This window comes from Zalophus californianus, chromosome 5, assembly GCF_009762305.2.
Source record: "Zalophus californianus isolate mZalCal1 chromosome 5, mZalCal1.pri.v2, whole genome shotgun sequence".
Classification (NCBI taxonomy): Eukaryota; Metazoa; Chordata; class Mammalia; order Carnivora; family Otariidae; genus Zalophus; species Zalophus californianus.
The window spans coordinates 120,174,626-120,318,804 of NC_045599.1; the positions used below are offsets into that span (position 1 = coordinate 120,174,626).

At 42.2% G+C, this 144,179-nt stretch overlaps 3 protein-coding genes across 10 annotated transcripts; 1 reads left to right on the forward strand and 2 right to left on the reverse strand.

The window, feature by feature from the left end:
- Positions 1–1,375: 1,375 nt before the first annotated feature.
- NIM1K (NIM1 serine/threonine protein kinase) lies at positions 1,376–64,861 on the reverse strand. 2 transcript variants are annotated; one of them, XM_027607165.1, is made up of 4 exons: positions 64,677–64,861; positions 18,708–19,722; positions 4,317–4,585; positions 1,376–2,248 (listed from the first exon to the last, which is right to left on the reverse strand). In XM_027607165.1, exons 2-4 carry the CDS (start codon positions 18,997–18,999, stop codon positions 1,499–1,501), a joined length of 1,311 nt encoding a protein of 436 aa, XP_027462966.1. In that variant the 5' UTR covers positions 19,000–19,722; positions 64,677–64,861; the 3' UTR covers positions 1,376–1,498. The 2 variants fall into 2 exon arrangements, with proteins under 2 accessions (XP_027462966.1, XP_027462967.1); XM_027607166.2 differs by lacking the exon at positions 64,677–64,861 and adding an exon at positions 64,092–64,436.
- Positions 64,862–79,367: 14,506 nt separating this feature from the next.
- ZNF131 (zinc finger protein 131) lies at positions 79,368–108,477 on the reverse strand. Of its 7 annotated transcripts, XM_027606237.1 has the most exons (8): positions 108,239–108,475; positions 107,186–107,324; positions 106,046–106,147; positions 100,159–100,303; positions 88,419–88,779; positions 88,094–88,316; positions 81,891–82,021; positions 79,369–81,237 (listed from the first exon to the last, which is right to left on the reverse strand). In XM_027606237.1, the coding sequence occupies exons 2-8, from the start codon at positions 107,307–107,309 to the stop codon at positions 80,560–80,562; spliced, it is 1,764 nt and encodes a 587-aa protein (XP_027462038.1). In that variant the 5' UTR covers positions 107,310–107,324; positions 108,239–108,475; the 3' UTR covers positions 79,369–80,559. The 7 variants fall into 7 exon arrangements, with proteins under 7 accessions (XP_027462043.1, XP_027462041.1, XP_027462038.1 ...); XM_027606235.1 differs by having other exon boundaries at positions 88,094–88,779; positions 108,239–108,477; XM_027606236.1 differs by lacking the exon at positions 108,239–108,475 and adding an exon at positions 107,542–107,769 and having other exon boundaries at positions 88,094–88,779.
- Positions 108,478–138,009: 29,532 nt separating this feature from the next.
- Positions 138,010–138,660, forward strand: LOC113929516 (eukaryotic translation initiation factor 4E-like). The gene is given in 1 exon segment (XM_035727761.1): positions 138,010–138,660. A coding segment is annotated over 1 exon segment (651 nt).
- Positions 138,661–144,179: the final 5,519 nt, after the last annotated feature.

The window sequence follows — 144,179 nt, forward strand, 5'->3', positions numbered from 1 at the left end:
AGACCAGCAAAAATGCTGGCCACGGGTAATGCAAATTTAGGATGGGTGAAGGAGGGAGGGAGGGACGAGTCTGTAGCCTCAGGACCGGCTACAGGATGCAGACCGTGGCTCCGTAGTCTTCAAAGCCTGGTCCGTCCCTAGAAGCAGTATCACCTAGGAACTTGTTAGAAACGCACATTCTTGGGCCCCGCTCCAGATGTACTGAATCAGAACTCTGGGGGTGGGTCCTCACGGTCTGTTTCCACCAGCCCTCCAGGAGATTCTGATGTGCTGGAACTGAGAGCCACCCGTGTAAGCTGTCCGACTCCCCCCACTGCATGGAGTCATTCCAGGCCCCAGCGCCTTGAAGGAGCTGCCTGCGGTGGTTTGGACGGAACAGAGGGCTGCTCGGAGGGGGGCCTGGGCTGGGCTGTGTCAGCTGCTAGGCACCATTCAGGTCCTTTCAGCCGTACTTCTCCCTCCAGCCCCGGAGGCCGTGACCACTTCCACGCGAGTTTGGACAGCGTCATGCAGGTCCTACTTGACTGCATCTTGTCTCAGGCCAACGCTGTGGACTCTTCCGTCCCTTGGGCTTTCCTGACACTAAGGCGTGGGAAGCTCCAGGAGCCCATCTGACACTAGCACAGCCTCATCTGCAGATGTTTTTCCAAAACATGCTCCAGTGGTGCCCTGGGGTGGGGTAGTACTTAAACACAATCTGGAACTGCAGGGCAGGTGACCCCCTGGGACCACTCCTGACAAGGGGTGAAAAGGAGCTGGTGCGTCAATGCTTTCCCCTTTTGCACTCTGGGAGTCAGACACCCGAGAGGTGCTTCCTGAGGCCCGTCAGAGCATCCTGCAGGACTGAGCACCAACCACCCGGAGCACTGGCTGATTTGTGTTGACTTTTCCTGTTTCCCTCCCCGCCACTCCCTCCTCTCCAGGCTCGTTTCCCCAATAAGCTACTAGGCTCTGTTTGGCAGGAACCCAGTCGAGAACTCCTAGCTGCCCAGAATGCTCTTGGCTGGCTTTCTGAGGGCCACCCTTGCTTCCCACTCAGATCTCAGATTGTCCTCTACTCAGCGTGGCCTTTCACAATGGTCCCATCCCACGGAGTGAGCCTCTGATATCAGATCACCTGACTTGAATTCTCTGTATAGCATCTGTCACTATCTCATGTTTTTCTTACAGCATTTTTTTTCGTCAGTGCCTTTGTCCAGCCCTAGCATATCCTGCACAGGAGAGCCAGGGCCCAGCCCAGCTCATTCTTTGCTCTTTCCTCAGTACCTTGAACAGTGCTGGCCCATGGGAGGTACTGGATAAATATTTCTTGATTAAATAAATGAATGAATGCTAGAGTTTGAGAACAAGAGAACAAATCTAGACTTTTGGGGGGGAATGCATATCTTAAGTTTAAATTTATTTAAAAATTACAAAAATGTCTCCACACAAGTTGTCCATGAAAAAATTTAAAAGCAGCAACAATGCTCTTGGTTAATGTCCACCAGTTTAACGCAATTTATAAAATTGAACAAAATTTAGATGTGTGTCTGATGCCTCTATAGACACGGGACCCCTTCTTTAGGTCCCTTTCTTTAGGGTCTGGTAGTATCATTATCGGAACACTTTCCAAAGCCTTTTTCCTTTGGACTCTGTGTAAAATGATCCGATAGACTCCCGTGATGGAGCTCCGGGCACCTCTCCCGTGGCTGTTCCGGATGTGCTCTTCTGTAATACCCAAATATTCCAAAGTGCTTTTGACCTCGTTTTCTTCTTCTTTAAGGGTGCTGGTTTCGGACAAATGTTTGGGATCCAGTTGGAAAGGCTCCAGAGGGGTGGGGTAGGGCACCCCTTGCATCCACTCGTTGTTCATGATGGAGTCAATCCCGTGCCTGTCGGTGGGTACGGGCTGGAGGACGCCGCGGATGAGGCGGAGGCAGGGCTCGGACACGTGCGGAGGCACGCTGTATGCGCCCTCCAGGATGCTCTTCTTCAGCTTGGCCACGGTCTCTGCCCGAAAGGGCATGGTGCCTGTCACCATGAAGTACAGGAGCACCCCCAGGGCCCAGATGTCCACATAAATGCCGACATAATGCTCGTCTCGGAAAAGCTCGGGTGCAGCGTACGGAGGTGACCCACAGAAAGTGTTGAGCATTTCGCCTTTTTTACTTACTGTGCTGAATCCAAAATCACCCACCTTCACACAAGTATTATTGGTATAAAATACGTTTTCTGCCTTCAGGTCTCTATGAATAATTTGGTTCTCATGCTGTGGTAGAAGACATAGGGAAAAGTCATCATTTTCAGGGTATAATACCAACATAAAAAAAAATGCATCAGTTGCTTGAAACAGTGAGGTGATGATGGGGTAATAACAGGAGTTCAATGGATGTCACCTTGACTCAGATCTGCAAACCTCCAGAGCTGCTCTGTCCTAACCCTGAGCAAACATAACACCCATGCACCCCCCAAACAGATCAAAGATTCTGTTCTTCGGTGGGGCAGAGGTTGGAGTCTGTCCCACACATGTGACTCAGGAATTAGTGCCGGAAATGAGGTCTGGATCTTTCGAAACTGCATGTTCTCAAACACAGTGAAACTAATCCTTCATATTTGAGGCCGTAAATGTTTTTTTTCTGGCTAAGCAGTCTCTTGACTAGGGCTAATACCAAGAAGGTTTAGAACCCTCCCCCAACTTTTCAACCATGCTCCTTTGTGGGGGTTGGGGGGGTCAGGGTTCTCCTTTATCTTTATAGAATTCAGTAGAAAGAAAGAGGCTATATTCGGCAAGGTTCTAGCAGCAGGTCCCACTGAGGGTGTCAAGCGCATGCCCCACCCCAATCTCACGTTCTGGATCCAGACAGACAACCTTGGGACCCCTGGCCTCCTTAGTCCCAGGGGATCTTGGGAGATGGTTTAATGTTACTTTGCTGGGCTTCCTGGGGTAAGAATCCAGGCTTTGGAGCATGATGGTTTGGTTAACTCTAGGTTCAACAGTAGCAGCTGTGTGATGTGTTTTCTTTCTTTGTAAAATGAGATACCGACAGCCACCACCTCACAAGATCACTGTGAGGAGGGCGCGTGGTGCTCTATCTGCAGTGCTCAGCAAGGTCCTGGCATGGAGTCAACACACTCCATGAAACCTGGATCTACATTCATGATTCTCTCTTCCTCTCTTCAGAGACCAGGTAACCGGGAGAAATGTCAGGGCACAGAGCTGCAGAGGACTCAGCCTGATTCTCTTCTCCTCTCCCGCCCAATTTCTTTTCTATGGAGGATGTGGAAGACTCTTCCCATCTGTTCTATTGCTCGATGTGGGTCCTGCCTACTCCCTGGCCCTGGGAAAGTTCACGGCAGCATAGGACCACTTGAATGCCAACACCTCAGGTCTGAAACACCCACTGCCATTACAGTCGGGCTCTTCTCTCTTGCTCAGTTTTTTTCCTCCCCTTCTCTCTCCTGATGCCTATCTTGGGTCCCTAGGTCACTAACTTCCCTCTAGTAATTTTTCCAGAAAGTCATTGATCCCAGCCTTACCCCACAGCATCCAGTCAGAGGAACAAACTAGAAACAGCCTCTCAGCTCACACAGAGCCCAGACAAGTGTGTCTTTTCTGCCAGCTGGGTAGAGGACAGCCCAGACTTCTGGACTAATGGAGCCACAGAGGTGGTGGTCAGGCCCACGTGCCAAGCTCCTCTGTGTGTGTGACAATATGGCCAATGGCGGAGAGGGCACAGGAGAACCAGCTCTTGGAGGAACTAGGGCGTGTGCTTTAGGAGTACAGACTTACCTAAAGAAATAATCGGAGAACTAAAGTAAGAATGACATCACCAAGTGTTAATCTGCTGAGCACGGAGGCGGCCAGAGCTGGAGGGATTCACCAAAGGCAAGAAGGGTCTGTATGAGCTGATGTGAGATTGGAGAAAATTCCAGACACAGACAGAGCTGAGCAGGGACATGAAGGGTGGATAGGATTTGGAATGTGAGACATGGTAAGAGGGGAGAGAGCATCCTACACACACAGGCAGGTAGACAGGGCCAAGCAGCAGCGAGGAGCCAGCTCTCTGGTAATGGAGGATGGGTGTGGAGGAATGGCTGTGGCCAGGACCTGGTGAGGGTCATCCCGCTACTCGGAGCAACTCCTGCCAACTGCCTCAGAAGGCAGGAAGCTGCCGTGTAACTGGAGATCCCTGGGCGTTGCTTCAGAGGCTGAGAGTGTGATCTCATCCAAGCTTTGGACTAAAGCCTTCTGGGATGCTTGGATGGAGGTGAACCAAAGCCCATGCTCCCACTGTGGGGAGTGTGGGAGCAAGACTCCACTCCTCACCCCCACTCACCATGTGCTTCACGGCAGACACAATCTGAGAGAAGATGAGCTTGCTTTCCGACTCTGAGAGCTTCCCTTCTGTGCTAATTTTTCCAAAGAGCTCCCCACCTCCTGCATACTCCATCACCAAGTGGAGCTTGGATAAGGTCTCCACAACTTCATACAGACGGATGATGTTGGGATGGTGCAGTTTTTCCATGCTGGAAATTTCACGGGATAGTAGCCGTTGGGTTTTCTGGTCTAACTTGGTCTTGTCCAGGATCTTAATGGCCACCTTTTCTGGAAGGAAAAAAAAAAAGTCAGGGGATGTGCCAGTGTTCCTAGGCGCATAGAGAGATTTAGAACTGTAGGGGACCTAGATTGGCCCCTTTATTTCACTAGACACAGAAGGTAAACGGCTGTTCCCAAGCTCACAGAGCGTGATGACAGCAATTCTTGAGTTGAGATCAGTGCTCATCCCTTGGATCAGCGTGAGTCTTCCACGCACAGATTTTGATGCCAACTCCTGCCTTCCAAGGAAGTTTCAGTTTGATCTTTATCCAGTTTTCTGGATAAAGTTAAAGCTTCTTTGCTTAGCCCAGATCAGACCCAATCCACACCCTCTGCCTCCTCAGGCATCACCCCTGTTCAACAGTTCCCACCACCACACGCACAGCTATAGTCCAACTGTTACACAACTGTTTGTCGTTCCTAAAAAGGGACTGAACATCCCTGTCTGGGGCCTTTCCCCCACCTGGATCATGTCCTCTGCCTAGCTCACCACTGCTTCACTGCTTCCCTGTTCTTTATGCAGGTAACTCCTGATGAGCCTTGCGGACTAGCCTCAGAACCAGCCTCTTCCAGGACACTCCGATTCCGTGTATTCTCTGTCCAATGATCTCAGCACACTGGCCTATAAATGTTGATTCCTTGTCTGTCTCCCCCTCCTACCCCTTCCTGTGTGGTTATATTTTATCTGATTTTGTCCATGCCAGGCACATAATGTCACGTGCAGGCCACAGCGGCGCTCAGCGTGTGCAGAGTCCCGGGGAGGGCACGAGCAGATGGACCCGCAGGGGGACACGCAGCTGGAGGGAGGGGTTGCCAGTCCGATCGTTCTGGACTGTAGTTTGCTATTATGTATTGAGAGTCCTAAGAATGGCTGCACGTTTTGACCCAGCCATTTCACCTCTGGCAATTAATCTTAAATCATCTGACACGTGTACAAGACAGGATGTGGAAGGAGACTTCTGTGATATTGAGAACAGCATCCAGCAAGACAGAGGGTTAAAGTGAAGTCTGGTTCATCTATCTCTGTAACAGTACACCATGCAACTATCCACATAATGATGTGGATCTTTATCTATTGAAACGAAGAGATGTTCAATAGAGAACAAGTGAGAAAAGAATACAAATATCCATTTGCATACATTTACATTTATATAAATATACATCTGCATACAAAAAAATCTGGCAACTTATGCACCAAAATGTTTAGATAATAGTTATTTTATTAATAAGGGGATCATGGGGCGCCTGGGTGGCTCAGTCGGTTGAGCATCTGCCTCTGGCTCAGGTCATGATCCCAGGGTCCTGGGATCGAGCCCTGCATTGGGCTCCCTGCTTGGAGGGGAGCCTGCTTCTCCTCTGCCTTTCACCCGGCTTGTGCTCGCTCTCACTCTCTCTCTCTCTAATAATACATAAAATCTTTAAAAAAAATAAGGGGATCATGGGTGGTTTTTAAAAAAATTTTTCACTTACCTGTATTCTCTAATTTCCTACGATTAATTTATACAATTAACATAAATTGTGTAATAAAAGTGGTTAATGTTTGAAAATGATGAATCTACTCCAAAGTGAAACAATTCACTTTTTGGTTCGAATTGGACCAGGCTTTCTATGAGGTGAGGAAAGAAGTTTCCAGGCAAGTAAAGGGGAAAACAGGACTGCAAGACCCCCTTTGACCCACTTGCCAAACAACTGTTTTGAAGAACTTTGGCACAGTGGTTGTGGGCATGAAAACAGATGCGGCTGGTTTGAAATCGGAGCACTGTTGGTACTAAACGTAGGTCCGTTAGCGCTTCCGGAATGGAAAGGGGCAGGGTCCACTGGCGTCTGATGTGACCACACTTGCTCTGGTGGAAGCAATACTGGGGAAGAAGGAGACGAGCCATAAGCGAGCAGAACCCTTGGGGTTTACATAACCTCTGCAGGCAGAGTCCCAGGGACAGACCCCCCCCCCCCGCCCCCGCAGCACACACACAAAACCCGGAGGCATGCCGCCGCCCGGCTCGTGGCTTTTCAACTGTTCAGTTTTTAGGATTAAGATTCACTACACCTGCTTACCAGAAACAGAAACTTTTGGTTTGGGTAGCCTGTTAGGTGAGCTGCTCTTTTAAGGGCTGGAATAAAGAGCTCCATCCTTGAATCTGGCAGATGGCTTGCAGAAGAGCCCGCTCTGGCCCCCCTTGATCCTGACCCCAACTTCTGGGAGGGCGCGCAGCTCCTCTGCTGCTGCTTGGCCGGCGGCCACACACTGTCTCCCACATTGCGAGCACCCAACAACCAGGTCATGGTGCGGTCAGGCTGATGTCACAAGCCTCCCTGGAGCGCAATCCTAGCCTTATTTTTATTCTGTGTTTGAGTGGTTCTTGGCAAGGCTGCAATCCCAGGGCCTGGACCAGAGTAGGACAGGAGAGGAGCTGGGGGGGCGAGGGGAGACTTCTCTGAACTCTGTGCCCTGGGCACAGAGTTGGCCTCACGCTCCTCCCCACCTTCTCCCTCTACTTTGTGTTAAATCAGATTATTGCCATGCTTCATAACATAAATGCATAATCATAGAACACATTTTAAAAAGCCCTGGTATTCAGAATGGTTGCTAAGTGCCAGAAACTGCTCTTCCACGAAGAGCGAGGTCTCCACATCCACTCTTTCCACAAGTGTTCAGTGAGGACAAGTGAGCACCTACCGTGCACCAGGCAATGAAGACACTGTCCCTACAGTCCGGTGAGGGACAGGGATCTTTGAGAAAAGCCCCTATTACAAGTGCAGCCCAGGGGAGGAAGGAGTACAGGCAGAACGGCAAGGCCTTCCTGGGAAGGGACACTTGAGCCGCGGCCACGAGGTGAGGAGGGAGGCCCAGCCCGTGGCCGTGGGAGCCACAGGTGTGCCGGGCCTGAGCGAGGGACGGCCTGTGTGTTTGAGGACGGGAGGGGAGCCCACTATGCTGGACACAGAGAATGAGGGGAGTGGGCCCAAACCAGCCTTGTGTGGTCGGCAGGGTCGGAAAATCCTGGGCCTTGGAGGCGGTTTCAAGAAAGGCAGCCTTTATCTGTAGGACAGTGGCAGACGGTCCACAGTTTTAAGGGAGGGTATGATCATCTGATTTCCGTGTCAGAATGAGTACTCTGGCTACACTGTGGGGAACGGATAGACAAATGGGCCTGAGAGCAGGTTCGTGGTTTAGGAGGTGATTATGGCAATCCCACAGACAGGACTCTCTTGGTGCTGCCAGGGGAGAGAGAATAGACACGTTTGAGAGTAGCCTTCCCCTTTCTTCCAATAGAGTAAAGAGTCTGACACAGGTCCCGTGTAGTGGGCAACACATTCCTTAAACTAGGACTTGCAAACTCAAATATCTCGAGAGGCCAGGGTGGGGAGAGGGTGGCAAGCTTATTGTGAGGCGATAGGGAGTAGGTGGGGATGCCGGAGTCCTGAGGAGTACATGGCCAGGTGCAAACTCCACCCAGACAGTTGCCCCTGTTTGGAATGTAGACTCAGTGTTGTCAAATCTGATTTTTTCAAGAGAAGCCAGACATCTGAAAAAAAAATTTTTTTTAAGATTTTATTTATTTATTTGACAGAGAGAGCACAAACAGGGGGAGTAGCAGAGGGAGAGGGAGAAGCAGACTTCTTGAGGCAGGGAGCCCGACGCAGTGCTCCATCCCAGGGCCCTGGGACCATGACCTGAGCCGAAGGCAGACGCTTAACCATCTGAGCCACCCAGGTGCCACAGACATCTGAATTTTTATGCAAATATTCCAATCACTAAGTGTCAGCAACAAATTCAAATTTTTAGACCTCGAATGGACCAAGCAAAATATGTCTGTAGGACTAAAGGGACAAGGGGAGAAAACAGATATTAGAACACAGAGTGCTGTGTAGAGAAACTTGCCATGAGAGGAGCTGAGACCTTCCTTCCAGACACCCAGCCAGGCTGAGCCAACCTTATGGTGAGAGGCTGGGAGAACAGAGATCAGGCCCTCCCTCTCCATCCTTTGGTCCCCTGCAAGAGACCAAAGCCAACTGGAACCCAGAGAACTAAGGAGACTTGAGGTAGCCTGGGCAGAGGGCAGAATGAGGGAGGAGAGTGGATCTGGAAGGTCGCTGGCAAAGGAGGCTTACAGGGTAAGTGTGTGGGAGGCAATGTGGGCATAAAGCAAGGGGGTGTGCCCCTAGTCTGGGGTCAGGGGAGACTTGGAGGCTTTCTCTGGAATCTGACCGTTAGCTAGAGGAAAGTAGAGAAGAGGCGATGAGGGGAGGTTCTAATGGTAAGGATGTGTAAGAGAGAAGGTCTCGGAAGCAGGAAAGACCTTGATACCTTAGGGTATTTGTCTATATACCTTCTGATTGGCTTTCTTTATCAATAAAATATTTTGAGCACTACTCTAATATATATATATATATATATATATATACATGTACTACTAATATATGCATTTTAAATATATATAATCATAGAAATTAAAAAGATAGAATGACAAATAAATATAGATGGAAATTCTAATATTGCCTTCCCTCACCCAGTGAATCATTTTGGGCATCCCCTAGGGAATGCAGACCCTATTTTGGAGACCACTCAGGGTCACCAATGACCTCCAAGTTGCTAAGACTGATGGTCAGTTCTTAGGCTTTATCCCTCCCCCTTGAAGCACCTTTACCACTTGGTTTCTAGGGCAACACACACTCCTGGCATTTCTCCTAGCTCTATTTTGTTTTTTTTTAATTATTGAAGCATAGCTGAATATGATGTTATATTCGCTTCAGGTGGACCACACAGTGACTCAACTTCTACACATGACTTAATGCCCACCTCGGTAAGTAGTCACCACACAACGGTATTACCATAGCATTGACTACATGCCCATGCTGTGCTTTTCCTCTTCATGACTTATTTATAACTGGAAGTTTGTAGCTCTTAATCCCCTTCACCTATTTTACCCATTCCCCATCCTCATGTCTGGCAACCACCAGTTTGTTCTATTTATTTATTTATTTATTTTAGAGAGCGTGCGTGTGTGCAAGTGGGGGAGGGGGTAGAGGGAGAGGGAGAGAATCTCAAGCAGACTCCCTGCTGAGCGCAGAGCCCATGGGGCTCGATCTCACAGTCCTGAGATCATGACCCTAAGATCATGACATGAGCCAAAATCAAGAATCGGATGCTCAACCGACTGAGCCACCCAGGCACCCAGTGTTCTCTGTATTTAAGAATCTGTTTGTTTTGGGGAAAAAAAAAGAATCTGTTTTGTTTTTAGATTCCACATATCAGTGAAATCACATGGTATCTGTCTTTTCTCCTGCCCCTCCTACTTCCAAGGCTCCTTTGCTGTGTTCTTTTCATCTCTGCAGCCCCTGAATGTTGGCTACCTGAAGGCATCGTCCTCGGACTCCTTCCCTACAATCATTTCCTTAGTGATTCCAGATGCATAAACATGTCTGCCTATATATGATCTCTCCCCTTAGTTGTCTTAGTTTGGGTTCTGCCTGAAGCAGAGCCTGAGGCAGGGATTCAGGTGGACAAAGTAGGTAACCTGGGAAATACAGGTAGAAGAATGAGAAACAGAGATGGGAAAAGAAAGATGGTCAGGAAATGGTGTGTTACCAAGCAAGGTACCAGTCAGACCTGCTAAGAGTTACTGTGCCTAAATATCACGAGAAGAACTGGGATATTTATATATCAACGACTGCCAGTAATTGGTGTCGGCTGCTCTGGGGGATATAAATTTCCATCTATTTCTGGCCTCCCACGCATGCAGGAAGAGCAGGCTCCAGCAGCTAGAGAGAGCCCAGAGGCTAGGAGATGGTGAGACTGGCACGTGGAGGCCAGGCTCACATGCACTGACTTGGTAAGGTGCTAGGAGACATGATGTGTGTGGAGGCGGGGAGACACCCACAGCACCTGCCATATATGTGTAATGGATGTGTAACAAGCATGCACAACAGAACATGTTCAATACTGTGCTCCTGATCTCCCCCCACCCCAAACCTGCCCCTCCTACAGTCTTCCTGATGTCAGCAAATGGACACTCTAGTCTTATGCTTGTCTAGACCACAAATCTTTGAATATCTGAGTCCTCTTTTACATTTGACTTTGAATTTGTCAGCAGATCCTGTTATCCCTACCTTCTAGACACAGCCAGAATCCAGCCACTTCTCAGAACCCCACTGCTGCCTTCCTGCTCCAAGCCACCATTCTCTCTCGCCTGGATAATTGCAATAGGCTCCTCACTGATCTCTCTTTTTCTGCCTTTGACCCCTTGCAGTCTATTTTCAACAGAGCTGCCGGGGTGATCCTATTAAAGCATAAGCCAGATCATGTCACTTCTCTGCTCCCTCAGAGGGCTCTGGTTTCACTCAGAGGAAAAGCCAGAGTCCTTCCTATGACATAATGACCCCACATGATCTGGTCACTGCTGCCCCCTGGCCTCAGCCCCCTGGCCATTCCTGGAGTACCACAGGCACCCTCCCTCCTTAGGCTTGCTGTCCCTTCTGTCTGACCACTCTCTCCCCCACATCGGTGGCCAGAGAACGTATTTCTTTCAGGTCAGTAATTGCCCCCTCAGTAAAGCTGTCCTGGCCAACTTATTTAAAATGTGGCCCTCACTGTTCCCTATGCCCTCCTCGATTTCCTTCTTATCACTTATCACTATGTAACAGAGTGAATACTTTCCTGACTTACTTTTGTCTGTCTCTCCCCACTAGAATATAAGCTCCATAGGACAGAGATTGTTGTCTGTTTTGTTCATTGCTGTATCCCCTGTCCTTAGAAGACTACCTGTTACATACACAGTAGGTGCTCAACAAGTACTTGTTGAATGAATGTATGAATGTTCTCACCAGCCCCCCAAGAACCAGGGTGAGTCTTGTCATCGCGTTCTCACCAGCCCCCCAAGAACCAGGGTGAGTCTTGTCATCGCAGAGTAAACTCAATTTGGCACTTGGCTTTTTCATTTACTATTTTGTTCCAGGCACCTTCCATGTCACCATAGACTCTTCAAACCCTGATTTTTAATGGCTGTATAACCTCCCATCCAGCATATATGCTTTTATTTACCTGACCGTTCTTATGTCATTGGATCACATCAGTGATTTCTAGTCCTTTGCACTATAAATAAGACCACAAGGAGCATTTTTGGGTTCTAGTATTTCTAATAGTAGACTTATTTTTAGGATGGATTCACCAAAGCCACTAAGTAGCAATTTTTAAAATAAGAAAACAAGCTTTAATTGCTGTTTTAATGAATGTTGTTCAAAGGAGATATTACTTCTTTAAAGTCTGTGGGCCTGGGCGCCTGGGTGGCTCAGTCGGTTAAGCAACTGCCTTCGGCTCAGGTCATGATCCTGGAGTCCTGGGATCGAGTCCCGCATCGGGCTCCCTGCTCAGCGGGGAGTCTGCTTCTCCCTCTGACCCTCCCCCCTCTCATGCTCTCTCTCTCTCATTCTCTCTCTCAAATAAATAAATAAATAAAAATCTTTAAAAAAAAAAAATAAAGTCTGTGGGCCTTCTCTATGAAGCTTGACTCAAGACTGAGTTAGTCCCCAGTCCTGTCTGCCAGGAGGGGACAGAGAGAGGACCTACCAGAGAATACTGCTATGCATTGCTCCCTCGAAAATCTCTTCCCTGCCATTTCTGGGTTTTCATGAGAAATTCTATACTAATTTAATTCACCAAATACTTCTTGAATAGTTATTATTTATAACCCATATGGGGAAACTCTAAGGATCAAAATGCTACAATGACACCAAGGAGCCTGTAAGCAGAACACCCAATATTTTCACTATTTCCTGGATTTGTTAAGCCCCAAAGTCTTATTTCCCATTCATACTTTCTTCTTGGCTCCAAGGTGGCTGTTGGACTCCATGACCTTCATGTTCCTCCAAGTCAGTGCTTCCAAAACTTTTTTTTAAAGATTTTATTTATATCTTTGACAGAGAGAGACACAGCGAGAGCAGGAACACAAGCAGGGGGAGAGGGAGAGGGAGAAGCAGGCCTCCTGCTGAGCAGGGAGCCCAATGCGGGACTCAATCCCAGGACCTGGGGATCATGACCTGAGCCAAAGGCAGATGCTTAACGTCTGAGCCACCCAGGCGCCCCCAGTGCTTCCAAATCTTTACTCTCAAATCCGTTTCTTCTCCTACAGTCACTCTTCACTGCTGAGTCGTTAAAGCTGGAAACCCGGGGGTCACCTTCAATACTTTTTCTCCTTCCCTGCTCTTACCCATGCAACTCACCACAGGGTTTTCCAATATTCTGAAATAGTTCTCAAATGCATCCCCTTTTCTCCATCTTTTCTGTCACTTCTTTTTAAAAAATTTTTTTTGTGGGGTGAACAAATCTTTTTTTTTTAAGATTTATTTATTTGAGAGAGAGGGAGAACAGGGGGAGGGGCAGAGGGAGAGAGAGAATCTCAAGCAGACTCCCAGATGCCCGTGGAACCCAACACAGGGCTCGATCCCACGACTCCAAAATCATGACCTGAACCAAAATCAAGAGTCAGAGGCTCAACCAACTGAGCCATCCCGGTGCTCACCTGTCGCTTCTTTAGTTGAGATGGACATCATCATTCATCTGGACAATTAGACTAATATTTTTTCTGACTTCTCTGACTTTTGTCATGCCCCAACTTCAATTTGCTTTCCTCACTGAAAACTCATATAAATCACTTGTGTAAATTGCTTGCTTAAAGCTCTTCAGTGGCTCCCCAGTACCTAAACGACAAACCCCAAATATGCAAGAAAACTCTCCATGATCTATCTAGTCACTGCCTGCATCACCCTCTGTGTCCCCCTTGCTTAATTCCTTTTAAATCTCCAAAGACTCCATTCCCTGGCTCATAGCTCCATGCCCTTCATAAACCTCAAGACCTACTATGAGCCTGTCCTGCTCAATGACCCTTTCCTTCTGCCCTCAGGCACGGCGGAGCACACTCTTTGGCCTTACCCTGTGGCAGCACCTACCAATTATATCCTGTCTCTGTGACCTACTGTGAGTTCTTAACAGGCTAGAACTGTATCTTACTCATCTCTGTAAGGCCCAGAACAAAATATGGGCCCAGGAGAGTTCACTGTATTTTTAAAAAGGAAGGTGGCAGGGGCATGAAAGAACGGATGAATAAGTAAATTGAGAGAAAAGAAGGGTTCTAGAAATGTGAGACCAGAGTGACAGACAGGAAGACCAGGGAAGAAGCAGCCACGAAGGACAGCAACAGAGAAAGGGACAGGCACCCGCGGCCTCGTCTACTTTTGTTTGGGACAACAGATGGAACATAAAATATTCAGAAGCTGAGTGCATCATCTCTTTTGAGAAATTTCTAATCAGCTTAAAAGGGGACTCATAGCTGCCCTATCAGCTTGCAAGGCCCAGGGGAATCTGAGCTGGTAGCTATAAAAATAAACTCCAGCCAACAGGGGCCTCTCCTGGAGCCTTCTTTCTAGAGATCCATCCAGAACAGCTGGGGCCCTTTAAAAACTACCGTCCTGGGAGCTGCTCCCGGCACCCAAACCCTCTGCTTTCCTGGGAACCCCTCCACTGTCTCATTTAGGCTGTCCATTTCCTAGACAACCTGATGACAATTCTGGATCAGCTGGCTTTGAATGGGGACCCTATTTATACAAGCTCTGTCAAGCGACACCATCTGATGTGGCAGGCAGTGGGGCAGCTATTTGAAACGACCAGCGTGGCTTTCTAAGCCACTCACTAAGCCACTTCACTCTCTTTCCCCTTTCAGCGGTGAAGATTTTGGAGGCAGGTGGCATCTATCTTTCCATCCCAGTCAGCTCAAGGTGGCCAAATGTCCCCCCCCCTTCTCTCAGCCAAGTCTCCCAGTCTGAGACTCCACCTCCCAGTACCTGAGCACCCCCCCTCTCTCCTGAGCCCTCACATCCGTTTGCATCTTGGCTCCCCCCTGCCCCCTTCTCAACTGCTTTGTCACCTTCCTGCTCCTTCCTGATTAGGGGGCTCACCAAAGGCAGAACCGCAGAAGAGAGGAGGGGTGCAGCTCTAGGACCAGGCCTTTACGGGATGGGCCTACAAGTGAGGCCCAGGATTCATTTCTCTGTTGCTCAGTGACCCGCCCTTGCGTTTTCTGTTGCTTAAACTTGCTCGCTGACCTGATTTTCCCACTGCCTGTTCTTTGGGCCCCCCTCCCCTCTTCTGCACTATGTCCCATAGCCAGAGGGTGACACTGAACCTTTGACAGTAGGGCTACGCTGTGGCAGGTCGGCAGTGAGGAGTGCATGTGGGTGAGGCCACTGACGCACCCAGTTTGCACAGCAGGAAAATGCCATGTTCTCTGGAACTCAGGGAGCTAGGATTCAGTTAATTTGCAATACCGCAGATGAGAAGCCTGTGGCATTCGAGCAGGAGGTCACTACGTCAATCTCCATTGTTGCTGCTCGTCTTTCTTCTGCCCTCCTCACTGAACAGGCTGTCTGCAGACTCAGACGCTTGCTCCTGGCTTGTGATTTCTCTACTCAGCCTGTTATTGTCTCCACGGCGGACGTGTCCGTCGATTTGCTGTGCTCTCTACTACTCTCCCCTCCCAGAGACACTGGTTAGGACCTCAGGCTCTGCTGACACGGCTGTGGGGCGCGTCACCCTAGAGGCTGCCGCTGACCTGACGTGGGCGTGCCCTTGAACTCAGCGGTGGCCTCTCATCTGTAGCCTGTCATCGGTTGGCTGGGGAGCAATCACATTCTCTCTCTTTAAAATGGGAGCTGGCCCAGAATGAAACTAGTGGTAAGGAGAAGGGTAATAATGCCGGGAGACCATGTAAACATGGGACTGGCAACCACCATTCCTGGCCAGGAGTCCTGTGATAGCTACACAGAGAAAGCCGCTCTGCAGAACGAAGTTTGAAGATGGAACACTTTCATCAAGGGAAGTAGAAATGAACAACCGTGAGGACCCAGAGAAAGAGGAGATGGAGAGAGTACGATCTTGCCACTCACTCTGCTTCCCTGCTGTGGGTGCACAGAATTCCCCTGTCCACAATGCCCCCCTTTCCACGTGAGCTAATTTGCGTAGCCTTCTGTTCCATGAACCCAATGATGTGTGACTCAGCAGGCCCAAAGAACCTAGACTTTTCTGAAATCAGACTAATAATAGCATTTAATGAATATTTACTGTGTGCTCTGTCTAAGCACATGGTAGATATTCAATACATTGCATGTTTAAATTTTATTCATGAAGAAATTGAGGCACAGAATGATAAGGTCACTTGTTTGGTGTCACGCAGCAAGAGATAAAAAGAATAGGAAGTTCCACCCAGGTCTCACTGATTCCAAAGCTAGGATCTTTCCACAATATTTATTGCATGCCCTTCTGCTACTTAAAGACACAGCTGTCACTGAGACCCTGAACAGGGAAAAGGACTGGCAGAAAGGAGGCTGCAAGATGAACCCGCGCTATTTCTGCAAAGCAGGAGGACTAGATGAGGTCAGTGCTTCCCAAAGTGGAGCCTGTAACACTCATGGGGTGCAGAATGATTTTCATGCAGGGAAACTGCCTTAAATAGCACTGAATCACAGCATAAAAACATCATCCCCATTCGAATTATTCTTTAATTCTCCTAAGTAAGGCAAAGAGAAAGTCTCAGATTGGTTGTTGGTATGTTTTACTTTCTATTACTTGGCGATTTTCCTTGACAACTTCTTGAAAGTTTCTAATTAGCGAGAGTCAATCTTAGAAGTTCTCACCATACACACAAAAATCCTAACTCTGTGAAGTGACAGGTGTTTTAAGGAACCTCATTACAGTAATCATTTTGCAATATATACAGATAGAAAATCACTATGATGCATATCTTAACCTACCCAATGTTACATGTCAATTATGTCTCAATAAAACCGGGAAAATACATAAATAAATAATAAAACTTTTACATTTTTGCATTCTACCTGTTTTTACCATTACCTTCTATTCATAGCAAGTGACATTGGTTTTTCATTATTTAAATAATATTACATTTCCTTTTGAAGTAAGTTTATTTAAGTAAAAAATCAAGTTGTACCAATGATGGTTACTCTGTGCCATACATGTACTTTGCATGTCATTTCTGATTTTCCCAACAATTTTAAGAAAAGAATCATTATCTCTATTTTACGGCTGAGGCAACTAGGGACCACAGAGTAAGTGCCCAGTAAGAGACTGAAGCAGGAGGTGAAACAAATTTGCCCGATTCTGAAGTGCCTGTTCTCTGCACTGCCCCATGCTGCCTCCTCACCACTGGAATCCAACACCTGAACCCACACTCGGGAAACAGCTCCAAGTTGGCCACACTCGGCGGCCTTCGCTCAGACTTTCGCCTCACAGCCTCTCTGCTGTACTGGACACGCTCTCCTTTCTGGGTTCCTCTCCCAGTTTGCCTTTACCCACCTTCTCCTCTCCCTGTGTCTTAGCTCCGTCTTTCATTCTTGCTCCAGACCACAGGTCCCAATCAGATTCGTGTTACAGCACTAGATCTACCTCTGTGGGTAAAGTCAGCGCGGTCCCTGGCTGCATTCTGTACGTGAGGAAGCGGAGGCTCCCAGAAGCACTGGCATTTACCAGGACAAGTCAGGTGAGCAGTCGAGACGTGAGGACGTGTGGACCCAGACACTTGGGCTCCGAGCAAGATGGAAGGAGATTTGGAGCTCCAGTGATTTGGGAATATGTGTACACATGTGTGTGTATGTGAGAGTGCTTTTTATGTAGGGGCCGAATGTAGGGATGGGATTGGGGGTCAGAGGAGAAAAGAAAAAAAAGACAACTCTAATATAAAAGAGCAGCCCCAGGGACGCCTGGGTGGCTCAGTCGTTAAGCATCTGCCTTTGACTTGGGTCATGATCCCAGAGTCCTGGGATCGAGCCCCATGTCCGGCTCCCTGCTCAGTGGAGAGCCTGCTTCTCCCTCTCCCACTCCCCCTGCTTGTGTTCCCTCTCTCGCTGTGTCTCTCTCTGTCAAATAAATAAATAAAATCTTAAAAAAAAAAAAGCGGCCCTGGATTTATGGTAGCAGACTGGGGCTAAGGTGAGAAAATGTCGGTACAGAACTCGCAGGGACAGGGGAGTCTGTGGGCTTTAGGAAGTTGGTAAATTATACCAAGTTGCAAGTGTTCTTTTCTGCCTTACAACTCCCTTATGATCATCTCCAGGCTTCAGCTAAGTTTCAGGTGACATGGGGAAGTGCCCACACCAGGCTGGGCCAGCAAAGGGCTGCTGGGCTAGCAAAGGGCTGCTGGGCTCTCTGCATAGTTCTTGCCTGAGGCCAGAGTGGTGGGTGCTGCTGGTCTGGGATCCAGAGTGTCCGGAGCCAAGCCAGCATGGGTCTTTGGTAGAAGCAAGGAGCCAAGCAACAATGAGAAGTAGTACAGAGTAGACCAGAACAGAGCAGGTCCTGAGATCCAAAGCCTTTTCCCCAAATATAACAGAAGTAGCAGCTTTGGGTAAGAAGGGGGGTCTGAACCCTGCTATCCACTGACTGTGGTGACCTGGGAAGTCTCCTGTGCCATCCTGTCTCTCTCTCTCTCACACACACACACACACACACACACAGAGGTTATAACTAAGGACTTGGGGGGCGCCTGGGTGGCCCAGTCGTTCAGTGTCTGCCTTCGGCTCAGGTCATGATCCCAGGGTCCTGGGATCGAGCCCCCTATCAGGCTCTCTGCTCCGCGGGAAGCCTGCTTCTCCCTCTGCCCCTCCCCCTGCTTGTGTTCCCTCTCTTGCTGTCTCTGTCAGATAAATAAATAAAATCTTTAAAAAAAAAATAAGGACTTGGAAGACGAGTTGCCTGGGAACCAGCCACACCCCACTCCAGTTCTCCAAGGCCTAAACTGGAAAGGACAAGGTCCCCTCAACGTTGAGTGAGTTCATCCACATGGTACAATAGGAGAGGTTTTAGAGTCAAAATCTTTCAAGGTTGAACTGCCGACACTATATTTAACTTCTTTGGATCTCAGTTTTTTCTTATCTGTAAATGGAAATAAAGATACTGACCTCACAGTGTTCCTGTGAAAATCAACTGAGGTAACAATGGAAGGTGTGTGACCCTCAGGGCCTCGGTGATGTCGCTTCACCTGCTGCCCTGGTCCTGGCCTCCTAACCCCTTCCCCAGACCAGCTCCCAATACCACGGGAGATGATCCTGGAAGGTCAGATCCTACCTTTGGTTAGGGAGTGAATCCCGAGCTTGACTTGGGAAAAGTTCCCACTTCCAATTTCCCCTCGGATTCGGTAGAAGCCAATCCGTTTCCCCAACGTGATCTCTCTCACCACCTTCTCATCCTGGGACATGTCCTGCGTCAACTTCTCAAAAGGTGTCAGCTGACGGGGCTGCCCCTCCTCCTCGTCCGGGCTGCGCTCTGCCGCACCGCCGCTTCCCACGCTTTCCCGCCGATCCCACCTGGCATAGTGGGGGGTCACCAGGCCGCCTCCATTCGCGTACACTGCAGTCATCGTCCACCACAGGCTCACATCTCCGTCGTGGCCAAGAGGCACCAATGGAAGGCCGCGTGGGGAGCAGCGCCAAGGGCCCAGGGCGTGGGTGCAGGGCGTTAGGGCCTGCCAGAGCCCCGTGTCCCTGGCAGCTGGCCTGCAGAACCACGCAGTCTCCTGGCTTCAGGGAGAGGAGGGCAGAGGCGAACAGGTGTGCAGAGCTTGCCCAGCCAAGCCGAGAGCTGCCCCCCTCACTGCAGACATTTCGCACCTTCCTTCACAGTGCACTGCCCAGCTCTCACTGTCCCGGCACGCACACATCCAGTTACCATAACCACTTCCCTGATCGGGCTCCAGGAACCTTCTGGCTGCCCATGCAGTCCGATGCTCTGTGGTAGGTGACCACGTCCCAGGACAAAGGCTCCAGTTTGCTATTTCCTTTGATGGCCCGAGAATCTTCCACTCTGGTGTGTGAGAGCCCCGGGGAGGCCCCCAGGTCCCTGCTGCTGGCCTTCTGCTCCCACCTCCTTCATTTTGCACTTCTCCTGCTGGCGAGTCACAGGGCCCTGGGGACCCAATGATCTGGACCCCAGGAAAGAAGAAACTTGCAAATCGGCCTTCTGGTCACACGGGCTACCAGAGAAGGATTAAGTCCCTGCAATGTCACTTTAGCCGGCCTTTATTTAGATGAGCCTTCCTCTAAGCCGTGAGCTGTCTCAAAAATTTGGCAGGTGCTGATTCATCCTAAGAACAGAGAATAAGAAAATTTATTAGCCTACGCTAATGTATTGTACAGGATTTATAATGAAATGAAACTGCCTTGTAAGCATCGATTAAAAAAAAAACACTACACAAATTTCAGTTATGACTCTCAGTAGTAAATGCTTGATTATATATGATTTACTAAGAAGAAAATGTATACCCCCCCCCACACACACACTCCTCAATCTACATTTTAGAAAAGCCCTCACAGCCTGTAAATATTTTTAGCAAAACTATTTTTCTGTTTCTTGACATTTAGGAAAATATGCATGTTGCCTTGAATTGCTTTAAAGCCAGACTTTTAAAATAATAATATGGCACTAATGATGATAAAGATTTTCTATTAATATCAGTTTTCAAAAATTCTTACATTGATTCAAATAACAATGTGTTATATTTCCTGTTACACTGTATGTTCTTGTACAATTTTTCCTATATTGGTTGCTCCCACTCTCTCTTTATGTGCCATTTGATGACAAAGGCTAATTTTTCTCCCAGGCTTATTTTCTGGGTATTTCTGACCAGGTGTTAGCCTCCAGGCCTGAGAGTTCATTCTGAAGGTGCAGAAACTGAGGGTAGTGTTGCTGGAGGGTTTAAAGCCTATGGCATCCTCAGTGAAGAAATACTGTCCAGTATTCATGACTTTTTCTACTGCACCCTCCAGGAAAAAATAATCACTTTCTGAATTCCCACTGCCCTTTGTACATTTTCCAAAATGCCTTATATCCATGAAAGTGGGCACTGGGTTTAATTCATCTGTATGTCTTGCTCCTCTCCTCCCTCCCTCAGCATGGAGCACAATGTTCTACATAAAGAAAGTATGTTGAACTTGATTTTTTGGACTTGAGCATTCTGAACCAAAACCCGAGTGAACGTGAGAGATTACCTTGGAAATGTGAATTCTGAATTCTGTTTGATGATATCACATTATTACAATTAAGTACAGAGTATATTATTATTGTGGTTAAATATGGGGTTGCCAAATAAGATAAGGACAGGAAAGAGTAAACTGCCACCCAGCTCTGTTCCTCTTTTGGGACAGGGAGACAGGAAGCTGGAAGAAGGGTAAGGGATAAAGGTTTGAAAGGGACCAGGTATTAGTAACCACACACATCTCTAGGTTAGAGTCTGATTAGGATGTTTTAAAAGATGTTCTTAAGATAAAAGATCCTTAATTAAGTTGAGGAAAATCTAGTCACTGGTTCTTAAGTTTTCTGGGGTCACATGCTCCTTTGAGATTCTCATGGAATCTATGACCCAATCCCCTAGAAATAAAAAGCATGCACACATAATTTGCATCCAATTTTAAGGGGTTAACAGACCCTTTGAAACCCAACCTCAGATTAAGAATCTTTATGAAGATCAAGTGGCCCTACATTTCCTCAGATCCCTGGCAGACAGTTACCACACAGATGAGAAGTGGAGTAACATTAATTATAACATTATAATTCTGTAGCTTTACCTATATAAAAAGAATAAGGATTTTAGACAGGTATCAGTGATTGAGCATCTCATGTTCCAGCAGGCTCTATGAAGAACTTCTTGGCTCTGTGTCCTTCCTGGGCCTCTCTCTGAGACATCTCACCGCTATGCTGTCTCTGCAGCTCACCTACTTGTACCCCAACTGGATAAGCACCCGGAGGGCAAGGACCTGCACCTTCTTCTTCTCTCTCCCAGAGCTCAGCACACTGCCGCCACTTAGATGATAAATGTTCAATGAAGAAGGAATGAATTAATTTACCAATTTATCAGCCATTACATTTGGGTATGATTTAGTAGAGGTAAATATTTTTATTTATAAACTAGTCACGCTGTCCCAACATTTACTTGAATTATCTCAGAAAGCTTATTTCAGTCCATATTTCCAAGGCCAGAGGTACCTTCTACTGGCTGTTAGGATTCCTGGCCCCACCTTCTTGTGTAGGTGAAAGCATAGTCAGAATTCCACCATCAGCAGCGCTGGGAGTTGTTACTGGGCTGCTTAGAAACGCAAAGTCTCCCCCATCCCTGTTCATTCCAAAGGATCAGCTCTCCCCAAGCACCTGCGCCTCACCCATGCCTCCTGGAGCCTGCTCTCTGACTCCCCATGCTTGGCCAGGACTTTTCTGCTTTCCTGGGTCCCAGGTTCTCCTGATTTGGGCTCTGTTTCTTGAACTCCATTCAAGCCGGGGATTTACCGTTGGGATTTAGACTTGCTACCCTGATTAACTTCAGGCTCCCTCAGGAATTCCTCCCCTCTCTCCTCCTAATTTGACATAGAGGGTCAGGCAGGATTGTCAAGTGTCAGGCTTTATCTTGCGTTACATACCCTCTACGTGCAAATTAAATGTCTTACACAATGGCCTTGAAACCAATTGTCTTGCTTTAATGGCTAAGGAGATAGTTTATCTTCTGTTAAGATCAGATAAAAGACGTTTTTGCAATTTTGAAAATGTTGGGATGGGTTTGTATTGAGGATGAATTGCAACTTGTTGAAACATGTAGCAAGCCAACTAGAAAAATTTTGAACCCCTAACTCATCCTACTCCAAAACAAATTCCAAATAGGTCACCTGAGTAAATGTAAAACAAATGAAACCATAAAATACTAGAAAAAAAATAAACAATTTTTTTATGATCTCAGAGAAGGCCATAAAAGAAAACATTAGATTTGACTACATAAAATGATAACTTTCTGTTTGCCAAAAGGTAGCATAAACAAATAAGGCAAATTATTATTATTATTTTTAAGTAGGCTCCATGCCCAGCGTGGAGCCCAGTGTGGAGCCCAGTGTGGGGCTTGAACTCACAGCCCTGAGATCAAGACCTGAGCTGAGATCAAGAGTTGGACACTTAACCGACTGAGCCACCCAGGTGCCCCAAATAAAGCAAATTAAATGACAAACTGGAAAAGCTTCTAATCAATTTTTACAAATTGATTAGAAAAATACCAATATCTCCAAAAAAAATGATAAAGAACATAGGCAGACATTTCACAGAAAATACAATGGGTCTATAATATAGACAAAGATGCTCAGCCTCACTTACAACCAAAGAAATGCACATAAAACTACAAAGAAATGCACATAAAACTACACTGAAATTAGATTTTTTACAAATAAATTTGGAAACTATGAAAACTTTTTTTTTAAGGTTTTATTTATTTATTTGACGGAGAGAGAGAGCACAAGCAGGGAGAGCAGCAGAGGGAGAAGCAGGCTCCCCACTAAGGAGCCCAATGCGGGGGCTCGATCCCAGGCCCTGGGATCATGACCTGAGCTGAAGGCAGCCGTTTAACCAACTGAGCCTTCCCGGGCGCCCCTACAAAAACGCTTTTGATAATGCACCGGCAAGAGAGGCTTTGGGGAAACAGGGACTCTCATTCATTGCTACTGAGAGTATAAAGTGGTACAAGTGCTTGGAGGGCGATTTGGCTGTAACTAGGAAAGCGCAAGCGTACATACCCTTTGCCTCAGTGATACCACTTCTAGAGTTAACTTATGCACACTGTACAAAAATATACCTATTTCTAATACAAGGATTGCTAGATTGGTATTCACCACTGCATTGTTTTGCAGCAAAAACTAGAAACCGTGTATGTGACCATCAATAGGGAACTGGTTAAATAAACGGCCATCTGTATATAATGGATTACTATGCACTTGCAGAAAAGAATGAGTTACAATATCCAACAAGTCTTGTGAAGAGATCAGTAGAGTATATATAAATGTGATGTCAGGAGCGAGAGAGAGAGGAGGGCACCCCTAAGGACCTGCGTCTGAGGAAAAGGACTGGGCTGGGGTCCAAAGTGAGAGAAAGGTGTACTTCTCACTATTTACTCTTTTATCTGATTTACATTTTCCCCATGTGCATGTATTTACACTTAAAAAAGAAAACAATTAAAAATATGTAATGTGTTGTCATCTTACACAGTAAGTTTGCTTTATTTTGGTTATGCAGAGAAATTACTACACCTAATTCTCTAATATCTAATGGATTGCTTTTTAAAGTCAAAACATAATTAGGAATTCTGATTAAATACAGAAAACTTTATACTTTCATTTATTTCTACTTCCTTCCAAAAACCACAATAAGAATAGGAGGAAAAAGGGTGTAAACTCACAAGGACAAAAAGAATAAGAGACAGGAGAGCAGCCGATGTGAGATGTCAACATGTTTCTATGGGGTTGGTAAGCAAATTGAGGAGCAGTGAGTAACTTGGCAAAGACAGTGACAAAAACTGCAACGTCTATCTCGTTGGCATGCCACCGAGATTCACCTTTCTGAACACTCGAAAGACTTCATACTCTGAAAGACCAAGTGCCTCCACGTATGGAGGAATGAAGCAGACCAAAACACAACGGGAATTGTTTGAAATGTGGAACAGTTAAGATCCCCAGCCCTTTTTCAAAGCCAGCTTGTTGCTTTCTCCTCCCACCCACAGCCCAGCTCAGGGGTGCAAGGCCCAGGACAGAGGGTTCAGTCAGACTCCGACTTGTCGGGTCCCCCATCCCCTTCTCTCCATACCCCCGCAACCGAGTTTCCAGAATGGAGGGAAACACGTGTATAATCTTCCAGGTAGGGGATTCCTCTTTTCTTTTCTTTCTTTCCTTCCTTCCTTCCTTCCTTTTCTCTCTCTCTCTCTCTTTCTTTCTTTTTCTTTCTTTCTTTCTTTCTCTTTCTTTCTTCCTTTCTTTCTTTTTCTTTTTCTTTCTTTCTTTCTTTCTTTCTTTCTTTCTTTCTTTCTTTCTTTCTTTCTCTCTCTCTCTTTCTTTCTTTCTTTCTTTCTTTCTTCTTTCTTTCTTTCTTTTCTTCCTTCTTTCTTTCTTTCTTTCTTTTCTTCCTTCCTTCCTCTCTCTCTCTCTCTTTCTTTTTATTAAGTAAACTCTATCCCCAACGTGGGGCTCAAACTCATGACTCTGAGATCAAGAGTCATCAGCCAGGTGCCCTGGATTCCTCTTTTGGATAAACTAAATAGCTCAAGAGGAAAGATCTCCTGAAACCAGTATTTGCAGATTCTTCAACACAAAAGCCGCCTGACCACCTGGTGTCCCGATTCACTTGCAGGCAGGGGGCTTCCACTCAGATTTTAGTGCCTTCTGCTTTGAATGAATGTCCAGTCGAGAAGCACCAGACACCTGAGGAAAGGCTCCAAAATGAAAGAAAGAAACCATCCTCAACCAAAACAACAAAAACCAAAGGAACATGAAGGAAACAGAGTGATGCAGGAAGCAGAAGACCAAAGAAAAGATATTGCATCTATAAAAAACAGGACAAAATGCTAAAAGAAACAAACACAAACCCTCAGAGAAACAAAAAGAGCTCTTTTTGAAAGTGAAATTAAATAATTCGATTAAAGATCTGTTAAAAAAAATCTAGAAGACATGAACAATAGAGAAAAAAAGAAAATTAGGTAATCAACTCAGGAAATCTAACATCTAATTATTAGAATTTCTAGAGTTGCACTATTGTATCCCCAGTAAAGTAAGACATATGGTTCCTATTGTACTTGAATTGCCAACAAATTTCAGAAATTTCAAAAATAGTAATGAATAAGGGAAAACTCCAGATTCTCAGATATTCCAATAGAATAAAAACATAGAAGAAAAAAATCTAATGGAAAGATAAATACCATTGGGGTATGTGTATAATGAATATTATTTTTATTTTACATAATTTTTTCCCCTAAAGACTTTTCTTAGATGTTTGGAAATAGAAATCCTGATTATAGGTTGTGGGGTTGCTATAAATAGCTTATTTTCAGATTACTTTCTAGGAGTGTTCCAAAACATCAAGTTACATCATGCTGAAAATACACAAATGATGGAAATGATGACATACCTAACTGCAGATGAAATCACCCTTTTCTCAGATGCATTTGTTGGGGGCTTTACCTTTTGCCCTTTTGATTTTGACCAATTTTTATGGACGTAAATGAGAGCTTAGAAACCCAACCAGCCAAAAACATGGAGTCACATCACTATAGATCAAAGCTTCTGGAGGAGGCAGACCGGTCTTTAATTATTAGCTTACTGTTGCTGAATAGCAATGCATTAAATAAGATTAAAGAAAACAGAACTTACTTAGTAATTCATTCTCTTGACTTGCAACCCACTGGGAAGAGTATATCAAAGAAAACCGTCTGGCCTTTGTTCTCTTTGTCTGAGTTTAAATTACTAAACTTCTGAGCAAGGCTTTCAGACAACCTTTTCATTGGCCGGCAAGGGCAGGCACTGGTTTGCTTAGAGGAAAAGCTGGGTTTTCTCTGTGTGGCAACAGGATCCAATGATAGACAAATCCCATTTAATCCTTTCTCAGGCACGTTGCACCCTCAGGGAGGATCTTTAGGAAATAGATTTCATTTAAAAATATATTTTACCACTTAAAAATCACTTGTACTGCCATAGCTTCTGGCCTTAGCTCTTTATTTCTCAACACATATGTCAAGATCTTCAGGGGGGGCCATTGGGAAATTTTGAAGCAAATGGAAAATCAGTATGAACTGGGTGTGCCCTAGGGATGAAGAGCAGTGTTGTTCCTAACAGTACCTCTCACCCTGCTTGATCTTACAGGCTACTTTACCGGCCACTCAGCCCAGGTCTCCCCCATTCCACTTACATCCACCATCCATGCTCAGTCCACCAATCTGATGAACGTATTACATCAGCTCTTCCCACATGGAGTTCTACCACACTTGAGGTTCCCTCAGCTATCAAGGTCAACCTCAACCATCAAGGTCACAGACTCAAATACCTAGAGGGCCAAGCAGGTGTTCTATGGGGCTTAGTGTAATGCCCAAACCTTGCTTAGTGCCTATCCCAAGTATGATGATGAAGCCCACATTCAGTTCCAGCCAGAGTAGTTATGCTAGAATGCAGGCTTATTTTCACCTGGACTTTTGTTTAAAAGCAGTTGGAAATCAAGAAATTTTTGGTGAATGCTCTCAATTTTTAAATGGTGGATTAAATATTTTAAAAATACCCTGTGGCCAAGGAAAACTGAACCATCAGGTGCGATTTGGCATTCAGGTTGTCAATTTGCTGAGTCTGCTCTAGGTTTTCTAGGAACATCACCAGAAGAAAAGGGGAGGGTCATCCAAAGGTCCACAGTCAAGGTCACCTGGGAGTGACACATGTGATACCACTCAGCTATCTGCATTAGTACGTTACAGTCTTGTGATATTTAACACACACACACACACACACACACACACACACATAATCTGTTTTGTTCATTTGCTTGTTTGATTCAGTGTTCTTGAAGCTTATTTAACTATCTAATTCATTCTCACAGAATATCTTTTTGTTGTTGGCATTTTTCTTTTTTCTTTTTTTTTAAAGATTTTATTATTTATTTGACAGAGAGAGACATAGCAAGAGAGGGAACACAAGTAGGGGGAGTGGGAGAGGGAGAAGCAGGCTTCCCGCTGAGCAGAGAGCCCGACATGGGACTCTATCCCAGGACCCTGGGATCATGACCTGAGCCAAAGACAGATGCTTAATGACTGAGCCACCCAGACACGCCATGTCATTGGTATTTTTCTTACAACTCTGCCCTCAGAGTTAGACAAAGCTATAAAATGCTCAACTGTCCATTAAATACCTGTAGGAATTTGGGTCCCAAGAAGAAAATTAGTAAAACTATTCAGTATAGAATGAAACAAACAAAGAAAAAACGGATTTAGTTGAGTTTCATCCACAAATGTGGCAGGCTGGCTGGGAGATGCTTACTTCTGTGACATCTAGAATGCCATAGTTACTTAGTGATGAAGTATCTTTTAACCTTGGGAAGATTTATCATCAAAACCAGAAATGTTTAAGAGACTCAAATCCTATAGTATTAATACTTTTGATGATGTATGGAGTTGGTATTTTATGTACTTGTAATGTGAAGAAAAGTTAACAATAAATAACAAAAAGCTTGGTGATTCTAATTTTAAATGAAGAATTGAATAATTGGTTTCGATTTGTGGTTTTGAGTTGAAATTTTATTGTTCATAAATAGCATAGGAATGTATTTAAGAAAATGTAAGGTTTACCCTGTTTATATGTGTAAATCATTATATTTATAAAAATTATTAGTATTTTGGAAGTATCTTGTTAATCAAATAAAATACTTTATTTAAAAGGAAATGAAATAATAGATACAGTTTAAAATGCTTAAAAAGGTTTAAAGCTTTAAGTGGGATCAAACATTAATCTTTAAAAATGATTGTTAGGGACGCCTGAGTGGCTCAGTCGTTAAGTGTCTGCCTTCGGCTCAGGTCATGATCCCAGGGCCCTGGGATCGAGCCCCACATCTGGCTTCCTGCTCCGCGGGAAGCCTGCTTCTCCCTCCCACACTCCCCGTGCTTGTGTTCCCTCTCTCGCTGTCTCTCTCTGTCAAATAAATAAATAAATAAATATCTTTTAAAAAAATAAAATTGATTGTTAGATGAGAAACTGGACCACTTTCCTACACCATGTACAAAAATAAGCTCAAAATGGATTAAAGACCTAAATGTGAGACCTGAAACTGTAAAACTTAAAAGAAAACATAGGGGGTAATTTCTTTGACATCAGCCTTAGCAACTCACATTTTTCTAAATATGTCTCCTGAGGCAAGGGAAACAAAAGCAAAGATAAAAAGCTTTTGCACAGTGAAAGAAACCATTAACAAAACAAAAAGTCAACCTACTGAATGGGAGAAGATATTCACAAGTGATATAAATGATAAGGGGTTAATATCCAAAATATGTAAAGATCTTATACAATGCAACAGGGAAAAAAAACACACAAATAATCTGGTTAAAAATCGGCAGGGGACCTGAATAGACATTTTTCCAAAGAAGACACACAGATGGCCAACAGACACATGAAAAGATGCCCAACATCATTAATCATCAGGGAAATGCCAATGAAAACCACAATGAGATATCATTTTACACCTGTCACAATGGCTAAAATCAAAAGGACAAAAATATTGGCGAGGAGGTGAAGAAAAAGGAACCCTCGTGCACTACTGGTGGGATGGTAAGGATGGTGCAGCCACTGTGGAAAACAATATATGGAGGTTCCCCTAAAAACAGAAATACCATATGATCCAGTAATTCCACTACTAGGTATTTACCCAAAGGAAACAAAAACACTAATTCAAAAAGATATATGAATCCCCAATGTTTATTGCAGTGTTATTTACAGTAGTCAAGATATGGAAACAACCCAAGTGTCCATCAATAAATGAATGGATAAAAATGTGGCTTATATATACAATTATTAAGCCATAAAAATCACTAAGCCATAAAAAAGAATGAGATCTTGCCATTTGCAACAACATGGATGGACCTAGAGTGTATAATGCGAAGTGAAATAAATCTGACAGAGAAAGACAAATGCCTTACAATTTCACTTATATGTGGAATCCAAAAACAAAACAAATAAACAAAAACAGAAACAGACCCACAAATATGGAGAACAAATTGATGGTTGCCAGAGGGGAGAGAGGTGGAGGGATGGGAAAAGGGATGAAAGGGAGTGGGAGATACAGGCTTCCAGATACAGAATGAATAAGTCACAGGGATAAAAGGTACAGCATAGGCAATATAGTCAATAGCATTGTAAAAATGTATAATGACAGATGGTAGCTACGCTTGTGGTGAGCATAACATAAGGTATAGACTTGTTGAATCACTATGTTGTACAACTGAAACTAATGTAACACTGTGTGTCAACTCTAAGTCAATTAAATAAAAACAAAGTTCCAGAAAAAATAATTGTTAGATGAAATGATACGTTTGGAATGTGCTTCAAAATAACCAGGAGTGGAGGGAATAATGGAAATTTAAATGAAACAAGATTGGCCATGAATTGATCATTTTTGAAGCTGGGTGATGAGCACATGGAAGTTTATAACATTCTTTGTACCATTTTTGTATCTGTTTAAAATTTTCTATAATGCTATTTTTAGAAGGATTGTTAAAATTTACCAGATCAAAAATATATTTGTAATTTTAAAATATTAGATATTTTACAACAGTGATAAATAGATGGATGGATGAATGACATGACATGACCTGACAGTCCTGTGATGTGGGGTATCATCACCTCCTTTTCATAGATCAAAACAAAACAAAACAAAACAAAAACTAAGCCTGACTAAAGTTAAAGTTGCTTTTGCCAACAGACACATGAAAAGATGCTCAACCTTACTCATCAGGGAAATGCAAATCAAAACCACAATGAGATATCACCTCAGACCTGTCAGAATGGCTAAAATCAGAAACACAAGAAACAGTAAGTGGAGGATGTGGAGAAAGCACATTCTTGTGCACTGTTGGTGGGAATGCAAACTGGGGCCGCCACTGTGGAAAACAGTATGGAAGTTCCTCAAAAAAGCTAAAAATAGAATTACCCTATAATCCAGAAATTGCACTAGTGGGTATTTATCCAAAAATACAAAAAAAAAAAAAAAACCACCCCACTAATTCAAAGGGATACATGCACTCTGTGTTTATTGTTTTTTTTTAAAGATTTTATTTATTTATTTGAGAGAGAGAGAATGAGAGATAGAGAGCATGAGAGGGAAGAGGGTCAGAGGGAGAAGCAGACTCCCTGCTGAGCAGGGAGCCCGATGTGGGACTCGATCCCGGGACTCCAGGATCATGACCTGAGCCGAAGGCAGTCGCTTAACCAACTGAGCCACCCAGGCGCCCGCACTGTGTTTATTGTAACATTATTTGCAACACCCAAATTATGGAAGCAGCCCAAGTGTCCATTGATAGATGAATGGATAAAGAAGATGTGGACTATAAAATATTATATAATTATATAATTCACTGAATAATCCATCATTCAGCCATATTATTGAATATGTACATGAATATTATTCAGCCATAAAAAATAAGGAAATCTTGCCATTTGCAATGACATGGAAGGAGTTAGAGAGTATAACGCTAAGCAAAATAAGTCAGAGAAAGACAAATACCATATGATTTCACTCATATGTGGAATTTAAGAAACAAAACAAACAAGCAAAGGGGAAAAAAGAGAAAGAGACAAACCAAGAAACAGACTCTTAACTACAGAGGACAAACTGATGGTTACCAGAGGGGCGGTAGGTGGGAAGATGGGGGAAACAGAAGAGGACTCAAGAGTACACTTACCACGATGAAAAAAATAAAATTATTTTAAAAATGGAAATACATATTTAAGTCAAAAGAAAAAGGAAGTTGCCTTTGATTTCTTGATCATTAGCTCCATGAGGGTGAAGATTGTGTTAAGTAAGCCTTGTAACATGTAGAACCAGGAATTTCAAGCACATAAGGAAGAGAATGCTGTCATGCTCCAATCGGGACATAGCAGAAACCCAAGGCCTTCCCCGTAAAGATTTTAATCTCATCTGTAATTCATTTTCAAAACACAAATCTTCCCATCTCCTCTGAGGAACCATGCCAGCCTCTAAACAAATAAGAAATGACATTAAGGTACAGGATGGATAAGGAATAGCCTTAAGGTGCAGGATGGAATCATGGATTGACTCACAAGCAGGTGGTCCTGAGCAGAAAAACACAATGTTTTCTTTGTCTCCTCAGAAATAATGAATTTAGGAAACACAGTGTGGGAACGTTCATGCCTATTTTCAGCTCATTTATTTTTAGGGGTCTAAAAATATTTGCAAGTCAAAGCAGAAACTGCTCTTTTGCTGCCTTAGAACTTTCTTCAACTCTTATATAGTATGTTCACTAGGAAGTAGGGAATAACATTTGAGTGTTGGCCTCAGGAGAAGATAGGAAAACATTGTCCTTTTCTATTTGAGCAGAACTCAAGAAAGTTAGCCTGACAGGAGGCTGGAGGGTGAGAGTCAGGGAAAGGGAGAACAGTGTTCCAGAACAAAAGCTCTTACTTTTACCATATAAAAAGTTCAGGTGGATTTGGAACCTTTATTACGAGCCTCCCATACCTCAGTTATCCCTTCACACTGAGAATTCTTAAATATTTACCCAGTAGTAGAGGTAAGTAAGGGTAGTGATGACAGGGAACAGGACAGAAGTTATCAAATATGAAAAAGTGAGCCTATGTCAGCATACAATGGCAATCTGAACTAATAGAATAGAGAATTAAAAAAAAAGATCTTGTGGATTATGGAAATTTCCCATGTAATAGACACGGCATTCCAAACCACTGGCAAAAGATAAATGATTCCATACGTGATGCTTGTGGAGACTGAGCCAACAGGTGGTTCAGGTAGGCTTTCGCTCTCCCAGCACCCCAAATTCTCCCATCAGATTCCCCTGTTCTCTGATATTCATGTTTTCTTAAATTAATGTAAACTTCCATACAAAAAAACACAGAGGCTGACAACTTTTCTGGTAAGATTACTATGCCAAGACCCATACATATAGAAATTTGAGAGTCACTACTGGGTGTTTGGACACGCACATATGCATATATGTGTCCATTTGTGTATTCACTGAAAAAGGTCTGGAAGAATACAGATTGAACTAGTGGATGACAACCTGGCAGGGATGGAGACGGGGAGTGGGTAGTGCAGAGTTGGGAGTAGTGAAGAGGAGTGTGGTAGAGGCTGTTATTTGTACCCCCTCTATCTGTTCCCTTTCCTTCCCTCCCTCCCTTCCTTCCTTCCCTCTTTCACTTTCCTTCCTTCCTTCCCTCTTTGTTTCTTTCACTTTCCTTCCTTCCTTTTCTTTCTTTCTTTCTTTCTTTCTTTCTTTCTTTCTTTCTTTCTTTCTTTCTTTCTTTCTTTCTTTCTTTCTTTCTTTCTTTCTTTCTTTCTTTCTTTCTTTCTTTCTTTCTTTCTTTCTTTTTCTTTCTCTCTTTCTTTCTCTTTCTTTCTTTCTTTCTTTTTCTTTTTCTTTCTTTCTTCCTTTCTTCCTTTCTTTCTTTCCCTTTCTCATAGCACTGACTCTTAGCCCCAGCCCACATCAAAATCACCACCAAACTTTTTTTTTTAATGCAGAAGCCTAGGCCCTGCTGCCAAAGATTCTGATTTCAGTGATCTTGGGAGAAGGCATAATTTTTTTTGTTTTTGGTTTGTTTGTTTGTTTGTTTGTTTGTTTTGGTCTGTTTTTAAGTTTCCCGGGTGACTGTGTTGCATAACCAGATTTGAAAGCCATTATTCTACAACAGAAAAGTTTTATCTGGGCACCATGTTATCTCGTTGATGACTTAGTTCCCAGTCTCCCTTCTGGTTCAGTTTAGCCATGTGCCTGAGTTCTGGTCATGAGCTGTGAGCAAACATGACAAATGCAATTCCAGATTGTGCATTTAAAAGGGAAAAAGCATGTCATCTTCCTCTTCTTTTTTCCTTTCTTCTTGTTGGCTAGAATATGGATATGGTGATGTAGATGGAAATAGCCATCTGGACCAAGATGGAAGACATGCATTGAGAATGGCAGAGCCACAAGAGAGGAGGAACCTGGGCCCCCCTTGCTGCACAGCCACCGTATCAACCTGGGATCGCTTACTTGTAGATTTGTTGTGAGAGAATTAAGATTCTGCCTTCTTTAAGCCTCCATTGTTTTGACCTCTGTTGAAGAACCTAATATTTTTACAACCTGATGTTATACAATATTTATAGTGTTTACAAAATGAACTTGTTTCATTTCTTACTCCCTATGTTTCCATATTGTTTGACTGTCTTATAACATGTATAACTACTTTAAAAATGAGAAGTGTATATATCCATAGAGAGAAAGTACTTGGGTCAAGGAGAGAATAAAAATTGCAGAGACTTCAGATAATGGTTTTCTGATATATCAAAATATTTCAAATTATTTATACCTTCATACAAAGAAAATTCACAAATATTTATTGAGGTCTGGTCATATGAAAGAAACTAAGGTGTGATATGAATAACTATGTCATTGTTTTTAGGTTTCCTTTTTTTTAATTTTAAGTTCAATTAATTAACAATATAGTGTATTATTAGTTTTAGAGTTCAGTGATTCATCAGTTGCATACAACACCCGTGCTCATTCCATCATGTGCCCTCCTTCATGCCCACCACCCAGTCACCCCATCCCCCCCCACCTCCCCTCCAGCAAGCCTGTTTCTTTCCTATGCTTAAGAAGTCTCTTCCCTCTCTGGTTTCATCTTGTTTTGTTTGTCTCCCTCTCTGGTTTCATCTTGTTTTATTCCTCCCAGGTTTTTGTTTTTGTTTTTAACTAACCAGAATCATGCTGTATGTATTGTTCATGTGCTTTTTGGAGATGTTCTCAGCCTAGCACACTCCTTTTATCCATTCTGTATTCCACAGAAATAGATGTTTGGGTTGCTTCATTCTGCTGTTATAATTATTCCCACTTTTGTGCACAAACTTGGGTACAGGGGCTGAAATTTGAGGGGAACAGTGTCAATTTGAGCCCTTGGCAATCTGAGGTGAAGGCGTGTTGACTTGGCATTTAGCAGGTGGCAGGCCGTGCACGCTGACTTGGGCAGGAGGGCGGCTGGACCGTGAATTTGGGACCCACAGGCCGATGGCATCATGTGTGACAGGGACATGGCTGGTTTTGCTTTTAATTTTTGTTTTTCTGGGAAACTTGATCTCTCCCTCTATTCTAAACAAAAGCCTTGCTGGATAGAGTATTCTTGGCTGTAGATTTTTTCCTTTTAGCAGTTGGAATCTATCATGCCACTTTCTTCTGGCCTGCAGAGTTTCTGCTGAAAAACCCACTGATAGCCATATGGGGTTTCCTTTGTATGTACCTGCTTTCCTTTCTCTTGCTGCTTTTAAAATTATCTCTTTCTCACTACTTTTGGCCGTCTTATTTACTTTGTGTCTTGGTGCAGACCTCTTTGGGTTGGTTTTGTTGGGGGCTCTCTGTGCCTCCTGGATCTGGATTTCTCTTTCCTTCCCCAGATTCAGGAAGTTTTCAGCTATTATTTCTTCAGACAAATCTTCTGCCCCCTTTCCTCGCTCTTCTCCTTCTGGGATCCCTATCATGCAACTGTTAGGCCTGACAGCGTTGCTCAGTTCCCTGGGTCTATTTTCATTTTGCGTATTTTTCCCCCCTCTCATCTGTTCGGCTTGATTGCTTTCCATGACTCTGTCCTCCAGGTGGCTGGTCCTTTCTTCTACTTCCTCTTGCTTGCTATTTATTCCAGATGGTCTATTTTTATTTCCATTTAGTAAATCCAATAGCTCTAACTGGTTCTTTTTTACGTCTCCTAGCTCTTGGTGGAGGGTCTCAAGGAAGTCCTGCAGTCCTTCCTCAATTCCAGCGAGAATCTTTATGAGCGTTACTTTAAATTCGCTATCAGACATATTACTTATCTCCGTTTCGCTTAGGTCTCCTGCTCTGATTTTGTCCTGTTCTTTGATTTGGGACACATTCCTCTGTCTCCTCATTCTGTCTCTTGCGTTGTCTGTTTTTCTGTGTTAGGAAAGTCAGCTACGTCTCCTGCACTTGAAAGTAGTGGCTCTATGAAGAAGAGGTCCTGCAGTGCAATGTCTGTTCCCCAGAACCTGGTGCTTGAGGGGGTGTCTCCTATGTGTGTTGCTCCAGGGGGTGTCCTACCGTTGTGGTTAGGATGTGTTTGCCTTCAGTCCTGTTGTCTGCGATGGCTCTCTGCCTGTTGTGGGCAGAGTCTGGTGCCCGTGGTGTTAGTGGGCTGCTCCGGGGCTGCCTCGGGCTTGAGTCGAGTCAGACCAGGCGTTTGCCAGAGATGCAGTAGCACCACACTGCAGGCACTGTCCCTGTGTCGTCCCCGGAGAAGCTTTTGTTGGTGGGTGGGGCCTGCTGCCTGCCCCTAGCCCACTGCTGGGATCACAGTGAGATCGGTGTGTGGTTATCTTCCCCTCTCCCTGGGGCAGGACTCACTCTGGAGTGGTGCTGACCCTCGTCTGGGCCGCGTGCCCACTGCCAGGCTTGTGGCACCGCTTTGACGGGATCTTGCCAAGAGCGATCAGAGGGGGTGGATCTGCTTTGCTGTGGCCTCTTGTCTAGGCCGGGCTGTGGAGAGTCTGTTCTGCCAGTTTTCGGGCTGCTTTCTGGGTTATTTATGCCGACGTGGGTGCTCTCTAGGCGGCCACGCGGCAAGAGGTGAGCCGAGGGTCCTACTTCGCCATCTTCCCAGCAGCCTCTGCCACTATGTCATTGTTTTTAAAAGCACCATAATTAAGTTACTTTTGAGGAACAAATTAATTTCAACAGAACAATATCATCCATACTTTTCAAGTGATATTGTTAACCTAAATTTCACTGGTTGAAGTTTTGTTTGTATTTAACTTGATAAAATTTGTTTTGCTTTATAGCTGTACATAAGCTATAAGTATAAAGACTTAGGGTTAGAACGAGGTTAGGGTCTAGACCTTCCCACTAAATGCCTGTGTGACCTGAAGCAAATCCCTTCCCCTCTCTGGGATTCAGTTTCTTTACTGGCAAGTGAGAGTGATGGACCCCGTGAGGTCTACAGAATCATTCCTTGACCTAAGATTCTTGATTTTAACAATATCGGATGAATTCCAAAGCATCTGTGAAAATAAACCCTCTTGAAGTTCAAGTGTCACATTGCCCCCTTCTGGACCTTTGTAGCATTCACATGAATGAGATTATTAAAAATCCATAAGCCGACATGGACACGCTGAAATATTGTAGCTCAACTCTTTTCCCCTCACAAACAGTTTAGAAAGCCCGATTTGAAGGTTTTCCAATAGAATTATTACAAGACAACACAGGAAAGGAGAAAGGGCAAAGGGCATCAAAGGCATAGGTGTTGACGGTGGGGGGGTTGCTGGACTCAGGAGAGTTTTACACACAGTAGTATCACCTTCTCTTCCTCCAATACAATAAATGTTATTGGTTAGCCTTTATCAAATGTCTACTATGTACCAAGAACTAATTTTTTAACCAATTTTAAAAAATCCTTCCAACGACTCTTCCAGCCAGGCCAAGAATATCTGTGTCCTGAGTGGCTCCTGCTTGTTCCCACAATTTTGCCCTTTTTCCTCTAAGTTTTCCCCATCCTGTGAAGATGGCTCCCTTCCCATTTCCTTCTAGAAGCATTCTTTGACTACTTCTTCCTGCACCGCTACTAAGGAGACCTGCATCTCCTTAACTGGTCCTTGACTTCCAAGATTTTTTCACTTCGTGTGAGTCAAGCCTTCTCACAAAGTCTCCTTGGGAGCAGAATCCATGTGCAGGGCATCATGCCTCCATCACCGAGAACAGTGCTGCTCACATTGGGCTTGACAACACACAATATGACTATCTCTACTGCATCCTCCAGTTACTCCCTCTGTAGGGGAAATTGCTTGTATTTTGGGTAGTAATCTCTCATATTTACTCTAAAGTAGAAAAGGCAAGCTTCTGATTGTCTTCTTCGAATGTGCTTCTTTCACACCTTGGTAAATGACAACACATCCTTCCAGCTAAAGCCAACCCTTGATTCTTCTTTTTACCTTATATCTCATGTTCAATCTGTCAGCAAATCCTATTGGCTCTACCTTCAAAATATGTCCACAACACAGTCACTTTATCCCATTTTACCCAAATCACAATCATCCCATTATGACCACTGAGTCCAAGCCACAGTCAGGTTTAATTGGATTATAGTAACGGTCTTTATAGCTGGTCTCAGAGCTTCTGTCTTTACTTGCCCCATGCCAACCCCCAACATGGTCTGTCTCAAACAGGGCATCTAGGAAGATCCTTCTAAAAGATGTCAGAACATGTTACTACTCTACTCAATACCTTTTGATGGCTTCTCTTCTTCCTCAGAATAAAAGCCAAGACCCTTAAAATGGCCTTCCAGGCTCTGCCCAAGGTGGTCTTCCCTCTGGCATCATCTCCTCCAGTCTCCCTTTCACTCACTGCACTTCAGCCACCAGCCCCCTCACTCTTCCTGGAGGGCAGCAGGCCTGCCTCCACCTTCTGCAAACTCCTACTGATCCTTTAAGGTCCACTTTAAGTGTCACCTCTTTCAGGAAGCTTCCCTACCCACTTCACCCTAAACCAGCTGGAGTTCTCCTCTGCACTTCCAACATTTCCTTTGCACTTCCAACATCTGTAGCACAATTATGACTTCTACATCAGACTGTTTATCTCATCAGATCGTAAACCCATAAAGATAGTGATTGTGCTTGACTTATTTGGACTATATTCATGAGAGCTGTAGTAATCAAGAAAGTGTGTAAGGATAGACCAATAGATCAAAATAAAGGGTCTAGAAATTGACCTACATATACATGGTAAATTGTTTTTCCACCAAGGCACCAAGCCAATTCAATGGAGAGAGGGAACACATTTTTTTTTTTAACAAATGGTGCTGCATCTACTGGATATCTGTGCAAATAAAAGTTGAATCTTGGGCACCTGGGTGGCTCAGTTGTTAGGTGTCTGCCTTCGGCTCGGGTCGTGATCCCAGGGTCCTGGGATCCAGTCCCGCATCGGGCTCCCTGCTCCGCGGGGAGCCTGCTTCTCCCTCTGCTTCTCTCTCTGTCTCTCATGAATAAATAAATAAAATCTTTTTTAAAAAAAGTTGAATCTTGACTTTTATCCTACATCATATGCCAAAATGAATTTGAGATGGATCATTGACCTAAACATAAAACCTAGGACCACAGAGTTTCTGGAAGTATACATAAGAGAATATATCCAGGACCCTGAAGTAGGGCAAGGTTTTGGACTAGATACAAAAAACACAAACCATAAAAGAGAAAAAAATTGGTAAATTTGACTTCATCAGAACTAAAAATGTCTGGGTATCAAAAGATACCATTTAGAAAGCCGACAGACAAATCACAGATTACACTACAAATCTAGGGCTCTAAACAGTATCTGGCGCACAATAAATGCTCGATTAAATATTTGTTGAACAAATGTATAAAAGACCTGCCTCTTTCCCAACACAACACACAGCTATTCTAACGGGTACAGCCAGCAGAGCTGTCAACCCCCTTCGACTGTTGAGGGGACAGTGGTAGCTAGAGGGAAAATCTATTGTATTGGAGGAAAGAAAAGTATCAAGATTTGTTAGTAGAAATAAAATGTGTCAAGTCAGCAAACTCAATAGATTGTCTACAGATTATGAGGACTTACAGTGAATCAGACAAGATAAGGAGTGGATAACTACAGAACATTCACATAAGTAAATTAGCTCAAAATACAGGTGGAATTTCACCAAATGGAACAGAAGGCATATATCTCGTTCTTCATTGCCTCAGTGATGCTAATGATTTTATAATGAGAACTGTAGATGCTGTAACTAGCAAATGAAGGTGGAACTACCAGTGTTTTACCCAGAGGAGCTGGGAGGAGTTTTATCACAAAAGATGGGGTCAGGAAGGGAAAAAGTTAGGTAAAAAGGGTTAAACTGGTCTTATATGCTTGAGTGTGCTTCTGAGCATGGCACAGACCCAGGCCAACCAGACATTCCTGTTTGCCTAAGACTATCTAAACATTTCCCAATGTAATCAATATTAGCTGCTTTTTCACTCTCAAAGTGTCTTTGTTTGCATGATACATAGTGTGATCATCCTACTTATATGTGTTATTTCTTCCTCTTACTTTATTTTTTTCTTCCTCTTCCTCTGGATAGTCCCTGAGGATAAGAATAATCACATAGTTGCATATCCATTGTATTGTTTTACTTGTTAGGTAGGATCACTCCCTGGAAGGAATCTCAGGCCAAATAAGAGGGAGTGCTCATTCTCCTGATGATCAGTGTATGACTGGGTTGAGCAACTGTATTTTTTGATTGCTTCCCTGCTCCCTGCTGTAACCAGGTGAACCGGACAGTAGGAATCTTCAATGTTATTATTTTGAATTAACATAGCTCTATTTTCTCTTAACAGCACCAACTTTTTAAACAATATATATTTTTAAAGATTTTATTTATTTATTTGACAGAGAAAGACACAGTGAGAGAGGGAACACAAGTAGGGAGAGCGGGAGAGGGAGAAACAGGCTTCCCGCTGAGCAGGGAGCCTGATGTGGGGCTCAATCCCAGGACTCTGGGATCATGACCTGAGCCGAAGGCAGATGCTTAACGACTGAGCCACCTAGGCGCCCCTTTAATCAGTATTTTAATTGACAATTTCATTTTAAACCACAATATATTAATCAATACTCTTTTAAAGACATGGAAGCTGAGGCATGGGATGATCCAGCTAAATGACTTGTCTGGGATCATTCAGGGTAAAATTATTTAGATGAGACTCCTATTTATGATCAATTTATTTTCAGTTCACCTTCACCACCATCATTCATTCATTTAAAAATTAAGCACCTATTATGTGCCATCAACTTCCTCTCCACGTGATGCGTCATTCAGGACCCAAAGTTCTGAACATTCACTGCACATGCATGACTTAACAGAGGCAATCTGTTGCTGAGAAAAGAACATCAGGTACTAATGTTTGAAGTAAGTTCTATGCTTCTACTAGAAAACAACTGACTGAAGGGAACCTGCAGTTCTACAGTAAAACAAATCTTAATTGTACTCCTGAATTATACTTTAGGGGTCCAAGCAATAGTGGGTTATGAACACCTAGATGGGGAGGGGGGGAGGTTCTTGCATACAGTGATGGAAATAATCATTCAACTTTTCTACTGTACCTTTCTAATCTAAAGATTTTTTTTTAAGCCTCAAAAAGAATCTTTCATGATGCTGCTCTTTTACATGATAAAACCAACTAGGAACAGTCTTTAATTTTAGTGTTCTGAATGGCTTATACATTTACAGTAGCAACATCACCTTTGGTGCCTTTGATTTCTGAGCCCATTGATCTGCCACAGCTTTGCAATCTCAGATGGGAATTCATTCATATTAACCTAATTTGAAAAAAAAAGCACCTTCTTTCCAGCCCTCTGAATTATCCAATGGATAACTGGATGATAATTCAGAGGGCTGGAATTATCCATTGGATAATTCAGAGGGTTCCCCTCTGTTCTGGTAACCTCTGGAATGGAGTTGGTTTTCAAAGGTAAAAAACAGCTCTTTGCCATAGTAATCATTTAACAAAATGAAACAAACATAGATAAGAAGAGGGTTGTTCCTTCTTAACAGCTCAAGCTTTTAAATAAGTAAATTCTTATGTACATAAATGGCTGCTACTAAGAAGATTTCTAGGTTGCTAGGTACTATGGATAATGGGAAGTCTAAAATTGTATTGAAATTTACTAGATGATCTCAATTAACTATTGTTGTCTTTGTTTAATAGTAACTGTTATATCAATAATAGTAGTTGGCTCTTACATGTTATGTGGTAGGCACTGTCCTAGGTGCTCTAGGTGTATGTTTAATCCAGGAGTCTGTAAGGTAAGTACTAATACCTCAATTTTACAGGAAAGGGAGCTTTAGTCAGCATAAGGAGGTCATTAGGTGACTCCATCCAGCTGGGATTCAAGCCCAGTCAGGGAGGCTCCAATCTCAGACATCTTAGCCACTATAAAGGACTATATAGTTATTTCCAGAATGTTCTTACTACAATGAAGTAAATTTCTTTATGTCTTGGATTTAATATTTGGTGTAAGGAAAGTTGAACACTTTGTTATATGCATCTCTAGCCTAGTACAAAGCAGGTTTTCTTTAGGTGTTGTGGGGGAATGAATGAGTTAAATAAGTCTAGAATCTCAGTTGTCTCTGTCTATTACCAATAGTTTTCTTCTTCCTCATAGGCTACCCTCCACCCTACAAACTTGGTTAATGATAAATTTATCCTGTCTTCCCTCTGCTAAGTCCTAACCAAAGGGCTTATACTTCTCTTCCTTCAGTGATTGGACACCCTGATGAGAACATACAAAGGGAACTGACAGTCCAGTGGGGATATGAGATACAAGGTGAGAAACCCCAGAAGAAGCATCAGTGCAGAGCCACGGTCACTGAGAAGAGGCAGAGAATGTGTCCATTTGGGGAGCCCAGGAATGCCTAAGACTGAAACTTTCTTGCCTCATCCCCTAAGACCTGCACTAGCCATGGGATTCATCCAACCTTTACTGAGTATCTCCCAAATGTCAACACTGTGCTAAGCATCAGATACATGACACTGAATGAGAAAGACGTCTTACTTTTTACTGTGATTATTACCTCTCCCACAACACCACCACAATCATGTAATCTTATTCTCTTAATCTCGTCATTCTTCATCTCCCCATCTTTTTGGGATGATCTCTCTCTCTGGGAGTCTATTTATTATCTGTATGGAGATCATCATTCATTGATTTACATATTAGATGAGCACCTACTACATGACAAACACTGTTCTAGGTGCAGGGGATAAGACGACGAGCAAAGCAGAAATCATTTCTGTACCTAAGGGGCTCCTAATAACCCCCAAGTCTATCTATACTTGCTATCTTTCCTTCTCTCAGTTTCTTTCAAGGACATAAAATTATACAAAGTAATAATTATAACAATATGTTATATTTTTAACACATATAGATGTAATAATTATAACAATAGCAAAACAAAGGGGAGCTGGGAATGGAGCTATAAAGGAGTAAAATTTCTAGATCTCACTGGAGTTATGTTAGTATAAATTTAAATTAGGTTCTGATAAGTTAAAAAAATATATATTTTATGCCCTAGAGCAACCACTCAGAAAATAACTAGAAATATAAGTTAAAAATAATTAAAAGGCTATCTACATGCAAAAGAATGAAGTTATACCCCTACTCCATACCATAAACAAAAGTTGACTCAAAATGCATCAAAGACCCAATTGTAAGAGTTAAAACTATAAAGCTCTTACAAGAAAACATAGGCATAAATCTTCACAACTTTGGATTTGTTAGCTGTGATACCAAAGTACAAGCAACAACAACAGCAAAAAAATAGATAAACTGGCCATCATTAATGAAAAATTTTATGCTTCAAAGGACACCATCAAGAAAGTGAGAAAACAACCTACAGAATGGGAAAAGAATTTTGCAAATCATGTATCTGGTAAGGGATTTGTGTCTAGAATCTATAAATAAAGCTCAATAATAAAAAGATAAATAATCCAATTAAAAATGGGCAAAGGATCCAAATAGACATTTATCCAAAGAAGATATATAAATGGTTAATAAACACATGAAAAGATGCTCAACATCACCAGTCATCAGGGAGCATAAAACCACAAGACACCACTTCACACCCACTAGGATGGCTAGAATCAGAAAGACACAGTAACAAATGTTAGCTAGGATATGGAGAAACTAGAACCCTGGTACACTGCTGATGGGAATGTAAAATGGTTCAGCACTTTGAAAAACAATCTGTCAACTTTTAAAACAGTTGAATAGCAGCAGCTCTTTCTGCCTATAGGTCCTGTCCCCATGCCTTAATAAAATCACCTTTTGGCACCAAAAATAAATAAATAAACAGCTGAATATAGTTATCACATAACTCAGCAATTTCACTCCTAGATCTATACCTACAAGAAATGAATACATGTCTATGCTTTTATACAAGTGTTCATAGCAACATAATTCATAATAGCTAAAAAGTGGAAACAACCTAAATATCCATCGACTGTTGAGGGGAGAAATAAAGAGTGGTATACACAGACAATAGAATATTATTCATCAATAAAAAGAAATGAAGTACTGATATACACCATGACATGGAAACACCTTGAAAACATATGCTAAGTGAAAGAAACCAGTCACAAAGGACCATATATTGTATGATCCGATTTACATAAACTCTTCTGAATAGGCAAATCTATAAAAACAGAAAGTAGATTCATAGATTCGTGGCAGACTGGGGTTTGGGGAAGGGGTTGGGAATGCTGCTAAGCAGAGCAGGCTTTCTTTTTAGGGTAATGAAACTATTCCAAGATTGATTGTGGTGATGTATGCACAACTCGGTGAATAAACGAAAAGCCACTGAACTGTATACTTTAAATGTATGCTTTTAAATACATTTAAAATAATGAAAGGAATTAAAATGTTACACCAGAAAATATTCACTTAATGCCAACTACCCAGCCAGTTGCCTCCATATCTTTTCTGTAACTACCTTGACCATGCTTTTGGATTAAAAACGTTCTGCTTCCAGACCATTCATGTTCCCTTTTCGGCCATTCACATCTTTGCTTGCAACTTCTATTCCTGCTTACATTCTTTTTTTTTTTTAATTTTATTTATTTATTTGACAGAGAGAGACAGTGAGAGGGGGAACACAAGCAGGGGGAGTGGGAGAGGGAGACCAGGCTTCCCGCTGAGCAGGGAGCCCGATGCGGGGCTCGATCCCACGACCCTGGGATCATGACCTGAGCCAAAGGCAAACGCCTAACGACTGAGCCACCCAGGCGCCCCTCCTGCTTGCATTCTTAACAGCTTTCTCTCCTTTTTTGCCTCCTGGTCTTTGCCCAGACTGTCCAAAATGGCTAGAACAAAGAATTACACAATCCTGGAAGGTCAGAAATGGAAGACACCTCAGTGCTCCTCTCCTCCCACCTCCTCGTTTTAGGGATGAGGGGACAAAGGCCCAGAGAGGTTACATGACTTGTCCACAGCTCCCCAAAACAGCTTGTCCTTGCTCACCTCCTCCAAAAAGCATTCATTCGTTCAGCAAACTCTTCCTTATCTTTCTACCCAATCTCGGATACATTTCTTTACTGCATTACTAAAAGGTATCAAACGCATTGATCTCAAGACACCATTCACATTTAAACTCCAGTCTCATTTTCCAGGGGGAAAAAGCAGTTCCTTCATCTCCGTGGCCACTACATCTGATCTCAGCTGCTGCAGCTTTTCCTCTGTTGTCATGAACAACTCAAAATTCGTAGGAGGCTGGCTTAGGGCCAGCCAGCAGCAGACACGGGACAAACTCCCTGCCCGGTTTCCATAAAGGATAATCCCTCAACTCACCTCACAGAAAACCATTCCTAAGGTCTTCAGAAAAGAGAGATTTAGTCCATAAAAAATACAGCCTCTCTACATTTTTAAATGCTCTCAGGAAAGAAAATGGTTACGAAGGGCATGTACATGTCTTTCTGGTTTATACCTGTAAGTATACCGAGATCAAAGATTAATTTGCTTTTTTAAAACAAAAAAGTATTCATCTTGATGGGAAACAGAAAAACCTCGGGTGGGGGGCAGGAAATTCATAAATCATGCAGTCATTCTGGACTTCACGTGAAGAGAAAATTCATCAAAACCAAACTGGCCTTTCATCTGCAGGGAGCCTGGTAAATAATGATGTAAATCCACTGAAGAACAGGAGTGGTGAAGTCAAAGATCTTGCAGGCCTACTTGGCTTGGAAAAGCAAAAGAAACTGCTAAGAGGAGAGGCAGGGCCTTCCCGCATCTGGCTGTGCCTTTACTGCTCCAAGAACTGCTTGGCACAGGCATCCACACACAGGACCTTCGCGACTGAGGAAGAGAAAGGCAAATGTAATTAGAGATGCTTTCTTCCCCAGAGCGGGCACCATTCTGGGGCTGATGGAAGAAGTGATTACATGGTGCTGAGGAGGCAGTTTAAGTGTTGCCCACCAGGGAGCCTGGAGGCTTTCGAAGCCAGTCCTGAGAATTACATGCTGTTCCGTAGTGCTTGCTAATTGACCTGGTATTTCTGGCTGAAACCATTTCCCCAAGGAGGCAAGTCAAAGTAGACAATGAGGATCTCTCATCTCCCAGGGCAGCTTGGAAACAAAGCTTGAGCTCTACAGACTAGATATTATTTCAATGCATAAAACTGCAAGAAGGTCGAGGATTGAACATGAAAAGATTCAGAACGAGGCATCAAGGTTTCCACTGTGATTCTCAGCCCACACTCCCCTCTCCCTGCCCTCTACTACTTGAGAGTTTTATGAATTACTCATCGTTGTAAGGATAAGGGATCATGAGGGAACAGCCACAGGGTCCACGAAATGCATACATTTCTTCATGAAAAGAGTCACTATTCACTTAAGCAGGGATCTATTCATGTATAAGGAAAGATATCTGCAAAGTGCAGGAAAAGTTCTGGATGCACGAGTTCCCAACTGTTGAGAGGGAGGAGGGAAATGAAATTGGGGGAAAGGGGAAGAATTCAAAGAGCTCCATCATATTTTACTCTATATTCTTCTGTATGTGCCTTCGTTGTTGATCCTATTTTGACTATGATTACAACAGAGATTTTCTTGCCTTACGGGATAAAAATACACATTTATCTCCACCAATATCCAGGGATTGTGGTCGGTTTCTGATGACCATGTATGTAAAAGTGACTCATCCCCAGTACCATACACCGGGCCCCCTGACTGAAATGGTCTAGCCCAGCACTCCAAAGCTGAGATTTTTTTTTAGTTTTGAATCCAGAAATAAGATGACTTAGAAATGAAACCTGGCACCATAGTAAATCAAGCAGTTGAAATGGTGACATAGTTATCAACTAACTACAGAATATATTCCCAAGCAAAAGTAGACGCTCAATTACTGGTCATGAAAATCAGTGGTACTAGTGGAGCCCGACTCCTGCCCTGGGCCTGGACGAACACGGAGGAGCAGCTAAGCCTCTATTTGAGAATGTATCTCTAAATATTATTTTGTTTCTTTTGAGGCTGGGGCTTTGGGAAACCTGAAGAAAACAGTGTAGTGAACATGAGGCCCAGGATGATAAGGGAAATTCTCTTCTCAGTGCTTGACACTTCGGAATATTCAGGAACAATCCCAGAGATACATTTGGCTGTTGCCTGGGGCTTTGTCCCCAGACAGATCTGGGGGCTGGGAGTGGGTTAATTAACGCATGACGCTGGGATAAAGACCTGTCTCCATCAGGCGGCATCTTCTCTTTTTTGTCACTGAGCCACAGTCCTGCAGTGAGTAAGGGGACCAGTATAACTTTGCATGGAGGAGCGCTAGCCAGGGGACTACAAAAGGTGGGTGAGAGGGCTGGTTGCCCCTGCTGAGCCCTCCTACCCTGAGCCAAGCTTGTGTCAGAGGCCCGCTGACAGGACTGTGCTGAAATGGTGCTTATGTCAGAGGTTGAATCTTGTCCTGAGGATCTGATGGTCTGTGAGGGATTTGCTTGGGGCCCTCAGAGGAGGGCGTTATAAAAGCCCTTGTTGGAGCCTGGACTAAGTGCAAAAAATGGAGGAACTCTGCAAGGGTAACTGATGTCAGAGGCATGCCTGCCTTGGAGGAGGCCTCTGCCGGACATCAGGAACGATGTGTCGTAGCAATCCAAAGGCAGGCCATGGCCAATACCCTGTCAGCCAAGTCGGAAACCTAAGCACCATCCCAGGTTTCTGTCTTGCCTTCACCTAGTGCTATAAATTCTCCCACTTCGATACCACCCCCCTTCTTTTGCCCATCATCCTGACTGCTGCCTCCTGAGCAGGGCAGAGTCCCACAGTAGTAGAGATGCACGTGCTTGAGGGCACCAGCGGGGAGGAGGCAAGAGAAGTCTTAAAATATTTTGACATCTGATACATTTTTTTGAAGGCATCTTTGTTTTATTAGACGTCTTATGGTTATCTTTGCTTAAATTCGAAACTGCATCTTGGGCTCTTGAGGGCCAATAGTCTCAATCCCATGCTAGACCTGGCTGGCTGAAACAGCCTCCTACTTCCTGTCTTTCCCAGCTCAACTTCATGCTCCAGGAAACCACCTGCAGGATCTTTCTCAAATATAGGTATTACTGCTCCACTTAAACTAACTTCATTAAAATGAATATTGGATAGAATTCAATCTCCATTGCATCGTCTAGAAAGCTCTTCAACATCTGGCTCTTGATTTTCTTCCTAGTCTCATTTCTCATCTTCCCTGCTCCCACTTGCCCTCCTCCATATGCCCTGATAGGGTTCAGGGCCTGCTACCCCAAATATGGCACCTTGAGATATTGAATATTTTAAGCAGGAGAGTCAGTCTGACTTCCATCTCCCCTTGCCCTTCTTCCCTGAAACCTGTTATAAAACCTTCAGGTGAGAGGTACCCTCCCTATACCTGGAAGAAAGGAGCATCCTTACCTCTGAAGACAAGGGGCAACAATTAGAATCCTAACAAATGGGGCTTGCTAAGCTTCCCCCAATTTACTACATTTACCTCATACAGTAGTCCCCCCTTATCCTTGGGGGATATGTCCCAAGACCCTCAGTGGATGTCTGAAACCACAGATAACACTTGAACCCTATATTATATGTACTATGTTTTTTTCTATACATGCATAACTATGGTAAAGTTTATAAATTAGGCACAGTAAGAGATTAAGAGAAATAACTCATAATAAAATAGAACAAGTATAACAATGTACTATAATAAAAGTTATAGGAATGGGATCTCTCTCTCAAAGTATCCTACTGTACTGTACTCACCCTTCTTGTGATGACGTAAGATGATAAAAGGCCTACATGAGGAGGTGTGGTGAGGGGACTGATGCAGGGTGGCGATGGAGCCTTGGGCTGCTTCTGACAGTAAGCCAGAAGAATCCTCTGCTTCTGGGCCCCATGTGACCTCAGGTAACTGAAACCATGAAAAGCAAACTCGCAGCTAAGGGGGAACCTCTGTACTCCTTAGTTCATCATATTCCTCCATGACTATCCACTCCTCATCAAACCTAGCATAAAATACTCAGGTCCAACTGCTTCTTTGAGTCTTCATTTCCTTATAAAGTCTCCCATGTCACATAGAACTTATATTGAATACACATGCATGTTTTTCTCCTGTTAATCTTTGTCAGTTTAACTTTCAGACCCAGCCAAGGACTCTACGAAGGTCAAGGAGCACTCTTCCTCCTTTCCATGGAGCCCTGTATCTGAGATATAGCGCCATACTTGAGGTCCCACAAGCATCCCATGCTGCTTCACGCCTGTATGCCTTTGTACATGGCATTTCTTCTACAAGGAGTGCTTTCTTCAACCCATTCACCATTGAACCTCCCAAACTCTATCCCACTGTGAAGTCGTCCTTGCCTCCTTTAAGTCCAAGGTACTCTCAGAGTACTTCATACACCCCTCTGTGGACATCTGTCTCTTGTGTGCACCTCTCTGTTGGTCTGTGTCAACAGTGAGGGTACTGCGGGCAGGGACGAAGGACGTTCTATTCACCTCTCTCTCTAAGTGGTGTCTGGCACAACGCAGGTAGTCAGTACTTGTTTATGGACTAGATGAATGAATAAACAAATCATAACAGGTTTATTTTGTTGTTAAGCACAACAATTATTTTAAATTCTTGTTTTACAAGAGGTTCATTCCATTCTTTTTCTTATTTCAATCATCTAATGGTTAAAATTTTACTTATTCAAATGTAACTTCAATTCCCTTCTCTTCCCTTCCTGATACTCCAAGCAGAATTCAGCTCTCCCTCTGGTATTTCCCCCCATGAACTCTGTGTTTTCCTTGAACATCTTCAAATTCTGTCTAGTATTTGTGCTACTTGTGCACATATTTGTCCTCCCCACTGGCACGAGGTTTCTATGGGGCAGGTCCTCAAACGTACTAGCTTCATGATTCTGGACACCAAATACTCAGGAGGAGTTCGTACATGCTGCCTGAATTGATCTGAGTTGTACAGATATTTTAAAAGGTAGCATGGATCCCAGAAGATACAGACATAGATATTTCTTTCATATCCTTCTCTGGTGGAAAAACAACAACACCACTACTAACAACTGTTCTATGATAAAGAAAAAATAAAGGTAAAAAATTTTAAAAACACAACCCCCAAAACTCTTTCAAGTGTTCTCTCCTGAAAGAAGGGCAGGTTTTTTACAAGTGCCCCTAACCAGAGCACCTCTGGCTGGAAAATTTCTGAAACATCGTGGGGTTTGGTGAGATGCCCTGTTGCTTTTATACAACATTCTAAGGTTCCCAGTGAAGCACACCTCAAATGTGGGTAGACATTCCTAAGAAGGCTATTTGAGTTGGAAGGATCAAAATGTTTATACACCAGCATTTGCTCCAGCCCACAGACTATAAAAACAACCCAGTTATGGCTTTCCTTTGGAAGGTCACTGAGGTTAAAATGATCACAGTAAGAGTGAAAAAGGTTCCATATCCCTTTGTTTTTATTTTTAGGGTGTGATATGTTAGCAGCCTCCAGCAGAATTTGCTTTATTTTAAAGCATGCCAAATAATCCCTGCTCTGTTTTCAAGACCGCTTCTGCACTTCTCAACTCCTCTGACAGTGCAGCAAATACTCACATCCAGCACTTGCTCCCGACTCCTTTCCTTCTTTATGTTTACACTTCCCCAGGGGAGCCGAAACCAGCACTAATTAGCAGTGAATTAAATCCTACCTCTAGGACACTGGAGGGTCAGTGTTTACCGGGGGTTCCAAAGCATCCCTGGTCCCCTTCCCCCAAGCTCAAAAGACTGAGAGCAACATATCCAGTCCTGAAGGGAAGTTCTGACATCTGAATCAATTATGCAATTTACTCCTAAAGTTTTACCTTTCCTATCATAAAGTATCTTTTCATGCCTGGGTAGTTTCATATACCCAGCTTGCTCGGCCTGGAACACATTTGCTCCTTACCTTTTTCAGCCTTTAAGACCCTGCTGAAATATCATCTTCTTGGTATTTTCTTCTACTTACCTACTTCCTCAGTAGTCCCACTGAACTCATATCTTGGTATCTCATATCTTATCCTATAGTCCATCTCGATATTTCACATCTTAGGTTCTATCAGTTCATATTCTAATTGTGTTTGGTCTCTTTAGACTGATCTCTGCTACTTATTTGTCTCATATTTTCAATTTTCCCCAGCATCTAGTCCTAGGATATAGGAGGCACCAAATAAATATTTGTTAAAAGAAAAAGAATTAAGACAGAATATATGAAAGGCACTATAACATAAACTTAAAATCTAGAAACTAATAGCATGTTTTGAAGGACATTTGAAAGAAGCCATATTTTTAGTTGGTGCCAGCATATATTGTTAGCATTTTATTCACTCTAACAGGAAAAAAATACTAAAAGCTACTTTTATTAAGCATTTACAATATACCAGACACTGCGCTCTCTTACAGATTTAATCATTATAACAAACTCTTTAAGACATATTAAAATTCCCATTGCACTGATGGAATAATTAAAGTTTTAGAGAGGTTAAGGAATTTGTCCAAACTCAAAGTCACAGGGCCAGCATGGCATCCAAGCCTGCCTGATTCCACTTGCTGCCTCCATTTGGTGTATTCTACTGTGGAACATAATGCTCTAAGGCACCAGCAACCACCATGAAGTCCAAGCTTGGGCATGACATGAATCAGCGTCAGTAGCAAAAGCAGGTAGGAGAATCAGAAAGGAATATTCTTTAAAGAAAAAGAAAAGATTTTATTTGTCAGAGAGAGAGAGAGAGAGAGAGCAAGCAGGGGGAGAAGCAGGCTCTCTGCTCAGCAGGGAGCCCGATGCGGGACTCGATCCCAGGACCCTGGGATCATGACCTGAGCCAAAGGCAGACGCTTAACCGACTGAGCCACCCACGCCTCCCCAGCAAGGAATATTCTTTAAAGTGCTTTGTTTTTAGATAAACCATTGGGCCTGATGAACATCAGTGATAGTTAATACACAAATTAAATTATTCTTTATTCCCAACTTCATAATGGACTTGTTATCACCACTGCAAGCATCCAAACTGACCTGATGAAACACTAGATAACCCTGTGCTTTTGAATGACAATCTATACAGAGAAAGTCCAAAATAAGTCATGATTATTATCATTACTACTAAATGATTCCAAATGCCTCAAAGGAAGTTATAAATGAATAAGAAGAGATACCATTGTTTGCTGTATATGCACACACCACAGAAGAAACAAACTATACTTTAAGCTACAAGCACAACTCAGGCCTCTTGGGAACAGAATACCTGTTGAAAGTTTGGCAGACTGTACAAGAAAGTGAAATTATAAGCCAATTTCACTCCCTAACATAGATACCAAAAATGCAAAATAAAATAGTAATACTAAATCAAAGCTAGCAATATATTTATAAAAGCTTATCTGAGTAGAATTTCTTCCAAGAATATAAGCATAGCTTAACAATAGAAGATGTGTAGATTTAATTCAACACGTAAATCAGTTAAAGGAGAAAAGCGAAAGGATATTTCAGGAGATACAGAGAAAACATTTGGTAAAATTGTACACTCATTCTTAATAAAAATATTAGCAAACTAGGTGTACAAGGGAACTTGCTCAAGCAAATTAAGGCTATCTACCAAAAACCTATAGCAAATATCTTTTTAAGTGGCTCAGTATTAAAAGCATTCTCTACAACATCAGGAGAACAAAGGATGCCTGCTAACGCTGCTTCTATTCAATATTTATTGGAGCCTCTGGCCAATGACAGAAGACAATAACTAAATATTGAAAAGGAAGAAATAAAATTGCTCTTATTTTCAAACACAGATTTTATTTTTTTAATTTTTAAAAAAGATTTTATTTGAGAAAGAGAGAGAGAGTACAAGCAGGGGGAGTGGCAGAGGGCGAGGGAGAAGCAGGCTCCCTGCTGAGCAGTGAGCCCAGTGTGAGGCTCAATCCCAGGACTCCAGGATCTGCCTAACCGACTGAGCCACCCAGGCGTCCCTGCAGACACAGATTTTAAACATAGAAAATCCCAGAGCCCCTACTCATAAACCGTTAGAACTGCTAAGTAGGTTTAACAGTGTCGCTGGAGACAAGATTAGTGTAAATTCAATAACATTTGTATTCACCAATAATAATCTGGTAATAATAAGGAAATAATAAGACATATTTCATTGACATGAGTAGCAATAAAATTCATGAGATACCTAAGCATAAATCCAACAAAGGAGTTGAGAGAGACATAAATTATGAAAATTATGAAAGCTTATTGGAAAACATAAAAGAAGATCTAATAAATGGAAAGACATACCATGTTTAATAAGGGAATACTCACTATCATAAAGACGTAAACTCTCCCCCAAACGAATCTATAAATTTAATGGATTTCAGTTGAAATCTCAACTGTTTTTGTTTTTCTGTGTGGAAATGCTTAAAATGGTATATTTGGTCTTGTATTACATGCTACCCACATATGAGCAGACCTGTTGCAATATCACAATGTATATTGGTACTACAAACATCTTCATAGCTTCTGAAAGAGGTGTGAGCACAACTGTTACCTATGAGTGGTTCAGAAGAGCCACAGAAGCCCAGCACTTTGAGCAATTTTGGACAAAGCTATGAGTTGTCCTAGGAATGGCACAGGGAGGAATCTTTTTCAACATTTCCATCAGTTAGCTAAAGTAGGAAGTGCTCAGCAGATGATTCTAAATCTGACAAGTGAAAAGTTGAGAAAATAAAAATCTACCTAAGGAAGATTTCATAAAAAGAAACAAGTTTTTAGGAATGGGGAAGATAAGATACTTGGACAGGAGGTAAAGATGAGGACTTAGAAGGAGAAAAAAAAATCCAAAATAATTCCAAACCACATTAAAGGTGGTCAGAGATGGGATCGTGGAACGGGTCAGGACCAGCAGTCTTTGGAACCTTGAAGACATCAGTCCAGGATAACCATCGCAACAGGCAACTTAAAGACCACAGTCCGTGGTGTGGTTACTCCTGAGAGTGGCAGCATGACACTGGAGTGCCCCTCTCTTCAGCTCTTTGATAACATTTCTTCTCAAGAGAAAACCTGAACACAAAGTGGTTGGGGTGACTGAACAGTCAAATTATCTAGATTCTAAATCTTTCCCTTCAAAAATAAAAGTAATAGGGAAATGGGGCTGTAGAATATTGGCGATGTCATTTAGAAAGGAGATACAGGGTTCCACCACTTTTCGAAAGTAGAGGGATGCTACGAAACCTTTCATGAGCTGAAATGGCATAAAGGAGCAATTACCAATTAATTTTATGGGATTTTTTTTTAGCATTCCCAGACCCCCAAAAATAGCTTCTCTTGGGCTTTTCTGATACTTTTGGACACAGTTTGCTAGCGGATGCACAAAATAAATTGAGATAAAGCACAGATGCTCACAGACCACTGTTGGAAGCTCTGGTGGCGTGAAGCTGAGATGCGGAGTGTAGTTCCCAGGGAAGGAGCTGGGTGGGGCCTCTGCCACCGCTCCAGGTGCACTGCCTCTAGAATGGCTCACTGCAAAACCAACGCCGAATGCATTTTCACTTTTTGCCTCTTTTCATAAAAGCCAAAATCCTCTTTGGATTTCATTGGGTTAGCGAAACAGGTACCAATGTAGATGTTTTGTAAAAGCAGAATGGTGTACCGTGAACTCTGAAAAGTGGGGGATATCTGTAGCAGCAGAATGGGAGTGGGAGGGCTGGTGTCGGACCATCACCAATAGACTGTGTCAGAATGATTAGACCCGTGATGTGCCATTAGAACTTCTCAGGACATAAACCCAGAAATAGCTGAGCTAAGCCTCATTGCTCTTTGAACCGTGTTAGGTCATTGAACACTGCAAAATAGCTCAGAACCTAGAATAAAACAAGTCTTTCCCTCCCTTGTCTTTCTTCCCTCCAACGCACTGAGTACCACTGACCTTCCATGATGCTTAGGAAATCCTTCCTTCTGCCAAAAATGAATGGCAAATTGCTTAGATGGACAGTCAGGCACTTCGTGGCCTCATGTCAGTTTTCCTTGCAGTCTTACTTCTTAACACCTCCTTAAACCAAAGTGACCTGAGACTACAAGCAGATTGGCTGTTTCATGGTTTCCCTTGATAACCCAAACACACTCATGGACTCTTAGGAACACAAAGTAGAGGAGCCACAGCATTATTTAATCTCTCGTTTTGTATTCGAGAAACAGATCCACAGAGGAAGGAGACTTACTAGTTAGTGGCCAGGGACAAGACAAGATCCAAATTTCTTTACTTTGTTTATTTCCACTATGTCAGCCCACCAACCCCCTAACAGAATGAATGAATATGTAAAACAAATTGTTGGGATTTTAAAACCAAGCTAAGGAAAAAAAAAACAGCTAAGTAAATATTTTCATTTCAAATCAACTCAAAAGAAAATTTGGAAGATGCCAATATTTTATCTTGATTAAGGAGGACTTTGTTACTAAATAGCTCAAGGTCATACTCTACTGCATGCTCTGCAAGATAATAATCTAGAAACTAATGTAGAAACATATGCAAAATTCCTCTGATAAATTTTGTGATGGCAGAAGAGTATATTTGACTTAATATATAAATGGCTTTTTATTTTGTGTTGTAAGTCTTCAAAATACTCTTAGGTCAAATCAATATCTTAGTATTATATCCCATATTACAAAGTGTTCATCACTCAAACAAAGGCAGCATTAAAACTTATTTGTTGTTAGTTTTTTAAAAAGATTTTATTTATCTATTTATTTTAGAAATAGGGAAAGCAAGTGAGCAGGAGTCGGGGGAGGAGGAACATGAGGAGGGAGAGGGACAAGCAGACTCCACACTGAGTGTGAAGCCTGACACAGGGCTCCATCTCACAGCCTGAGACCACGACCTGAGCCGAAATCAAAAGATAGGCGCTCAACCAACTGAGCCACCCAAGGACCCCTGTTGTTAGTCTTTTCAAGGCAAACCCTGGCACATAAATTTTTCCATTTTTCAAACTGTGCCCAATCCATTTATTTTTCATGCCATGGTGTCACATCTCCCCCTATACTCATCTCCACCCCAATCAACTCACCCCAACTCATTTACCGATTCACTCATTTCTTTTTCCTATAAACCCAACATATCTGCTGCCTGTACCACACAGGCATTCACCACATGTAATCTTGGCTTATTATTTATCTTATGGTTACATTCTATCTTTTTTATTAATAACCACTATTTAACAAGAGCCTACAATAAATAGCTAGTGCTCACTAAGTAGAGTGAACACAGAATTTGTCATTTAAACCAGGATACTTTTGAGAATAGAAGGGGTTGCTATTAATAATCACACTGGGACAACATGTGTAAACCAGGGTTATCCCTCAAATATGTGGACATATGGGCACCCTATCATTAAGTGACAGTGTGGCAAACATTACAGGCTGGCTCACTCAACATCTTTATGAACTCTTTTCTCCCTTCCTTGACTTCTTCTGCTATAGAAGCTGGAAAGCCCACTTTCTCTTTCTCTCCCACAGCTAACACTGGCCAGGAGCCACAGCTCTGGATAATGGGACCTTAGTAAGGGATTTCTGATAACTTGTTCTTCCTGATAAAATAGGGCATAACACTTTTAAAGTTACTATATAGCAATGCTAAGTAAGGAGACTCTTGGCTTACACCAAGTAACTAGCACAGCTCCTTTCCCTTTCTTCCTGTGTGGACACTGTCTCGAGGTGTAGTGGTCACCTAAAGACAGTGAAATGATAAATATGAGAGCAGGAGGAAGAATGGCAGAGCAGAGAGTCTCCTTACTTAGCACCGCTATATAGTAACTTCTAAACGTGTGACTAACAACAGGGGTCCTTGGGTGGCTCAGTTGGTTGAGCGCCTATCTTTTGATTTCGGCTCAGGTCGTGGTCTCAGGCTGTGAGATGGAGCCCTGTGTCAGGCTTCACGCTCAGTGTGGAGTCTGCTTGTCCCTCTCCCTCCTCATGTTCCTCCTCCCCCGACTCCTGCTCACCTGCTCTCCCTATTTCTAAAATAAATAGATAAATAAAATCTTTAAAAAAAAACTAACAACAAATAAGTTTAGAAGTTTAGAAGTTACTATATAGCAGTGCTAAGTAAGGAGACTCTCCGCTTTCTCTAGATATTAACCAACGCAATTGTTTCAGAGCTTTGGCAAATCTTTTTTACTTTCTTTGGCAGACAGTAATCAACAAACCACACAGAGTGGCTTTCATGTGGATGAGATGTGCTACACAGAGAGAGTGATTCTTAAGGAAGCCTGAGTTTAGGCAAGACAGAAGTACACCTCTTTACCTTCTAAATTACCTACAAAATGTCTCTAGCCAAAGCCCGCCACCCAGCCTACACTCTTCTGAACATCGTCTCTGCTTCTTGGGAAGATAGCAATTCTCTGGCCTGTGCAACTTGACAGAACACAAACCCACTAATACAAATTGGCCACAGTGCTCCATGCAGTGCTCTTAGGAGGCATGAATCCTCACTGGAGCTGCTCAAGGCTTAATTCCAAAAACCCTGAAAGTGTTGCTAAGTGGCTGTTTCTGGTCACACATGTCCTGCGTGAGTAAAGCAGGCAAGTGACTGTCATGGACTGTGGAAGAGCCAAACTGGGTCAGATCTCCCAGAAGGAGACTGGGGAGATCAATGCAGGCCAGCCTTCAGGAGGTGTCCACACACAGAAGCTTTCTCACCGGCTTCCCAGCCTCACCTAATCTCTGAGGTTGCAAGGAAAAACCAAAACATCAGACCTACATTTCTTTTGGCCTTGGCTGTGCAGTACGGAGACCCACACCTCCCAGCTTGGTGGCCCCACTGAGTCATGCCTCGCTACTTCCATTCTGGTTCTTGCCCTGTCACCCCCATACTCCTCCATCATCTTCCCACATGAGTATTCCTTTATTCTGTTTCTGCTGTGTCCACACTTTTCAGGTGCCATTTCCAGAATGTTTCTACTGCATAGGAAAAGATAAGATCTGTCTTAGTTGCAGGGGGGCTTCTCAAATTCATGATGGAAGGACCTCTCTTTACACCTGTCCAAGCCCAAAGGGTCCAGAAGAAAGGTTGGCTTACCAGACTATTAGTACTTACTGAGAACGCAATTTGTAAGGCTCTGTCTTAGGATCAATACAGAAAACAAATATGCCATACAGAAGAATATTGACTATCCAACAACATGGGAGAAAAGCTCAAAACAGAAAGATAAGTGGGAAGAGCAACAAATAAAACTGTATGTACAATATCTCAATTTTTTTTGGCTTTGTTTTTAACTACCAAAAAACAACCCTCTGAAATGTTAATGGTAATCTCTCTGGCTAGGATTAAAGATAGGATTAGAGATAGAATTATAGATGATTATTTCTTTCATTTTAATATTTATTTCTGTGGGCTTCTGGGTGGCTCAGATGGTTAAGCATCTGCCTTCGGCCCAGGTCATGATCACCAGGTCCTGAGATCGAGCCCCACGCCGGGCTCCCTGCTTAGCAGGGAATCTGCTTCTCCCTCTTCCTCTGCCTCTCCCCACTGCTCATGCTCTCTCTCTCTCTATCTCTCTGTCCCAAATGAATAAGTAAAAAATTATTTAAAAAATAATATTTAGGGGCACCTGGGTGGCTCAGTCGTTAAATGTCTGCCTTCAGCTCAGGTCATGATCCCAGGGTCCTGGGATCGAGCCCATGTCGGGCTCCCTGCTCCGCGGGAAGCCTGCTTCTCCCTCTCCCACTCCCCCTGCTTGTGTTCCCTTTCTAGCTGTGTCTCTCTCTGTCAAACAAATAAATAAAATCTTCAAAAATAAAATAAAAAATAATATTTATTTCTCTATTTTTGATAATAATACTAGCAACAATGACATTTATTGTGTGCCAGGCACCATTCTAAGAGCTTTACATGAATGAACTCATTTAATTCTTACAATAATCCTAGAATGTAGGTGCTGTTATTATGCCAAAGAAAGGTGAGGCACAGAGATCAAATTACTTGCCCAAGGTCACATACATAGTAAGTGAGTCACGGAGCCAGGATTCAAACACAGCAAGCTATTTCCAGAATTAAGATTTAACCACCTGCAAATATAAACTATTGGGACTACATCAGAATAAAAAGCTTCTGCAGAGTGAAGGAAACAATCAACAAAACTAAAAGGTAACCTACTGAATGGGAAAAGATATTTGTAAATGACATGACCAAGAAAGGGTTAGTATCCAAAATATATAAAGAATTTATACAACTCAACATCCAAGAAACAAATAATCCAATTTAAAATAGGCAGGAAACATGAACAGACATTTCTCCAAAGAAGATATCCAGATGACCAACAGACATATGAAAAGATGCTCAACATCACTCATCATCAGGGAAATGCAAGTCAAAACTACAATGAAATACCACCTCACACCTGTCAGAATGGCTAAAATCAACAACTCAAGAAACAAGTGTTGGAGAGGACGTGGAGAAAAATGCACTGTTGGTGGAAATGCAAACTGGTGCAGCCACTCTGGAAAACAGTATGGAGGTTCCTCAAAAAGTTAAAAATAGAACCACCATACAACCCAGGAATCGCACTATTGGCTATTAACCTCCAAAATACAAAAAAAAAAAAAACCCACTAATTCAAAGGGATACATGCACTTCTGTGTTTATAGCAGCATTATTTACAATAGCCAAATTATGGAAGCAGCCCAAGTATCCATCAGCGGATGAATGGATAAAGAAGAAATAATGTACGTATATACAATGGAATATTCTTCATCCATACAAAAGAATGAAATCTTGCCATAAGCAACAACACGGATGGAGCTAGACAGTATAATGCCAAGTTAATTAAGTCAAAGACAAATACCATATGATTTCACTCATATGTGTAATTTAAGAAACAAAACAAACAAGCAAAGGGAGAAAAAAAAAGAGACAATCCAAGAAACAGACTCTTAACTATAGAGAACAAACTGATGGTTACCAGAGGGGAGGTGGGTAGGGGGATGGGTAAAAGAGGTGATGGGGATGAAGGAGTGCACCTGTTGTGATGAGCACCAGGTGTTGTATGGAAGTGCTGAATCACTATATTGTACACCTGAAACAAATATAACACTGTATATTAACTATAAAAATTTTTTTAAAAAGTAAATAAGACTTGGGGCGCCTGGGTGGCTTAGTCATTTAAAGTGTCTGACTCTTGGTTTGGGCTCAGGTCATGATGTCAGGGTCATGGGATCCGGCCCCCTGTCAGACTCTGTGGTTTAAGCAGGGAGTCTGCTTGTCCCTCTCCCTCTGCTCCTCCCTTGCCCCCCGACACACCCTCAGCTCATGCTCTCCTCTCTCTCTCTCTCAAATAAATAAATAAATATGGTCTTTAAAAAAATAAGACTTAACCACTATTTCTTGCTATCTCTAGAATATGTAGTGTTTTATAATACATAGTTTATAATAAAGAAGTATAATCTTTCTTTTCTTTTTTTTAAGATTTTATTTGAGAGAGAGAGAGAGAGAGAACACACACATAGGGGGAAAGTCAGAGGGAGAGGGGGAAGCAGACTTCCTGCTGAGCAGGGAGCCCAATGCGGGGCTCTATGTAGGCAGGGCTCAATCCCAGGACCCTGGGACCTCGACCCAAGCCAAAGGGGGATGCTCAACCAACTGAGCCACCCCAGCATCCCTGATCTTTCTTTATAATAAAGAGAAAAGGTTTAAAAAAAGAAAAGGAATATAAGACAAGGTTGTCAAGAAGAGAGAGGGTGAAAGAATGAGTATTTAAAAGAGAGTCAAGAGAGGGGCGCCTGGGTGGCTTGGTTGGTTAAATGTCTGACTCGATCTCAGCTCAGGTCTTGATCTCTGGGTGTGAGTTCAAGCCCCATGTTAGGCTCCATGCCCAGCATGGAGTAAGGAGAAATGACCCCACACTTAGTATCTCTGGGTTTGTTACCTCACCTGCAAAACAAGAGGGTGAACAAGACTACATTCTAGAGAAATATTTACCTTGCTCGTTACCAATAGTTGGCATGAAAGATGCCTCATCATTTTAGACTTGGCCATCACATCATTGATTAGTCTACAGCAAATTGCTGTCTTTGTGCTTTAATTTACATTTTAAAACCCACATGTCCCATAAAGCAAATGCACAGAGTATAAAAACTATTAGTAGACCTAAGGGAATAATCCTATATGAATGAGAGCACTGATCAATTTTAAAAGACAGAAAGTGGTAAGAAAACAGAAATGGAATGCAAAAGGGCCTGGCAGCATGCATGATTCCAAAGAGCAGCAACCAAATCATTCAAAAAAGGCCTTGTCCCCTGCAGCTCTGGCTCCTTATCTTCCCACAAGACTTAGCCCCTGACTATTCCTCCCCATTCCCTTGTATAAAATCCAAATCACGCAAACAATGGATGCTAATCTGTGAGAGCAATTCCTCCCTCTCCCAAGAGCCACCCTTGATCAACTATTTCTGATACTAGCCGAACTTTGGCTGATCTGGCTAAAGTTCTAGGAAATATTTAGCCCTCCTGCCCCAAGCCAGATGCTCTTAAGGGCTTTCCCATGCCCGGCATTTTCAAATAAAAGGTTATGCCAACAGTGCCCTGGCTGATTTCTTCCCACCAACTTTGTTGCAAAAATAAAAGGAGGGAAATTGGAAGGGGTGGGATGAGAGAGCTATATCCCCCCCCTTCAATAAGAGAAAGCACATAGTTTCTGTCTAAAACTGATAAATGAAGATCAGCTACATATGCAAATTATTCCGCAATAGGGAGGGAAGTGATCAAACAGCCAAGAGCGGAGAGTGACTGTATCCAAGGAGGGGGACTGTTGTTTTTGTTAGAATCTTTCAAAATGCTCTAATTCATAAAATTAGATGAATATATTATTTGATAACAAGCAGTTTTTAAAAGTTAAAACTTGTAATTTAAAGTAAAAAATTACAATTACATAATCAAGTGTGTCTACAAATTATCCCAGCTAAATGAGCCCAACAAATGGAGATGTAGGTTTTCTCGGTGACTTCAGGACTGGGAAGACAGCGCGGTGAGCAGAGAGGGGTGACTGGAGGGAGTGAGTGGGCCAGCATGCGCCCAGATCAGGCCTCCCTCGGGTTCTCTGACATCAGTCGGAGGAGTTTGCTAAGTGGGATCCCTGGGCTTTCTGGAAAAGCATCAAGCTCTCTGTTCTTGGAAGATGAAGAGTTCCTTTTAGCTTCCTGCTCTCTGTCTTGGTTTTGTGTGTCTGTTTCGGTGCAACTCTCTTTGCACCTGACTTTTTCTCTTTGACTCCCTTTCCCTTAATCTGTGCGTTTTCTGCTCACTGAAGACTCCCTTTTCCCTAGTTTTATTTTTCTCTCTAATCTTAAATTCTTCTCACCATTCCTACCTTGTCTCTCTTCTCATCCTGATTTCTCTCTCAGTCTTAGCTGACCCTCATGTATTTTTGTCTCTCAATTTTTCATGTGGTTAGCTGAAATGACTTGAGTCTTTTGAACGCAACTTGCTCATCTGTAAAACTGGTTAATACTCCTCAGTATCCTGTATAATACTGGCTGAGCTATCTTGAAGTTCTTGGGAGAAAATAATTTTATTTATTTATTTTTAAAGATCTTATTTATTTATTCATGAGAGACAGAGGGAGAGAGAGAGAGAGAAGCAGAGGGAGAAATAGGCTCCCAAGGAGCAGGGAGCCCGATGCGGGACTCAATCCCAGGATCCTGGGATCATGACCTGAGCCGAAGGCAGATGCTTAACCATCTGAGCCACCCAGGCGCCCGGGAGAAAATAATTTTAGAAGCTATGATCTGCTTAATTCAAATTGTAGACTATTGCCTTCATAAGTAATTTGAATATTTTTTCTCTTGAAATATATAACTTCAATTCTAGAAAACTTTTTTTTTAAGATTTTATTTATTTGACAGAGAGAGACACAGCGAGAGAGGGAAAACAAGCAGGAGGAGTGGGAGAGGGAGAAGGAGGCTTCCCGCCGAGCAGGGAGCCCGATGTGGGCGCATCCCAGAACCCTGGGATCATGGCCTGAATGGAAGGCAGATGCTTAACGACTGAGCCACCCAGGTGCCCCTAGAAAACTTTTTCTAGAATGACAATAGGAAATGACAATAGAATGAGACTAATTTTATAAACAATTGGTCCTCTCAACAACTGAAAGAAATCAGCCAAAGAATTAAGGCTCTTTAGTCCTTAGTGAAATACTATAATGAGATTCAAAAAATGAAGTTGGATTTCACATTATATTTTAATTTTTAAATTTCTCAAAATGAAACTATATATTTGGCTGAAAACATTAACCTAGTGGGACGAAATATTTTTTTTTTTAAAACTGTTAAGTCTAGAGGTTTTCAAATTTTCCAGTCATGTGCCATCAATATACAAAATTGATTTTATAGGATTCATTGCTCAGGAATTGTGGATGTGTAAATAATTATGGTTCTTTAAAGACACCAACATTTGCTAATGATCTGAATGATGTCACTGCTGCCCCCAAATGAATCCATCTTAACTGAAACCCTAAAGCTTAAACCAAGAGCACAGAGGGCGCTATGGCCTACCTGTAGTTATTACCAGGAAATTTAGATTTCATACAAACCTGCCTTTATTTTAAATGCAGTTTAGTTATTAGAAAAAAGCACACACCTCAAACTAAAGATCCAATCCACATTTTTTCCTAACACAGAAGGAGGCCTCTCTGAAGGGTTTTCCAGGCTTACCACTGAACGGTGGTCAAGCCAAAAATAAACCCATGGAGGCAAATTCAACAGCACGCAGAACAGGCGTCCATGGAGAGCAGGACTTAGCTTTTCCCCCACTGGCCTCCTTCTAGGACCCCCACCCACATTCCCCCATCTCCTAATTAGAGAGCTAATTAGGACTCCAGATTTAAATGCTAAATGGGGAGGGAGCCTGGTGCCAGGCCAGGATTCCTTTAACATCAAACACTCTCCTCCTTCAGGCTTCTCCCCTTAGTGCAGTGCGCTTTGGGAAGAGAGTTGGGCCAGCAGGGCCGACTGGCTGCAGGGCAGTGTTTACACACAGTTGTCTGAGAGGGAAGATTTGTCTCACAAATTGCAAACTCTGAAAAGATAAAATTTAAAAACAACATGCCCGGGCTTTTAGTACTTTAAGGAAAAGAAACAAGTATCTTATAAGCTCAGTTATTATTACCATGGTGACAGGAGGGGACGTGAGGAGATCTCAAGAACAGTTCCTGGTTCCAGCCAGGCAGCGTCTCAACGGTGCGGGGCGACTTCTTCGGTTACCATGGCAACCAAAATTAGAAGTGCTTTTGCAACACTAACAGAAACCAGCTTTTGAAGCGCTTCTGTGAATCACACTGAATACTGATGATGCAAGCTTGAGTGATACATATTTTTCAAACACACACACACCATATTGCCATAAACAAATATTCCTTTTAGATTTCCCCCCTTGAAATCTTGACTTAACTTGGAATAGATTTTTTGGTCTGGTTCTGTTTGTTTCCCTTTTGGATTCCCGCGGTCTCAAGTGCAAACGCGATCTGTTTAATTTCCAAACTTGTCTGAATTGCACGGGGAAGAGCTTAGAATGTGGTTCATTTGCTCCCATTTTGAAACGGGATGAGGAAATGGGGTGGGGGAGGGTGGGTCTAACAGAGAGCCCTCTTGTCTACTAAACTCCGGAGGACGAAAACGGGGGGAGGGGTGGGTTGGGGGTAGGGGTAGGAGAGGCAAGGAGGGGAAGGAAGAGGGCGGGAAGGAAGGGAAGAAATAAGTGCGGACCGCTGAATCTTTGCTGCCCTAAGAGCACCTTTATCTGCTCCCTCGACCTGTCCATCTGCCCAACTGTTGTGTCAAAGCTGACCAGAAATGACATTTTAAAGACCCCTTTGCCATCCTTTCCTGGTCATCCTGACGCTCCTAATATTCCTGAAGGGACATTCGGGAAGAGGAGACGAGGTTCTTCCTTACTTGTGCAGTCTTCAAAGGAAGCACGACTCTTTAGGGAGCGTCGTGGTGTGGGGTGTGCTGGGCCACGGCCGTTCGCGGTCACTGCCCTCGCTGCCCGTCCCCAGCGCTCAGTACGAACTGTCTACACCTGGGCTCGCGCCCTGGGGCTCTGGTCCCCGCGCCGGGTGTGCGCCGGGCAAGGCGCGAAGCGGTCCTCCCCGGCTCCCGTGCGGGCGCGCACACTGACGCGGAGCCCGCACGGCGCCGGGGCGCGGGGACACACGCGCGCCCAGACCCAGGAGCGCCACGCACCGCACAGGCAGTGCCCCGCACGCGCCAGCGCACCCGCGCCTACTGCTCCAACGCCCTGTGCTCGCGCGCGCCGAGCGGCCCGAGAGGGGCCGTCCCGCCGGAGCGCCTACCCTTCTCCTGACCCCAGCTCCCCCTCCACCCCGCCCCGCCGGCAGTCGTGTCTCCGTTTCCCGCTCGGCTCGCGGGAGGCACGGGCGCCGCTCGCAGTCCCCCCGCCCCACCCAGCTCAGCAACCTGGCGGAGGAGGCAGGCAGGGTGTGGGTGCTGGCTGCGAGCCCCGTGGCCCTCGCTTACCTTCGTGGCGAGCCTGGCTCACGGGCTCGGCGGCTGGGGGCCAGGGGCTCCGAGCGGTTGGCGCTGGAGCACGCGGTGGGTGCGTGGGTGGCGGGCGCCGCGACCGCGCGGAAGGCTCCCGGAGCTGTCAGGGACGGCCGACCTGACAGACAGCGGCCCGGGCAAACCCCGCCCGCTGGCCCAGGCCGGGGCCCTGCGGCGGGAGGGGGGATGGGGTGGGGGGGGGGGGACAGAGGCGCCCCGCAGCGTTTCCCGGAGGACCAATAGGGAGCGGGGGGCTGGCCCGGGGGAGGGGGCCGGGGGCCGGTCAGGCGCCGGGACGCGGGCCAGGACCTCGTAGGCCGGTTTCTATGGCAGCCAGGAAGGAGGGGCTGGAGGGAGGGGGGTGCGCGGCGCGGGGACACCCATCGCAGACACGGGAGGAGGGGGGTTTGACCCTCTCGCAGAGAGAGTCCCTCCTACAGCACGGATGGGAAGCGGCGACACCGCCCAAAGAGGGTTGACACGGCTCTCGTCAACTCACGCCTCGTACTGAGCCGCTCGAGCCTCCTGATGAAGGGTTTCCGTGTCCTTTGGAGACCGCGACCCAGTAATCTTCCCAACAGAACGGGGTTTTCAGCAAACCACCGTGACAGCTCCTTCGGGTGAGTCTGGCAGGGTTTAGGCTCTGCAGAAAGAAGTGCTAATACCACCCTCTGCCTGGGTCCCTCGCAGACATTATGTCCGGTTCCATTGGTACCACTTAGGCAGTGAATCCCTTATCTCCTGCCTACTCCCCAACTATAGCCTTCCCGCTAATGGTAGGTGCCAAATACTTTTACAGTTTACAAACAGGGAAGCCAAGTCACTGAATTGAGTGCTGAGCAGGGAATGAGATTCACAGAATAGTAAACGCCTAGAGGTTATTTACTGAAGTTAAAATACTTCATTTTACAGAGGAGGAAAGTGAGGTCAGAGAAGTCAGTTAACTTAACAAGGGTCACACAGCTTGGTTAATGGCAAAGCCAGGCACCCTAAGTCACAGCTCAGTGAGCACTCTTTCCACCTCCTCATGCTCCCATATTCTGTGTTCCTGATTGCCAGGGTAATATTTACAAAAGCAAAAGTGCTAGGGAGACAAACTTTAAAATCTATTTATGGTAGAAATTAGGGAAGCCAAAGATCCCTTTTTTTTTTTTTTTGCCAGGCACTGTTACAAATACTTTCACAAGAATAACTGATTAAATCCTCAGAATAACCTTATAAGTTAGGAATTCTTGTTACCATTCCTGTTTTGACAGATGAGGACAGTGAGGCCCAGAAATGTTACTTGACTGCTGAAGATCACATAGCTGTCCAGTGCTGGTGCTGGGATTCAAACCCAAACAGTCGACTCCAGAGTCAATGCTCTTCCTTACTCTGCTGCCTCTTTGTATGATTAAGGGGTCCGGGAAAAGGAACAGCAAGAAATAAAACCTTGGACAGCTCCAGGGACTGGCCATTGAGATTGGCAAGCAACCAAAACAACCTGGAATGATTGCTTCCTTGGTTGATGAGAGGGTTTATCTCCTTGTGTAGGATAAAATTTCTCTGTGAGAAAGGTTTGTCTTTAAAGGGAGGCCCTTTCCTAAAAAGACAAATGGGTTTTCTTTTTCTTTTAAGAGTGATTTTTAAAATAGTACATGCCATCAGTTTTTTTTTTTTTAAGATTTTATTTTTAAGTAATCTCTACATCCAAAGTGGGGCTCGAACCCACAACCCTGAGATTAAGCATGGCATGCTCCACCGAGGTGGAGCATTACTGAGCCAGCCAAGTGCCCCTTGTTTTCTTTCTAAAGCAATAAAATACAGGGTAAGACTTTACATGTTTAAAAATATGAAATGCTCCTTGAATCCTATAACATGGCAACCCACAGGATAGGAGTTCATAAGGAAACTGCCTAGAAGTCAGGATCCTCAAGCTCACAACCTAACATAGACTCTCTTGTAGACCCTTTCATCACGCCCCCATAGAGCACCATAGATGCTAGATTCTAGTGGCTTGGAAGGTGACTGAAGATTTTAGGCTATGCACAGAAAAGGAAAACTTCAGCATCAGAGACCACATTCCATTCCAGGAGCCCCCCTGTACCCCTATTTCTCTTGCAGCCATTCTGCTAGGGCCGGATCCCTTTCAAATCAGAAACTTTCCCGGCTCCTGGGTGGCTCAGTCATTAAGCGTCTGCCTTCAGCTCAGGTCATGATCCCAGTGTCCTGGGATCGAGTCCCACATCGGGCTCCCTGCTCAGCAGGAAGCCTGCTTCTCCCTCTCCCACTCCCCCTGCTTGTGTTCCCTCTCTCGCTGTCTCTCTCTGTCAAATAAATAAATAAAATCTTAAAAAAAAAAATCAGAACCTTTCCTTCATTCTTTCCCTTCCCTTGGAAGTCCTGGGATCCCCAGCCATATAGGACTGACTTCTATTTCAATTCCCTCCAGGTGAAAAAAGTGTCATTTTTCTTCTCGAAAGGACCATTCAGTAGGTTGATTACAATGTAGCAGTATACAGAAGTTAAAAATTGTTGTTTTGAATAGTATGGGGAAGTATTTTTCAACATATTAAGTGAAAGCAAAAGATACAAAGCAGAATGATACAAATCTGTGATATGTTTGAGTAGAAGGAAATGCACTAGATATTAGTAATGTTTTTTGTTACTTAATAGTTTCCAGCATTTTTTTCTTTTTTCTACAATGGGCATATGTGTCAGAAAAATACTGTTTTCAAAAGAATTGATGAAACAGTCAGACCTAGTCAATGTAGGTAGTCTCCGTTTTCTAACCCCTTCTCCATTGTGTTGGCAGAAAATAAGTCAAATACATTCTTAGGAACAGTCCTTCATGATTCTAACACAGGAGGTGCTTGTTCTATGTTTCAAGAAACACTGGCAATGGCTGAAATTTTAGACTTTTGAGACATAAAGTTACACCTTGCCTCCTAGCTCTGCCACTGATTGATTAGCTGTATGAATTCTTTGGTTTCAATCATCTTCTAACCTCAGGTTCTTCATCTGTACTCTGGGAATTGTGAGAATTGATGAGATAAAGTTTCTGGCAAAGAGTTAATTTAGGCTGCCTTAACCTGGAGTCCATGGGCTTGGGGTGGTTAATAGGAGGAGCCCTCGCTGAAAATTTGTTAAAGGATACTTTCATCACAATCTTTAAGTAGCTGGGGCCACAAACAGGGCAGTACTTCCTCTAGTAAGTGCTTAATAATAATAGCTATTATTACTATTTCACATTCTGAGGGATTGTTCCACGTTTGGTACTATTCTAGGGCATATAGGGACATTCTACTCATTTTCTGGACATTGTTACTGGTACCTTGCATCCCTACCAAATGTGAACCTGGACTAGGGTTTTCTGGCCCCTACTTTCCTTCCTCCTTTCTTCCCATAGGGATATTTGGCAAATCTTAGGAGAGGAGGTGGAGCAAAAATTTTCTAAGACTGCATAGTGCTGTAGGGTTGTATCTACAACTCAAAAGAAGTATCTTTTTCCAGAAAAAAATGTCTTCTTTATCCTGCTTAGGATCTGCGTGCTACCTAAATCTGATCATTCATGTCTTTCAACAATTCAGAAAAATTCTCAATCTCTTTGATTGTGACCCCTATCTCATGTTTTACCTTTCTTTCAGAAATTCCAATTGGATATTATGTATGCCTCATTCTAGCTCATGTCTTTTTTCATGTGTTCCAGATTTTTACCTTCAGTTTAACTTCTTTTATATTCTGCTAATTTCTTCAGATCGATCTTGTATTTCACTAATTCTCTCTTGAGCTGTAATTAATGAGCTGTTTAACCAGAACACTGACTTTATAAACCTTGACAGCGCAAATAACGAAATCAAGAGGTGGAAGTATGAGAACGCCAATTTCATCCTTTCACAGCTGGCGGTCAACTGACAGTTTAAAATTGGATCACAATTAGTATTTACTAACATCTTTTGTCCTTCACTTTATAAGAATCTTTTTTTAATTTTATTTTATTATGTTATGTTAGTCACCATACATTACATCATTAGTTCTTTTTTACAGATGTTCTTATTTTTTATCTTGTTATGTTAATCACCATACCTTACATCATTAGTTTTTGATGTAGTATTCCATGATTCATTGTTTGCGTATAACACCCAGTGCTCCATGCAGTACATGCCCTCTTTAATACCCATCACCAGGCTACCCCATCCCCCACCCCCTCCCCTCTAGAACCCTCAGTCTCAGAGTCGATAGTCTCTCATGGTTCGTCTCCCTCTCTGATTCCCCCCCTTCATTCTTCCCTTCCTGCTATCTTCTTTTTCTTCTTTTTTCTTTTTAAACATATAATGTATTATTTGTTTCAGAGGTACAGGTCTGTGATTCATCAGTCTTACAGAATTCACAGCGCTCACCATAGCACATACCCTCCCCAATGTCCATCACCCAGCCCACCCCATCCCTCTGACCCCCCACCACTCCAGCAAAACTCAGTTTGTTTCCTGAGATTAAGAATTCATCATATCAGTGAGATCTTATGATACTTGTCTTTCTCTGATTGACTTATTTTGCTTAGCATAATACCCTCTAGTTTCATCCACGTCGTTGCAAATGGCAAGATTTCGTGTTTTTTGATGGCTACATAATATTTCATTGTATATATATACCAGATCTTCTTTATCCATTCATCTATCAATGGACAGCTTGGCTCTTTCCATAGTTTGGCTATTGTGGACATTGCTGCTATAAACACTGGGGTGCTCATACCCCTTCGGATCATGACATTTGTATCTTTGGGGTAAATACCCAGTAGTGCAATTGCTGGGTCATAGGGTAGCTCTATTTTCAACTTTTTGAGGATCCTCCATATTGTTTTCCAGAGTGGCTGTACCAGCTTGCATTCTCACCAACAGTGTAGGAGGGTTCCCCTTTGTCCGCATCCTTGCCAACATCTGTCGTTTCCTGACCTGTTAATTTTAGCCATTCTGACTGGTGTGAGGTGGTATCTCATTGAGGTTTTGATTTGGATTTCCCTGATGCCAAGCGATGTTGAGCACTTTTTCATGTGTCTGTTGGCCATTTGGATATCTTCTTTAGAAAATTGTCTGTTCATGTCTTCTGCCCATTTCTTGATTGGATTGTTTGTTCTTTGGGTGTTGGGTTTGATAAGTTCTTTATAGATTTTGATACTATCCTTTGTCTGATATGTCATTTGCAAATATCTTGTCCCATTCTGTCGGTTGTCTTTTGGTTCTATTGACTGTTTCTTTTGCTGTACAAAAGCTTTTTATCTTGATGAAGTCCCAATAGTTCATTTTTGCCCTTGCTTCCTTTGCCTTTGGAGATGTGTCTAGGAAGAAGTTGCTGCGGCTGAGGTCAAAGAGGTTGCTGTCTGTGTTTTCCTTTAGGATTTTGATGGATTCCTGTCTCACATTGAGGTCTTTCATCCATTTTGAGTCCGTTTTTGTGTGTGGTGTAAGGAAATGGTCCAGTTTCATTCTTCTGCATGTAGCTGTCCAATTTCCCCAACACCATTTGTTGAAGAGACTGTCTTTTTTCCATTGGACATTCTTTCCTGCTTTGTTGAAGATTAGTTGACCATAGAGTTGAGGGTCCGTTTCTGGGCTCTCTATTCTGTTCCATTGATCTATGTGTCTGTTTTTGTGCCAGTACCATATTATTTTGATGATTACAGCTTTGTAATAGAGCTTGAAGTCCAGAATTGTGATGCCCCCAGCTTTGCTTTTCTTTTTCAACATTCTTCTGGCTATTCGGGGTCTTTTCTGGTCCCATACAAATTTTAGGATTATTTGTTCCATTTCTTTGAAAAAAGTTTACGGTATTTTGATAGGGATTGCATTGAATGTGTAGATTGCTCTAGGTAACACTGACATTTTCACAATATTTATTCTTCCAATCCATGAGCATGGAAAGTTTTTCCATTTCTTTGTGTCTTCCTCAATTTCTTTCATTAGTATTCTATAGTTTTCTGAGTACAGATTCTTTGCCTCTTTGGTTAGATTTATTCCTAGGTATCTTATGGTTTTGGGTGCAATTGTAAATGGGATAGACTCCTTAATTTCTCTTTCTTCTGTCTCGTTGTTGGTGTATAAGAATGCCACTGATTTCTGTGCATTGATTTTATATTCTGCCACTCTACTGAATTCCTGCATGAGTTCTAGCAGTTTTGGGATGGAGTCTTTTGGGTTTTCCACATAAAGTATCATATCATCTGCAAAGAGTGAGAGTTTGACTTCTTTGCCTATTCCGATGCCTTTTATTTCTTTCTTTGTCTGATTGCTGAGGCTAGGACTTCTAGGACTGTGTTGAATAGCAGTGGTGATAGTGGACATCCCTGCCGTGTTCCTGACCTTAGGGGGAAAGCTCTCAGCTTTTCCCCATTGAGAATGATATTCGCTGTGGGTTTTTCATAGATGGCTTTTATGATATTGAGGTTTGTACCCTCTATCCCTACACTCTGAAAAGTTTTAATCAAGAAAGGATGCTGTATTTTGTCAAATGCTTTTTCTGCCTCTATTGAGAGGATCATATGGTTCTTGTTCTTTCTTTTATTAATGGATTGTATCACATTGATTGATTTGCGGATGTTGAACCAACCTTGTAGCCCAGGAATAAATCCCACTTGGTCGTGATGAATAATCCTTTTAATGTACTGTTGGATCCTATTGGCTAGTATTTTGGTGAGAATTTTTGCATCTATGTTCATCAGGGATATTGGTCTGTAATTCTCCTTTTTGATGGGGTCTTTGTCTGGTTTTGGGATCAAGGTAATTCTGGGAGTTTGGAAGTTTTCCTTCCATTTCTATTTTTTGGAACAATTTCAGAAGACTAGGTATTAATTCTTCTTTAACGTCTGGCCAGGGGTTTATCAATCTTATTAATTCTTTCAAAGAACCATCTCCTAGTTTCATTGCTCAGTTCTACCGTTCTTTTGGTTTCTCTTTCATTGATTTCTGCACTGATCTTTACTATTTCTCTTCAGCTGCTGGGTTTAGGCTTTACTTACTCCTTTATCAGCTCCTTTAGGTGTAGGGGTGGGTTGTGTATTTGAGACCTTTCTTGTTTCTTGAGAAAGCTTGTATTGCTATATGCTTTCCTCTTAAGACCGCCTTTGCTGCATCCCAAAGATTTTGAACAGTTGTGTTTTCATTTTCATTTGTTTCTATGAATTTTTAAAATTCTTCTTTAATTTCCTGATTGACCCATTCATTCTTTAGTAGGATGCTCTTTAGTCTCCATGTATTTGAGTTCTTTCCAACTTCCCTTTTGAGGAAATTCTTGAGGAATGAGTTCTAGTTTCAAAGCATTGTGGTCCGAAAATATGCAAGGAATGATCCTAATATTTTGGTACCGGTTGAGACCTGGTTTGTGACCTAGGATGTGATCTGTTCTGGATAATGTTCCCTGGGCACTAGAGAAGAATGTGTATTCTGTTGCTTTGGGTTGGAATGTTCTGAATATATCTGTGAAGTCCATTTGGTCCAGTGTGTAATTTAAAGCCTTTATTTCCTTGTTGATCTTTTACTTAGATGATCTGTCCATTTCAGTGAGGGTGGTGTTAAAGACCCCTACTATTATTGTATTATTGTTGGTGTGTTTCTTTGATTTTGTTATTAATTGCCTTATATAATTGGCTGCTCCCCAGTTAGGGGCATAGATATTTACAATTTTTAGGTCTTCTTGTTGGATAGACTTTTTAAGTAGGATATAGTGTCCTTCCTCATCTCTTATTATAGTCTTTGGTTTAAAATCTATTTTGTCTGATATAAGGATTGCCACCCCGGCTTTCTTTTGATGTCCATTAGCATGGTAAATGGTTTTCCACCCCTTCACTTTCAATCTGGAGGTGTCTTTGGGTCTAAAATGAGTCTCTTACAGGCAGCATATTGATGGGTCTTGTTTTTTAATCTAATTTGATACCCTGTGTCTTTTGACTGGGACATTTAGCCCATTTACATTCAGGGTAACTATTGAAAGATATGAATTTAGTGCCATTGTATTGCCTGTAAGGTGACTGTTACTGTGTATCATCTCTGTTCCTTTCTGGTCTATGTTACTTTTAGGCTCTTTCTTTGCTTAGAGGACCCCTTTCAATATTTCTTGTAGGGCTGGTTTGGTGTTTGCAAATTCTTTTAGTTTTTGTTTGTCCTGGAAGCTTTTTATGTCTCCTTCTATTTTCAATGATAGCCTAGCTGGATATAGTATTCTTGGCTGCATATTTTTCTCATTTAGTGCTTTGAAGATATCATGCCACTCCTTTCTGGCTTGCCAGGTCTCTGTGGATAGGTCTGTGCCAATCTAATGTTTCTAACATTGTAGGTTACAGACCTCTTGTCCCGAGCTGCTTTCAGGATTTTCTCTTTGTCTCTGAGACTCGTAAGTTTTACTATTAGATGTCGGGATGTTGACCTATTTTTATTGATTTTGAGGGGGGGTTCTCTGTGCCTCCTGGATTTTGATGCCTGTTTCCTTCCCCAAATTAGGGAAGTTCTCTGCTATAATTTGCTCCACTATAACTTCTGCCCCCCCTCTCTCTTTCTTCTTCTTCTTCTGGGATCCCAATTATTCTAATATTGTTTCGTCTTATGGTATCACTTATCTCTTGAATTCTGCCCTCGTGATCCAGTAGTTGTTTATCTCTCTTTTTCTCAACTTCTTTATTCTCCATCATTTGGTCTTCTATATCACTAATTCTCTCTTCTGCCTAATTTATCCTAGCAGTTAAAGCCTCCATTTTTTATTGCACCTCATTAATAGCCTTTTTGATTTCCACTTGGTTATATTTTAGTTCTTTTATTTCTTCAGAAAGGGATTCTCTAGTATCTTCCATGCTTTTTTCAAGCCCAGCTAGAATCTTTATAATCATCATTCTGAACTCTAGTTCTGACATCTTACTAATGTCCGTATCGATTAGGTCCCTGGCAGTCGGTACTTCCTCTTGTTCTTTTTTTTTGAGGTGAGTTTTTCCGTCTTGTCATTTTGTCTTCCAGAAAGTTGTCGTTTTTCTGTTCAAAGAGTTGCTGCTATTCTTTTCTTCGATCTCCTGTTGAGTTTGTAGGTGTTCAGAATAGTTTGATACCTATCTAGCTGAATTCCTGGGACCAGATGAAATTTAGGTCTCCCACTCCTCTGCCATCTTGCTCCTCCTCCTTTAAGAATTGTTTAAGAACTAATATTTCTTGGGGCACCTGGGTGGCTCAATCGGTTAAGCATCTGCCTTTGGCTCAGGTCATGATCCCAGGGTCCTGAGATCGAGCCCCGCATCAGGCTCCCTGCTTGGCGGGAAGCCTGCTTCTCCCTCTCCCACTCCCCCTGCTTGTGTTCCCTCTCTCGCTGTTTCTCTCTGTCAATTAAATAAATAAAATCTTAAAAAAAAAGAACGAATATTTCTTGCAGTAAAGAAAGATTTATCTGAGCTTTACTATTTTATTCTGCTTATTTGTTAAATTCAAGCAAAATTAAACTGAAAGAATTAAAACTAGCATGGCAATATTGTTTTAAAAAGTACCCCCCACATCTCTCTCCCTCCTTCTCCCCTTCTTCCTCCTCTTCCTTCTCTCTCTTTTGTGTGTGTGTGTGTGTGTGTGTGTATATGTGTGCAGACCTAGATATTCATATATTCATATAATGTTAACAATAGTTATTTCTGGTTAATGGGTCTTAGAGTGATTTTTTACTTTACTCCTTAAAATATGTGAATCTTTTACTTGAGTAGGTATAATTTAACATCAAAAACAAAATGAAAAAGCAAGAGGTGGCAAATTTCAGTGGCTGAGGGGCCACTACCTCTCCCTCTGCCAGTAAGCTTAAATTCTATCGATTTTCTCAATACTTTATTTAATTCACTTCAGATCTTCCTGTCTCATCATTTAGTCTAATGTTCAATATTGAACTTTCTTCCTAAAGGTAAAATACAACAGATAAGAGAAAGAAAAAAACAAATTGTGATCTTGAGAAATTTTCATTATAAAATTTGAGTCCCTGAGATTCTCACTATAGTAGCAACTATACTCCAAACTTTTCTTCAATATGTAGCCAGCCACGTAGAGCAATTAGTGTAATATGTTCTTATAATTGGCCTTTGCATATTATTTACAACTGGGCAATGAAGAACAGCTTAAGAGCCTTGGGCCCACTGATAAGCAAAAATTATCTTATGAAAATTTATAAAAATAAAACTTGACACATTACATTTGTTTGAATCTTAGTTTTTGATGGGCACCATTTTAATTGGACGGGGGTTCTGAACCCATAGTATTCCTTCCATAGTAGTTCACAGCTGTATCTAACAGGTAACTATTATTTCACAGGCAAGTTTCTGTCTTAATATAGACAGTCTACCAGACCGCAAAACCATAGCTAATGATCAGCTAGTCTCTTAAGTGAATTCATATATTGGCATTTACTTCTCAGCAGATATTAGCTAACATTTTGTGTCTAAAGTATATTTGGGTTACTCAGAAGCAGCATAACTATTCCTAGTCAACTATTCTGATTTTTTTTAAGATTTTATTTATTTGAGAGAGAGCACAAGCAGCAGGGGGAGAGGCAGAGGGAGAGGAAGAAGCAGGCTCCCTGCTGAGCAGGGAGCCTGATGTGGGGCTCAATCCCAGGACCCCGGGATCATGACCTGAGCCACCCAGATGCCCTTGATTTTTTGTGTTTAATTTCCTATTATTCTCTAACATTTGTCTTTGTGGCATTTTCATTTTAGAAGCAGAAAAGCAATTATTTACTGAGAATGAATAAGCAGAATGTTCTTGCTTGAAATTAAAAAACCCAAGACAACTGCCTTCGCCCAGTCCATTACTTGAATGATAAACATGAACAATAGGTAACAGGATATTTTTAGAGTAGCACCTGGCTACACTATAAAAAAAGAGACCATCAGAAAGGTCCACTCCACTGGCTACTCATCGGTGCTTCTTTGAAGTGCTCTATCCCCCTTGTTCCCCAGTTGACCCTGGTTCCAGGACTAAGGGTGTTAGTATTAGCTGGGAACTTGTTAAACATGAACTTTTGGGGGCCCTAATCCAGGCCAGTTGAATCAGCAACTCAGAGTGGGGGCGTCTAGCAATGTCTTAACAAGATCCTGATGCACACTAAGTTGGAGAACCATTGCCTAGATGGTGTTGTCTTAGGGCCAGGAGATGGCAAGGAGACATCAAAAGACAATTTGCTGCATGTATCTTGCCAGCTTTTCTGATCTCCCGTTCCCTGCACCCCAAACCCCATCAAGAGGGGCTGATGTGGATGCTGAAAAAACGGATGTTTAGCTTTTGCTCTGTGCAATCCAATGTTGTCAACCACAAAGAGATCTCATACAAAGGTTAACTGTATTTCAGTGATCAAGGCTGTAGTCTGTGGAGTCCAGTTCCCTGGTTTCAAATACTGGCTCTATTCTTTACCAGTGGTTTCTCATTTCCTCTGTCCCTTACTTTCCCCCATTTATATTTACCTCAGGAGGTCATTGAGAGGATTAAAATGTTCAATGTTCAGGATATGATAAGTGATTCATAAATGATGCTATCATGTCACGAGATTTTTCTATCCTAGGCTGTGTTTTGGTACAATGCACAACAAGGTGGGCATTGCTTCAGGTGCATAATTATGTGCTATTAGGTTTTAGGAAAGGTGAGAAGAGAAAAATATTGAATTCACAGCCTGCCTTCCTATTTATCATGTCGACAGGATTAATGAAGTAATGTTTATACAACACAGTAATTTGAAGATATCCCCATAAGGTCAGGATACATTTATAATGGCAGTCTCTGTGTTTAGCATTTTAAAGCAGTACACTTCTAGGCCTCCAACTACAAAGGATCCTATTAATTAGTGGTGGTGGTGAGGGTTTAAGTTTTAATTCCTGCTGCTTCTCATTTAAATCTTTTATGACAAACTGTGTAAGAGCCATAGCACAACTCAGCGCATTATATCTTAAAAACGTTGAGCTTAGGTTCCCCCCTCTTTTAATGTAACTAACAGTGGTAACCTAATGAATGCAAGGCTATTAAGTTTTCTCCAACAGAATCAGGCTAAGCTTTTAAGGTCAGGCATTTCCTTATAATTTTGCATGGCATAGTTATAAAACATTGTTTCCATGTGAACATGTTAATGACCATCTATCTGATCATGGGTTTAAAATAACCCATGTTAAATTGAAGATGTACATTAAAACGGGCTTGATTTTCTGGTATAGACTTTATCTACATTTAGGCCTCAGTCAGTACTGTTGGCTTATTCCAGTTATAAAGTGATTAATTTCAAGTTGAATGTAGCAGAAACAAGTATTTGTTTCCACAAAAATATTCCCACCTTCAGGAGTGTATGAGGACGGCAACCTTTTTATTTACTTTTTTTTAAAGATTTTATTTATTTATTTTACAGAGAGAGACACAGCGAGAGAGGGAACACAAGCAGGGGGAGTGGGAGAGGGAGAAGCAGGCTTTCCTCCGAGCAGAGAGCCTGATGCGGGGCTCGATCCCAGGACCCTGGGATCATGACCTGAACCAAAGGCAGACGCCTAACAGACTGACCCGAGGAACACTGAGGGCAGCCTGTTTAAACTAGTAAGACTGTAAGAGTCTTCTGTTTTCATACATAATTCAAAAGACTTCTGGGTTTTAAGTGTATTCCCATTAGGGTGCGGTTTAGTTCTCCTTTGAATCTGACTGTAGATGTGGTATAATAAAAAAAATATATATATGTATTCAGTCTTGTCCCTGGTTCTTGGCACAGAGCTCTTAAAATCCTTGGAATTTCCTGAGTGATGTCTTTTGTCATAAGCTTTTTGCCCAAACCCGAGTTTATGCTCATGAGGTGATCTTGGCACTGGTCACCAGAGGAACCAACCACATGATTAGAGGGCTAGAACGATCAGCCACACCCCAAGATATCCAGGGAAGGAACGGCTGGAGAGTGAGTTCAATAATCAATGGCCAATGATGTAATCAATCACATCTAGGTAATGAAACTTTAGTAAACAAAGTAAGGGGTTAAGAGAGCTTCCAGGTTGGTGAACACATCCATGTGCAGGAGGGTGGAGCATCAAGAGGTCATGGAAGCTCTGCCCACTTCCCCCCACTCCCTTTGCCCTGGATATCTCTTCCATTTGGCTGTTCCTGGGTGTTTTTTTTTTTAAGAGATTTTAAAGTAATTCCTACACACAACGTGGGGCTGGAACTTACAACCCAGGGATCAAGAGTTGCATGCTTTACCAACTGAGCCAGCCAGGCACCCCTGGGTTGTATCCTTTATAATAAAACTATACTAGTGCTTCCCTCACGTCTGAGTTGTTCTAGTGTATTGAACCTGACAAGGGTGGGAACCCCTCATTTGTAGTTGTCAGGGCAGAAGTGCAGGTATCCTGGATACCTCATTTTTGGCTGTTGTCTTGTACCGATCACTTAACTTATAGAGACTATGCTAACACTGGCTGGTGTCAGAAGTGACTTGTTGGACACCCAGGTGGTGTTGGAGAGTACCGCTGTTTGTTAGAACAGTGGAGTAGGGGAGACAGAAGAGGCTCTCCTATCACTCTGCAGTGCACTTGGGATTCCTGTGATAACCAGTGTCTGGCACTCTAAGGCCCAGCTGTCACTGTAGACCTAAAAACCCCATTGGAGTAAAATGGGAGGAATAACATATTCAGTTCAGTACTTAAATATACATCATGGTTTTTCATAGTTGTTTTTACTATATGTAGTATGTTTTGCCAAGTGCTCATCAACATAACGTTTATCACCAGTGGGAAGCTTTCCTCTCCTGCAATCAAATTTACTGGCATTCAGGGTACCCTGATACAGCCCTTGTACCTTTTGGGGAAGTAAAATAAACTCTACCTGCCCCTCAAACCTGTTTTGAAAGGCCTTGCCAAATCTGAAAACTCAAGTGTTAATTTTAACACCTCCTTGTGCCTTTGTCCCTGATCTCTACCTTGTGTCAGAGTTCTTGAAAGGTTATGTTTAAAAATAAACCTCGCTTCATACCTTGGCTTAAAGGGCACATCATGAGCTATTTTCAGCATTCAAAATTCACTAGATACTAACTAGTTATTTACATACTTGAAACCACTGTCAGGGATTTTTTTTTTCTTTTTAAACTACAGCTAACTCAGGAACATGGACATCTTATGGCAAACTGAAAATTCCATGTAATATAATTTAACTCTATCATCAGTATTCTCTGACTCCAAAGGGGGGAAAATATATCTATGTCTATAAAAGCTTTGTAGTAAGTACCCAATGGCCAAGCAGAACATACAACTGCATACAATTTTTTGATCTTAAAAACTCAACTTCTTATTCCTGTTATCTCTAAATCCATGACCTCTCCAGTTGTGGGGAGCCATTCTCGTTCGAACAGTTCATAAACAGTTAATATTAGGATTACCAAATGAGGATAAGCTGAAGTGATCTTTTAAATTTAACATACTAGTAGTAAGTGGAGAAAGTGTATTAAAAATAGGCTCTATTTTAAAAATTCCATTGGCTTTTCTGCCCTACCATGGAAGAACAGCAAATGCCAACCTCTGCCTCCTTCCATTCTTTGGAACTGATTTTTGGGGATTAGAGGTGCATACTGAAAACTGTAGATCTTAATTCATGTATCAGTCATGTTAATACAAGGTCTCCGAACACAAACCAACTTCTACACTAGTAATCAAAAAGAAAAAAAAAAAAGAGTCATGAACACATGATTTTAAACTTTACTTTAAAAATGTAAGTATCTCCCAATATTTAACAGGTAAAGAAAATAGCATATTGGTTTATTTTATGTGGTTGTTATATTTTATTTTCCAAGTAATACTGATTAAAAATATTTACACACCTACTTTAAAGTCCACAGTTTAGCACTCTTATTTGTATGGCTTTAAAAGTTATAGCACAAGATCTTTACATTAAGGATCGGGGGAAAAAGATTCATTCAAAACAAAGCCTGATATATTATATACATGTTTTTCTCTGTACTTTATTTTAAATACATTAATTTTTAAATGATGCTCATCTTTTTTTCATCTGGTGGTAAAATACTAGTGCAACCTTTCATTTAAAAAAAAAAGTTTACCACAGATATAAATGAATTTTCCCAATTGGAAATGGCCCTTCAGTTGCCATTAAATGAAATTTCTCAACCTAAGTTACCAAGAAAAAGAATTGGTAGTTGCCATTATAAGCAAAAACATAAAATACTATAGCATCACCTACATTGCTCCATACAACACAAATTTTGAAAGAACCAGAGACACTTTAAAGAAGTTTAGTTGGTTTTGAAAAGGCACATGGGTGTGGGGTTTTTTTTTTTTTACATTCTAGAAATTTTGCCACCACCACTGTTTCTGTTGCAGAGATGACATCTGTGACTATCAGTATAGACAAGGTTGTTCAAACTAAAGAAAGCCAGAAGCCAAAATTTACTGCACAGTAACAATGTACTTTTCTTCATGCAGCCTTGTGTTTCCTATATATTCAATTTTCTAACATGCATTAGAATACATTGTTTGTATTCTAATGATTTTATGTTTGATTTTACAACATGGAAAGAATCTGAGAAAGGACATGACCTGGGAAAGAGAGAAGGGAGAACCCTTATCACAATGAAAATAGATACATTCGTACCCAACTATATAATAAGAATATAATCCATTTAAGTTTCCAGAAATAATACTTCTCAAAAGCTTCCCATCCACTTATGGGAAAGATCCCTCCTCTGTGGCATTAAGTGGGGGGAAATCAGTTTGTTTCAACAGAAACAGTTCACAACAGTAAAGACTTTAACTTTGGTCCACTTGTCTGTTAGCCTAAGGACAGTCACACTGCCCATCAGCAGTTCAAAAATCCAACACATAAATTTAAAAATATATTCATTTGTTATTTCATTCTAAAACAGGCATAGGTGTTCTGTTCTCATTCCCTGCTTGGGAATCCACTGTTGATTTGGTCTCTAAACCATCAGCATCTTGGTGATCTTCCCTGGCAGCCTCAGCAGCATCTGCTTGGGGAGGCTCTCTCTCCTCCTGGTTCATGATTTCAGGGGTCACTTGTTCCAAGTCGGCTTCTAGAAGTTCAGTCTGTACTTCCACTGGCATCTGATTTACCCGTTCGACATGCAGCTCCTCCACGTGTACTTCAGTACCTTCTTCAGTCTGAATTCGACCCACTTCTAGATAACTCACCTGGACCTGCTCTGGAAGCTCACTCATATGTGAATCATGCACTTGGCTGTCCTGGAGCAGATCTGGATGGACCTGTTCCACAGTCACTTGTGCTGAATCCACCTGAACCTGAAGCAATGGTAACACATGCACCTTCCCAACTTGTTCTATAATAGTCATTGATGTCACAGGTTCGGTCTGCACACGTGTTTCTACTGAAAGAACTTCTTCGGTTACTAGACGCTCTGAAATATTGTGAGTATCACTGAGATGCCTCCTTAATTCATTTCCTTGCATAAACCACAAGTCACATAAAGTACAATGGTTGGGTTTATCTCCAGTGTGTATTACCAAATGATCTTTGAACTGGTCCCAGCTGTTAAACACACTGTTACAGACCTGAAATAACCAAACATATGGTTTTAACAATACTAATATTTAAACTGAAGAAAATACGAATGCATTTATTCTCTTTAAGGAAAAATTTGAAGTTTTCTGAAAAATGTATGATATTTATCATGTGGTCTAAGATTTCATAATTCTTTTATTTGATCTTTTAGCTGATGTAGCTAACAAATACATCCTGGAAAACATTTTAACACTGCCTTCATTGTTTAAATGTCATATAAATTCGAAGAATATAAAGTACCAATATTATAATTTCTCCCACAGTACCATTACCATTTAGAACAATTACATTATTTGGGTTATATACACACTAATCATGGAAGAAGAGCTGATCACAGCTAGTCAGCCAGCCCCTCACTGCCTCACTCCCAAATTCTAGTAATTGCTCAGTGGTTAAGAATAACCAGTTTCAGATTATCTATTATTTAGGACATAATTTTATTGAAATTGGTGTCATCTAGGGTTGAGTAAAAAAACACCCTATTCTAATCTTCCTTCTAAAATCAAGACAGTGATGTTCTTTACTCTTATTCTTTCCAAACTATCAGCTCTATACTTTCACTCTATACTCTGCTACCCTTCACTTTTAATGATTTCCAACACAGACCACTCCTTTGCTAAGGACAGAATACACCCACACATACCTGACATTCATAAAGCTTCTTTCTTCCCTTTTTTGCCCCTATTCCAGTTTGGCACGCAGTCAGGTGACATTTGAGGGTGCTATTTCTAGCAAATCGTTCATGACAATTTGGACATTCAAAAGGTTTTTCACCTATTACAACAGAAAAAAATTACATTGACAAATCAAGAAAAACAGAAAAAGCAAATAAAGTTTTTTTCTTTTTGGTTAATGCTAATAGCACCTTCTTGAAAGGAAGATCTGAATTTATAATTCAGATGTTTCTACCACATCCAAAAGACTCTCCTAGAGGTGGAAAAATAAGTTTTCAGTAATTATTATAATTGTATTCGTGCTTTGAGGAAGAAATAAAATTTGGATCTGCGTTCTGTTTCATGTTTTCGCTATTCTTAAAAAGTTGTTTATTTTCCCTTAGGTGAAAATCAAGATCAATCTCTATTTTGGGGAAATGCATCCAGAAGCATTTTTTGAGCACTTACTATGTGCCAGACCATGTGCTAGGTGATGATGATAAATAAACTGTCCTTTTTAAAAACTCTATCACAGGCCAGAGTATTTTACAAAGGTGAAATACACAGAAATGAGCACCTGCAATGTACCGCAGAAGGCCTGTTTCAGAAAAGAGGGCAATGGAAAATGTACTCCAGCAGCACAGGAGGAGAGTATTCTGCCTGGAATGGAGTAAGAGAAGGAAAGAGGGAAGTTTATTCTAAGCAGAGGCACAGAAGTATAAAACAACATGGTGGGTGAGGAGTAAGGAGGGAAGGTATCAGTAATGACTCCCAGGTCTCTGGCTTAGAATACCAACCAGAATAAAGAACACAGAAATCCAAGTAGGTTTGGAGTGGAAAGTGTGTTAGGAAAGATAATAAATTTAGTTATGTATCTGCTGATTTGAAGGTACTCAAAGAGGAAAAGTCTGGCAAACAGCTATATGGACTAATCTGAAGCCAAATAGAGGGTGGACTGATACACAGATTAGGAGTTACTTTAGGTGGTAATAAAAACCTCTGATGTGGTTAAAACTCTAAGTACGTTATGTGAAAACAGAATAAAGGACAGAACTCAACGAAACACCAAGTAAAAACACCAGGTAAACGAGGCAGCAAAGACGAAAATCAAGAAATTTCAGGAAGATGAGGGCAGTGAACATTGCCAAACTGAACAGAGATGTCAGGTAGGACAACAACATGAGACTGTACCAATTCTAGCGAGAACAGTGTGAGTGATATGGTGGTGGGGTTAGAAGCCAGACTATGGTGGGATGAGAGGCAAGTCAAAGAAAACAGTACAGAAATTCTTCCAAAAAGGCATGGAAGTGAAGAGGATGGAGAGTTTTGACAGATGATACATACGTCATCTGCTGGGGTGGGGTGCGGGCAGGGTCTTGAGTATTGGACTGAAGGTCTAGAATAGCAATTTTGGCAAAGAAAGATATAAATCAGACACCAAAAGGCCTAATGTAAGGTCTGATATGATTTTTTTCCCCAAAAGTCCTCAGCAGGGAGTAGAGAGAGGCAAATGACTGCAATAATTCCAGGATTTTTTAAAGGGTATTTTTAGAGCAAGTGGGCTCAAAAGCCAAGGGAATATGCTTAGCATGCAAAAAAAAATTGATTCAAGCTGTATACAAGGAAGACAAAGTAAGATAGAGAAGTCAGAAATGGGGCAATAAGCTAGGTGGAGAGGGATGGAAGCACTAGCAGGCTAACTGAGGTAGAGTCAGAGTAAGGGAAGGAGAGGGAGGATTCAAGGGAGAGCATGATGCTTGCAGAGAACAGGCCCCAGTGATGAGGTCCTAGTTGTGACCCCCACACTAGTTAAGTAACTTTGAGTTGTGTTTTTTTTTTTAATTTTATTTATTTATTTGTCAGAGAGAGTACACACACAGCAGAGGGAGCGGCTGGCAGAGGGAGAAGCAGGCTCCCCACCGAGCAAGGAGCACAATGGGGGACTCGATCCCAGGACCCTGGGATCATGAACTGAGCCAAAGGCAGACGCTCAACCGACTGAGCCACCCAGGCATCCCTGCATTTTTTTCCCTGACAAAAAAAATATTTATTTTTTGTATAATGTTCATGAGATGAAAAAATTAGACCTTATGATCTAGAATTACTGTTGGTACAGAAACTCCTTTTCAACTCAAATATTGGGAGATACTGCTAAATAAAAAAAGTTTTGTGGTTTTAGTAGTGCATAATTTTTTCACTATAAATTGGTATAGCTTCTTTAAATGGTAATTTCATGACATATACCAAGATTTAAAATGTACATATTCTTTGACTTGGCAATTCTGCTCTTGAACACATACACAAAGATATATGCACGAGTATGCTTATTCCAGCATAGTCTGGATAGCAAAAGACTAGCAACAAACTAAATGTGTATCAATATAGATAAATTATGGGGGCGCCTAGGTGGCTCAGATGGTTAAGCATCTGCCTTCAGCTCAGGTCATGATCCCAGGGTCCTGAGATCGAGCCCACATCAGGCTCCTGGCTCGGCGGGGAGCCTGCTTCTCCCTCTTCCTCTGCCTCTCTCCCTGCTCATGCTCTATCTCTGTGTCTCAAATGAATAAATAAAATCTTAAAAAATACACACACACACACACACACGTAAATTATGGCATACCCATACACCGAAACACCATGCAGCCACGGGGGAGGGGGGGAAATATAGATTCCTGAATTTTCACATATTTAAAGAGTTTAAGAGAAATGGCATGACATTGTACTGCATGCCTCCATTGTTTTTTCCCCCAAAAAACTGTGCGTCCATCTGTGGTGACTCAAAAATGCAAAGAACAGATAGGGAAGGATAAATAAGAAAATGATGGCAGTAGTTGCTTCTGGAGAGATCTACTAATCTCTCTCTACTGATCATTGTATGTCATTTCAGCTTTTATGTCATTTGAGTTTTACTATTTAAAAAATTAGCTAAGTCCAATAAAATCTAGAAATAGCAACAGATTAATTCTACTTTAGATGTGTAGACAGCACAGTCTTGAAAGTACTTTTACTGTTTTCTCTTAATTGTCACAACCCTGTAAAGTAGGTTATTATTACCCATATTTACACAGACGAGGAAAGAGGCCCAAAGATAAAGTGACCAGTCAAGTTCATCATACTGGCAAATGTCGGAACTGGAGCTGGAATCTAATTCTGATTTCCAGACCCACATTCTTTCTATAGTTCCATACCTCCTCTCTGGGAAACAGGTAACATTTGAAGACATGGTTAAAGATCACTTTTAGGTCTGTCTCATACTAGGTGTCCCATAGGTAAATCTGTCAATATGTCTGGTATCTCCTCCCACCCCTAAAGTGCTTACCCTTCTATATTTTTCTAAGCTAATAAACCTCCAATCCTGTAGGCACCCAAGCCAGAAAGCTGAGATTTACTCCCATATTTCACTGGTCACCAAATCCTGATGATTCTACCTACTTTATTCACATCTCTAACCCTCTCCCACTATCACTGCCTTTACTCAACTCTTCATTCTTGCTTAGACTGTTCCAACAGCTTCCTAATTAGACTTCGGAGGTTTCACCCCACTCCAATCTATCCTGCCAGTCATCCCTCTAAAACATAAATCTGATCCTGGTTTAAACATCTTTAAATGACTCAGTCTTTCAAGATAAAATCCAAATTCATGTGTGACATTTATGAAAATAACTACGTGATCTTGGCTTCATCTTCCATCACTTTCTCTCCCTTGCCCTTGTCCATGATGCCTAAGTGCGTGCCACTTGGTAGCCTTTCTAACTCTTCCAGCTACATCTCCTGTCATTCCTCTACTTGGACCCAATCCTCCAGCCATAGTAACCTACCAGCAGTGCTCCAAACATGTGTCTATCTCTCTTTCCTCTATGCCTGTGCATGCTTCATTTCTTGTACCTGGAATGCCCATGTCCTGGCTAACTCCTTTTCCTTTGGGAGTCATATAGGGTGAATGCTCCAGGAAACCATCCCTGTCTCTTCCATCATAAATAAGCAGCCCAGGCAGGCATTCGCATAAGACCGTGTGCTGACATCTACCAGCCCTTAGCCCATCACATGTGACTGTGCCTGCTTGTCTCCCCCAACACAAGGGTAAGCTCCTTGAAGGCAGGGACTCTTAACATTTATCTCCATGACCCAGCAGGTTGGCATGACTATTTTCCAAATGGAAACAAAATAATTCAGAGGACAACAACCAAATTTTGCAAATCAAGCCACAGACTATAGTGCCTGTTTTAAGAACACTGAAGAAACCAAACCGCTAAACTAATAAAAGTATGCAAAATATGAAACTGAGGGGGATTTATGTATATTTTGAGAATAGGAAACAGGAACGGGATTGTTTCCTTATGTTTACATTGAGTTTGTTATAAACAAGAAATGATTCATTCTTTATTAACATAAGCACAATTTAAAACTATTTACTTATGTTCCTCTTGAATTCACCAAGTCACTTATCACATCTGCAACTATCTTGTTACTAATTACTAGTACGGTTAATTGAAGTTAAATGCCAACAAAAGTTCAGCTTGCTTTATGTGTTAAACTGTTTCTCCAATGGACATCTAGTTCTATAACTTGTAGCAACTGCTTAATTATCTCACGTAATTATAAAGACATACAACATAATATACTTTAGCTCTATATTCTGCTGTTTAATCCAAAATACAATAGGATGTGGAAAGCACATTTTAAAACTTCTAAAATAGTCTGTGTTGCCTGTTTTTTAACAGTAAGTCACCAGGTAATGTAAAAAAAAAAAGAGAGAGAGAGACAATTGCTTCTACTTTTACATTACTAGAAGACAGAAGTGACTGATTATCTGTCGGGACACTGGAAACCCTTATCAAAGCATACTAGTTACCAAGTAATATTTATTTACTAATTTAATGTGCTGCTGATATAGCAAGTGTTTTGCAAAACTAATCTACATTAAAACATGAATATTTAAGGACCAAAAACTATTACTATAGGCAGTTTCTAAATATACAATAGGTATATTCCTATATGTTTGAAAATCAGAAAGCATTTTCCTAAAAGATTTCATAAATGCCTATTAGTTACCCAAACTAGTACCCTAAAGCTTTTTAAAACCATATGGAGACTTAAGTATGAGATTCTTTCTCATGTAACCACTAAATATTGATACCAAGCATTTATTCAGTCCCTGAGTATTGATACCAAGCATTTAAAAGTGAGGGAGACCCCCATTTATCTGAATCTACCCATTTCCTCAATTTCAAGCAGTATGCAGCGAGCAGCTCAGGACAGCAAAGGATCTATGAAAAAATTTCTTAGAAATTCTCCAAACTCCAGCAAAGACTCCAAATAGTATGGAATACCTATGTTGTATTCACTGTATTAAACAGTTTAAACAGCTTTAGTCACCACACAGAACTTGGGAACAAGGGTCCAGAGTCTGACACTTAGCACACCATATCCACTGCTCTCCCCACACACAAGATTCAAGTCATAGCTGGTAACTCCTGTGTGTGACACAGGAGACTTAGCAAAGAATGCTTGGGAAGTGGAAAGACAGAGAATCTGACAGGGGAAAAACAGGCATAGGGGATGGATGCAGGACTCTAAGGACCAGAGGCCCGAAGTGAGACTCCCAGGGATGGCTCCTGAATGCCTGAGAGGGACTCCCAGGAGGAGGGCAGTAAAAGACTTTAGCTTTCTCATCTCCTGGCTGTCCATCAGTCCTGACACTGTGTGCTCTTGAAGAGGTGTGGGAAGATGAACATATACTGCCTACCTAGCTACCAGATTAAAACAGGTGACCAAATGTACGCAAAGGTATAAACACGCCAGGGATTGTTCATAAATGTACACATCTGTGTAATGTATAAACGAGAGACAGGAAATGTAAAAATAGTAACAGTGAAGTTTCTCTTTAATTAGGATTTCATAATTTATGATCCTTAGTAAATAATCACAAACTCTGTTTTGTATATGTCTTTTAAAAACACAAAAATTGTAAGGTGTAAGAGTAACAACTACTTTCAAAACTGATATGATTTTACTTTTAAAGTATCAATATTTCAATAAACTAGTATCATGAGAACAATGTGAGCTCAGCCTGCATATTAGAAAATACAGGAGGATGGCTTCTGTGGTAACTCATTTAAAGAAAGGATTAGACACTCAGACTTGCAGTGAATGTGGAAAAATATACTTTTAACATAAAAGATTTGCTAATTACCTGTATGTTTTCGAAGATGCTCTTTAAAATGTCCAAAGTGGTCAAACTGTTTCTCACAGTATTGACATATGTGAATTTTTTTCCCAGTTCTTTGCTTCTTACTGACTCCACCTTCTTCGAGGTGGTAACAGTTGAGGTGCTGTTTCCATGCGCTCTCCCGAAGATACCTTTTATTGCATATTTCACACTTGAAACTCTCAGTGGAGTGTGATTTCATGTGTTCCTTAAAATGGTAAAACAATTTAAATGAACGGTTACATTTCTCACAATGGAACAAGTCCTTCACATGTGACAGCTGAAGTTCCACAATTTCAATACCTTCTACCTGTTTGCTTGTGTGGTCAGATGCACAACCATCTTCTTCTTTTATCTGCCCTTTTCTATCACCTTGACGGTACTTGCTGGTAATATCTGCCAACAGTGCCAGGGCGGATTCATCAGAGGAACCTGTGCTTTGAATGTACTTTATGGACTGCTTGGCAGAAGCCACTTCCTCCAACGTTTCGATGCCTTCATCTTCCACTTCAATTGTGCCTTCGGCGATCTCCACCTCAATTTCAACAGGTTCTGATTCTGCAGAGGGCAATGACTCAGTGATAACATTTGAAGTTTCTGCAATCTTTCTTTTTTTTGCCTCACTTTTTCCTGTGGTATTTTCCTCTAGTGGAGCTGAGTTTTCTTTGTTCCTGAAATACATAATGTATGGATTTAAAAATCGATAAAGCCAATGGAAATCCTTCTGGGAAGAAATTGGTAAGTTCATAGTAAAATTTATATGGAAAAGCAAAAACCAAGATCGGAAGACTTATACTACCTGATTTCCAAGACTTACTGTAAAGCTGTACTGGTGACAGACATGAAGATTAATGGAACAGAGTAAAGTCCAGAAATAGACCCACTTTTTCAACTGATTTTTGAAAAAAAGGTTCCAAGATAATTTAATGGAGGAAAGAACTTTTAAGAATGGTGCTGGAACAAGTGGTCTTTATATGGAGAAAATAAACCTCAACCACCACTCTTCAATCATACACTCAAAAATTATTTCAAAATGGACCACAAACTTTAACATAAGAACTAAAACTAACTTCAAGAAAAAGGTAGGAGAAAATCTTTGCAAAATTGGGGTACTGAAAGATTTCTTAAATAGCATGCAAAAAGAAGAAAACTTAATAGCAAAAATTGATAGATTTCATCAAAATGAAAAACTTGTGCCCTTTGAAATAGTTAACAAAAAAGGCAAGCCACAAACAAAAGAGAACAAAAAGGCAAGCCACAGACCAGGACAAAACACGTGCACAAATATACCTGCCAAAGCTCCATATAGACAGTATAAAACATTTTCTCATAATCCAATACCCTCAATAAGAGAAGACAACTATTGGGAGACAATTATCCATGAGTCTCATGTTTCTGCACATCTCCTGTCCTGACAGCTTTTCTTCTGGACTCTCTTCAAGGCTATCTGCAGTACAGCCAGCAATCTGGAAAGACAGAGTATGGCTCCCTCTGGAGCGATGGTTGGGCAGGTCTGCTTCCAGCCTATTCCCTAAGATGTGGGCTTCCTAATAAGCTGGAGATGCTTCAGCTGTGATGTAAACCAACTAGATGCACAGCATTCACCTGGGCCACTCTATGTCACCCCTTTGGGGGAGAAGGGAAAACGCACAAATATAAAACTCATGCTGCTTGCTGTGCAAAAAGTAAACTCTTTCTGACTTAACAGTCTCATATCTTCTATCAGCATCCATGAAACTATGCAGGATAACTTGCTGGCTTGCAAATAGGGTAAAATCTCAGATCCGTCACACTTCTTGCCAGGTTTTGGCAACAAGGAAAGGATGCCAAAAAAAGACAAGGTTTTCTGGAACACAAAGGATGAGGCCCCAAGGAGCAAATAATGGGATGTGAGGAAGTCCACTGGAGCTGGCAGCAAAAATGCTGACCAAACTGTAGGGTCACCTGGGCAATGCATGGTCTTCCATTTAATTGCCTACTATATGAGTTAAGTTGTGTCCCTCAAAGATATGTTGAAGTCCTAACCCCTGATACCTGTGAATGTAACCTTATTTGGAAATCAGTCTTCAAAGATGTAACCAAGTTAAAATGAGGTCATTAGAGTGGACCCTACTCTAATACAACTCTGTCTTTATAAGGAGAAGTACATTTGGACACGTGCACACATGAGACAGAAGACAGCAACACGAATGAAGAGGGAGGCAAAAATTGGAGTCATGCTGCCACAAGCCAAGGAACCCCTGGGGCTGGCAGAAGCTAGAAGACGCAAGGGAAGGATCCTCCCCTAGAGCCTTTTGGCCCAGCCAACACTGTAATTTAGGATTTCCAGCTTACAGAACTGTGAGACAATAAATTTCAGTTGGACCCAGTTTGTGGTACTTTGTTATGGCAGCCTCAGAAAACTGAAACACCTATAATGAGGAAAAAGTGGGAAGTTGCAGGATGTGTACTGGGCAGTAAGTTCAAGGACAGCTGCTAGAATGGTTTCCTGGTGTTGCAAATTCTCCCAGGGTTGGGGGAGGACTTCCCTGCCAACCTGGTGGTCAGCCTTAAGTTTAACTCATCAAAACAACAAAGATTCACGGTGCGGACAGGGGTAGACAGATGGTCTTGCCCCATTACAGACAAGTTACCTAAACCAAGGGTGACAGGAGGGTAATGTGCAACTGCTACTAACAGAAATGAGTCATTAGAACTTTGGCTAGTCCATGTGAAAGATGAGGGTGGCTCAGTCTGTTAAGCATCTGCCTTTGGCTCAGATCATGATCCCAGGGTTCTGGGATTGAGCCCCGCATCGGGCTCTCTGCTCAGCGGGGAGCCTGTTTCTCCCTCTCCCTGCCGCTCCCCCCGTTTGTGCTGTCAAATAAATAAAATCTTTAAAAAAAAAAAAGAAAAGAAAGACGAGGGGGCAACATGATGCTCATCAAGAAGAATGGCAACACCTGGGCCATCACAGGGCTCAGCCTCTCCTGCAGTGTTGTCTTGTCTACCTTAGATCCATGTGGAGAGGACTGTAAAAGGTCTCAGGGTTTTTTTTTCTGCAGTATGTCCTGGCTGCCATAAGGATGCTATGGCGCTCTTGGGGCTGACTAGTAAATCTTCCCGCCAATTGGGTTTATAATGCTGACGAAGATGAGTCACTAGAGAATGACAAAAGAATCCAAAACAATGTAAATTCTTATGGTCAGGCCTCCTGAAAATCCCAACTTTTATGTTAAATCAGGTAAAAACATAAGAGTTGTTATCATGACAACAGGGCAGCAAATGTCCAGGATTAATGTATACCCTTTTTTACAAAGCCACCAATGTGCAAGTCATCTGAGTCAGCCAAAAGGCATATAAATCTTATGGCCCTGGGGTCCCTGAGAGGCTTAGTGGGTTAAGCATCCAACTCTTGGATTTCCACTCAGGTTATCATCTCAGGGTCCTGAGATCAAGCCCCATGTTGGGACCTGCGCTCAGCAGGGACTCTGCTCAAGATTCTCTCCCTCTCCCTCTGCCCCTCCCCTTGCTTGTGTGCTTGCCCTCCTTCTCTTAAATAAAAATAAATAAATAATAGATAGATAATAAATAAATCTTTAAAAAAACTTAGAGCCCCAATTGAAAAGCAATGTGGACAAGGCAGCTGAATCAAGGGGTCCCCAAAACGGAAATAAATGGTGTCAGTAATGATGACCTTGCTGGCTGATAGAGGGCTTTTGATGGGCTGAAAACACTTGAGATATGTTTAGTTAAGCCACACGCAGCTTTCATCTGCTTGAAACCAAAAGTAAATATGCCTTGCTCACTGGCATGGTGTCACTTTCTCCCTCCATATCTTTTCCTCTTCTACTTTCCTTCCCCCCATACCTGCTTGGAGGAAGATAACCAGGGGTGGAGCCAAGGCCTCCCTGTCCCCAAGGGTATAGTGAAGACACCACATACCCATCCAAGGATGTGGAGGGAAACTCAGGATTGGGAACAACTCAAACTTTCATGGCTCTGTTAGATTCAGGTGTCCAACTCACCATCCTACCATGGGCAGAGGAGGCACTTACATTCAACTAATGGGGTTTGGGCAAGGTTCACAGCAGGAAAGGGAGGCTGTCTTAACCCTGTGGGTGGAGCTGATTCTACATACTATTGTTGCTTTGACATCTGAATGTAGAGCAGGAACTGGTATGGATTTACACTGCCCTATTCTATAAATATCAGATATGGATTGTCCCAAATGGGAAGAGCTACTGGAAGAAACCCCCTGACAGATGCCACCAGCAGCTGGTCAGGGTTTAGCATGAGTGTCTCTAACTCGTGATGTCTAAAGTTTACACAATCTTGATGTCCTGTTGACTGGAAAGCTAGAAGTCTGTCTCAAAGGCCCTGACCTCAATGTTAGCACATCTCCAGGACGAGGTGTTGATGAACCCTCAACAAAATTCAGAGGCCTGCTCAACAAGTGAAGTTTCTTGGGACTAAGTACGGTGGATTCACAACACTCAGTCCCTCCGGCAGTAAACGAAAAACTATGTTTCTTTACCTCCTCCCTCTCCCTAATGAAAATGAGGTCGGCACCTTATTGAACCTTTTTGGGTACTGGAAACAGCATGTACCTCACTTGGGCATTCTACTTTCTTCTTTACATCAGCTAATCTGAAAATCAGGATCTTTTAAGTGCAGCTCCAACCAAAAAGTTGCACTGGAAGTTGCCCATCAAGCTGTGGCACATTCTCTATTTTGGGGGCCCTACAACTCTTAATGGCCCCTTCAAACTAGAAGTCTTTGAGACTGATGCTTTTGCAGATTAAAGCTTGTGACAAAAGGAGTCAGGCTCCACCCACAAGGTATACCTTGGGTTTTGTACCTGTCAATTCCCTGACACATCTAGAAGGTACACTCCCTTTGAAAAGAAAGGATTAGCTCACTGTTGGGCTGTTAAAACTGATGCCTGATCCATTGAGGTTTTGAGGCTCTCTAGCCTGATACTGCCATTTGGGAGTGCATCAGCCAAGACTTCACAACCAGCAAGGTAAAACATGCCCACCAAGTCTCACTTCTCAAATAGAAATAAGACACTCAAGGAGCACGTGGGTGGCTCAGTCGGGTGAAGGTCTGACTCTTGGTTTCGGCACAGGTCATGATCTCACGGTCGTGGGATGGAGCCCCGAGTCAGGCTCCGTGCTCAGCAGGGAGTCTCCTTAAGATTCTCTCTCCTTCTCCCTCTGCCCCTTCCCCCACTCCCTCGCTCGCTCTAAAATAAATCAATCTTAAAAAAAAAAAAAAAGACACTCAAGAAAGCAGCTGACCTCTTGGCTTTACATGAAAAAAATGGTAGCTCCCCCAACTCTGTTCCCCAAAGAAAGCCACTAGATCAATGAATGAGGTCTTTGATTCACTGATGGTTTGGCTAAACTCAAGACTGATGTTGTTCACTGGGCTGCTGCAAATGCTCAGCTTTAGCATCAACTATGCAAAACCAAAAGTGGATGTGGTCCCTTGTGCTCAGAGGGCAGAACTCAAAAGCTTTCTTCACAGCCCTGGATGACATTCTCCACAATGAACCATATATTTTATTGACTCCTGGGCTGCTGCCAATGACCCAGCTGTTTGGAAGAGCTGGAAATCTTGGCAGATTAAAGACATCTATCCTCAGGACCACAACTGTAGAAACAAATAGCAGTTGCTGATCAAACTATTTGGATCACTGATTCAGATGCCCATGGTTAGGGCCTGTTCTCTAATGATACTAACCAGAATGAAGCTGCTGATTAAGCCTGCATTGCCTAGACTTTCATCACTGACCCCCTAGATCCAGTGTTATTCTGAACATGCTGACATATCCACCATCACAGACAACATAAAGTAAAGGACCTTATGCTTCTGATATACAAGTTGCCACTGGATGCCAGACATGTGACACCCGCCAAAAGCTGGCCTATTTGTCTCGTGGTGAAGGCGGCTACACTGCGCAGAGCATTGTCTCTGACTGTTCCTAAAGACTGACTACACTGGACCTTTGACCCCATCCCAGGGCTATCCATACCGTCTCACCACTGCTGACACTTTTTAAGGATGCAGTGCTGCTGTTTCAGACTATCTGCTGGTTCTGGCCACACCACTGTGCCCTTGAGACGAATCTGTGTCATATGTTTAGCTGTCTGAATCATCTGCAGTCTGATCATTCTGTGCCTAAAGCTACTTGACAACTGGCTGACAGTCAAGGTATTGATGAACCCTGCAAGCTCCCTACCATGCACAGATATAGATAATGTAGAGCATTGCAAAAGCCTCCTTCAATACTGACTTAGGAAGATTTCTGACTCTACTTCCCTTATCTCCTCTTTGTCCAAAAATCTGAGTAAGGCAGTTTGGTCATCGAATTCAGCTGTCCCCAGAAAGGAACCATCTCTTCTCTGCTTCCTGGATAATGATCAAGACAAAATGAGTGGGAAGTTATAGAAATCAAACTGGAAAGTTTGAATTCTGCCCTAACCATTCTCAGACACAATCCTTCTCCTTCCCTTGCAATGGCAACCCTGGCACAGCCTGGTTGGTGTCTCTTCCAGGTGACAGCTCAGTCTAAAGTGGGCTTAGCAGATTCAAACTTAATTCCAGTTCAGTCATCTGGACTTTCTTATTGAACTGACATCATCTTAGATCCTAAAAATAATGACCACTTGGTTGAATAAACTGCGTGCCAGGTACACTTAAGAGTGGCCCTTGTGGGGCGCCTGGGTGGCTCATTCGGTTGAGTGTCTGACTCTTGGTTTTGGCTCAGGTCATGATCTCAGGGTCCTGAGATCCAGCACAGAGTCTGCTTATCCCTCTCCCTCCCGCTCAGCACCTCTCCCAGCTCACACTCGCTTGCTCTCTCTAAATAAATAAAAATCTTAAAAAAAAAAAAAAAGAGTGGCCCTTGTGAGTCAAAGTGGGAGATACAATGGGTCTCTTAAGTTTTATGAAAATGCCTTTGATTATATGGAGGTGAAGGGAGAGCAACAACCCTGACACATGAGAAAAAAATCTTAAGACTCCAGGAGGTATGGGGGAGGAAGGGATTAATGGTCTTTGTCCTTTAGAACTGCCCCGATAGCCTTCCTCTGTAGGAAAATGCTCTGATGCAGCTCTCCCCAACTGTTACAAGCAACTTTAAATCAACTGCTGGATCTGTCCTCCCCTGCCCAATGACTCTGACCATGATTTGATGATCATTTCCCTTAACTATACCAAGAAGTCTTTTGGAAACAGCAGGGGATGGCCAAGCTCCTACATGTTCCATATTTGCCCCACTACTGTTCCCAAAGCTGAGGCTCAGTTCATGAGGTGGATAATTACCACTCAACTGGCATTCAGGTGCACATGACAAACAGAATGGTTTGAGCTGACTGCCCTCAGACAATCCCTCCAAAAAACAAGGACCAGGTTCAATCAGGGAAAGGGGGAAGCCACATCTGAGACTTGTGCCCCTGAAGGATGAAGGTCCTACTCTAGGGCACAAACAATTGTAAACAACACTTTCTTTCCGACCCACCTATATGCCCCATGGACCATATGTCTTGTATGAGAGCCAGGTACTAACTTCCCTCCCTAAAAGTAGGCCAACTTGCACTTCGGGGGTGGGTAGAAGAAATCATCTAGTTTTTAAGGAAACACCACTAATAGATCAGTTTAGTTCTCAGATGACTAGAGTGATGATCCCTCCAAAATAAGGCAACTTTTGGGTACTTGGGGGAGTTTCCTAGAAGAATAACTGACTTATTACTTATGTGTGCTCCATGGGTAGTTTTCCCTACAATGGGAATCATCCAAATTAAAAAGGTGATACAAAATTTGTGCCTCACTTAAGCCTATGTGATCAATGATACCACTTGGGTCCTGGAAGTCATTCATGTCAGCCTCAAATCATTGGTTAGGGTTATTATGGATGATAGACTTGCCCTAGACTTCCTCCCAGTGGGCCAATGCAGAGGCTGTGCAAGTGCTAAAAGATCTTGCTATACTTGGATTAATGCTTAAGACTAAGTGGAAAAGTCAACACAGAGACTAAAGATAAAAGCTACCTGGCTTTCTAGGGATTTATTCAGTTGGTTGAGTTCAGGACCTTAGGGGAGTGAATGGATGGTTAAACTCAGCACTGCAGGGTGGCCACATCCTCCTGCTTCAAGTTCTGTTTATAGTTGCCTTAATTAAACCCAGTGTGGAAAAAAAACTGAATGGATTAGGACCCAGTCCCTATTGATCAGATTAATGAGAGTGCTCATAGAGTAGTATACTCGTGGAAAAATTTACCAGAAGCTAAAATAATGTAGAAACAAGGATACTGTTGGATGATAACTCTCCACGGATCCCTCATGTTTCTATAAGTCTTATAAACAAAGATACCTTTGTTCTGGATCTTTTCAAGGTTGTCTGCATAGCAAATAGCCTTAGAAGAGAAGCTTGTCTTATCAAGTGGAGGAGAGGTTCATTTATTACCCAGTATAATAAGGATAATGGCCCCTCCCAGCAGGTTTGCTTGCAGCTCATTATAAAAACACTTCAGTTTCCTCAAATGTAATGCAAACCACTGTGAGTACAGCACACACCTAAGGCCACTGTTGTCACCCCTAAGGGATTTGGGTGGGGGCTGAGGAGGGAAAGAAAAATTGATATGAGCATGGAGCCATGCTGCTCCTTATGCTGTGAGAGAAATGAAGTCCCCTCTCTCTGACTCAGGAGTCTCCTGTCTTCTGCCAGCATTCAAAAAAACTGGCAGGCCAACTTACAGCTTGCAGATAGGATAAAATCTCAGACCCTTCAGAGTTCTTGACAATAACCCAATTTAAAAATGGGCAAAAAATCTAGACACCTTGCCAAAGAAGATAAACATATGGCAAAAAAGCACATGAAATAATGCTCATCATTAGCTGTAAGGGAAATGCAAACTAAAACCACTATATACCTACTAACACAGCTAAAATGAAAAGGCCTGATCATACCAAGAATTAGCAAGGCTGTGGAGCAATGGGAACTCTCATACACTACAAGTTGGAATGTAAAATGGCACAACAATTTGGAAAACAGTTTAGCAGTTTCTTAAAAAAAATTAAACACACCTACTATACAACCCAGCTATTCCACTCCTAGGTATTTACTGAGAAATGAAAGAACAGCCACTTTATTCGTAATAGTTGGAAAACCATCAACAGGTGGTACAGCCATACAATGGAATACTACTTGGTAATAAAAGGGAACGAAATAGTAATACCCACAACAACAATGACAAATCTCTAAAACATAATGCTAAATGCAAAATGTCAAACACAAAAACTACACTGTAGGAGTCCATTTATATGACATCCTAAATAAAATACAACTATAGTGATAAAGATCAAATCAATGGATAACTGAGGCTGGGGATCAGGGTCGACTAATCATGAGAAAACTTAGGATGATGGAAATATTCCCTTATCTTGATTATGGTGGTGATTACACCACTGTATACAACTGCCAAAATTCAAACTCAATATTAATCTGGTGAATTGTTTTACATGTAAATTATACCTCAACAAGTTGGGAGAGGAAAAATCTGTAAGGCAACTGTTGCCTCCCATCAAACATCAAGAACCCTCTCCTACAGTTTCGAATAAACAGTAATGCAACTCCAGCAAAGCAAAATAAGGTCCTTATACTTTCCTCAGTGTCATTCAAAAAGTTGACACTATATTCCAAAAATACTTGCATACTGCGAATGTGAGAACAGGACCTAATTCACCTTCTGTATCTGCAAAACATTATATAATAATCTCAATACAGAATTGCCTTAACCAATTTAACCACAACTAAATTAATTTTTATTCCTAAATTGCATTATAAAGAGCCAATACATATAACATTGCTGTCTTCCTGTTTGTAAAGAACTCTTCAGAGTATAGTGCATGCCTAACTGGTTCAAGAAACAATTCAACATGTTACTCTAAAAAGCACTCACTTATGGTTGTAATTACTGTGTTATAATAATAAATCTTCTAAAAGGTTCTAAATAAATAGGCTTGGGAAAACAGCTGTGCCCAGTTGTTCTTACCTTCATCTCCCAATAACTATACACATGAACTCAATTCCTAACCCTCCCAAATCCAACCTAGAGTATTGTCAGAATAAGTTCCACTGTTCTGCCACCAAGAACTTTCCCCATAGTGATATACTACTCACTACTATGAGCAGCAAGGGGACCACACTGATAGAACATTTTTCCAGAAGGTTCTCATCCAGGATTTAACCACGAATCTGATGTTGTCCCATCCATACTGTATTCTCTTTACTTCCATTTTGAAAAGGTATGACATCATCAGATAATAACATAACCTCAACACACCTCGATTTTGTTGCCCATGTCTCAGCTCTCTCTACAGAAGAGTACTGATCTGGTCTTTATCAGCATGCACCCATCCATCCATTCACAAATGTGTACCACACACCTACTATGTGCCAGGCACTAGGCATTAGAGAATATGTACACATCAAGCTCTTGGTTTAATCCCGAATTCTGTCATCAAACTAATTAAAATGGAGAAATGGTACTTTTGGATGATTATAGTTCAATTATTTCTTAGAATTATTCTAAATTATATCTTCTGACTGAACCACACCAGTGACTTGGACTAAATTATGTTGCTCCATTTTTAATTGATTTTACCAAACTGCACTTTAGTGTTATAGCAATGACCTATACTAAGATCATGAATTGGGGCGCCTGGGTGGCTCAGTCGTTAAGCATCTGCCTTCGGCTCAGGTCATGATCCCAGGGTCCTGGGGTCGGGCTCCCTGCTCAGCAGGAAGCCTGTTTCTCCCTCTCCCACTCCCCCTGCTGTGTTCCCTCTCTCACTGTGTCTCTCTGTCAAATAAATAAAATCTTTAAAGAAAAAAAAAAGAAAAGAAACAGAGCCAGGAAATAATTTTAAGACCAGTTCACATTTAGAGTACTATATGCCAGACACCATGCTAAGCACTTTAGATGCATTAATTCATTCAACCCTCACAAGTAATCCTATGTAGAAAGTACCATTATCCCCATTTGATGGATGAGGAAGCCAAGCTGCTGACAGGTCGAGTAACTTCATAAAAGCCACACAGTGGTAGAGCTAGGATATCATCCAGGCAAACAGACTCCAGAGCTCTTGTTCTCAGTCACTATATTACAGTACCACTATTCTTTATGCAAGATGTTGGAAGTCTTTATTCGTTTTATCATTTAATGTTTTAATACTTTCTACGAGAAATTTTGTGTCTTAATACCAGGAATGGCTCCTAAGCAACTGGTTTGTTCTCATAACCATGAATAATGTAACTTAGGATTTTTCTTTCCTTTTTCTTTGCACTAGGTGCTTCAGAGTTCAGAGCTAGATTTAGCTCATCTAGCAAGTATACAGACTTAAATGGCATGCATACTGGCTACCATATTTCTAACTTCACTGATCATCGCCCCCATCTGGTCTATTAATCTTCATCCATTTCCTCACTTATTTTTAAACAGTACTAGGTTAATCTTGGTAAGCCAAACCCTTTTTAGAGTATGGCTTGGTGCAATTAACAACTCAAATCCAACAAAACAGTTTACAGGGACACAAACAACTCCTTTAAATGCTGCCTAGTCCTCCTTATTTTACTAGGTACAAAACATGCTACTTTAGTTATCCTTAGCAGTTTTTACGTAAGGACAAGAAATCAAGTGTGGGAGAAAGAGCAATCAGTATCCAGAATTTTATAGATCCTTAAATATTCTTACTTTTAAAATGACACTTCTTGGGCGCCTGGGTGGCTCAGTTGGTTAAGCGACTGCCTTCGGCTCAGGTCATGATCCTGGAGTCCTGGGATCGAGTCCCACATCGGGCTTCCTGCTCAGCAGGGAGTCTGCTTCTCCCTCTGACCCTCCCCCCTCTCATGCTCTCTATCTCATTCTCTCTCTACACTAAGAAATAAATAAAACCTTTAAAAAAAAAAAGTCAGTTCTTTATGGTATAACACATATAATAAAATCTTGACTAACAAGGTGTACATGACCGAATATAACTGTGTGTCACTAAGAAAGTAATTACCTGACTTCAAGGGCTTTGATAGCTTCTAGCATTTGTAGAAACTCTGCTGCTTTCCATACATCATTGGCTTCTTCTTCTCCTTGTATCATTAATTTTGCTGTATATGTGAACTCAATTAAATGACGGAAGGCCATTTTACTAACACCTGTAAAAAAAATATGTGCATTAGCATATATGCATGTTGATTCAAATCTTCTAACATTAGTAAAGAAAAAAAGCTCAGTGTTTGAAACCTGGTTAGTATCTGAATTTTGGAAAATTATTTCCTGGTGAAATTCTCATTAACAGTACAGTAAGACCGTACCAAGTTCCAGCAGTAACTACCAAACTATTTTAAGATCTTTCCCAAAAATTTCTAAGGCCTTTACGATGGTAAAACCTACCACTCAAATACATGAATGGGTTATTACAGGTCAGACATGCTACTTTCCTGCCAGGGATCTCTGCACCAACTCAGCTCCAAATCTTCAAGGGCTTTCCACAGCTCAGCAAATAAAATACCACTCTGCCTTTATTTCAAGGTACTTCACGTTATTTTTTCTATTTACCACTATTTTTCCCTTCCAAATTTTAAACTCTATAAATCCCATACTATATACTGATCTTCAAACCCTTCATTTCTAAAGCTTCCTTGCCTTTATTAATATTTACCCTCCTTCCTGAATGCTTAATCACTTTATCTCTGTACAAATCCTAGCACCCTTGAAGGCCCAATTCTAATGCCACATACTTAATGAAACTTTCTTTAATGCTCCTCCCCACCCCACCGGCTGAACTCTGTACTTGTTCTGACAATTACAACTCATGGGCATCTCTTGACTCTAAGCTACTTGAGGGAAATGATTTTTGTTTCTGTACACTCACCTCACAGTATCTAACACAATGCTCTCTAAGATGCAGATACACAAAATAGGAATGAGTAAGAGCTAAAGTCACTTTCAAAATTAAGCTTACACAATTCCAATTTTTCTTTACAAGTTTTATGTTTAAATTTTGGCCCAAAAGATACTCTATTTTTTTTGTGCTCTTCAATGCTATATATTATTATTTCAATCTGCTAATACAAGTCTACAAAAATCTACTGAAACAAAGAAAAACTAATTTATTTTTAAAAGATTTTTAAGTACTCTCTACACCCAACTTATTAGGGTTTGAACATACAACCCCAATTATCAAGTCACATGCTGCACCGACTGAGGCAGACAGGCACCCCAGAAGAAAACTATTTTTAACATAGAATTTTTACACTAAGGGGCGCCTGGGTGGCTCAGTCGTTAAGCGTCTGCCTTCGGCTCAGGTCACGATCCCGGGGTCCTGGGGTCGAGCCCCACATCGGGCTCCCTGCTCCGCGGGGAGCCTGCTTCTCCCTCTCCCACTCCCCCTGCTTGTGTTCCCTCACTCGCTGTGTCTCTCTGTCAAATAAATAAAATCTTTAAAAAAAAAAAAGAATTTTTACACTAAGAAATGCCCATGTCCAAACTGCACACAATATACACAACTGCAAATACAAAAATGCTTTTATGTTCTTCCTAGGCACTTTATACACCTGAATAAGCAAACTAAAAATAACTGGATTCTTTGAAGGTTACTTTGAGTCTCCTAAATCTTTATTCTCCTGGTTATCTTTTGACAATGTTATTCTTTTATTATATGAGAGTAACTAAAAACTTTTTTTAAGGAGTTTTAACCAAATATTTAAAAGTGCAACAAAAGTCCTTTCTAAAAACCTGTAAATTTTTCCTGAAGTGGAATAAGATTTTGATTTTTTAATCAAACACACACATATAATACTGCAAATATCAAGCACGACTCCAAACACCTCACAAGTATTAACATGACAATCCTATGGAGAACTTTACTGTAATCTCCATTTTACAGATAGGAAAACTGAGGCACAGAGATATTAATAACTGTGACTTTGGCAAGTTACTTAAGTGATGAAAACTAGAATCAACCCTCGATGGCCCAACTCCTAAGTCCAAAATAAAGATTTTTACGTAAGATGATGGCAGGAAACATGCCAGCTTGGAAGAGTTTGAATACCTATGACTTCATTCACTGCAGGCCCACAATCTCTTATTCATAATCCCGAAGTCCCCAAAATCTCTTAAGACCAGGAGTTTTCCCATAAATTTGGCAGCAAAATTTGATTTGAACTGACATGGGACTATTTATAGTCTTTATCCCATTTAGAGTAAATATTAATATGCTACTCTTCCAAAATATTATTTGGTTACAGGATGTCACCCTAAGACCCCTTTGGGAGTAATGTAATACACAGACTGCATTATCTTAGAAAATTTGTAATTTCAAGAAACATCTGGCCTCCAAGGATTTGAATAAGGAACTGTAGACTTAGTTCCCAATTTTGGTTAATTAGAATCATTGTAAACCTAATAAAAGCATGGGTCTCTGATCTTCAGGATCAAAACTGGGATAGGGAACCTTTTTTTATAAGCATCTTAGGTGCTTCTTAAGTCGCCAGTCCAGCACTAGTCCTAGGAATAAATCACTGACCTAATTAACTAACATGAACCAAACTGATACCACCTACCCAGGTAAGTGACGTGGTAACAGATGATGCACAGTTGCAAAAACATTATTCTCCATCAGGACTAGTCTGGTAACTTTCAAATCTCAGCCCACTTTCTAATTAACCCCTTGCTCCTTTCATAACAGAAGTGTGCAGGAGAACACAATTTTTCTGAGTATCTAAAGAAACAGTTAATATGAACACCTTAACCTGCATCTTCTTTTTTTCACTTAGGAAGAAGCAAAAGAGGGCAGCATTCTAAATATATAGAGTGAGGTCATTATTCATATTTTACAGATGGGGGTTCCAATTCTAGCTAAGACAAAGAAAGCACACTCTACCACTCCATACTCCATCTTGTCCACCGCTTACAATCATAAGTCCTGGGAAGAATACATAAAGCAAATATATAAGGATTCTGAAAGATAAACAGAAGCAAGCAGGCTGGGGAGAGAAATCAAAACTCAAAGAAGAGCACTGAATTTCCTGCGTTTTTATTTTTCCTCAAATATATCCCAGCTTAGACTTGAAGACAGCCCAAATCCCATTTCTGGGTAGGAGGAACAGACAAAAAAGCCTAAGAAACTCTTTCTGGCTAGAGAACCAGGAAAGGGAATGTAGAGTATGAGTGGGGCAGGAAATCCTTGGTTATTATTCCTCTTAGCCCTGCCTCCAAGCAAGTTCAGTTCTGATGCTGCACACCTGTGCTGGTGGCCACCAAGCAGGCACTAAATTCTGAGAGGAAGTTTTTCTTTTTGACGATATCTAGGAAATGGATGATGATCTGAAGAGCATGGAGAGAAATCTTATTTTTTTTCTCTCATCGCTTTGTCTAGGAAACAGATCCCACTGTGGGAAGCATATGACAGCACAGGGATGCTAAAACCCCAGTTTTCTAGCAGACGATCAGGGAAAGTTGCTCCTAAGAGCTAAAGTGCAGAAGTCGTCAGAAGAGGGAACTAGAAGAAGGTCCTCTTTGAATGAAGTCTTGCTCTAGCCACCAACTTACACACGTGTAGAACTGAGCTGAGGCAGCAGAGCAAAGGGTTTGAGTACCGCACTATGATGCGGTCTACCACCCAGGTCGGCACACCTGGGACCTGAACATCACAACAAAAGTTTTGAAAACTAAATTGGAATTTCATCCACAATCCACATAAAGGCAGTCTGAACCTAAAGCAGGTTGACTGCCTGCTAGAAACAAAACAAACCAAAATCAACAAAACAAAAAGCATTCTCCAGAGGACTTTAACACAGACTGTCATTACATTCAAACTGCTCATGACATAATACAAAATTACTTGACGTATCTTACAGATTTGAAAGGAAAAAAATAAAAGGGAAGCCAACATGTTCAAGCTTATACAACAGACAACAGTAAAGAAAACTCAGGTTTTCGAATTCCATGCCCAGGGCTTTCTCAATAGCCAGGTGACCTAGACAGGTTGTACAGTGATCCCAAAGTTAATGGCTTAAGAAAACACTGAACCACATTGATTTTTTAAACCTGAATCTGGCAAATAACAAAAACAGAAATGTTCTTACGTTCTGTTTTCTCATTTGTCTATATTAAATACTAAAGGTTTGTATATGCTCTCCTATAGTGGAGACAGTAGGTCAGAGGTATTAAAAGGCACAAGAAACAATCTTAAGGTGATTAGTCTTTAGAAGAGAAGACCCTACTTCTCCAGGTATACTCCTTGCTCCAAAAGCAAAGCATATTCTAGCCTGGGCCACTTACTGACTGTTTAAGATTCCGCTTTAAAAGCAGAAGTCAACTCCTCTTGGAAATCTTCCCTCTCTAAGGTGGACTAAACTACTCATTCTCTCTCTTCAGCTACACCATTCCACAATAAAAGTCTCTGTAACACTTTTTGCACTCCTTTCTATATCTGTTGCTAATCTGTGATTAAATTTGCAAATTCTTTTAAGGGCTGTCTTATTCATCAATTCTTCATTTCCTTGGTCGAGTATAGTGCACAACATATAACAGGTATTCAAAATCTGGCAAAGAGCCCCAATTTATTAAGCTTTGACAATGCACCAAACACTATGCTCAGCACTCTGCATATGTTATTTCAATTAATCATTACAAGCCTATAAAGTAATGAGGACTCTTCAGATGAGGAGGCAAATATGCAACTGAAGTAAAGTTACCTGCCTGGTGTCACACAGTACCTCAGGTAAATGAATGGATGAAATCTTGCCCTGTAATAGAAACCAATACCGTATAGGCAGCTAGATTCTCACTTTAGTAAGCTTCGTGGATTTCCATTATGCCTGTGGCTCTGTCCATCACAGATAATGAAAAGATTATCTATGGATATATCAGCCAGAATGCTAGATAAACTGGAATGTACCCAAAAAAAAAAAAAGGAACAAGCTTAACTTTTTCATTTTCTTTACTCCCCAGGGCACCAAATTTCCCCAAGGGAATAGCGTTTCTAGGCAACTCATTCATAACAAAGAATATATACAACCATGAAAAAGATACAAAACCCAAACGCAAGAACACTGAAAGAACTAAAATTCTGTATTTACTTAGGCAAGTTTATTTATTTCCTATAGTTTTGGATGACAGGGAGGGGTAGGTAATGTAGCAATATAAGACAAAAGCATAGTAATTAATAGTACAAAGTGAATCCCTTGCTAGCTGGACAACACTGAGCATGTAACCATTTACAGCCTGTTCCCTGATGTGTTAATTGGAAATAATACCACTTATTTCAAAGGATTGCTGTAAATCACAGCAAAGGCACACAAACTGCATAGCACTATAGCTGACACTTGGGAAGCTATTATTATAAAAGTCAAGCAAGTACAAAAATCACTTTCTACTTTAAGGCAGTATCTATTGAATGATTCCTTCCATCCCAGACTCTATCCACTAGAACTTCTGAATGCTACTTCAGTTCATCTTTCCTAGCCTTTTCCATATTGTGGCAGCCCACTTCATTTTGTGCATGTCATATGTACCTCTGCTAGTAAAGAACCTGCTACTGTAACCTGCATAACCTACCTACTGTAACCCACCAGTCTGAAACTTTAGCCCACTGAACAAAGATGGGAATTCACTTTTATACGTTTTCAAAAGAGTGACCACTGGTTTTAGAAGTGGAAGAGACTCTTTTAAGAGACCAACAGCTACCATCTAATGTAAGAGTTTTTCCTGACAGATCATTTTACCAAGCAATTTACTAAAAGTAAGAATTCTCAAGTGTCAAAAGAACAATTTATCCAGTCACCTAATAGGAACCACTGATGCCTATTTCCCATGGTATCTTGCTAAATTAACTAACACTTCTTCATCAATTAAAATGTTCGCTAAGTATTGTATTTAAAACAAGCATTTACCTTCTATCTCCACCAAAGGTTCCTGAGTAAACTCCTGAAAGAATTTGTAGAAGAACTTACTGCAAGCAGCCAAAACAGCCTTGTGGGCCTTAAAATGGTGTCCTAGATTAAAAAGAAAAAAAAAAAGAGTCACATATATTCAAAAATCAAAAGTAAAACCAAAAAACAAAGTAGGAAATTATGTAAAGTAGACCTTTCTCCATAATATAATCATAAGACTATATAAATTACTGAACTAAAGTCAGAATGTTCCTAGCGGCTATCTTAACAAATTTCAATCTTAATTAGACACAAAGCCAGGTCTTTACCTCAAAGACCTTTTTAAGTCAGTTTTATAAAAGCCAGTTTACAAAACTAAAAGAGGTACGGGGCTTCTTACCACTTAAAGAGTCAAAGGTATATCCTATTCATCTAAAACTGCTAAATATAAACACAACCCAAAATGTTACATACATCATTTGGAAAGAGAGAAGAAAAAGCCATAGAATAAGCATAAAGCTGGATCTATTTGTTATGGAAAACATGTTAACATGCCTAATATTTGGAAGCAGCAGACCTACAATGCAGTATATCTATAATAAAGAATAGCCTGCCTTGAAATGCCTATTTTCACTAAATAGAAAAGTTACCCAAGCTGCGTCTGCCTCCACTATAATGACAACTCCTAATACTGGTAAAGACCCCATTTGATTTGGCTTCCCAAAGAGGGTACCAGTGCTGCAAAGGAATCTCACATTCTCCCTCCAAGACCATCTGGGAAACGAGAAAGAATCAACACTTCCCAAATGATTGCTGTGAAAGGCTCCTCAAAGCAGCTTATGAATAGAAGGCTATTATCCAAACATTTAGAGATATCCTCCCTATCTCCAACACCATCATCTTGCACACCAGTGTGCAATGGGAAAACTTAAAAAGCCTGCAAAAAAAGTTAAGATGCGGTGATTATGTTGAAAGCGTGACTAGCCAACTAGCATTCTGCAACATGGTCTACGTGAGTGGACACTGACAAGTCCCCCACCCAGGTCCCAGCGCACACTCAAAAGGCACAGGCCATAGAGGGTGGGTATAAAAGGCGGGTGGGGGAAGGGGAGATAAGAACGGAAGCCACAAATTCGCTGCTCTACCCACCACCCTACCCACCGTCGACAATCAGGGTGATGTCAGTAAACCGATCCTGCTCCCGCTGTTCATTCAATCGGTCCAGGATCATTTTATGATGTTCCGGGAACTCCTGAAGGCATTCCATCGTCTCTTCGGCCTCCATGGCCGTCGGGTTGCTCTACAAAAGAGGAGCATGATAATGTACACCCATGAGCTCGGGCTGAGGCACAAAACCCCTAAAGCTTAAAACAACAAAAAACAAAACCCCAGCTACGTGAAAAGAAGGGGGGAGGGTGAGGCAAGAGGAGAGGAAGGCGAGGGAAGAAAGAAAGGCGAGCCGGGTGGCCGCCGCGCGTTGGGGGCCGGAGCCGCGGCCGCGGGACTCCGAGCCTGACCTAATTGGAGTCGGGAGACGCGAGCTGAAGCGGGGTGGGCAGAGCGCCGGAGGCTCCGGGCGCCGGGGCGCGCAAGTCCGGCAGAGGAAGGGACCCGACAGCCGTGGCGGCCCCCTAACGGCCCGCCAACCCTTCTGCCCGGCCCTGGCTCCCGCCGTCCCGGGACCCGGTCCGGCCCGCGGCCCACAACGACTCCCGGGTCGCCTCTCCCTCCCCCGCCCTCCCTCTTCTCCCCCGCCCCGACCGGGCCGGCACTCACTCAGGGAAGGAGGAGCGGCCCGGGCCTGCGCGTCACTTACGTCGACGTGCCGCGTCACCGCGCTGGGCTCCGGCTGACGCGGACGCCGACCAAGCGTCGACCACTGAGGAAACGGGCCACACCCCCACCCGCCCCCACTAGTGGAGGGCGGAGTCTACCGAGGGGTTTGACATGGGCGATGGTGAGGCCGCGGCCGCTACCGCTAGGAGGAGGAAGTCCGGCCAAGGGGGCGCTGGGCCAGCTCTGAGCCAGGCCGTACCCGGGGCGGGGATCCTAAATCACTGCCTCTCCACGCACCCCTACCACGGGGCTCCAGGTGTGAGCGCTTCCGACCCGGACCACGGAATAAGCGCGCAACGCGATCCGGCTGCGCTTTTATTCGGCGACTCTTCCAGCCCCGCCCCCTTTCCTCCCAAGCTTTAGGTCGGCCAGCCTTACCTAGCTCGTGATCCTCCCTGTCTCCTCTCCGGCCCTCAGGGCTTCTCTTCCCTCGCTCTCCCCTCTCGGGGTGAAACTCAACCCACACTGTTCCCTACCCCTAAACAGCACCTCGCCCTCCATTTCCTCGCGAGTGCCCGGACACTGCCTCCACTGGGTCTGGCCGGCGCACGTGCGCTCGCTCCGACACCCGGGCTGCCGCGCCGCGGGCGGCGGCCACGGGCGCGAGCACGTTCCGGCCGCCTGCGACCTTCCTCCCGGGTGCCCGCCCTCTCCACGCTCGGCAGGCCCCACGTGTTTGCTGGGCTCAGGACCTGGATCTACTCCGATTATTTACACATGATGCTAGTACTACAGCTCTCCACTCCCAAGCCCCGCGCTTAAAGAGGCCAGTGACTTTTAATCAGCCTCACTTGGCTGGGTCACTCACTCATTCCTCTGGGGAAAAAAAAAATGCTTTCGGAGGATAACAGGTTGAGATTTCCTTGTGGGGAATTAGGGGAAGACTCAAATAGCTGGCTATATGCAGGAGTGAGTGTAATCATTATTTCAACAGACACTTATTTAGAACCAACGCTGTGCTAGGCACTGTTGAAGGGACTGAGAAATCAAGTGGTGAAAAAGGGGTATGTGGTTTCTGCCTTCCTAATCTTAGTCTGAGAGAGTAGATAGATATTTTGTCCAGTTAATTGCCTGGGTGCAGAGTTCTGAGTGTTATGAGATGTGAAGAACAAGGTAATCTGGGGTGGGGGTGGGAGGGTCAAGGAAAGCTATAGTGACCTGTAAGAGCAATATGAAGTCTGACTGTTCTTAACCAAGTGTACAGCACATTCAGAGGCAACAAGATTATAGCATTTTGAGAACTAAAAGAATGTTGGTGAGACAGCCCCACAGGGGCCTTGTAGAGATGATAGATTTTCTTTTAATCGCAAAGGGAAACCTTGAAGGTTGAGCAGGATAGTGACATTTTAAGATTTACTTTTTAAAGAGAGAATTCTGGCCCCAATATGGAGGATAGACTAAATGGGAGAAGATGCAAGTAATGGGAGGCTATTAGTAATGTAGATGAAATCATGGTGGCAAATGGGATTAGAGAATTGGATGGAATCCAGAAATAGGATCAACACTGGCTGGAAAGCATGTCATGGGTACTAAGTACATGTTGGATGTATTCATGGTGAGAGAAAAGAACACTCAAGAATGGCTCCTAGATTTCTGGCTTGAGTGGATGGATTGTTGGAACAATTTTACCAAAATGGAGAATATAATTGGAGGAAATGGGGAGGGAAGAGATCATTTTAAGGAGACAACTAAATGCAGATGATGTCAACAAGTCATTTTATATATGGACCTGTATAGCATTTAGGGGAGAGAGCTAGTATTAGGGATTTGGAAATTTTTAGCATAAAGTGGGTATTGAAGCTATGGAAACATGGTATTTTTTTTTCATCCATCCTAATGTAAAATTAAGATTTTAATCCCAATATAGTTAACATACAGTTATATTAGTTTCAGGTGTACAATATAATGATTCAGTAATTCCATACATCAGCCAGTGCTCATGAGGAAAAGTACACTCCTTAATCCCCATCATCTATTTCACCCATCCCCCCACCCACCTTCCCTCTGGTAACTATCAGTTTGTTTTCTATAGTTACAGTTAAGAATCTTTTTCTTGGTTTGTCTCTTTTTTCCTTTGCTTATTAAATTCCACATATGAGTGAAATTATATGGTATTTGTCTTTCTCTGACAGACTTATTTCACTTAGCATTATACTCTTAAGCTCTACCCATGTCCTTGCAAATGACAAGATTTCATTTTTTTAAATGGCTGAATAATATTCCATTGTATATACATATACCACTTCTTTATCCATTTATCTATTGATGGACACTTGGGTTACTTCCATAATTTGGCTATTGTAAATAATGCTGCTATAAACATAGGGGTGCATGTATCCCTTTGAATTAGTGTTTTTGTATTCTTTGGGTAAATACCCAATGGTGTGATTCCTGAATTGTAGCATAGTTCTATTTTTAACTTTTTGAGGAACCTCTGTACTGTTTTTCAGAGTGCCTGCACCAGTTTGCATTTCTACCAACAGTGCAAGAGGGTTCCTTTTTCTCCAACCCTCAGCAACACCTGTTTCTTGTGTTTTTGATTTTAGCCATTCTGACAGATGTTAGGTGATATCTCTATGTGGTTTTAATTTGCACTTCCCTGATAATGGCTGATATTGAACATCTTTTCATGTGTCTGTTGGCCATCTATGTAGCAATGTCTGGAGAAATGTCTGTTCATGTCTTCTGCCCATTTTTCAATGGGATTATTTGGATTTTTTGGTGTTGAGTTGTATGAAGTTCTTTCTATGGATACTAACTCTATTGAGTATGTTATTTACAAATATCTTCTCTATTCAGTAAATTTCCTTTTAGTTTTGTTGTTTCCTTCGCTGTGAAGAAGCTTTTTATTTTGATGCAGTCCCAACAGCTTATTTTTGCTTTTTCTTCCCTTGCCTCAGGAGACAGAACTAGAAAAATATTGCTATGGCCACTGTGTGTCTTTAAAGCTGAGGTGAGTCTCTGGTACTGCCTATGCTCTCTTCTAGGATTTTTATGGTTTCAGGTCTCACAGGTTTTTCATCCATTTTGAGTCTATTTTTGTGTCTGGTGTGAAAAAGTAGTCCAGTTTTATTCTTTTACATGTTTCTGACCAGTTTTCCCAACACCAATTGTGGAAAAGACTGTCTTTTTCCCATTGGATATTCTTCCCTGCTTTGTCGAGATTAATTGACCATATAATTGGGCTTTCTATTCTGTTCTATTGAACTATATGTCTATTTTTGTGCCAGTACCATACTGTTTTGATTATTACAGCTTTGTAATATAACTTGGAAGTCCGGAATCGTGATGCCTCCAACTTTCCTTTTCAAAATTCCTTGGCTATCGGGTCTTTTGTGGTTCCACATAAATTTGAGGATTGTTTGTTCTAGTTCTGTGAGAAATGCTGTTGGTATTTTGAGAGGGATTGCATTAAATCTGTAGATTGCTTTGGGTAGTATAGGCATTTAAACAATATTTGTTCTCCCAATTAATACTTGAGCACAGTATGTCTTTCCATTTATTTGTGTTGTCTTCAGTTTCTTTCATCAGTGTTTTATAGTTTTCAGGATACAGGTTGTTTACCTCTTTAATAGGTTTTATTCCAAAGTATCTTATTATTTTTGGTACAATTGTAAATGGGATTGTTTCTTTAATCTCTCTGCTGCTTCTTTATTAGCGTATAGAAATGCAACAGATTTCTGCCTATTGATTTTGTATCCTGCAACTTTACTGAATTCATTTATCAGTTCTAGTATTTTTTTGGTGGAGTCTTTTGGTTTTTCTATATAGAGTATCATGTCATCTGCAAATAGTGACGGTTTTACTTCTTCCTTACTGATTTGGATTTCTTTTATTTCTTTTTGTTGTCTGATTGCTCTGGCTAGGACTTCCAGTACTATGTTGAATAAAAGTGGTGAAAGTGGACATCCTTGTCTTGTCCCTGACCTTGGGGGAAAAGCTCTCAGTTTTTCTCCCTTTGAGTATGATGTTTGCTGTGGGTTTTTCATAGATGGCCTTTATTATGTTGAGGTATGTTCTCCCTCTAAACCTACTTTGTTGAAGGCATTTATCATGAATGGGTTTGTTTTTTGCTGAATGCTTCTTCTGTATCAAAATGATCATATGGTTTTTATCCTTTTTCTATTGATGTGATGTATTATGTTGATTAGTTTGCAAATATTAAACCACCCTTGCAACCTGGAAATAAATCCCACTTGATCATAGCAAATGATGTTTTAAAATGTATTGTTGGAGGGGCTCCTGGGTGGCTCAGTCGTTAAGCGTCTGCCTTCGGCTCAGGTCGTGATCCCAGGGTCCTGGGATCGAGCCTCACATCAGGCTCCCTGCTCCGCGGGGAAGCCTGCTTCTCCCTCTCCTACTCCCCCTGCTTGTGTTCCCTACCTTGCTATGTCTCTTTCTGTCAAATAAATAAATAAAATCTTTAAAAAAATAAAATAAAATAAAAAATAAAATGTATTGTTGGATTCAGTTTGCTAGTATTTTGAAGATTGTCACATCTATGTTCATCAGAGAAATTAGCCTTTTCTTCGTGTATCTTTATCTGGTTTTGGTTAAAATGTCCTCATAAAATGAATTTGGAAGTTTTACTAATCCAATCTTCCTTGCTAGTAATCAGTATGTTCAAATTTTCTATTTCTTCCTGCTTCAATTTTGGTAGGTTATAAGTTTCTAGGAATTGATCCATTTCTTCTAGGTTGTCCAGTTTGTTGGCATATAGGTTTTCATAATATTCTCTTACACTTGTTTGTATTTCTGTGGTGTTGGTTGTTATTTCTTCTCTCTTATTTGTTTATTTGAGCCCTCCCCACCACCTTCTCTCTCTGAGAGTCTGGCTAGAGGTTTATCGGTTTTGCTGATCTTTTCAAAGAACCAGCTCCTGGTTTCTTCTATTTTTTTTTTAATTTCTATATCATTTATTTCTGCTCTAATCTTTATTATTTCCTTCCTTCTGCTGGGTTTGGGTTTTGTTTGTTGTTCTTTTCCTAGCTCCTTTAGGTGTAAGGTTAGGTTGATTTATTTGAGATTTTTCTTGCTTCTTGAAGTAGGCCTGTATGCTATATACTTCCCTGCTATATACTTCCCTCTTAGAACCACTTTTGCTGCATCCCAGAGGTTTGGGACCATTCTGTTTTCATTTTCATTTGTTTCCATGTACTTTTTTATTTCTGGTTGACCCATTCATTGTTCAGTAGCATGTTATTTAACCTCCATGTATTTGTGGTCTTTCCAGATTTCTTCTTGTGGTTGATCCTTAGTTTCATAGTGTTGTGGTCAGAAAAAATGCATGGCATGACTTTGATCTTTTTCAATCTGTTGAGACTGGTTTTGTGGCCTAATATGAGATCTATTCTGGAGAATGTTCCATGTGCACTTGAACAGAATGTGTATTCTGCTGTTTTAGAATCAAATGCTCCGAATATATCTATTAAATCCATCTGGTCCAGTGCATCATTCAAAGCCACTGTTTCCTTGTTGGTTTTCTGTTTGGATGATCTGTCCATTGATGAAATTGGGGTGTTAAAATCCCCTACTATTATTGTATTACTATCAATTAGTTCCTTTATGTTTGTTATTAACTGTTTTATGTTGGGTGCTCCCATTTTGGGTGAATAAATATTTACAATTGTTATATTTTCTTGTTGGATTGTCACCTTTATTATTATACAGTGTCCTTTGCTTCTTTTTACAGTCTTTGTTTTAAAATCTATTTTGTCTCATAGAAGTATTGCTACTCTGGCTATCTTTTGCATGATAAATGTTTCTCCATCCCCTCAATCTACAGGTGTCTTTAGGTTTGAAATGAGTCTCTTATAGGCAGCATACAGATGGGTCTTGTTTTTTTTATCCACTTTGTCATCCTATGTGTTTTAATTGGAACATTTAGTCCATTTACATTCAAAGTAATTAATGATATATATTTATTACTATTGTTACTTGTTTTTGTAGTTTTTCTCTGATCCTTTCTTCTCTTTCTTTCATGGTTTGCTGATTTTCTTTAGTGATAAACATTGATTCCTTTCTCTTTATTCTTTGCATATCTATTAGTAGTTTTTCAATTTGTGGTTACCATTAGGTTTGTATATAACATCTGCATATGGTAGTCTATATTAAGCTGATGGTCACTTAAGTTTGACACATTCTTTACTCCTCTCCCCCCAACATTTTAGGTATTTGTCATTCTCACCCTTTTGTGAATCCTTGACTGATGTTTTACAGAAATACGTATTTTTACTGCTTTTGTGTTTCCTTCTTTTCATACCCTCACTCATCATCTTTCCTTTCCACTCACAGAGTCCCCTTTAGTATTTCTTGTAGGGCTGGTTTAGTGGTCATCTGACTCCTTTCGTTTTTGTCTGAGAAACTCTTTATCTCTCCTATTCTGAATGATAGCCTTGCTGGATGGAGTATTATTGGCTGTAGATTTTTCCCTTTCAGCACTTAGAATGTATCATGCCACTTCCTTTCATGGGCACATCCTCCTCGGGTGGTCAAGAGACACGGTTTGCAGGGGTCTCCTAGGGGAGGGGCTCCACAGCACCAGGACTGAGGCGGGTCTGGCTTGGGGGGTAGCGGGGAGGCAGAGGGTGCCGTGTAAGCAAGTTTGGTAGTGAGTGCCAGCACTGCGCTGGTTCCTGCAGGTGGCTGTGTTTATGATGAGGGGTGAGGGAGGGAAATTCCTTTATTCCTAGAGAAGTCCCTGCTCAGTCAGTAGAACATGCAACTCTTGATCTCAGGGTCGTGGGTTCAAGCCCCAAGCTGGACATAGAGCCTACTTAAAAAAATAATAATAAAAAATAAACGAACTCTGAGATTAGTAATTAACTCTTCCTCCCATAAACCTCAGGTCCCTTTCAAACTGCTGCTTCTCCACAGGCTGTTTGCTGTGCTGTTTCTTTAAGGGCAGGGTCTCAGCTTCCTATTGCCCTCTGGGTTCTCTCAGAGCCAAACCCTACTGATTTTTAAAGTTCCTACTGATTTTAAAGTGCTTACTTGTTGTAAGCACTCATGAAATTTGGCCCCTCTAATTTTCAAAGCCAAATGCTATGGGGATTTCTCTTCCCTTTGTAGGTTTCCCAATATGCTAGTCTGTTTCTTTTCTTTTTTTTTTATTTTTTATTGTTATGTTAATCACCATACATAACATCATTAGTTTTTTATGCTAGTCTGTTTCTTACCTGCCTCAATGCCTGAGGTTCCCTCCCTCCAGTGGTCAGACCCACAGGGTTTAGGTTACCACAAAGTCCTTGCCGTTTCTAACCTCTTCAGTGTGGCTTCTTCTTTACATTTAGTTGTGGAGTTTGTTCAGCCAATCTTTGGGTCCTTTTCTGTGCTGTTTGCTCTGGTGCCAGTGTTATCTAGTTGTATCCATGGGACAAGATGAATTTAAGGTCCTCCTACTCTGCCATCCTCTTTAGAAGTCCCCAGATGAGATTGTTTAAGGAGAATCTGCAAGGATGTTAGACAACAGCTTATAGTTTGAATTGGACTACTGGTGTTTTAACATTATCATCATTATTCCCACACTGTTTTTTAAGATGAAGAAATTGCACATAGAAATAGGCTTTTTGGAAATTCCAGTATATAGGACTACTTTCTGATACAACAATTGGGTTAGGCCAAAGGGAGACTGCCCTCTCCATATGAAATTTGAGCTATCTAGTTCATAGTTTTCATCACTTTCTAATGTCTTAGATCGGAATCACATCATTCATTTTTACTTGCCTTGTTCCTAAACCATTTGAGTTTGGACTCTGGGTGCACAGCATCAGGATGGAAGAGAGTGTAGAACTTTATCCCCGAGAAGTATCAGTGTTTATGGGTTGAGTACGAGGGAAGAACCTGAAAGGACAGCATGGCTGCTGGAGAAAGGAGGAAAACCAAATGAGTATGACATCAAGGAGGTCAACGTTTTAAAAGAGAGGTTATGATCAGCAGTGCCAGAAGCTGCCAAGTGTCAAGCTAAATAAAGATTAGGAATGATTGGTCCATTAGATTTGGCATCATGGATGTCTTTGGTAGAAGACCTTAGCAAGAACAATTTTTAGTTAAGTTCTGTGGAAGGTAGTGGTGGTGGTGAGAAGTCTATATCCAAGTAGGTTAAGGAATAATTAGGAAAATAAAATGAGATAATTATGATAGAACTCACATTAAAAAATGAGGGAGGAGAGAAAGGAGTACCTGTAGAGGGTGATATGTCAAGCCAGTTTTAAGTTTTGTGTTTTGGGATGGGAGATACTTAAGCAATTTAAATGCTGTTGGGGAAGGATCCAGTAGAAAAAGGTGATAAAAATACAGGAGGAAAAGGGGCTAATTGTATAAAAGAGGAAGAGACTAGAAAAAAATGAAGTTGAGAAGATATGTGAATGAATCAGCCTTAGATGGAAGGACTCTCTTCCATTACCACTGGAAGGATTAATAGATTGGATGCTCTTAGGAGTATAGATTTGCTATCAAAAGTTGATATTCCTATATAACTGAAAACCTCTATTTTCTCCACGAAATAGGTGGCCAGTTTATCCACTGAAAGCCAAAATTAGGAGGAGTGTGTGTGTGTGTGTGTGTGTGTGTGTGTGTGTGTGTGTGTGTGTTGGGGAGGAGAAGTTTGAGATTGGAAGATGTATTAGTTATTTAAGGCTGTGCAACAAATTACCCCCAAATGTTGTGGCTTAAAACAATATTACTATTTCACGGTTTCTGTGAGTCAAGAGTGTGGATGTTACTTAGCTGGGTTTTCAGGGTGTCTCACAAGGTTCTAATCAAGAAGTCAGCTGGGGCTGCTCTGATCTCAAGGGTTGGCTGGGGGAAGATCTGCTTCCAAGGTCACTTGGGGCAGATGGTTGTTGACAGAATTAGTTCCTCCTGGGCTATTAGACTGAAGACTTCAGTTTTCTTTGCAAGGCCTCCTTCCATGTGGGGCTCACCACAGGTTACTGACAGAGTCCACCAGAGAGAGCAAGAGAAAGTGAGCAAGACAAGCCAAAGTCTTTTTGTAACCTAATCTCAGAAGTGACATTCCACAACTGTTGCTGTCTTTTGTTTGTTAGAAGCAAGTCACCAGCTGTAGCCCACAGCCAGAAGAAGGTACATGCTGGGAGGAATGATCACTGGGAGCAATCTTAGAAGCTGCCTATCACAGAACAAAATGGAAAAGATTTGAAACGGATCTTGGACATAGTAACATCATAGTAGTATCGACAGGATTAATAGAAGTTGGTGACCAGGGGCACCTGGGTGGCTCAGTCCACTGAGTGTCTGACTCTTGATTTGGGCTCAGGTCTGATCTCCGGGTCATGAGATCAAGCCCTGTGTCAGGCTCCTGCTCAGTGGAGCTCTCTCTCCTTCTCCCTCTGCTCCTCCCCTGGCTCATGCACTCGCATGCTCTCCCTCCCTCTCTCTCTCTCTCTATCCCTCATAAATAAATCTAAAAAAAAAAAAAAAAAAAGAAGTTGGTGACCAGAGCTCAGCACTGCAATTTAAGATCTGTTTCTGATCTAACCATTATTGGTGTTGTTGCCATTGGTTTTTCTTGAAAGATTTGTACATAGGGCTTAAGAAAGAACCCCACTGGGGCACCTGGGTGGCTCATTTGGTTAAGCGTCTGCCTTTGGCTCAGGTCCTGATCCCAGGGTCTGGGATTGAGCCCCGCATTGGCTCCCTGTTGAGCATGGAGACTGCTTCTCCCTCTTCTGCTGCTGCTCCCCCTGCTTGTGCTCTCTCGCTCTCTCTGTCAAATAAATCTTAAAAAAAAATAAAGAACCCTATTTGTGCATAGGGTTCACATACTACCGAAATGGTCTATTAATATGTCTCTCTCTCCCTGAGATTGGAATTTTCTTGAGGATTGATAATATGTCTTACCTGTGGTCTCTCAGAAATCAACAGGGCATGGCCACTTTCGTTTTTGGAGGTTCCTGGTATGTTAAAAAAATCAAGAAATCCCAAAACAAGTTTCTAAAAATTTAAAATTTCTAAAATTTAAAATATTTAATAAATTTCTGCTTTTTCACAAAGTAAAATATAATGCAATATAGTTAAGTTTTTCAAAAGATAAATGACAGGACTTTTTGTAAAGAAGATATTAAGGGACACCTGGGTGGTTCAGTTGGTTAAGTGTTTCTCTCTTGATTTTGGCTCAGGTCATGATCTCAGGGTTGTGAGATCAAGCCCCGCATTAGGCTCCGCATTGGGCATGGAGCCTGCTTAAGATGCTCTCTCTCCCTCTCCTTCTGCCCCTCTTCCCACCTCTCTCCCTCTCAAAGAAAAAGAAAAGGGACGCCTGGGTGGCTCAGTTGGTTAAACGTCTGCCTTCAGCTCAGGTCATGATCCCAGGGTCCTGGGGTTGAGTCCAGCATCGGGCTCCCTGCTCAGTGCGGGGGAGCCTGCTGCTCCCTCTGCCTCTTCCCCCTGCTTGTGCTCTCTCTCTGACAAATAAATAAAATCTTAAAAAAAACCCAAAAAAATGAAAAATGAAAAAAATGAAAAGAAAAAGAAAAAAGATATTAATTTATAGTGCAAGAAGAGACAAAAATGTAAAGTTGTAGAATTACCATCTTCCCTTCCTGTCACTGCAGCTCTATGGGTGAGGCCTCTCAGGTATATGAAGCTTTGCTTCAGAGGGGCCTCCTGCCTCCTCTGGCACCAATTCTCGAGCCTAGGACAGTGGTTGGTTCAGAGCAGACAGTCAACAAATGTATGTTGACATTTGTTTTTAAACTAAACTCTTTTGAGAATGATTCACTTGGCTTCTGAAAGTCAAGGTACCAAAATATGAGTTTTCTATTATGACTCTTAAAGTTCTATCCTACACATAATTTTGAGACTTTGCAGTGCTTTCACTAAACTCCCAGTGCATGACTTTCCCTCAGGCTTTCCTAGCATGATTAAAAATTCTCATATGGAAAAATCTAAGCTGAATTCAAGGAATGTGCATATAACGAGGAAGGGAGTGGGGAACAAATAAACGGGAAATCCGTGCCTCAGCTTTTGACTCCGTGAACCCATTTTATTAGGGATAAACCCAAGGGATGACCCGATCAGAGAATTATAGAGCCATCTTAGGTGCATGCTAAAGCAGGTGAAAACTCTGGAACATCCTAGATCCATCTTAGCCATCCCAGGCTCCCCTAGACCGGGAAGACCCAGACCAAGTCTTTGGGATAGTGGGAATTCTCCGGAACTCAGCTTCTATCCTCTTCTTATTCCACACACTTGAGGTAGGTGATCTCACTCTTGGTCTTTCTTTATACACAATCCACACATGTATCTCCAGCTTAGACATTGATATTCAGCTCCAGGCTGGTGTCTCTGTTGGGATGCTCCTAGGGTACCTCAAAACCACATCCGTACATTGGTTTTATTCCCCTCACTGAAATTATAATCTTGGTTATTGATACCTATATCTACCCATTAGAACAACTCATAAACCTGAAACACTTTTTCTCCCACTTTTCTCTCTCTCACACAGAAAAATCTAACTGATACATTACCAAGTCCTGTTGATTTTTTTTTTGAAGATTTTCTTTTTAAGTAATCTCTACATCCAACATGGGGATCGAACCTACAACCCCAGAGCAAGAGTCATATGCTGTACTGACTGAGCCAGCCAAGTGCCCCCCAAGTCCTGTTGATTTTAAAGTCTAATAACTTTCAGACAACTGACTAACAGTATTTCTGGAAAGATGTTTGGCCATTTTTATAAAGAAAGTTTGACAATTCATATCCTTTCACAAGTTGTATAGTATTATGTAAGTCTGGGGTACAATGAAATCTCCAATTTTTAAATTATATAGATGTGAGTATAGGGATAACAAAAGTGAGCAAAAAGAAAATGCAACAAAATATCAACTCTGGCTGTCTTTTGACGGTGGAGTGAGAGAATATTTTTCTTTTCTTCCTTACGAGGTTCAGTATTTCTAAATGTTTTACACTAATCATGTGTTATCATTAAATGTGAGCTCCACGGAGACATACGTTTTTTTGTTTACTTGTGTATTTGAAGTTCCCAGAACAGTGTCTTAAGTATAGTAGGTGCTTAATAAATACTTGTTTGTTGAATGAATCTTTATCATGTAAAAAATCATATGAAAAGGATTAAATTATTAAAATTCCATTTCTTCCTCTCCCTGGATTTATCTTATTTTAATATATTATTCATCCTTTCCTTTAGATCACCTGTGGCTGAAATGGTCAGCAGTGGCCATGCCTTCAGAAGTTGTTTCTGGCTCTTGATTTTTTTTTCCCCCAACATTACAAAGATTTGCCCTCTTACTCTTTCCTTTTACCTTCTCCAGCAGACAGTTAGGCAGACTGGTCCAGAGAAGTGACATCAGCATCATGGTGGAATAAGATTTTCCCTTATTTTTGTCTGCCCCCTCAACAACGTTAATTTAACAGCCATCCACAGACAAAAGTGCCTTGTGGGAGCTGTGGGATGCAGCACCATACACTAAGGGACCCAGGAGAAGTCTTGCTCACCTTTGTGTCAGGTAATAGGCATATATATTCCTGGGTCCTGACTGTGGACCCTGCAATGGTCCATGAGCCAGCTCCACCCCTCTCAGCTGTGGTCCTGGAGCCCTGGAAAACACTGTCTTAGATAATCCCCAACAGACAAAAAGAGCCTTTGTGGAGGTCCAGGTTTCTGAAGAAGTTCTAGCACGACGACGTTGGAGGAAAACAAACAAACAAATTTGGATGCACTAGAGAGAGTAAGAAAACAGCTTGACTTTACCTTCACTATCCCTCCCCTAGGAGAGCACAGCTTGGGGCCCAGATCTTGGCATGTGATTTCTCTGGAGTGGGAGTGGGGAGCGAGAGTGATGTAGTTAGCACTCCCCAGCTGTGCAGGATGCCAACAAGGAGGCTCTCTCCCTACTGTGGAGCAAGAACAAGCTTTGGCAGATGGCTAATAAGCATACACAGAAAACCGGCTCGAATCTGCAAGCCAGAAACCATAAACTTGAGCCTTAGTGCCACCTTTTGGGAAAACAAAGGAGAAGCCGTCAGTGGTAGGCCAGGTTCACTGCAGGATCCAGAGAAAGCATACAAACTTAAGACTTCTGCCACAAGAGGGAGCAAGAAGCATGAAGCAGGTGTACCCTTAGAAGGTTGAGAGAGCTTCAGAATCTCTAGGAGAGCTAACAAGGCATTTCTCTCCCAAGAGCAACTAGTAAAGACTGGAGAAAGTGACTCATTTCAGATGAGCAGATAGCAATGCAAAACTGTAAAGAACATGAAAAATCAAGAAAACATGATACCACCAAAGGAGCACAATAATCTTTCCGTAACTAACCCCATAGACCTAGAGATCTGTGATTTACCTGATTAAGAATTCCAAACAGCTATTTTAAGGAAGCTCAGTGAGCTACAAGAAAACACAGAAAGATAATTCAAGGAAATCAGGAAAACAATGTGTGACCAAATGAGAAGTGTGATAAAGAGATAGAAAACATAAAACAGGACCAAACAAATTCTTGAGATAAAGAATGCAGTGAATAAAATAAAAAAGGCAACAGAGAGCACCAAAAGCAGAATGAATCAAGCAGAAAAAAAAGAAAGGAGAAATTCAGAGGAGGACAAAGGCAGAAGAATAAAAGTGTGAAGAAAGCTTTCTCTTGATAGAAGAGAAGCAATCTGCAAATTATTGGAGAACCAGAGGGGCTAGAAAGTTTATTTAAAGAAATAATGGCTGAGAACTCCCAAATCTGGTGGGGGGATCTGTCCATCCAAGTTCAGGAAGCTCATAGGACCCCAAACAAATTCAACCTAAAAAGATGTTCTCCAAGATGCATTAGAATAAAGGTGTCAAAAATCAAAGACAGACAGAATCTTAAAAGCAGTAAGAGAAAAAGAAACCTCACTTACAAGAGAACCCGCATAGACTTATCAGTAGATTTCTCAGCAGAAACATTATAGGTTAGTAGAAAGCGGGATGATATGTTCAAAGTTCTGAAAGAAAAAGCTGCCAATCAAGAATACTCTATTTAGTAAAGTTATCCTTCAGAAATGAGAGATAAAGATATTCCCAGATAAACAAAAGCTGAGAGAGAGCATCGCCACTTGACCTGCCTTACCAGAAATGCTGAAAAGAGTTCTTCAAGCTCAAATGAAAGGGCACTAAGGAGTAGCATGAAAACATATGAAAATACACACACACATACATGGTCAAATTCAGAATACTCTAAAACTAATATGGTGGTGTGCTAACCTCTTAACTCTAGTATAAAGGTTGAACATATTAAAAATAATGATAGCTACAATACAGGCATGCCTCAGAGATGTTGCAGGTTCAGGTCCAGACCAAGGCAATAAAGCAAATACTACAAGAAAGTGAGTCAAATGAATTTTTTGGTTTCCCAGTGCATATAAAGGTCATGTTTATACTCTACTGTAGTCTGTTAAGTGTGCGATAGCATTGTATCTAAAAAAAATGTACATAACTTAAAAATATTGCTAAAAATGCTGACCATCATCTGAGCTTTTAGCAAGATCATAGATCACCATAAAAATATAATAATAATGAGAAAGCTTGAGATATTGTCAAGATCACCAAAATATGATACAGAGATGTGAAGTGGGCAAAGGCTGTTGGAAAAATGGCACCAATAGACTTGCTCAAGGTAGGGTTGCCACAAATCTTCAATTTGTAGAAAACACAGTATCTGTGAAGCACAATAAAGTGGAGTGCAACAAAATGAGGTACGGCTGTAATCTGTTAATGAATACACTGCATAAAAGGAGGTCAATTGTGACATCAAAAACATAAAATGGGGAGTAAATGGGTAGAGTTTCTGTATGTGAATAAAACTTGTTATCAGCATAAAATGTGGCCATAGGTAAAAGATATTTACAAAAGCCTCATGGTAACCAGAAAGCAAAAATCTATAGTAGATTCTCAAAAGAGAAAGAGAAGGGAGTCAAAGCATACCACTACAGAAAATCATCAGTTCACAGAGGAAGGCAGTAAGGGAGAAAGATGGGAACAAGGGAAGTATAAAAAAGCTAGAAAACAGTAAGATTGCATTAATAAGTCCTTACCTATCAATAATTACTCATGTAAATGAATTAAGTTCTCCAATCAAAAGGTATAGAGAGGTTGGATAGATTAAAAAAACAAGGCCCAACTGTATGCTGCCTACCAGAGACTCACATCGGCTTTAAAGACACACATAAGCTCAAAGTGAAGGAGGGAAAAAGATATTCTGTGCAAGTGGAAATCAAAAGAGAGAAGGACTAGCTATACTTACATCAGACAAAATAGATTTTAAGCTAAATGGTAACAAGACAAAGAGGGGCAGTATATAATCATAAAGGGATCAATTCATCATGAAGATACAGCAATTATATATATTACATCAAACATCAAACACCTAAATATATTAATCAAATACTAACAGATCTGAAGATAGAAATAGACAACAATTCAGTGATAGTAAGGGACTTTAATACTCCACTTTCAACAATGGACAGATCATCCAGACAGAAAATCACTAAGGAAACATTAGACTTGAACTGTATTTTAGACCAAATGAAACTTATAGGTATATATAGAACATTCCATCCAACACATTCTTCTCAAGCACATGCGGCATGTTTTTCAGGATAGATCATACGATACGTCACAAAACAAGTCTTAGCAAATTTAAGAAGATTGAAATCATACTAGATATCTTTCCCAACCACAATGGTATGAAACTAGAAATCAGTAACAGGGTGAAATCTGGAAAATTAACAAATATGTGGAAATTAAACATTACACAACTGAACAACCAATGGATCAAAGAAGAAATTAAAAGGGAAATTTAAAAAAAATTAAAATTAAAAGGGAAATTTAAAAAAATTCTTGAAACAAACAAAAATGAAACACAGCATATCAAAACTTGTAGGGTGCAGCAAAAACAGTTTATAGTGAAAAATGCCTATGTTAAGGCGTTCACACCTTAAGGAACTAGAAGAACAAACTAGGCTCATGCTAGCAAAGGAAAGAAATAACAAAAAGCAGAAAGAATGAAATAGAGACCAGGAAAATAACAAACGGGATCAAAGAAATTGAGAGCTGATTTTATTTTATTTATTTATTTTATTTTATTTTTATTATTATTATTTTTGATGTAGTGTTCCATGATTCATTGTTTGCATATTACACCCAGTGCTCCATGCAATATGTGCCCTCCTTAATACCCGTCACTGGGCTAAGCCATCCCCCCACGCCCTCCCCTTTAAAACCTTCAGTTTGTTTCTCAGACTCCACAGTCTCTAGTGGTTTATCTCCCCCTCCCATTTCCCCCCTTCATTTTTCCCTTCCTATTTTTTTTTTTAACATATAATGTATTATTTGTTTCAGAGGTACAGGTCTGTGATTCATCAGTCTTACACAATTCACAAACCATAAGAGACTCTTAATCTCAGGAAACAAACAGGGTTGCTGGAGTGGTGGAGGGGGGGCAGCTGGGTGATGGACTTTGGGGAGGGTGTATGCTATGGTGAGTGCTGTGAATTGTGTAAGACTGAGAGCTGATTTTATTTTTAAAGATATGAAACTACCAAAGATCCCAAATAACCAAAGCAATCCTGAGAAAGAAAAAAAAAAAAGTTAGAGGTATCACACTTCCTGGTTTCAAACTATACTACAAAGATAAAGTAACCAAAACATTATGGTACTGGCACAAAAATGGACAAGTGGAACAGAACTGAGAGCCCAGAAATAAACTCAAGCATATACAGCCAACTAATATTTGACAAAGCTGCCAAGAATTCTTAATGGGGAAAGGATAGTCTCTTTAAATAAATGGTGTTGAGAAAACTGGATAACCACATTCAGAAGAATGAAATTGGATCTCCCTCTTAAGCTACTCATAAAAATTAACTCAAAGTGGATGAAAGACTAAACAAAAGACCTGAAACCTTAAAATCCTGGAAGAAAATAGGAAAAGATATAGGGGAAAAGCTCCTTAACATTGGTCTTGCCAGTGATTTTTTTGGATATGACACCAAAAGGACAAGTAACAAAAGCAAAAACTAACAAGTAGGACTATATAAAATATAGTTTCCTTCTGCATAGCAAAGGAAACAACAAAATGAAGTAACCTACAGAATATAAGAGAATATTCGCAAATTATATGTCTTATACACACACTATATCTTCTTTATCCACTCATCTGTTGATGGAAACTTCGGTTGTTTCCATTTCCTTTGTATATATACCCAGAAGTGAGATTGATAATATCCAAATACATAAAGAACTCATACAACACAGTAAAAAAAAAAAATCCCTTTAAAAAATGGCCAGAGGAACTGAATAGATATTTTTCTAAAGAAGACATACAAATGGCCAATAGGTGCATGAAAAGATGCTCCACTACTAATCATCAGGGAAATGCAAACCAAAACCACAATGAGATATCACCTCACACCTGTTAGAATGGCTATCATCAAACAACAAGAGGTTAAGTGTTGGTGAGGATTTGGATGTGCACTCTTGGTGGGAATATAAATTGGTACAGCCACTACAGAAAACGGGATGGAGATTCCTCAAAAAATTAAAACTAGAACTATCATATTTTATCAATCTCACTTCTGGGTATATAACCAAAGGAAATGAAATCAGGACCTCAAAGAGATATCTGCACTCCCATGTTCAATGCAGCATTATTCACAATAGCCAACATATGGAAATAACCGAAATGTTCATCAACAGATGAGTGGATAAAGGAGATAGGGCGTGTGTATTAGGTATGAATACTATTCAGTCATGAAAGAGAAGGAAATCCTGCCATTTGTAACAACACGGATGGAACCTGAGGGAATTATATTAGATGAAATAAGTCAGGTGGAGAAAGATAAATAGTGTATGCTCATACATGTAGAATCGAAAAAAGATAGAAACAGAGTAGAATGATGTTTGCCAGGGGCTGGGGGGCCTGGGAGAAATACAGAGATGTCAGTCAAAAGGCACAAACTTCCAGTTAGAAACAAAAAAGTTCTGGGGATCTAATGTACAACATGGTGACTATAGTTAACAATACTGTATTGTATACTGAAAGTTGCCAAGAGAGTAAATCTTAAATGTTCTCACCACAAAAAAGAAATGGTAATTATATGAGGTAATGGGAGTGTTAACTAAAGCTATGGTAGTAATCATTTTGCAATAAATAAATCAAATCATTACCTTGTACACCTTAAACTCACACAATGTTATGTATCAATTACAGCTCAATAAAGCTGGAAAAAACAAGAAAAGGAGTTTTCAAATTTCACTTTTTGGGGGAAGGTAGCATCGCCTCCTAGTGGCTGTATCTAGAATGGCAACGTTGATCAATCCTCAAAACGGTGTGCTGCATTAGGCCCCTTCAAGTTCCAGGCTCGCCTATGAAACCGCAAGGTCCTGCGGAAGCCCGGCGTGCCGCTGCCCCCTAGTGGTGAGTGAGCAGGCACAGGCCTCACAGCTTTTCTCCCAGGCTGAGGGGGTCCAAAACTTCCAGCGGGAGGTTATCAAACGCTGAAATTGGCTGGGCTATTGAAACCAGCAACAGTCCATAGACCTCCCTTCAAGCCTCCGGGAAAATGGAGGAGGCAGGAGGAATCGTCAGGCCCTGCACTGGGAGGGCGGGCTGAGATGTGGTCCCTCAGCTGAGGTGCAGGATCTGAGCACTTTCCTAGTCAATGCCATTCCCCCGCTTGTGAATGCACAATGTACACAACGGGGAGAGAGGACACAGTGGATCTTTCCCCAGCGACCCAGGGCCAAATTGTCTTTTTTTTTTTTTAATTTATTTATCCATTTAAGAGAGAGAGAGAATACAAGTGGGGTGAGGGGCAGAGAGAGAAGCAGATTCCCCGCTAAGCAGGGAGCCCCAATTGGGGCTCAATCCCAGGACTCCAGGATCATGATCCGAGCCAAAAGCACACGCTTAACTGACTAAGCCACCCAGGTGCCTCCCCCCTTTTTAAAATGAACTTAGTTGACCCTTGGTTTGCAGAGGGGACAGGTGTCTCTAGTGGACAAAAGGTGACATGTCCATCACAGTTTAGTTCATCTCTCAATTCTACCAGTGTTTTGGTTGTTTTAGTTTTGGGTGTTTTGTTTTCTGTTTTTTGCCTCCCAACCCAAGGTTTTGAAAGAGGATTTCCTCTACCCCCATTTGACCTCAGTCTGTACTTTCCAATTGATTAAGTTCTTCTTTCCAGCTTATCTCTTAACTCAGGCAAAAGACTCTGTGGGCAAAGCATCCTGTGATGGGAACAGGTTACCCCCTTCCCCAAGCAATAAGGACTGCCCTGAGCCAGCAAGACCCTAGGTGATTGACCCCAAGACAATGATCGGCCTGACATTTACTGGCTGGCCACCAACCTTTGTCTCACATTTTCTTTATGTAAACCTAGAAATATTTTCAGTACTTTGGACAGTCTTTGTGATGTTATCAATGTCCACTGTCTTCCCAGTGCTGGCCTCACTGAAATAATATTCCTTTCTTGTTTTACCACTGCTGGTCTCTCTGCCTTGGATTTTGTCAGCGGAGAGTGGCCACACCTGGTCTGTTTGGGACCCCCAGGGCCAAGTGCTCTTGCACCCCTGCGCCCTGGTCAGTTTCCTTCTCTCTCTTCTTTTTTCACCTTATTTTTCTCCCTGGATTCACCTGCTCTGATAGCTCTAAGCCTCTGTGCCATCATCTTTTCCAAGTCTAGAACGAAGACTCATGCAGCCTTGAAGGATTGTGGCATAAAGGTGTATTTAAAACGAGCCCATATTCTCCCTTGTTCTCTTCATTCCTCTCTGCCTCTCACAGATACACCTGAGTCCATTGTCATGGAAATGGTAGATTCAGTGTTGTAAATGGAGAGGGATGACCAACAGACCAATGGAACACAATACTGAGCCTAAAAACAACGCTGCACGATATGAAAGCCACAGTGTCTCAGACTATCAACACCACTATTTGTGAGACATATCCTGATTCTCAGTATGTTAAAGTAAGAAAAATTGTAGAGTTCCTCTACATATATATAACCAATGCCCAGTCTTCTATGGCATTCCCAGTCTCTCCCAGCCCAGTGGATTTCACACCCTATTGTTCTCCATGAATGGGATGTTCTTTTCACACCACTTGGGCTCAGAACCTTGCCCAGTGGGCAGGTAGCCTGTAAGATGGCCCCCGGTGATCTAGTATTCATGTCTCTCTTGTAATCTCCTTCTGTTGAGTGTGGGCTGGACCTGATGATTTCCTTCCAAATATAGCTGGGTGTACTCAAAAGCTGAGTTAGGCTTTGCTGAAGCTGAGAGCTGGAGGCTGTCAGATAACTGTGCTCCCCATAGCTGGGCATCAAGTCCTTTTATTCAAGGGGGAACTGAACAGTTCGTACCAAACAAATAAAATATACCAAAAATCCAAGTGCTCATACTGATACTTAAAACTAATAAAACCTTTAATAATCAGCACTGGATGTTGCTAGGGCATACCTTTTCTCTGCAAACCGATAAAGGGCAAAAATTAAACATTTATTCAGTCATTGCCATATGAATTGCACTGTAGTCTAAGAAAATAATTACTGAAAGTACATATTTATAGTAGACATCTAATAATAAATGAAGATGAATGGTAGGATGAAGTAATCATCATTTTGCAACCCCCCAATTATATAATGGATCCAGGTCATAATCATTAACAGATGCTAATGCCAATAATTAACACATTAATGGGAGCATCTGTAAAGAGGGATCAAACCTATATCACTTAAATCCAGTTAAATTCTTAATCTCACTATATTATGTGCTTTTTAATTGACAGGGAGACACAGCATCACTTATTAAGTATTTTTGTCTATAAAATTCAAACTAAATCTAATCAACATCAAGATCTTATGTTCACAAAGCTATGAGTAATAAAACAAACAGCACACAGGAAGCTATCAGTCAAATCCAAAGACTGATCAGTCAAATCCAGGAAGTGGAAAATTCTACAGGATAAATTACCTACATTTTTCAACAATAAAGGGCAAGAAAAAGGGCCTTGGTAAATTGCTACAAATAAAAAAACTACGAGGCAAATCAACCATATGCAATGTGTGGATTATCTCTGAATCCTGATTTAAAGAAATCAACTGGCGGCTCCTGGTGGCCTCACCCTTCTAACAACCCAGGCAGGGCTCTGCTATTTGCATATCTTATTCCAATCTTCAACTCAGCTGTGAGAATCCAAAATTGTTCCCATGAACCTTTCAACTAGCTAGAGCTTTCAATCATCTGCCATCTTTACTATTGTTCAATTTTCCTATTTTGTTATTTCTCATTTATTACTTCTGCTGTAGTCTATTTTTTTCCCCTGCAGTTAAGCAAACAATAAAAATCTGGCTTTGAAGGGAGGTATCATGTTTAGAATATTTCTTTCTGGTCATTAAATCATCCCTAGCAATGCTCACAACATTGGCTGTGTTCTGAATGGTCTCTTGACTGTGTCTTTCCTCTCTCCCTAGGATGTAAGGTCTGAAAGCTATAGGCAGTTTTTTTTTTTTAAGATTTTATTTATTTATCTATTTGACAGGGAGAGACACAGCGAGAGAGGGAACACAAGCAGGGGGAGTGGGAGAGGGAGAAGCAGGCTTCCCGTGCAGCAGGGAGCCCGATGTGGGGCTCGATCCCAGGACCCCGAGATCATGACCTGAGCTGAAGGCAGACGCTTAACGGCTGAGCCACCCAGGCGCCCCTATGGCAGTTTCTTCATCTTTGTGTTGTGTGGCTCCCAGTACAGCGCCTGGAACGTGGGAGGATTTCAAAATGTGCTTCCTAAGTATTGGGGATAACTAGATGAATGTCTAGCTGAGGAAATCCATAATGTATCCATGGATGCTTTTGTCAATAGGTTGTTTGACATAGACGAAGAGGGATGTATTACTATGCAAGACACCACAGATAATAATATACTAAGGGGAAAAAAATAATTCATTTAGAGAAAGAAAACTCCCCCAAAAGGCAGTATTTAACATTTGTTCTCATTAAGATTATAATTCTATCCATGAGAATATTGAGAATAAAGATAAATCAGAATAATAATGCAGCAAATTAAATTCATGAATGCTACCTTGTAATGAGAGGTGATTTGCTCCCCATTTCAGAGATGACAAAGGGAGACCTAGAGAGGTGAGATTATCTGCTGAGGGTCACTCATCTAGAAAGGGGTGGAACTTCCCCTTCGCCCAAGCAGTCCCTTTCTGGAGCTTCTGGGGGTAACACCGGTCCAAACACAGCCTGAAGTCTTTTGGGTTGAGCAATTATCAGGAGAACGCAACACTGGGAAAGTCAAAGTCCATTTTAAGAATGGGTCACCACCCTTGTAATCTCTTTCACATTACAAATGATCTTTTGTCATTCCTCCCATTCATTGTTCTGCTTGGAGACCTGGGTTTCTGTTTCCGGTCCAACACTGCAACCCAGTGTCCCCAGTTTTCTTCTCTGAGGTGCGTTAGTACCTTTTTTTTTTTTAGTACCTTTTATTTTCAAACCCAATTCAATCTACCATAAAGAGAATTTGACCTTGGATAATTTCACCCAAGATGATTGGTTTTTATTTTAGTATCATCAGGTCTTCTGATCGAGTGTGGGCTGGACGCTGCGCGACCTTGCAGCCCTTTTCCCGGCTGTGAGCAGGGGGCCTGGGATTCCGCAGTCCGGGCTCCAGGGCCCCAGACGCCCCCAGCCCCGAGCTCCGCAGCCTCTGATCCTTGGCCGCTCCCCTTATCTCCCGCCCTGGGAGGGCTCTCTTGGGACCGCCAAGACGTCAACTGGGAAATGCTTTCCAGTCGCAGCGGGCTTCTGCGCTGGCGCTACACGAACATCCGAGGAGCCGACACTTGTAGAGCGCGGAAGACTTGACGCCGGGCGGCGAGCCCGCTGCCGGGACCGGACGGCGGGCCCCGACCAGGGAACCCACGGGGAACCAGAGGCTCCCCCAGGCCAGCGGGACGCCACTGAGGAGCCGCGCCGCCCGCCCCCGCAGCCTCCGGGGGGGGGGGGCGCGGTCGCCTCCCTCCAGGGCCCACGAGAGGAGCCCGAGGCCACTGACAGCGGGGACTCTTCGGAGGGTCGCCCCGTTACTGCCCCCAGGAGCCACCACCGCATGTCCCAAGGCACTGGATCCGAAGCGCTGTGGCCCAGACGACCCTGGCCACCGAGGAGCCCTGAGATTTCCGCCGAGGCCCTTCTGGGCACACCAGCTTCCGCAAACAAAAGATGTTACAGTAACACCTCTGCGTTTGCACGATATCCACGCAAGCAGTTTTGTCTTCAGATAATTAGATAATTTTCATTTCGCTACTCGGGCCAAGAACAATGGCAAAGTCCTTTATCTCTCCCCTGTGTCCCTGGTTTGTCTGCTTGGGGAAGGACGAGGCGCAGGGCCGCGGGGGACGCTGCGGGTTCCCACGCGGGACCCTCGGTCGCCTGGCCTCCCGGGGCGCGGGGAAGGCGGTGGGGTCTGCGGTGCATTGGGGCGCGGTGGGGGCCGCCAGGGGTACAGCGTGGCCCTTCGTCTAAGCTGCCGACTATCGCGGGGCCTTCCAGAACTGCAGCCAGGCTGCAGGCCGCCGCTTAGCCCGAGAAGCGCCCCGCCGCGTGGCCCCCGCCCTTCTTGGCTGCGAGTCCATCTCAGGGGCCGCCCGGGCCTCCGCCTTCTTCCCGCACCCCCTCTCCAAACTCACCCAGAAGTTCAGGGTCCCTCACCCCTCCGACTCTCTTAAAAACCTTTTTGCCCAGCGCCTGCCAGGTTCCGCCGAGCAGTCCCGCCGCAAGTTCTCTAAGGTGCAAAGCGAAGGCGGGCGTGACCTGCACACGTGACCTGGGAAACCAGCCACCCAGCGGAGAGGGTGACCCTGGGTCCCGGAGGGGGCGTGCTCGCTTGCAGTCCCAAGGTGCCTTAACTCCCAATATCAAAGGGACTGGAATTAGAGTATCTACTCCAACCTGGACGTGAGAGGGAGCTCTCCCTTGAAAACAATGCCTAACAAGATGGTAATAGTATCAGGCTCAGCATGTGCGACCACGTTGGAATTCCCGAACTAGATGAATTCTAACACAATGTTAGAATGTTTCTGAGAAGCTATTGTGAACCTGTCAGTTTGCTAGTTATAATATATATGCATATAAATATATAACACAGAAATGGAATAATATGCATACCCTTACGTAGCAATCTTTTTCATTCCATTGTAGCTACAAAATGAACTTTTATTTTTTTTAAGATTTTATTTGACACAGAGAGAGAGAGCACAAGCAGGGGGGAGCGGCAGGTAGAGAAAGAGGGAGAAGCAGGCTCCCCACCGAGCAGGGAGCCCCATGATAGGCTGGATCCCAGGGTCCTGGAATCATGATCTGAGCTGAAGGCAGATGCTGAACCGACTGAGCCACTCAGGTGCCCCCAAAATGAACTTTCTTAATTTCACTTACCCACTAGATACATTTCTTTTGGGGTTTAAAATGACTTATTTCAAATTTCCTATTGTTACATTCTTCCCAGTTCTTAGTTTTGACTATAAGCATGCTGAACTTGTCGGCATACTGTGTATATATGTGTGTGGAGGGGGGGAAATATGTGTGCTCGTTTGTGTGCTGTGTGTAACAAGCTGCCATTTAAGTTTTGTTTTTGGAGGATATGTGCTTTGTAAACTTCATTACCTCTTTATCTCACTGTATTCCTGTGCCAAATACAGCCCCACTTGCAGTATATGAAATATGTATTACCTTACAATGTGAAGATCATTGATAGCATAGATGTACAATATCTTTTCAATTTGGTAGGTGAAAGATACATGCCGTGGTTTCAATTTCTGTGTTTTTTTTTTTCTTTTTAGGAGTTTGAACCCTGTTTAATAAACTTAAAAAAAATTTATGTGACATGAATGGTATTTTGCTTTCAACAAAACCGGGTAGCTAAATTTTACTAGTTTGAGATTAAGTTTAAATTCCCTGGCTGATGTTGGCTGGGAGCTGCCCTGAGTTCCTTGCCAAGTGGGCTTCTGCAGGGGTCAGCTAGCCAGAAGGCATCCTGCTTCAGCAAAGCAAGCATGAGAGAAGAGTCTGAGAGAGGGACTATGAGGCTGAGGCAGGAATCAGGTTAAGCATGAAGTCTTTCTCGTAGATAATTTGCTTGGTCTAGCTAAGGAGCTATACTTTGGTCTTTAGTTTCAGGGTCCTCTCAACCCTCCACCCTCACTTTTTTTTTTTTTTTGGTCATCTTGTAAGAATCCAACCCTCCGGGTCTCATCTCTAAAACCAAGCAATCCTCTTGGATGCACTAAAAGTGTAGTTTGTCTACCTGTGCCTGACAAGTAGAGGGGCTTTCTCCTTAAAATTTTTTTTTTATTTTAAAGATTTTATTTATTTATTTATTTGAGGGGGGGAGAAAGCACAAGTGGGAAGAGGGGCAGAGGGAGAGGAACAAGCAGACTCCCCACGGAGGGGGCCTCAATCTGGGATCCCGACCTGAGCTGAAGGCAGACGCTTAACCGACTGAGCCACCCAGGCGCCCCTAACGGTTTTCTTCAGCGAATGGAAACAGCCAGGAACTGGACCTCTCTTTCCAAAGACCAGCCTTTTTCTCCCTGCCCCTCCCTTAATCCAATCACGGAAACCCTTCAAACTTTCAACAGCGCCCGCCAGAATGATGTGATTTTCTCCTTAATCCTATCAGGCTCTGAGGCAATTTGCAAGGCAAATCCTCCAAGTATTTGGATTGTCTTTTCCTACCTCCTAGACCCGCCAGAGCAGTATTAAAGGCCTCGCTCAGCGCCGGACTCCAGCGTTTGCCTCTTCTAGACGGGCGGCGCGCCTTTCCCGCTCGGGAGACCCAAGCTATGGATCCGCACCCGCCGACACTGGAAGAGCTGTCTTGCTGGCGGGCACGTCCGGAGCCCCACGTGCCGCCGGGCCTGAGCCGAGAACAGGCCTGGGCCTGGGCGCTGGATAACTTCCCGGCGCTGAGCCGCCGCTCCTGCCAACACCCCCACTTCTGCGGGGACGGGAACAACTGTGCGTGCGGGTTGCTGCGCCACGCTTGCCCCGGGCACGGAGCTGCTCCCCGAGCTGAGAGGGGCCGGAAACACTGCCGAGACCCAGATGTCCAGGCTGAAACCGCGATGGAGCTGCAGTCACCTCAACAAGAGGTAGATGCGACAGGCAGCGCTGCCCACTGGGGCCTGAACCAGCCGGGGGATGCCCGCGCCAGCGGAGGGGGACAGACCCACGGCCAGATCGCCTCCAGGAGCCCAGGCCGCCCTCGGAAGCTGCTGAAAACCGGGGCTTAAAGCAGGGTGGAAGCCGGACAGGAAAGGAATTCCAGTCCACAGCACCCCTTCAAACCGATGCCCTGGAAGGAGCCTGCGACACCTTTTAGGGGCCCTCATTCTGTCTGTATGGACTTCTTCGACTTCTGCCGCCCCCCTCCCACCCCAAGCCCCCCCGCTGGCCCCGAGCCGAGTTGAGCCTTGAGGTCTTTATGGTAGAGAACCTTCCTCATTTGTTCTTTCCTTAATTACCTACAGGTGTTTCGATTAGAAAACATTCTTCATGTAATCAATGTCTTTAAAACTTTTCTTCTAGATCTACTGAGAATTGACACAATTCTTATCTAATCGCACATGCCGATGAAAGCCTTTTTTTCCTTATTCTCAGCCTGTGGATTTGATTTTGGGTGGGTGGCATCACCACCGGAAGAGTATTGGTTGGGTTTGGGGCTGAAAGGCTTGCTGTGACCCAGGTCAGAGCTCATTAAAATCAAAGAAATGCAAATTGAAACAATGACTATCGGGAGGAGATCGGTGGGAGGGGTCGATGGGTGAAACAGTCAAGAGTATTACGAGCACAGTTAACAGTGATGAGCACTGAGTAATATAGAGAGTTGTTGGATCGCTATATTATACACCTGAAGCTAATATAACACTATATTAATTATCCTGGAATTTAAATAATAAAAAACAAATTAAAACAATAGGATATAACTGACTACCACAGTGGCACACATTAAAGTTTTTCATTTTATCCAATGTTCGGAAAAATATAGAAAGTAGTAACTCTCAGATACCCGTTTTCGGAATGAATTTGCAAAGCTCTTTGGAAAGGCAATCTGGCAATATTATAGAAAACATTTCAATGTGAGTATTCTTTTGGCCCAGAAATTCTTTTTCTTACAAGCAAGAAATTCTAGTTCAAAAACAAGCATGCTGAAAAGTAAAAACAGATTGGGAAAAAGAATCATGGTATATCTGTACAATCCCAAACTATGCAGCCCTTAGAAATAAAATGGAAGGCATGATTTTGAAAAGCTATCCTAGAGGCTGAATGTGCTATACAGGGACTCTGAACACTGGGAAGGTAGTGACCGTAGCAATGGGGCTAAGAGGGTGTAGTTCCAACTATTGTGGGGAAGGAAGCACTGAGGTTCAGCCACCCAGGTAGGCTTAGAGAAAGGCTAAGTCTGGGGACACCCTATTGTAGTTCCTTCCACAACCACCTACGCTGGTGTTTTCTGGCATTTCTGAGTCATTCAGCCACCATCTGCCCTGCAGTATTAGGATCCAGGAGGCTAATGTTGGACCAGACAGGAACCCAAGGGTCAGCTCCAAGACAGGCCAATCTGGGAGCTTTCTAACTTCTCATTGCACAAAGTCTCTGAGTCTCCATCATTTTGCTCCCCCATTCGGTAGCTCTCATTCCCATTCCCGGAGGGTGTGAAAATTGCTTCAGAAAGCCCAGCTTGGTGAGAGGAAGAACATAAATATACTCTTCCCAAAGACATTAAGCAAAACTGAGTTGAATATGGTTTTGGCCAAGTCTGCGGATTGGGTCATGCTAGCGTTTGACAGTCATAGCTAGTTTACCAGCATTTTCTGAGAAGCAAAATAGAAAAAAAATTCTTCTAGGAAAGTTATTTTTCTCTTTTTCAGTGACATCTACCCTTTTTCTATTCAGAGAAACAGTAAGCATGCCAGCAAATAAATACATAAGACTTTTTTAGTATAATTGCTATCAAGAATTTTTATAAGTTCATTGAAAAGAAGGTAACTGGGAGGGTGCTATTTTACCTTAAAGAGTGAAAACAGAACTATTAGAGATACGGAAGTGTCCTTTCAACCCAAAACAGGACAATGTGATGAAAACACTACGCTGAATCTAGGGGAGCAGTTATTAAGAGACAATATCAAATTCAAGGATTCTGAGTCCAGAACATGATTAATACAGGGGCACCTGGGTGGCTCGGTAGGTGAAGTGTCTGCCTTTGGCTCGGGTCATGATCCCGGGATCGAACCCCTCCTTGGGCTCCCTGCTCAGCTCCTTCTCCCTCTGCCATCTGCTCTGCTTGTGTTCTCTCTCTCTGTCAAAAAAATGGATAGAATCTTAAAAAAAAAAAAAACCCACAAAAAACAGAAACAAAAAAACACCAAGATTAATACAGTCATGGACAGAGGGAAGGCAAATGATGGCTTTCTGTGGCCCAAGGAAGATATATCTGGACCACAACAATCCTAGAGTCCTCCATCCAAGAGGACCTGCTAGCATGCAGTCATACTTGATAGTTTAAATGAAAGCCTGGATTTTTTAGTTCCTTTTGATTGAAAGATTTAATTACTGATAATAACACTGCTCAAATATATGATATTGACCTAATAAATGATGACATTGACCAGATATGTAACGAAGGGATTGATAAGGGAGATCTAACTGATAGTGTTCAAAGGTGTGTTCACATTGTTTTTCTTCATTTTCTCAGATTATATGACCCCCCCCACATCAGCTGAGCTTTTAAGTTTCTAGGTATTGTGACCCTGTATTTCCCAGGTAGAATACAAAATAAAGAGAGTATAAGAGAAAAATGTTGTAAGTGGTTATTCAAGAAGACTTTCCAGACACTAGAGATCAGTAGAATTTTGATGGCAAAGTAACATTGTAATTTTAGACTGCATAAATTCAAGGTCCCTTAATAAATCATCTTCTGTCTTAGTCAGCAGTTTCTGTCTAGAGGAGTTAAAAGGAACTGGTGCTATGTTTTGTACAGTTTGGAGGGACGGGCATGTGGGCTTGAGGGTGCTCAGTAGGTCTCTGCCTGGGTAGTAGGGCTTCCCACTGGGAACCCCTACTCTTGTGAGTTATAGGCACCCAGGCACATTCCTCTCTCTACAATACAAGCATCCACTCACTTTTCACACCTGGACAGATATATCCCTGCTACCTGGCATAGCAGAGCTGAAGCCAGCTTTTGGGGGTCACTGCTGAAGTAGCCCCAGTAATCCCAGTAATTTGATATTGCTCCTGCTCTCAGTACCCATTACCTAGACACCTAGAGTCCATTTACGGCGATGCTTTACCTTTCTGTTTGCAAGAGTTCCCACTCTGTTTTCTAAATAATACTCTACATTGTCCTGTCCCAGTGCTTTCATAAAGCCACCTTTTTTTTAAATTTTATTTTTTTTATTTTTTAAAAGATTTTATTTATGGGCGCCTGGGTGGCTCAGATGGTTAAGCGTCTGCCTTCGGCTCAGGTCATTATCCCAGAGTCCTGGGATCGAGTCCCGCATCGGGCTCCCTGCTCCTTGGGAGCCTGCATCTCCCTCTGCCTCTCTCTCGCTCTCTCTCTCTCTGTGTCTCTCATGAATAAATAAATAAAATCTTTAAAAAATAAAAAAATAAAAGATTTTATTTATTTGACAGAGAGACAGCGAGAGCAGGAACACAAGCAGCAGGGGTGGGAGAGGGAGAAGCGGGCTTCCCGCGGAGCAGGGAGCCCGGTGCGGGGCGCGATCCCAGGACTCTGGGATCATGACCTGAGCCGAAGGCAGACGCTCAACGACTGAGCCACCCAGGTGCCCCTAAAACCACCTTTTTTTACACCAAAAAAATTATATATTTTTTTTACCTCGTTTCTCTAAATTTGATGTTGCAATAAAGTGTGCAGGCTTACTTCTCTGCGTTTTGTCACTGGATGAGGACTCCTTTGAAGCCACATTATTTTCCTAATATAAGAAATGTCCATCATTTTAATCTTCCTTTCCTGAAGAAAAGGTAAATTAAATAGATTGCATAGGCACTCATTAGCTTTGTGACTTTGGATGTGTCTCTCCAGGCATTAAGAATGGGTGGACATTTGGTGCGATGAGATCGACCTAAGATGGCGACTGTGGAACCGAAAACCACCCCTACTCCTAATCCCCCGCCTACAGAAGAAGAGAAAACAGAATCTAATCAGGAGGTTGCTAACCCAGAACACCATATTAAACATCCTTTACAGAACAGATAGGCACTCTGGTTTTTTAAAAATGATAAAAGCAAAACTTGGCAAGCAAACCTTCGGCTGATCTCTAAGTTTGATACTGTTGAAGATTTTTGGGCTCTGTACAACCACATCCAGTTGTCTAGTAATTTAATGCCAGGCTGTGACTACTCACTTTTTAAGGATGGTATTGAGCCTATGTGGGAAGATGAGAAAAACAAACGAAGAGGACGATGGCTAATTACATTGAACAAGCAGCAGAGAGGAAGTGACCTGGATCGCTTTTGGCTAGAGACACTACTGTGCCTTATTGGAGAATCTTTCGATGACTACAGTGATGATGTATGTGGAGCTGTTGTTAATGTTAGAACTAAAGGTGATAAGATAGCAATATGGACTACTGAATGTGAAAACAGAGAGGGAACACATAGAGGGAGGGTATACAAGGAAAGGTTAGGACTTCCTCCAAAGATAGTGATTGGTTATCAGTCCCATGCAGACACAGCTACTAAGAGCGGCTCCACCACTAAAAATAGGTTTGTTGTTTAAGAAGACACCTGAGTATTCTCATAGGAGACTGCATCAAGCAATCGAGATTTGGGAGCTGAACCAAAGCCTCTTCAAAAGCAGAGTGGACTGCATTTAAATTTGATTTCCATCTAAATGTTGCTAAGATATAAGAGAAGTCTCATTCGCCTTTGTCTTGTACTTCTGTGTTCATGTTTTTTTTTTTTTTATTTTGGCTAGAGTGTCCACTATCCCACTCAGAGAATTACAGTACACATCATCCCCAGAATCCATAAATGTGTTCCTGGCCCACTCTGTAATAGCTTAGTAGAATTACCATTACAAACACATCTTACCCACCCACAATATTCAAAAAAGAACTTGCATTTCTATACCTTATAGGAAAAAAATTCTGTTTATGTTCCATTGCATGCAGGAGCATATTTTGCTGGTTTGAAAGAGTATGAAGCATACAGTTTTCTAGCAATTTTCTTTGTTTCCTTTTACAGCATTGTCTTTGCTGTACTCTTGCTGATGGCTGCTAGATTTTATTTGTTTCCCTACTTGATAACATTAGTGATTCTGATTTCAGTTTTTCATTTGTTTTGCTTTTGTTTTTTTCCTCATGTAACATTGGTGAAGGATCCAGGAATATGACACAAAGGTGGAATAAACATTAATTTTGTGCATTCTTTGGTAATATTTTTGGTTTTTTGTAACTACAAAGCTTTGCTACAAATTTATGCATTTCATTCAAATCAGTGATCTATGTTTGTGTGATTTCCTAAACATAATTGTGGATTATAAAAAATGTAACATCATAATTACATTCCTAATTAGAATTAGTATGTCTGTTTTTGTATCTTTATACTGTATTTTAACACTTTGTATTACTTAGGTTATTTTGCTTTGGTTAAAAAATGGCTCAAGTAGAAAAGCGGTCCCATTCATATTAAGACAGTGTACAAAACTGTAAATAAAATGTGTACAGTGAATTGTCTTTTAGACAAAAAAAAAAGAATGGGTGGACATTTGCATTGTAGAGAGTGGGCAGTGCCTGGGTGACTATAACACACAGAGGTGTGGGCTTTCCCAACGAGGAGCCACATTACTCAAACAAACATTTGCTGAGCAGCCCCTCACACTGAAATATTAAATTCTGCAACACTACCATTTTCTTACCTATAAAATGCACTTAAAATCTATTTTATTTAAATTTTTTAGAGAGGGGAAGAGGAGCAGAGGGAGAAGAAGAGAGAGAATCTCAAGCAGGCTCTATGCCCAGCACAGAGCCTGGCACAGGGCTCGATCCCATCACCTGGAGACCAAGACCCGAAAGAAATCAAGAGTCAGTTGCTTAACTGACTGACCCACCAAGGCTCCCCAAAATGCACTTAATAATAGCACCTAATTAAGCAGGATAATAAAAATAAAACTCTTAATATAATGCCGATCATATAGGAAGTTTTTAGTGAATATTAGCTATTACAATTTAAAGGTAAAGTGAATGGGCATTAGAATCCTTTTATTTCTTTCTTAATTATTTCTAAACATTTTCACTATCGAAATAATATATTTTTAAATGAATAGGACAGTAAGGCGTCAAGTGAAAATAGAACTCCTTCTCCCAACCTCTCAACTGATAGGTAACCACTATGGATATATTTTGGAGTATATTTACAGTTTTATACAAATGCAAACACATCAATACAAATGAAATGTACAAAAATCATTCCCCTCCAAAAAATCATATTACGCACATAGAGCAATAACTTAACTTGTCAGTTATTACTATTTTGGACAGCTTTCTTTATTCAAAGTTCCTATTTTCTATTTAAAGCAGCATAGCAATCCAATTTATGGACTATGCTCCAGCATAAGCTGCTAGAACAAAAATTATTGTGTGAAAAAAGTCAACTTTGCCAAAAGTAGTAATATTCTCATAGTTTTGATGCTTAATAGTGGTCTATAGTGCACTACTGTGGGAGTCACCAACCAACCCCTCCTCCACTTTGATAACTGCTCCCTTCTTCCCCATCCACATGTCTGCAGGAGTAGACAAGTTAATGCTTAACCCTTGTGTTAACTGGGTACTGGGTATTGGCCTAGGTCTCGGCATCTTAACGAAGCTGAGCCCCTAAGTCCCTACCCTGGGTTTTGCAACTGGGACTTAGAATTTGATCATACCATGGATTCCAAGTGTCAGTTTTCTTCCCAGTTTATTGTTACCTATGTCAAGTCTATGTGCAAAGCGGTTTTCTCATTTCTTCCTGTATTGTCCACACAGCCATTACATCACAATCCTCACTATGGTCCACCCCAATATTCCCAGCTCCTCTGTAAACAAACTTCACATCATTGCTGCTCACCCTCTGTGTGGCAGGACATAGTCACCCTAATAGCAGACTGCTGTCTGTGCGCTGGTACCAACAAAAGGTTACTCTCTTTCAGGATGCATTTCCTTACTACCCCTTCTTTATTCCCACCGAGTGTGAGCATCATTACATGAGGTTGAAGTCAAACAGCTGTATCAGTTTTTACAAAAGGATTGCAGGAAATCACAATATAAAATGGGAGAAAATTAAACTAAATATTAACAAAAGTTATCATTGCTGAGAGTACCCTATGATCCTCCAGAGAAAATGAACCTCTTTAGAAGTAGTCTATTGATAGGGCACAAAAAGGGTTCAAATTGGAATCAGAACATTTACTGATTCTGCGCAATGACTAGTGCTAAGCAGATATCCTGCCATCTCTGCATCATAACCTCCCCCTCCTTAAGGAAGGTGGGCCCACTGCTGTCACCAACTTGTGCACTATGTGTGAGAGACACTACTGTTTGTGGTTTTCCCCCTTAAGGAGCCTGCATTTTATCAGACTGCTTTCTCAAAAGCAAAAAGATTAGCAATAAGAAGACAATCAATAGGCAAGGCCTCCTCCTCGTTCTAAGACTAGAACCCCAAACCCTTGAAAAAGGACGAAGTTTTCCTTCCTAGCATGAAGTCAACCACTATAGGGAATAAGAGTTGGCGTATCCTCATGGTTTCTTGCCTGTGACTCTGTTCTCCCCCTAAAATGTGAGCTCTGCAAAAGCAGGAGCCAGTTCTTCAATTATGCATGTGCAGGACCAATCACAGCATCTTGCTCATGGCAGGTGATCAAAACATGCTTGTTAAGCCCTTTGAATTAAACTGACTTTGTTACATTGAAGATAAATGTCTGATCAAGGAAATGTAGGCATGGATGCACTGACAAATTTACCAACAGAAGGGCTGAAACTTTTGAGGAAGGATGTAATAGGATGCAATTTCACTAGAGATATTATACAAGGAGGAAAAAGCAATCCACCAAGAGTAAATACAAGCAAAAAGACATTTTATATTTTTTTCATTGATGTTATATTTATATCAATGGCCATATCACCAATAATGACACTGAAAATAATAATTGTAACAGAATAACTTAAAAAAAAAGATCAACTTGTTTTCTGCCAGGGGTATCTAATTACTTAGACTTTGTTATCAATTTAATCATAAAGACTACCTTATAAAATACTAAGTTTTATCTCCAATACACAGATGAAAATATGTGGACTAGAGAGGCTAGGAATTAGCTGAGTGTCACATACATAGAAATGATGGAGGGGCGCCTGGGTGGCTCCGTTGGTTAAGCATCTTCCTTGGGCTCAGGTCTGGATCTCCCAGTCCTGGAATCCAAACCTGGCTCGGCTCCCTGCTAATCGGGGAGTCTGCTTCTCCCTCTCCCTCTGACCCTCCCTTTAGATCATGCTCTCTCCCTCTCTCTCTCAAATAAATGAAATCTCAAAAGAAAAAAAAAATGATGGACCGACCTTGAACAGAAAGTGTGCATCTGGATCCCTAGACCTTGACCCCTCCCCATCATACATGTTGGCTGAAATTCGGAAGCTCTTTTAACTTAGAAACAGATAAATACAAGGCCAGGTGTGAGTCTGACGTCTACCACTAACTAGCAGCGTGATTTCATACAGAGATGGCCACTTCTCACTCTGTTCATCTGGGTAAAATCTGCTGGTATGTTCCAAGCAGGCCATGAAAATCAATGGATGTAAAGTTACCTAAAAGTGTCAGGCACATAGGATTTTTTAAATAAAAGAGCTTGTCTTGACCAAGCCCCTCTACCTGAAGTTTCTTTTAAACCAATCTTTAGGGGCGCTTGCGCAGCTCAGTAACGTAAGCGTCTGCCTTCCGCTCAGATCGTGATCCCAGGATCCTGAAATCGAGTCCCCTGTCAGAATCGCAGCTCGGTGAGGAGTCGCTTCTCCCTCTCTCTGCCCCTCCCCCCGCTCGTGCTCTCTCTCTAATAAATAAAATCTTAAGAAAAAAAATCTTTAATCTTATTCAACAAAGTACAATTTTGGATAACGCCCCACCAGATGATTGGATTTTCCCTTAATTTCATCAGGCTCCGTCTTCTGAAGCAATTTACACCTTAGGAAACGTCACCACCCAGCTTAATATCCTCTCCGCCAGCCCGGTCCTTAGAGCCCAGGGGAATATAAATAGGCAGGGAAGGAGAGTCCCCCGAGACGCTCCCTCCGCTCAGCCGCTGAAGCGATGGAGCAGAACTCTCCGCGCTGTGTGCGCGGGGCCTGGGATCCCGCCGAGCGGGGGCAGGGACCAAGCACGCTGCCAGCCTTGAGCTCTGAGGACTCCGGGCCCTGGCCGCTCCTTTTCTATCCTGAGCTCGGCCAACTCGCTTGGGACGACGAGGTCTTCAACCAGGAGCTGCTTTGTAGGCCCTGCGGGCTTCTGAGCCGATACTGCGGGAGACACCGAGCCAGAAGCAGATCGCCTCGAGGCAGGGGGCAGAGCCCCCAGCCCTCATCTCAAAGCCCCACGACCCGCGAGCACCCGGAGGAGCCCGGCGGCAGAGCCCGGTGCCGGCCGCCCCCGCAGGCCTTTCCGCCGGCGTCGCCTGCGGAGTCTTCAGAGCATTGTCTTCCTCCTGCCAGAGGAGCCACCCCTCGGCTTTCGAGGGCTGCGGGGATTGGGTCCCGCACGCTGTGGCCTGGGTCCCCGGGGCCGCCGCCGCCGCCGCCCGCCTGGAGCGCCCGCCCCTCCCCCCAGACTTCCTCTGCGCGCATTCACGGCAGGATTCTCTTGGAACAACGATGCTGCAGTGATCCGTTATAATTAATTGATCAGTGTGAATTTGGCCTTCATAGACGTTGGGAGATTTTCTTTTTGCTTTCTTAATAAAATTATACGAAAATGCTCAAATCCTTATTTCTTTTTTTTTTTTTAAAGATTTTATTTATTTGAGAGAGAGAGAATGAGAGCCAGAGAGCACGAGAGGGAAGAGGGTCAGAGGGAGAAGCAGACTCCCCGCCGAGCAGGGAGCCCGACGTGGGACTCGATCCCGGGACTCCAGGATCATGACCTGAGCCGAAGGCAATTGCTTAACCAACTGAGCCACCCAGGCGCCCTCAAATCCTTATTTCTGACTCATGTTCCTGGTTGGCTGTTGGGGAAGGACGAGGCGCCGGAGCGGGAGAGGCCTATACCGGTCCCCGCGCGGGG

Coding starts and splice junctions, on each gene's coding strand:
- ZNF131 (XM_027606235.1), bottom strand. CDS start 107,309: ATGGAGGCCGAAGAGACGATGGAATGCCTTCAGGAGTTCCCGGAACAT. Junction 100,304..106,045: donor ACCTTTGGTGGAGATAGAAG/GTAAATGCTTGT, acceptor TTTTTTTTACAG/GTGTTAGTAAAATGGCCTTC. Junction 88,780..100,158: donor ATCAAAGCCCTTGAAGTCAG/GTAATTACTTTC, acceptor TATGTATTTCAG/GAACAAAGAAAACTCAGCTC.
- NIM1K (XM_027607165.1), bottom strand. CDS start 18,999: ATGACTGCAGTGTACGCGAATGGAGGCGGCCTGGTGACCCCCCACTAT. Junction 4,586..18,707: donor GATTCACTCCCTAACCAAAG/GTAGGATCTGAC, acceptor TTTTCCTTCCAG/AAAAGGTGGCCATTAAGATC. Junction 2,249..4,316: donor TGTCTGCCGTGAAGCACATG/GTGAGTGGGGGT, acceptor CTTCTACCACAG/CATGAGAACCAAATTATTCA.